Below are 144,179 nucleotides of genomic sequence, written 5' to 3' on the forward strand. Positions count from 1 at the left end.
ATATATATACTTAAGACTCTCCTTGACTGCCCTTGGGAGTTCTGCATGCACACCTATACTTGTACTGGTGGCCCATTATGGCCTAAAATGATGTAATCCAAAACAGTCTTTTGTTCTTCAGTGTTGCTATATTTAAATGCAGTGTGATATATCTCGACTTCAGTAAGGCTTTTGACACTGTCTCACATGACCTTCTCAGAAACAAATAGGGAAAATATAGTCTCAAAAATATACTATGAGCTGTTTACATAATTAGTTAGAAAATTATACTCAAAGTTATCATCAATGGTTCACAGTCAAGCTGGAAGGGCATATCGAGGTGGGTCTTGCAGGGATCTGTTCTGGGTCTGATCTGTTCATTATCTTCATAAATGATTTGGATACTAGACAGTACACTTGTAAAGTTTGTGGATGATACTGAGCTGGGAGGAGTTGCAAGCACTTTGGAAGACAGAATTAAAACTCAAAATGATCTGGATAAACTGGAGAAATGGTCTGAAATAAATAGGATGAAATTCATTAAGTGCAAAATACTCCACTTAGGCAGTCATTTGCCATTTTGAATTTGTGCAATTGATTCATGGGAAGGAGCACTGCAGAAAAGGAACAGTGGATTATATAGTAGTTCACAAACTAAATATTAGACAACAATGTTGCAAAAAAAAAAAAAGCGAACATCATTCTGGGATACATTAGCAGGAGTGTTGTAAGCCAGACACGAAGAAATTCTTCCACTCTACTCAACACTGATGAGGTGTCAACTGGAGTTCAGTTCTGAAACCATACTTCAGGAAAGATGTGGACAAGTTGGAAAAAAAATTCAGAGGAGAGCAATGAAAACGATTTAAAGGTCTAGAAAACATTACCTATGAGGAAAGACTGAAAAAATGTGTTTGTTTAGTCTGGGGAAGAGAAGCCTGAGTGGGGACATGAAAACATTCTTCAACTATGTAAAATGTTGTTGTACAGAGGAGAGTGATAAATTGTTCTCCTTAACCACTGAGGACAGGACAATAAGTAATTGGCTAAATTGCAGCAAGGCAGATTTAGGTTAGACATTAGGAAAATCTTCCTAACTGTAAGGGTAGCTAAGCACCGGAACAAATGAGTTAGGGCTGTTGTGGAATCTCCATCACGAGAGGTTTTTAAGAACAGATTAGATCAGTGGGTTGGCAGGTTGCCCACCACTGGGTTAGAGAAACACCTGTCACTGATGGTCTAGATAACACTTAATCCTGCCTCAGTGCAGGGAACTGAACTAGATGACCTATTGAGGTGCCTTCCAGTCTTACATTTCTATGATTCTATGAACTCATCCATGCTCTCCATGGTATTCAATCCCACCTGCACCAGGGATTCTGGTGGTTTAGCTCTGAGGTTATGAAAATTGGTGTTCTACCATGAGATTGTCAACCCTATAGTACAGCTGACATCTTAGAGACCTTGGAGGTTGGGGCTGCAATTCTCTGGCTTCTCCACAAGCAATGCAGCATCATCAGTGTGGTCTTGGTTGGTAAACACTTCTTCACTAACTTTGATTTCAATATGTAGAGTGGCAAATCCTAATATTCAGTCAATGACTTGACAAAATAGTGCTGGGACAAAAATGCACCTCTGCCACATACCTGTGTCAAAAGCTGTGAACCTACATGCGCTCTCACACCAGTGTGAATATCACCCACCAGATTGAGCAAAACATTTGGAATACTGACTCCTTTCAGTTTGAGCCAAAGTGTAGACCTGTCAACTGAATTGAAAACTGCTTGGATGTTGATGTATGCCACATGATGTGGGCAGTTAAATTCTCAGTGCAGCTCAGCCAGAAGCTAGAGGGTAAGAACTGTGTCCCATTGTTGACTGCCTTACAGTAACACCTGATTGTTCTGGTAGTGTGAGATCCTTGGTCCTTGTACAGTGTCACTATGATGCCATTTTTCCATTCTGCTGGTACTTTGCCTAATGCATGCGCTTTTAAAAACAGTTGATTCAGGCCGATGCTCACTGGGGTTCCAAGGCATCTTTTTGCAGCTCAGGTGGAATACCACCAGGTCCAGCAGCACATCTGCTCCATAACTTTTGGAGGGTCTTTTGTACTTCCTCAAATGATGGAGAATCATTGTTCATCCCTGGATCTGCAGCAGTTTCCAGACAATTTCTTTGTCACCTGAGAAGGTAGCAAGGCCATATATGTGATCCTCAAGTATTTCAGGGCTTCAGCAGGATCCTCAGACAGATGCTGGACATTGTACTTTTGGTAGATGTCTGGCTTGTGAGGCAATGGATGATGCAGTTAGAGTTGAACACCAGCTCGTCTATGGTCTGAATTTGCTGGTCTTCTGCCTTGCTGAAGATCCAGTGAGATTTCACTATGGAATGATTTCTGATGAGGATGTGGTCAAGTTCCTTCATGGTACATCCACTGTTTGAAACCCAGGTCTAATGATGGACATTAAGGCATTTGAATCAGGACCACATAACAGATAAGCCCTCAGAGGCATGAAACGTCACAAGCCGGGTGCTGTTGTCATTTGAGGAACCCGAGCCAAAAGGGACCCATCACAGCTTCGTACACAGTTCAAATCACAGCCACACATGGTATTGAAATCTCCAAGCACTAGCAGCATGCTGTGTGGCGGAAATGACTGGATTTTTGCTGCTGGCACATGAACGTAAATTGTGTTCACAAATCAAAAGTTAAGAAATCTGCACTCATTGGGGCTTTTAAAAACTGGGAAATTTTACAATCTGCACAGGTTAAATACAAATAATCATTTTACTTACCATGTACTTTTAAATCATTACAAAATACACAGTCATCCGTCAAAGTGAGAATATAAATTCCTGCATTCTAATAGTTATTTGACTGAGCTAATATTGAAACACTTAATAGCTTTTAAACAAAAAAAAATTGAAATTTCTTTTTAAAAGTAGTACTCCGATCATGAGATTTAAATTATCCTATTCATTAGAGATAGCCTGTGTTAAGAATGAAACTATAACATTATAGTGAACAAAATTGACACACAGAAATATATTTGCCTTAAAAAAAGATAGACACTAATATGATTTATTGGAGTACTAAAATGCTCTTCTTCCTGTGTTGTTGTATTTTTTACCACCAGAGCAAGTTAGTGCGTAAATTTCCACCCAGCTTCACAAATAACGAATATTTTGCAAGACCACATTAAATAGTAGATTTAAAATGTGATAGTATCACAACAGCTAGCAAAAGGATGTGGCATGGTCGAATATGGCTTCATTTTCATTCTATACAAATGAAAACATGGGTGTTTATCTTTAACTGTAGACTAAAGCATCTAACTGATTCCACTTGGGAGACAGGCTTTGAATAATGGGCCATTATATTTTGATGAGATACACAATTGCCTTGAACTTGCCAGGAGTTCAGGTGTGCGTATATCTGTACCATGGGCAGTTGCAGGAATGTCAGTTTCTGTGCACTCTTGCTCATGCATCTGCCCAGTGGAGCTTTTGTAGAGAGAAGCTCTATTTCACTTGAATAACTTAGCTATTTCTGAACAATAAGGTTCAAATTGTACTTTTCTTTAACACAACATTAACTCTCAAAGAGCTGGAAATTCAGTATTCTGTTTCTTGAGCTTAGATTCCAAATCAGTGACTGAGAACATTATATGAGCAGTAATCCCATTAAATATATCATCTTGCAAATATCTAAATCCAGTTAATTAACTTGTATTGCAAAAGAACTCCAAGATATAATGTTCAGTGAAACACCATACATTTTAGGTCTTTATACTAACTGAAAATAAAAGTTAATTTCAGACTCCCCTTTTTATAAGAGTTGGAATAAAACTGTTTAAAAAACATCATCATCAATACAGTGGGTACTATTTACATATTAATTAAATAAAAAATTCAAACAATCATTAAAAATATTGAACTTCTTTTAATTCAACTTTTCTCTTATCTAGAGAGATTATTATGTATATTATAAACCCCAAAATGCTTAAAATTTAGAACATTAATTTTCAGAAAAGAAGTTAAAAATGTACATTACATGAGTTACAAATTTAGCCCCAAAAAGGACTGCATAGGTGTTTTTTTTTGTTGTTTTTGTTTTTGTTTTTACTGAGATTTGCAGTCTATGAAAAATGCAGCAATACAATCCTCATATTTACTGCAGTTTACTTCAAGTGTTCCATTGTGGAAATCAGTTTACTAAAGGTTAAATAATGAGAACAGGACTTGGTTGGAAAAATGTCAAAGATATTTGCAGCCTTAAGTGATGAGAAAAAAAAATCAGAGTTTTAAGGGATATGACCCATGCTGTTTTCCTCTCATTGATCATCTTTAACTATGCCAGCAGATAGCCTTCTCCAGCCTGCACCACGCTCTGCATAAAGTCCAAAGTCATCATTTGCTATGGAGTCACTTCATTTACAAACAACAAAGACCAGCTATGACTTTCTCCTTAGGCAACTCAGTCCACACCCTATACCTTCACTGCCCTTACATTCAGAGGAATATTGAGTCATCTGCCTCAGTAACTCAGCAGAACCCACCTAAATTCTTTTCCAGCAGGATCAACCCTGCTAACAGGTTGGGTTGTGTGGGAGCTCAAGAAAAATATTGCCAGTCTGTTACTGAATCATAATTTGAATCCGTATTCCCAGGATGGTATATGTGGGTATGAATACCCAGATCTGAAGAAGAGCTCTGTGTAAGCTCAAAAGCTTGTCTCTTTCATCAACAGAAGTTGGTCCAACAAAAGGAATTATCTCATCCATCTTGTCTCTCCATATGAATACAATATTTTAAAGACTGCACATATTTGTTCTCTGTGCTTTTCAAAGGAACCTGTACTAGTTTGAAAAATGTAGTATATTAAAGCATTTAAGAAGTATTTAAAAATAACTTCTTTTATAACACCCAAAAGTTTTTACTCTTAACAAACATTCTGGATTTCTTAAAGCACTGACTGATATAACAATAAGTGGCTTTGCCTGAGTGCTTCACCTCCTAAGTCCTTGTGAAGATAGCTTCATATTTTCAAAATCTCAGTTCAGCAATAAATATTCCCCAGATTTATGCAGTAGAGGCCTGTGAATCTTGGCCCAGGCTACCTGGCTTATTCAGAAAGAAATTATTCCATTTGCCAACCACTCCAATTCTTTTCTGGCTATACCATATGCAGGATTATATAATGTAATACCCTTTATAAAGGCAAAAATATTTATTTTGATTGCCAACAGGGCCTGATTCTTTTGCACTTACATGACAGAAAATCAGGAATACAGCAGTGTAAGAAAGAACAAACTCAGGACCTGCTGGCTCTACAGACCTGTCAATTGTAATTTTATTACTCTCTTCACCAGCAGAAGGAGCTTTCCCAAGGCCATGCAAAAATCATATTTTTGGCGCTTTCATAGGTTTGTGTGGTTTTGCATGTTGTGGAAATGCATATTTCATAGATGGTCGGTTTTGTACAGACAGGGCCAGATTCCTTTCTAAATTAAACCAGTTTCAAACCACTATCATTCCACTGATTTCTATGGAGTTACTCCTGAGTTAGGATCTGATCTGCACTCACTGAAGTCAGAAGCAAAGCTTCCATTGACTCCAGTAGTGTGGTATCAGATGCACAATTAAAAAAAAATGTTGAGTAAAATTCTACTCTTGGTTACCGCAGTGTATATGATATACAGGGAATGTAGTTTTCCATTGGAAAATGACAGAGGGGGTGGCTAGGCCAAATTTGAGTGAGTGGCATGGTGAGGGTCACAAACCACCTGAAGTGGAGAGCTGAGCTCTGCCCTGCAAAATGGGACCTGCCATTGCTAGGTGAGGGTGGGGCATGTGCACTCTCCAGCCCCATGTGAAAAGGCACCACATACACATGCCATCAGAAGTGGGGCAGTCACCCCCATCAGCTCTGCCACTGGCATCAACCTGTTTGGATATTGATATTCTAGTGACTCTAATCCATTTGCCCAGCAATTCACAGGCATTAGTCAATATGAGGAGCATAAGAAGCACAAGTCAGACCTGTAGAATCTACATAGAGCTGCTGACATGGGCCTAGAGGGCTGCATATGAGCATGCAGATATGGGTGGTATCACAGGAGTAGTCAATAGACAGTGTCACATGTCTAAAAATAAATCAGACTAAATCTAAAACTACAGGAAATATAAAGGAAAATACATTGATCGGATTGGATGCATCCAGGAAACAGTGTTCAAATCCAAATTAGTTTTTGGCTATGGTTCCAGGCCAAACCAGGACTGCATGGTTTATAATCCAGCAACATTTTAGCAGTAGGTGGCTAAAGTTTAATGAATCATAGATTCATAGACTCATAGAAGATTAGAGTTGGAAGAGACCTCAGAAGGTCATCTAGTCCAACCCCTTTCTCAAAGGAGGACCAACACGAACTAAATCACCCCAGCCAGGGCTTTGTCAAGCCAGGCCATAAAAACCTTTAAGGATGGAGATTCCTCCACCTCTCTAGGTAACCCATTCCAGTGCTTCACCACTCTCCTAGTGAAACAGTTTTTCCTGATATCCAACCTAAACCTCCCCCACTGCAACTTGAGACCATTGCTTCTTGTTCTGTCATCTGTCACCACTGAAAACAGCCTAGCTCAATCCTCTTTGGAGCCCCTCTTCAGGTAGTTGAAGGCTGCTATCAAATCCTGCCCCTCCCCCGTTACTCTTCTCTTCTGCAGATTAAACAAGCTCAGTTCCCTCAGTCTCTCCTCATAAGTCATGTGTTCCAGCCCCCTAATCATTTTCGTTGCCCTTTGCTGGACTCTGCAGTTTATTCACATCCTTTCTGTAACAGGGGGCCCAAAACTGGACACAGTACTCCAGGTGTGGCCTCACCAGTGCCGAATAGAGGGGAATAATCACTTCCCTCGATCTGCTGGCAGTGCTCCTACTAATGCAGCCCAATATGCTGTTAGCCTTCTTGGCAACAAGGGCATACTGTTGACTCATACATAGCTTCTCATCCACTGTAATCCTCAGGTCCTTTTCTGCAGAACTGCTGCTTAGCCAGTCGGTCCCCAGCCTGTAGTACTGCATGGGATACATGAAAGCAGGTGATATTGCGTAAATTTTGCCATCTTGGGCTGCATCTGAGCCTGGTCCAGAATACAAACTTTCTACAGTTTGGGATTTGACCTGCATCAAAAATATAGGTGCGAATTCAAATCCGAGTCCCTAAACCCACAAAGACAAGAAGCTTGGATTTGAATGTTTATTCTGGGGCCCTCTGTAGTTTAAAAGACGATATAAAACATAAAAAGCATTCTGTTCATAGACAAAACAGTTGCTCCTTGTTTTGAAAAAGCAATGCCCTGGACTGTAGCTTAAAGTATTACCAGTATATCTGACTGTTTGTGCTTTTTGGTCACCAGCTCACTATTATGAACTTCAACTCAAATTAACCAGCCAGTATGCAGAGGCTCCTAAGTTACAAGTAAATAAATTCTAAAGGCTATAAAATGTGTATTAGCTCCCCTTCAATTACACTGTGAACAAGAAATACCATTACTCTGACACACTGGATCTCTTTTGGTCACAAAGGAGGTGGTCATACATTTTTCACTTATAAATAGTTTTGCCAGTCATTTTTAAATACCTTTGACTGGTCTGAGAACCTTGAAAATATAATGAATGAATAGGAGGAAAATAGTATGAATTGACTTTGAAATATTAGAAAAATTAAAATAAGCTGCAGTCTTTTGGTTGGCATGAATATTTATATTTATTTTCAACTAAAGGGTTAAGTGCCTCAAGACATTTTTCATGGCTTCAACCCTTTTTTGGATCATGTTGTTGAAGAAAGCAGGGCTTTACGTACCATCACAAACTGCAGCAGTATCCTAATGACAGTATAATTAGAAGTATCATTGTGGTAATGATTCTTTTCATCGTGGAGAAAAGGCTTAAACAGAAAAGGTTTCTTATTCAGCTAGGTTTCACCTGCCCATTCTCCTACCTCTGCAGTGTTTCATTCCCTAGGTCAGTATCATAAGTTAATACTGGGTGTTTGACAAGGCCTCAGACTTTTGTGCTCATCAAACTAATTAAAGAGAAACATCCAAATTCTAGTGAATTATTTTACTTTTTAAAAATGCTGCCCATTCATCTTGTTTAAAGATTTACCTGGCTCACTGGGTTTGATTAATGAAAAGGACAATGGGGCTTTTGTCAGTGCAACCTACAATCACTTGGTTTAGGGTCAGTAGGCTGAGCGAGAGGCATCCATGTCTAAATTTAGTCTCTCTTTTTCTACTTGAAAATCCAAAGGATTGAAAAGTTTCTGATTTTATCAGCCTGGCTAAGGCCTGAAAGAAAAGACAAGCACTGTTTTGATCTGCAAACTTCATTCAACTTGTATTGGTTTGTTTAACTTAAATACCACACAGCAGAACTTCGCTGTTTGTCATAGACATTGATAAGTAGGACGGTTTTAGGCTAATACCAAAAACGGTTTTAAGTATTTTAAAAATAGGATCTGTGCTTTGAATAAGCTCATGAAAGCAGATTCCTGTTAATTGTTACAGGGGGGAAACACACCGGTAGGCTTCACAGTAACACACATTTTTACATAAAATATACAAAGCAAAAAAAGCAATTTTTATAAGCACGTGTGTGATTAATATTAAATGACAGGTTCCACTGTCACTAAGGTTCCAATTCTGCAAACACTCATACACGTACTTTACAATCGTGAAACTGCTCACAGTAGTAAAGATAGGCAGACGTGTAAATTTTTTCAAGAACGAGGCCTAATTAATAACAAATCTTCAATTGTGATTTTGCTACAGTCACAAGCAAGGGCCAGCCCTATTTATGCAGCCCCAGAAGCAGACTAGGAACCAGATCGTGATTCAGTCACAATGTGATTCGTGGTTCCCCCTTGCTTTGGGCAGACGGAACTAATCTGTACCAGATTCTATCTAGCCCAGATTACTTCCCCTGCTGTTCTGTCTCAGTTGTGGTGCTTTGGGGAGGGCAGAGTCTTGTCTCCACCCATTCCTTATCTACTGCTCACCACCCCCTGCTTACATGCATGTGTCATAAACAGATAGCTAAGGGTTAATGTTCTTTTACCTGTAAAGGGGTAACAACAGTAACCTGAAACACCTGACCAGAGGACCAATCAGGAAACAAGACTTTTTCAAATCTGGGTGGAGGGAAGTTTTGGGTGTGAGTCCTTTGTTCTTGGTCTGACCCTCTCGGCTCTGAGAGTGATTTTTCTATCTCCAGGCTTTCTAATCTTCTAATTCCAAGTTGTAAGTACAAGGATAGTAAGACAATAGGTTTATATTTTTTTTTGTATTTACATGTGTGTAGTTGCTGGAATGTGTTAAATTGTATTCTTTTGGAATAAGGCTGTTTATTCACTTTTTTTCTTAAGCAATTGACCCTGTATATTGTCACCGTTATACAGAGACTATTTTTAATGTCTTTTTCATTCTTTTTATATAAAGCTTTTTTTTTAAGACCTGTTGGAGTTTTTCTTTAGTGGGGACTCCAGGGAATTGAGTCTGCATCTCACCAGGGAATTGGTGGGAGGAAGAAGTCAGGGGGGAAATCTCTTTGTGTTAGATTTACTAAGCCTGACTTTGCATACCCTCTGGGTGAGGGGGAAGAGAGATTAGATCTCTCGGTACTTGTGTTTCCAGGACTGGAAGCAGGGAATCTCCTAGGGTCGTCCAGGGAGGGGAGCCTGGGAGGAAGTAACAAGGAAACAAGGGGAGGGGATTATTTCCCTTTGTTGTAAGACTCAAGGCATCTGAGTCTGGGGGTCCCCCAGGGAAGGTTTTGAGGAGACCACAGTGAGCTAGGCACTGTATAATTCCTAGCTGGTGGCAGCAATACCAGGTCCAAGCTGGTAACTAAGCTTGGAAGTTTTCATGCTAACACCCATATTTTGGACGCTAAGGTCCAGATCTGGGAAGAAATGTTATGACAGCATGGGAGCATGAATAGTGGCCCCACATAAGTTACCACCCATGATACAATAGTGAACCCAAAATGTAAGAGAGTACCTTAATTCCCTTTGCCCTCCCATGCAGGTGCCTAGTATGGATCTCATTCTGGCCCTAAATGGTTAATACATTTAATATTTAACATCCAAGTGCCCAAAGATCTCTGGTTGCTCATATACAACAAACAACCGTGATAATGGTTACATTTAATATTAAAGAAACATTCAGAAACAGTTTATGAATAACTAGTTAATAGATATTGTAATAAATGGTTAATTAACTGTTAGAGAGTCCAACAGCTTGCTTATAACCATGGTTTATAATAATCAATTATAAATGTCTTCTTACTGATGTGCTTATAACCATCTAACACAAACTATTCATGTCTGTGATGTGCTTATAATAATTTATTAACCTTTTATAAAGTATTTATAAATGTACCTTAAAATAAAGTATGAGCATGATAATCTATACAACATATAATAATCCAGTTAGAAGAGGGTTTAGAACAAATTGATAAACTAAACAGTCAAAAGTTACAAGGACCGGATGGCATTCATCCAAGAGTTGTGAAGGAATTCAAATATGAAATTAGAGAACTATTAACTTCAGTATGTAACCTATCGCTTAAATCAGCCTCTGTACCAGATGACCAAAGGATAGCTAACGTAAAGCTGATTTTTAAAAAGGGCCCCAGAGGAGATCCTGGCAACCACAGGTCAGTAAGCTTATCTTCAGTACTGGGCAAATTGGTAGAAACTATAGTAAAGGACACAATTATCAAACACATAGATAAACACGATTTAGTCAACATGTAGGGTTGCCAACTGTCTAATGTCACAAACTCAAGCATCCTTGTCCTGCCCTCTGCCCCACCCCTTCCCTGAAGCCACATCCATTCTCTGCTCCTTCTTCAAGGTCTTTCCCCCCCTCCCTCCATTACTTGCTCTTTTCCACCTTCACTGACTTTTACCAGGCTGGGACTGAGAGATTCAGAGTGTGGGAAGAGGCTCCAGGCTGAGCCTGGGGCAGGGGATTGGGATACAGGAAGGAGTCTGAGGTTCAGGGTCTTGGAGGGAGTTTGGATGCAGGAGGGAGCTCAGGGCTAGAGCAGGGGAATGAGGTGTGGGGGAGAAGAGGAGTGTGGGCTCCAGCCGGGTGGCACCTACCTCAGTTCCTGGCCAATAGGAGCTGGGAAGTCGATGCTCGGAGAGGGGGCAGTGAGCAGGGAGTCCTAGTCACCCCTGCGCCTAAGAGCCAGAGGGACAGGACAGTCTCTTTTGGGAGCTGTGCGGAGCCAGGGCAGATAGGAAGCCTGCTTTAGCCCTACTCGGACTTTTAATGCCCTATTAAAATTTCCGGGATTGCTTTCAGTAGCCACCTGGAAATCACTTCTGAGAGACTCACAGCCAACTCAGGAGGGTTGGCAACCCTATCAACATGGTTTTTATAAAGGGAAGCCGTGACTCCCCAATCTATTAGAATTCTTTGAGGGAGTCAACTAGCATGTGGATAAGGGTAAATAAGGGTAATCCGGTTGACACAGTGTACTTGGATCTTCAGAAAGCATTTGACAAGGCCCTGCACCAAAGGCTCCTAAGGAAACTAAATCACCAAGGGATAATAGGGAAGGTCCTTTTATGGATCAATAACTGGTTGAAAGAAACATGGTAAGAATAAATGGTCAGTTCAACTAAAGATTTATTAACTAAGAAAATGAATGTTATTTACAAGGTTAAAGCAGGTAAACATAACACAGAAATGAGTCACCATCATAGGTTTCAAAAGATGATAGAAGTAGGGTTATCAAGCGATTAAAAAAATTAAGTGCGTGATTAATCATACTGTCAAACAATAATAAAATACCATTTATTTAAATATTTTTGGATGTTTTCTACATTTTCAAATATATCGATTTCAGTGACAACACAGAGTAAAAAGGGCAGAGTGCTCACTTTAAAAATTTTTTTATTACAAATATTTGCACGGTAAAAGAGAAAAAGAAATCATATTTTCCAATTCACCTAATACAAGTACTGTAGTGCAATCTCTTTATCATGAACGTTGAACTTACAAATGTAGAATTATATACAAAAAATAACTGCACTCAAAAATAAAAGAATGTAAAACAATTCAGACAAGTGCTCAGATAAACAAGTTGGTTTACCTTTACAGGAGATAATACTGCACGCTTCTTGTTTACAATGTCACCTCAAAGTGAGAACAGGCATTTGCATGACACTCTTGTAGTCAGAGTTACAAGATATTTACATGCCAGGTGCAGTAAAGATTCATATGTCTCTTCAAGCTTCACCCGCCATTCCAGAATACATGCTTCCATGCTGATGAAGAGTTCTGCTCAATAACAAGCCAGGCAGTGTGGACTGATGCATATTCATTTTCATTATCTGTGTCAGATGCCACCAGCAGAAGGTTGATTTTCTTTTTTGGTGGTTTGGGTTCTGTAGTTTCCATGTCAGAGCGTTGCTCTTTAAAGAATTCTGAAAACATGCTCCACACCTCATCCTTCTCAGATTTTTAAACCTTGGGTCAAGTTCTGTAGCTATCTTTAGAAATCTCACATTGGTACCTTCTCTGCATTTTGTCAAATCTGCAGTGAAAGTGTTCTTAAATCGAACATGTGCTGGGTCATCATCCGAGACTGCCATAACACGACATATATAGCAGAATGCAGGTAAAACAAAGCAAGAGACATACAATTCTCCTCCAAGAGTTCAGTCACAAGTTTAATTAATGCATTATTTTATTAACAAGTGTCATCGACATGGAAGCATGTCCTCTGGAATGGTGGCCAAAGCATGAGGTCGCATACGAATGTGTAGCATATCTGGCATGTAAATACTTCGCAATGCTGGCTGCAATAGTGCCATGCAAACAATTGTTCTCATTTTCAGGTGACGTAAATAAGAAGCAGGTAGCAGTATCTCCCATAAATGTAAACAAACTTGTTTGTCTGACGGTATGTCTACACTACCCGCCGGATTGGCAGGCAGTGATCGATCCAGAGAGAGGTCGATTTATCGCATCCTCGATTTATCATGTCTAGTCTAAACGCGATAAATCGACCCCCAAGTGCTCTCCTGTCTACCCTTGTACTCCACTCCCAGAGTCGACGGGGGAGTGGCAGTGGTCTACTCACTGCAGTGAAGACACTGAGGTGAGTAGGTCTAAGTATGTCTACTTCAGCTACATTATTAATGTAGCTGAAGTAGTGAAACTTAGATTGATCCGCCCCCTCCTCCCCCCAAGCGTAGACCAGGCCTGAGTGATTGGCTGAACCAGAAATATGCTGAGTGGACTTGTAGGCTCTAAAGTTGTACATTGCTTTGTTTTTGAGTGCAATTATGTAACAAAAAAGTCTACATTTGTAAGTTGCACTTTCATGATAGAGATTGCACTATAGTTCTTATATGAGGTGAATTGAAACATACTATTTCTTTAGTTTATCATTTTTACAGTTCAAATATTTGTAATACAAAATAATAATAAAAGTAAGCACTACACACTTTGTATTTTTTGTTGTAAATTGAAATCAAATATTTGAAAATATAGAAAAACATCCAAAATATTAAATAAATTTCAATTGGTAGTCTATTGTTTAACAGTGCAATTAAAACTGTGATCAAACATGATTAATTTTTTTAATTGCTATTAATTTTTTTAAGTTAATCATGTGAGTTAACTGCGATTAATTGACAGTCTTAGATAGAAGCTGTTGTAATATGCAAGCTCTGTATGTCCTCTAGGCTAACCCAAGCTAAGCAGCTTGGGGATCTCTTACTTATGCTTAGAAATATTATTTTCTCCAAATTTCCAAGCAGCATAGTGATACAGTTTCTCCTGGTCAGGGATTTTTATTCCCTTTCCCCAGAGTTCAAACTGTGATGGGAGCAGAGTTTGTGCACATCCCCTCTTCATGGGTGTAGGGGTTGCAATCAACAAAGTCTGTCATCCACGGATGTTCCACAATGGCTTCTGGTCTTTATAGGCCTTCTTTTGCTAGGCAGGAGATGACACTTCTTGTGGTAAACGAGCATTTCACATTTGTTACAACTCCTGAGTTTTTAATGAATCTGTAAACTTGGGGCGGGAGAGGGGGTCGTACCTTATAACAGGAGAATTGCTAATATAGTTCCTATTTTTAAGAAAAGGAAAAAGTGATCCAAGAAACTATAGGCCTGCTAGCTTGACCTGAATTGTATGCAAGATCCTGGAACAAATTTTGAAAGAAAAAGTAGTTAAGAACAGAAGAGAACAGTAACTGGGATAAAATACAACAGTTTTATAAAAGGTAGATTGTGCCAGAGAATTCTTTCCTAGGTATCTGCCTGGAAGGTCTTGCCCACATGCTCTGGGTCTAACTGATCATTATATTTGAGTTCAAGAAGGAATTTTCCCCAGGCCAGTTTGGCAGGGACCCTGGAAGTTTTTCGCCTTCCTCTGAAGCATGGGGCGTGGGTCATTTGCAGGTGTAAACTAGTGTAAATGGTGAACAAATTAAATATACACAAGGCTTTGGAAATATTTTATCCCAATGAACAGGCCATGCTATTCTTGACATGTTTCATCTCCAAAACAGATTCTTGTTACTATTTAATATTATTTTAAATGTGATGGACCCTTAATAAGCACCAACTTATATAACTGTCCATATTGATCTGATCATATCAAAATATCAGCTTTGCTGCACAGCATTTAAACCAATTATTTTAACTAGGATAATAATGACATTCCCTCTATCATTGCCCTTCAATGCAAGCCTCCAGAGAGTACAGAATCTAGCTGACAATGCCAAATGCTAAACCCTCCATTTTATTCTTTTGAATTAGAGAACAAATACTGCAGAGGAATGTGTCCTTAATTATTAACATTTGATTCTGTTCATGCTATAAACAGGTATCCAAGGATAAACTAAAGAAAACAAAAAAACAAAACAACATCATGGTGCAGTTGCAAGTTCTCTATAACACTTTTGTTTAGATTTTGCAATACAGTAACTCTAAAGAACCTATATGTTCAGTCAAACTCCTCAAAAGCATTATTTGAGTTTTAAAACCCTTCTTTGTCAGTGAGGCATTACTTACTCTTTTACAGAAAAGTAGGAATTTCTTTCAGTAATGATTTAACTTGCTGTTAGAAAAATATCCTAATTATGAATTCAAAATGACAGATTTTGAGATTCAGTTTTCAGAGATGATGTGACTTCTGGGGAATTGGTGGTAAGCCATACACCCTCTTCAGAAACCTGCAATTACTTCTCTGCATAAAGACATCAATGTCACGTTTCAGAAAATAATGGTTAATTACATGACTACCAAATAGAACTAGCGTTATTAATTACCTCACTGTGAACACACAGTTTATTGACAGCTTTGAAGGCTATTCATCCAATTAAGTATAACTACTAAAGCTTCAGTTAGCCCATCTGTATAACTTTATAGGCCAAGACCACTGTGGGTATCATTCTGATCTCATTTACAACCCATGTAAATTGAGAATAATATCAATGACATTGGTGGAGTTACCTAAGATTTACATCAGCGGGACTAAGGTTAGAATCTGGCATGTAACCATGATATGGAAAACATTGTAAACTGACACTTTTAATACCTTGAGGTCTTTTTGTTATGCAATACAACAATCTGTCATCTCTTGTGATTGTTATTAAGCATTTTGCTTCCATTATTATAAACTTTTGTTTCCATTCTATCATCCATGCCTGCATAAATTTCAGTGACAGATGATTTAGTTGTAGAGTTCTCTCTAATTTGTTACACCACATTCTTAGTTGAAAATGCAATTTTTTTCCAGATCCAACATTAATTCTGAAAATCATCTGTTTTTACTGAACCTCATCTCAATTTCAGGGATCTGATTCCAATGAAAATATTGAGTAACTTCACTGAAGCTGGTGGAATTATTCTGGATTTTCCTTCATGTAAATTAGATCAGAACCCAGCTCCAAATCTTATTTCTATGTATCTGCTGAGGCATTTATACTTATTCGTCAGCATACTATTTTGCTGATCAATTATTTTAACAGATGGCAGAAAAATCTTATTGAGCAGTACATAACTCAGATAACATGTATCCAAGATAACACTGTGGCTGTTAACATTATGACCATTGATTCTACAGTCTTGGGTTTTTTTGCTTGAACAGCAACAGATCACTGGTGACTTGAGGTTACAGTTTTCAAGTTTCAGAACATCAAAAACTACATTGAGAGAATAAGGTTACAACATTTGTAAATATCAGGGGGTAGCAGTGTTAGTCTGTATCCACAAAAACAACAAGGAGTCTGGTTGCACCTAGCAGATTTATTTGGACATAAGCTTTCGTGGGTAAAAAACCTCACTTCTTCAGAGTTAACTGAAGAAGTGAGGTTTTTTTACCCACAAAAGTTTTTTACTCATGAAAGCTTATGCGCAAATAAATCTGTTAGTCTTTAAGGTGCCACTGGACTCCTTGTTAAAATGTGTAAGTATTCAGTATAACATCATAGATTTCACTAACGGTTTAGTGTGTGCCAGCTGCAGCAGCAAACTTTTTAGATCTACCTACAACCTGAGTCTTAATCACACTCAGAAATCCAGTATTCATATTCACACGAAATCTAGAAACCCCATCTGTTAAATGGAAAGTGACATTCTGGCCAAATGACAAGTGCTTGGTTTCAATACAGTACTGAAAACTAAGAGACTCACAACCTTGTAACATCTGACTTTGCAGAATCACTTACTGCAGCCAACACGTCTCTAGAGAGTTTACCTAGTTCTGTTATATGTAAATGTATGAAGTGTTTTCAAGTGATAGGTCTTTATACTGGGCAAACAGGTTGCAGCAACACCACTTCTCAAAGGTGTTCACAATGTGCAGAAGTCAGTTTGCCTGTTTAAGCAGAGCCATTCTGTCTACAATGTAATGGATTTAAATATGGACAATAAATATAGATCCGTGCTTCAGTTTCATAGCTCAGCTAATCAGCACACAGCACGTGGTGTTGGGGAGGGAAGGGGGCAGAAAACTGTGTCTAGGATCCATCTCTTACATAAGGGAGGCTCTGAATAAGCTGAGAAAATCAACAGTCATTTTAAACCTGGTTCTAATAATTGCTAACAGTGTAGGCCAACAAAGTTCCCCACTACCTTTTATCAGTGGTCTAGTTCATTATTAACTGCTTGAGCTTATTTAGCTATGACTTTCAGAGGCTGCAGTATCTGGTATTATGGTAGATAATGTTTCCTACATGGCAAGTATGAACAATCATCCCAAAAGATCTGTTACTTTGCTTGTCCCCAGCATTCTTACTGAGTCACATTGAACATTTATACTTTCCAAAGGTAGACATGTGTTTGGCTTTCAGGAAGATGATGTTTAAGCATAGTCCAAATAAAAAGTTCACATATGTTGAGCATCTAACCCCCAAAAGTGAAAGATTCAGTCAATTCTTTTTTGCCCTGAGCCTTTTATCACAGTTATGTATACACAGTTCAGAGCTGTTCAGTACCACGGTTCAGAGCTATTCAGTGTATTCTGAAAAAAAGGCATTTCTTAGCAATGATGTGAATCACAAAATTTTGATCCAGATTCAGATTGAAACTTCTCCAGACTTCTGGAGTGTTGGGATTCAAGTTTTTGATTTGGGACCATCCACAGAATTTACTGAGCAGAAATGGATACATCCCCTGACATGTTCTCAGAATTCTTCTGAGTCTGATTAAGAAGCAGGATTGTCAGATAGGATCACTTTCATTGTGTCACATGCTGTGCTGCTAATGAAATGATGATGATCGTGGAATTTTAAATCATGGCTGTATCCTGTCACCTTGCATGGGGCTGTGTAATGGATCTTGTGCACAGAGCCCAGACAGAGCAAGCAGGAAACTTAGTATTGTAGTTTCTTGAAAACAAAAGCTGAAATACTCGGTTAATAAGCACAAATGACAAACTGCAGCAACACAACATACCTGAAAAGGCCAATATATGCTATCAGAGAAGATAACTGATTTCTCATCCAGGTCTATATAATGCTCAAACACTCATCATATTCCATATCACTATAAGCCATTTCTGATTTAAACTATGTTAAATGATCACAAATTGAAAGAAAACTTCTATGCATTCTATGCAAGATCAAAGATAAGAATGACACAGTATCTTGGCGCAGGTAAGATAAGCAACATCAACTTTTTGATCTTCAAGTTGCAAAGCAGAACCTATCCATAATGAGATAAATGTTCAAAAAACATCACTAAGCCATCAAAGATGTTACTGTTGCAAGCTGCATGCCATTTATGTTCATTTCTAAAGAGAATCAAACATTTTTCAATGTGAATTTTGCATGAATTCTTTTCAAATACACTAATAAAATAACCCTTTTCTTAAATTTTCCAGTGAAAGAATTTATTTTGCACATCATGATGATAATATTGGCATGAACAGTAAATTACCAGTGAAAACAAAATCAACAAACTATGTAATAAATTCTGTAATGTTAGCCTTATATCTGGACATTAAGGTCCAGCCCTGCAAACATTGAAGTCAATGGGATTACTCACATGTTTAAATATATTGTACAGGTACAACTATTTGCCAGATTAGGGCCTGAGTAAGACTTTATTTCTAAGAATAATCTTATTTTCCCACTGCTTCCTAAGTAAAGCCTTGATCCTGAAAACACACAGGTCTTACCTTTACCTTTTATGAGTAGTCCCACTGATTTCATGGACAATTCTTGCTGGCAAAGTTAAGTATGTGTGTAAGTGTCTGCAAAATCAGGGCCTAAAGATACATGTAAAATATGAATATATATTTTAATTAAAAGTATTTTGAAATTACTGAACATGTTAGAATCTATACATTAGAAAAAGAATGCTCTCCGCAACAGAAAAAGAAAGAAAAGAAAAAACTAATAGTTACTCTGAGATGCTACTTTCTAAAGGCCTCAATAAAAGATAGTGCTATTATGTGGGCTTACAATATCTCCTACAAAGTAATGTAGTCATCAAAATACACGAGTAGCACACAGAGCAAACAATAATATTGCAGAGTTGACAGGAAATATTGGGCTTTTTATTGTACTGTGATTGAAAAAGTAGGATTGCTTGATAACAGAAACATTACTTTAAAAAAATATTGTGAAATACATAAATGAGGTTTAACATTTTTCACCATTATTATGTACTGTATTAAACCAAACTAGACATAAGGCTCTTGAGGTAGGAATTGGATCTTCAGATGTGTTTGTACAGCACGTTACACAAAGAGGCCCAGATCACAACTGAGGCCTCTGGGCAGTAGTACAATACTAATATCACTGCCACAAAAGCATAGAGAAAACTGGCTTACGTTGGGGCGGGATAGCTCGGTGGTTTGAGCATGGGCCTGCTAAACCCAGGGTTGGGAGTTCAGTCCCTGAAGGGGCCATTTGGAAACTGGGGTAAAAATCTGTCCAAGGGTTGGACTAGATGACCTCCTGAGGTCCCTTCCAAACCTGATAGTCTATGATTTCTGACTGCCTAATGATGATGCCATATAACTTGTGATTTTGGCACTATTACAGAAAGATTAACAGGATCTACAGCTGCTACCAGAGATTTGATGTTCCATTGCCTTTTATATAGTAGTCGCTATACCTCAGTCACACTAACTGGTCAAATGTCTCTCAAATCATGCTGCAGACAGCATTTTACTAAAATAGTATGGCTACAGTATCAACGAAAGAAGTACAAACAAAACAGTCAAAGACACTAATTTTGTATCTATCCCATGCATAGGGAAAAAGTTCAATTTAGTCCTTTGGTCCTGATAAAACCTTTCACTGAAGTCAATGAGAGATTTTGTTAGGCTGAGAGCACTGAGCTGGGGCCTAACACATTAAAAGATAAATCATATATAACTGATGTAAGTCAGAGAAAAAAAACTGTTAAGCGAAACATTTATCTTTTTGAAATCTTTCTTGAGGGCAGGGTTAAAAAAGGTCAGTGTGATTGAAGCACAGAGTCATTACTTGCCAGGGGAAATACAGGGGGTTAAGTGGCTGTTTAACCTGCCTTCACAGGGCAAACATGTTGGTCCTAAATTTATATCATATTAACTTTTTGTCATTCTAAGTTCTGCAACTGAAAATGTCCCGGTAAACTCAAAAGTCCAGTTAAAATTAGAGATGGATCCCAACTGCCACATTCTAATCCATCCAGAGCCAGTTGTGAGTTTTCCCCAAGTTTGGGAAGAGTCAGTTCCACATGTTTATAGTTTAGATCCCCATATCTAGTTAGAATGAGTTGGTCATAATTTGCCCCTTAGTTACACTAGCTGAAATTCAGAATAATGCCACTGAAGTTAGAGCTGCTTAGATTTACTCAAGTGTACCCTAATTTAGAGTAGAATTTGATCTGATACACTTAATCATATATGCATTTATAAATGCTATAAAAATAAACTTCTGCTTAATAACATTCAATTATTTTCTGTGGATGCTTCCTATGCAGACTCTTCTACAGTTTAGCAACTGTAACACTTCGCTCTGATTTACAGAATAAAAACATCTCACCATTGGTTGTCCGGAGCTTCTATTTTTGGCATTGGCTGCACCCCTGGAATGCTGCAGAACATAAAAGGATGCTGTGCCTTATACCCATATATGGACAATGACTCCCGGGGTGATGTGTTAAAGTCTGAGAAGAGCATACTCCAGTAGAAGGGCACATGAGGAAGGGGTCAAAACATCTGATAGAATGCACAGCTCTAACAAAAGGCCTTAAAGGCAAACGTACTGCACGCCAGTTCATGTCGATCAAAACTGTCAGAACAGGCCTCTCCAGATTATACATCATAAAATTCTCAACATGTTGCCAAGCAGAAATGTTGACACCTTGATGTGCATTTGAACACAGATGAACAGCATCATTACTCTTAAACTACTCAGGCACTTACTCTTGTATGACTCAGACAACCATGCCACTGGCTAATCAGATAGGGTAACAAAGATGACATGTTTAGCATTCTGTCTAATGTTATTTTTTCTAATCCTTGTGTAAATCCACTCAAATTTAGGCAAGTTATAAGCCTTTGAAAAGATCTCAGTTTGCACATACTCAGTAGAGACTTGTTAGAGTTTCACAGTTGAATTTCCCAAAGACTCTATCTACATTCATCATGCTAAGCAGGACTTTCCATGCAATTGGGATAGACTGGGACTGAGTACAGAACTGAGCAGGGAGACTCTCTCTCTTTCTCTCCTATGTTCTCTACTAAGCATATGAGAAATGCAATTTTTCAAAGGCTTATAACTTGACCAAATTTGAGTAGATTTTCACATGGATCCTAACAAGCACAACTTTTACACAAACACCACCCACCTGCAGATTTTCAAATCCCTGCTCAAAGCATGGGTGTACCAGTGCTTCTCAAAGAACAGCTTGCTAGAATGTTTTAACATGAGCAAAACAATGTATTTTACTCCAGCTTAATTTTCAGAAATGGTTTGCCATTTTGGTTGAAATGTGTCAAAACAATTTACCCAGAGGCAGACACCTTTCATAGAAAAAAAGTTAGCTGGTTAAAGTTAAATGTTAAAGTTTGACAAAAAGTTATAAGCAACTGAAAACAGGGGCTTATAATGGAAAATGTTGGGAAATCTTAATAGGTTGTGTTCCCAGCCCCACCTGTAATACATTACACAAGCACACACATTTTTATTTTATACATATAAACTTTTTTCACTATTGATGTCATTAAACAGTATGACTTTTTATACTCAAAACTGCCTGGACTATGTTTGGAACTATAACAATTTTGGGAGCTACATTATATGCTACACATGTATTCTAATATTAGGTTACAAAAGAAAATTGCATTGCAATAGCCACAATGGGACACAAAATCCATCTCTTATCTTTCAATATAGTAAACTTAAAAGGCCAACTTCTACTTCCAGTTACACCTGTCTAAGTCTAGAGTCATTTCATCTGAATGAGAGTTTAGTCCTTTAAGTGGGAAAATAGTATTGAAAACTGACATATGTTTATCTGTTTGTGCTACATCACAAAGGACTGCTCACAACTCTGGCGGTCTAAGACCTCACTTTCCAGCTTCAGGAGCATTGGCTAGCCCTGCAAAAATGATTGAGCCTACGTCCACACTACAGCTTTAAATCGATATTAGTAAAATCGATTTTACAAAACAGGTTTTATAAAATCGATTTTACATGTCCACACTAGGGCACATTACTTTGGTGGTGTGCATCCATGGTCCCAGTGTACCATTGATTTCCGGAGCGGTGCACTCTGGGTAGCTCAGTAAAAGAATAGGACCAATAACTTCGATATCCGTGCACACTAACCCTAAATCGATTTAGTAATATCGATTTTAGGGTTACTCCTTTCGTTTAGCTGGAGTACAGAAATCGATTTTAAGACCCCTTAAAATCGATTTTAAGTGCCTTGTAGTGTGGACGGTTACAGCGTTAAATCGATTTAACGCTGTTTAAATCGATTTAACATTGTAGTGTGGACCTGGCCTGAGGAAGAAGGCTTCAGGATAATGGGGCTGCTGAAGGAGCAGGTGGAGAAGCAGCATGATTTGTAACAGCGGCAGGAAAACAAGAATTCTGTTTTGTGAAAAAAATTAAGGTTTCAGCATTTGTTTCTGTTCTGAAGTACAATGAAACCAAGACCTTTCAACATCTCTGTGGAATAAACAAGAGGCACCTGTGATGTTGTCTAAAGGGGAAAGTGACTAATATGATCACCGCTTTCAAAAGTGTGATAAATCTTCTACAAAATATGCTTTGTGAGGTATCACTGGACAAGTTGTCATCTTCTCAGTATTATCATCTTGTTGTTTATTATCTTGTGTGTATCAACTGTGTGCAGAATTATGAAATTTTGCTATTTGTTTTTAACTCAAACATGCGAGTCTGAGAAACACACACAGGTTAGCTTTTCAGGAATAACAAAAGAATTATAACCAAAGACCTCCTGAAGACACCTCAGATGGCAGGTAAGCAGGAGGCGCCAGCAAAATTTGCAATTCATATCAAGGGCTGATGGAAAAGTACATACACCAAGGTACATACTGCCTGACCCCTTACACAGCCAGGATTTTTCCAGCAGAAATGGTCAAGATATAAAGAGGGAGAACAAAGGCCCTTGGCCTCCACTTTCCTATCCCATCTCTGGACTGGTGAATTCTAACTGTGGAAATTTCAGATAGAAGGACTGAGATATCCAAAAGTATTTGGGCAACTCAGACTTACAGAAAACTAGCGGATTTAACATCCCTGCTAACATTTTGAACTACATACTTTGATCCAACTGTAACATATGTTATTTGCTTTGACCTTTTAGTAGCTCTCATTCCTTTTTCTACTAAAGGAATGACTACAATTTGTTTTCGGTGTAAGGTCCCAAGCATCCATTGACCTAGGGCTAAAGAACCTAATGTGTGGTGATTTTTAGTTTTAATAATCTTTCATCACAGAAGTCCAGTTTGTCTGGGTGGTAATATGGGCTGGAGTGTCTAAGGGAACTGTTTCTGTCTTCATGTTTAGCTAGTATAGTGACCCAGGAGCACACATTTGTTGCTGGTTTGGTTAAATCTAGTTCTAGAATATAACGCCAGTGCAGGAGCATCTGCCCAGTTTTTTTGACAGTCTGACCTGAGTTTGGCCCTTACCAAGCACAGTGACAACACCCAACTCAGAATAGCCTATATCATGGTGGATAGGGCACTCACATGGGATGTGGGAGAACCAGGTTCAGTGGTCTTTTACATTCTAGGTGACGATTCTAACCATCAGAGTATTGTCTATTCTTGGGTGGATGCACTGGGTTCTCTCTCCATCTCTCATTTTGACTAGGATTCTATCCTGGATCTGAGAAATCTACACACTGAAAGTTTAATCAGAGCTGATATGTTTCTGTGACGAGTTTTGGTTTTGATAAATTGTCATTTCCCAATCAAAAACCATTTTGTCTAAAAGTTCCCAACCAGCTCTAATGGTTTGGCACTATTGTAGAGAAGTGGATTTACCACTAAAAGCTTCTGTCTAATGAATTGAGACACTCAATAAATTGTGAATGTAAAAACAATGTGAACAGGTAAAAATTGCACCAAATATTAATAGGAAATGAGTGCAGAGAGCCAAGAGGCCAGGAAGAGAGACATGGGGACTCCAAGAGAAGACAGAAGAGAGGCAGACATTGTTTTAAAAACTTGATTTCTGGACATTTTCACAGACACTCCTGGGAATAGATGTCAGAAGGTGACATAAAAATGAGGAGTGCGATGGGATTGAAAAGCTCCACACTAAAGCACAGACGGGGAGGTGCTGGAGCAGTAATGGGTGAGGGAGGCCCCTATCCTCAGGCAATGCTGAGCATGCTCCAGGGAGAAGACTAGGATAATGGGAGCTTCAGCAGCCCCAGACTGATGGGTGGGGAGGAAGAGAAGAGAGAGGCCATTTCCTGAAGGAGCACTGCTCTGCAGAAACAGAAGGGAAAATTGTGGGTAAAAGTTCGAGTAGGCCACAGACATTGGCCCTACACTTTGGGGGGTTTAGAAGTAAAGACTCTAAGTCCACTGCAACCACACACCAAACTGAGATGCTGTGGTGGTAGGAAGTGGCCTAGGGGAAGGTGAGAAAGCAAACTGACCAAACTTTAGACTAGAGCATGCTGCTTTATTTTCAAGGCCCAGGCCCAGGACCCAGAGAGAGACGGCCTGGGTCCTGCTACCCACCCGGAACTATGCCCCTGGTCCCAAGGAGGACAGGGTGTTCGGGGTTACTGTCAAAGAGGCTAGTCCAGATAAGACCGCATGCAGAGGGCAAGGTCACCTTGAACTGACAGAGAGCCTGGAGTCAGATGCCCAAACCTCTAGGATTGCTGACCGAATAAACCATGGAAAGAAATTAGATCACACCCAAACAAATCATCAAGAATAAAAGTAAAACACAAGAATGAAAAGATGGTCCAGTGATTACGGGATTAGCCAAGGACTTGAGAAACTTAAGTTCAATTCCCTGCTTTGCCACACAAGAGCAAGTCACTTAGTCTCTTGGTGCCTCAATTCTCCTTCTGTCAAATGGGACTAATTGTACTTCCTTATTTCACAAAGATATTTTGAAGATGAACTTATTCAAGATTGTGATCCTCACCCTCCTTGCTACAATAATGCAGGCCATACAAGTACCTAAAATAGACGGGCCAGTTAGGAGCCCCAAAAGAGTTCTGGGGAAAGTGACAGGGTAAGATTTAAGACAACTTGCCTCCATTTCTTCCACTATGGGTATGTCTACACTGCAATGAAAAACCCATGGCTGGCCCATGCCAGCTGACTCGGGCTAAAGGGCTGTTTAACTGTGATGTAGATATTTGGGCTCAGGCTGGATCCTAGGCTCTAGGACCCTGCAAGGTGGGAGGGTCCCAGAGTTCAGGCTGCAGCCTGAGCCTGAACATCTAATTTACAACTGATTATAATTAATTCATGGAGCAGCTGCATAATGTGGAGCACCGCTTCTAGACCTGAGAAATGAGCACTGACTGGTGGGATTGCATCGTCATGCAGGACTGGAACGATGAGCATTGGCTGCAGAACTTCTGAATGCAAAAGGACACATTCCTGGATCTATAAGCCGAGCTCACGCCAGCCCTCCAGCACACAAACGCTATAATGAGAACTGCATTGACAGTTGAGAAATGAGTGGCAATCGCACTATGCAAGCTTGCAATGCTGGATTGTTACTGGTCAGTGGGAAATCATTTTGGAAAATCCACAGTGGGACTCTTGTCATGCAAGCACACAGGATCATTAACCATGTGAGCAAAACAATGAAAACTAGATACTTGTATCTTCCTTATTAAGGGTTGAGTAGGGCACCAGCTTCACATTTAAACATTTTAGGGGAAAATGCACTTACCCAAGTTTCCTTCCTCTGGATCAGGCTCATCCGTGCTTGGCTGGTGGGACTGGCTAAAGAGTAGTTGAGTCTTGAAAAGATTCTGGCTTTAGTTGTTCATATAATCAATTTTCCATATCTCATATTTCTTCCAACAACTCTGGAAATCCTGACGTATCAGGTAAAGCTTCATAATCCACTGTGTCCTGGATACACAGTACTGGATTGGCCTCCAGTTTTACCAACTTGCACTTTGATCTCAACATACAAACTAACCAAGGTAGGGCTAGGTCATAAAGGGATAGGAGACTTCCAGGGAAAAAACATAGTTACTACATATATTGCATGGATGATTTAGTAGCTGGTGCCAAAACATATTAGGGGGCACGGTGCTATTGGAGCTTCCATCTTTCGTACAGAATACATAACAGAGGATCTGATCATGTGATCATTAAAATGCCATGGCACTTTTCACAATAGGAGAGTTATTATGCTGTTGTTCTGGATACTTACAGTCTACCTATCCTAAACTGTTGTACAGTACTGTCCTACCACCCAAAAGGTGACATTATTTCACCAACAGATGAAGCAGTTTCAAGATAGACACAAGTTATTTTCATTAGTTCCCTACATATTTATATAAGATAGATTCATATAAAAGTAAGTTACAAGTTATGGCTCTGACCCTACATTGATTTCAATGGCAATTTGGGGATTGAGCCCTATAATCCATGGTGTGATGGCAGACATTAGCACCATTTAAGATTTCTATAACCCACAACCAGTTTCTTCTAGGGTCCTATTCAACTGGGTTTTAAAGCTGCTGAAAAGACTACTTGTTTCTTTTGTCATGAGTAGCTTGACCTCAGCCACAGGAATTTGGGGTGCAGCTCTTTTCAATACAACAGTTGAAGTTCAGATATTTTTCCTCATCCAGTTTTATTAGAGTCGCCTTGTTAATTTTGGATAAGCTTTGGACTGCACTCTGATAGTTAAATAAACCTGGGACCTTTTAGATGTGGCATCTCTCAGTTTCACATCCTATACTCTTCACTTTATCTCTGTTAGATAAAGATTTTCTTCCAAGCTTTTCAGTGTTGTTCCAATTTTACAACTCAAACAGCTGAACTGGGTGACTTGGAGATTGTCCTATAGCTCAGAAGGGAGAACAAATGTTCCTAAAAGCTTCTTGATTAATATACTATCTACTAGCTCATCTTGGATGTGTTCCTCCGTATTCATACCATGGTCACCATATTCCACTGATTCATAGAAGGTCCATATAAAGATATCCACACATTCTTTGGGCTTCTGAACTCTTCGTGAAAGCACTCCTGATCCACTCACATTCTTTTTGGGAATGAAATGCCCAAGCTTCTGAAGAACAATATAATTGTTATTCTCATCAGTTTATTCTCAGCACTCTCTTACAGTTACCTCCTTCCTCCAGAAAGGTAAATGATGTTAATACATTATTTCAGCTTTAATGCCCATTGCATAAATTGACAAGCTGACCTTTACTTTGCTGCACAGTGTGTTAAGCTTCATTGCACTTTGGAATCTGATGTAGCACTCCTTCTTCTGAGTTCATTCCATGGATTTAAAGTCCCAGAGAGTATTCTCCTCTTATTTATGCTCGTTCAAAGTCAGTTTCTCCATGGGTCAATGGTGAAGACTCACAGAAAAAATCACTCTCTTCTAACATCAAACAAGAAAATCTGAGTAAGAACAATTCTATCATCCTCAAAGCTACTCCTCTGTCTTCCTCTGTTTCACTGCAGAGCTTCTGTCTAGAACCTCCTCTGCTGGGCTCCAAGTTATAGTTTTAAAGAAGCAACACACAAAGCCTCAGTGTCAATTTTCCCTTTTTCCATTATCCATACTTTCACCAAAGTCCAGGCTTTGATCTGAGGTCTGGGGATTTTGGAACATTCTTGAGAGCCTTCCCTACTATGTCACAGGCTGTCAAGGAGGGCATGATCAGTGGCTGAAAAACACTGTCCTTTCCTTTCTCTGCTAGCCAACTGAGCAACCTCCTGCTCTGAGCTCTCTTCCATAGAGGCAGATAATTGAAAGAGGTGGAAGAGCCCAAAGTAAGAAGACTAAGCAGCTGGCAGAAGGAGAGGGAGAGGCTTTCATTGACCTAGTAGTCAAAGCTACTGCAGCCACTGAGCCAGGTACTGATGGACCAGGAGAGTGTGAGGGTTTAATAGACTGGGAGGGGTTGAGGAGTCTATGATGGAAAGTTGGGAAGATAGAATTGATGAGGAAAAAAGAGAATTAGTTGACTGAAAAGGAAGATAATGCAACGTCAGAGGGAAGGGGAAGAAGTGACAAGGAAAGGAGGGATGAGCTGAATTGCAAAAAGGAAGACTGATGTACATATTGGTGATAATGTTAGAGTACATGGTTTTGTGTAGTTGGGTTCCAATATGGAGATTTTATGTAAATTTCATGCGATTATTTCCCCTCAGGCAGTACCAATACAGGCAGATCTGCCCACTCCTGAACCCTGACTCCTAACAATCTCTTCCCCTCTCACAAACCGGACCAGATCTCCCTTCAAATTGCCCAGGCACCACCCCCTGCTCCCCTGCCCCCCATAGCTCACCAACCCAATTTTCCACTTCTTATATTAGCTCCTATCAAAACCAACCTCCACCCACGTGCTCAGGCTCAGAACTCCCCCTCCCCCTTTTAGGCACCTTTGCCTGTTTTGCCAGGCCTGGAGAAATGCAGAAAGCTGGCAAGAACTCCTGCTGAGCTGAGTCCCTTCTGTCTGGGCTCCAGGCAGTAGGCACTTGGTGAGTCCATATGTGGGATCTAGAATTAGCCCTTCAGAGTCCTGGATTCTGGACAGTGCTGTCTCATCCCTTGCTGGCTGCAGAGACTCCAGGAACAGGAGAAGAATCAGCTGCTCTAGGATCCTGCTGTGACAACAGATGGCCCTGCCAAATAGCAGCAATACTGAGGCTACGTCTATACTTGGAGCTGGAGGTGTGGTGCACAGATCACTAAAAATAGTACTGTAGCCACGGTAGCATGGGCAGCAGTGAGCTGGGCACAGGCCAGCTGCCTCAAGTATGTACCCAGGCTGGTTTGTACTTTGGGCAGCTAGTCTGTGCTGCCACTAACTGCTGCTTGGAGCCTGCAGTTACACTAATATCTTTATACAGCTAGCGCAAGTGTGTCTACGTGAGCTTGGAAATCATTCCCCCCGCTAGGGTTGCCAACTCTGTAATATTTAAAAACCAGATACTCCCACAAGAGTGCTGGAATCTCTTCCACCCCACCTCTTCCCCCTCGAGATCCCGCCTCTGTCCTGTCTCTTTCCCTTAGGCCCCGCCCCATTCGCTCCACTTTCCCTCTCCCCCTGTCGCTCATGGATCTTACTCGCCCCAACCCCACCTGGGTCAGAAGGGACTCTGCTGCAGAGCTGGGGCTGGGAGCTGCAGCTGCTTGACACAGGTCGGAGGCAGCTCTGGCTGAGTAATGGCTGGCATGGGTGATGATCTGGTGCCTCTCCACCTCCCACACTCTCAGTAACTGGACTTTGGGTGTCTGGTCAGTAGATCTGACCAGCCACCATCAGGTCCCCTTTTTAATTGGACTTTCCAGTTGAAAGCCGGGCACATGGCCACCCTATCCCCAGCTCTAAGTGCAGACATACCTTCAGTTTCTGATGCTCTAGGGTATTTTGATGCAGGAGTAGGATGTTGGTTCAAGATGTTCAAAAGCAACTAGTGATTTTGTTTGCTCAACTTGTGATACTTTAAAAGGGGCTTGTTTTCAAAAGTAGGCTTCTTCAAGGTTTCTCATGGTGGGCACCCAAATGTTGAAGTACCCGAAATCACTATCCACTTTTGAAAAATCTTGCCTTTTCTCTAGGCATCATACAATCTCTGGTTGCTGGCTGGGGCATAACCCTATGAGTCCTATCCTTGGTGTTCAATTCAAACAGTTTGAATATAAAAAACTGTTCAAATTTCTCATGAACAATCTACAGACCAAAAAAGTTTATAATAAATTTGATAAATATGTTGAATAATTAATACACTTGAAAAAGTCACAACCTGTTCACAAATAATTAAACAGAAAAAAAGGCAAGCAAGATTTGTCAGATGAATTATTTGTTACAAGTTATTTGCCCAGCTCTACCTGGAGATGAAAATCCACATCATTGCAACCAATGAAATCATCAAATAGGTTGTGTAATTGTTAAAAATTGAGTTAACTGAGTATTTCCTCAAATATTTTATAGAAAAAGTATGGACTTTATTCCACTGACTTGCATTAAATTGCATATTCAATTCTCTATCCAGCTTTTCTTGAAACAGCTGTATTGTTTCAATTGCATATGATAAATCCTATAGAAAAGAATGCATGTTAAAGATCAAATGGGAATTCCAAGCCAGTTCAATTACCTTTAAAGCTACAGTAGAGTCTGTGGGTAGAACTCAAAGTGAATGTTTAAGGCATAGCTTCAGCTGCTTGTAACTTTGTTTTTGATTATCTGGCGGATCAAATTTGGTTTTCAATTGCCAAAAATTCAGCAACATATTATTTTGATACAAGCCCCCTATGATCCTAATGCCTTTCTGCAAGTATTCCTACCAAAATATCATATTTTCAGTTTCATATTTCCCCCAGAGAAAGGATTGATTTGAAAGTTCAGAGATTGGGTTGCTTAAGTTATGGTATTGTATCCATATTTCTACTGAATTGTAGAATGGGACCCACATTATTTTCTTACACCACCAAATCGTAACCTGTTCTTTACTATTTGCTAACTCTCATGGAATAACCAAGGCAAAGGTACAAATCTGTTATTGAAAAAGTTGGACAAATGAACCTACTCATTTGCTAAATATTGAAACTAATCTCAGCTCTTCTCAGCACCCTGCACAATTTTGTTTCTCTTTTTTGTAAAGACACATTTAAAATATTATGCTTACTTTACATCTGCAGTGCTGTACCCATGTTGTTTTCAGCATATGTGAGAGACAATGTGGGTGAAGTAATATCTTTTATTGGACCAACTTCTGAGATAAGGTTTTGAGACACACAGAGCTCTTCTTCAGGTCTAGGAAAGGCAATCAGAATATCTCTGCTGTGATTATCTAGTAAATCAAATTTGTTTTTCAGTTTCAAAAAAAAATCAGCAATATATCTTGTCTCTTTCCTAACAGAGGTTGTTGCAATAAAAGTTTACTTTATGACATTTTTGATACCATACAGACAGGACTATGGCATTCTGGATTTCTTTTTTTTAATCTCACTAGTATTGTAATGGAAGTTTACTGAAGATGTAAGTCAGATGCAGTTGAGTTAGTCTGAATACTCTCCCACATTCTTACCAGTACTTAATTCCAATTTGTTATTGAGATGCAACTGATTCTGAGTAGAGGATTTATTATTCTTTGCATCATGAAACAGATCTTCAATTGACAATATACCTAGATATAGCTTATCTTTTTCATAACCATCTTCAGCTGGAAATTGGCTAACATGATCCTAGGGTAAAATCATATAATATTAAAAATTTACATTTATACTTGTGACCGCCATAAACATTTTCTATACATTAAAATTCTGTATATTTTATCAACTTAAGAACATTTTATTCGATATATCATTTACTGTTATGATCTATAACACCGTGAATATCAAGTTTCTCTCTGAGTCCTAGAAGGTATGCCAATATGATGATAACAGATATTTTTACAGATTGCCTCTCTCATATTTTTACAGCTGTTGATTTAAATCCATTATTATAAGACTATTTTTAAATGGATAAATCCTTGTTGGCTGAAACATCGAACCAATCCTATATCCCGGATTCACAACTGTAGTCCCATTAAAGTTAATGGGACTACATACAATAATAAAGATGTCAGGATCTTACCCTGTATTTTCCCTGCATCTTAAAGAGATATCCCAATTCCACTTTGTTAATATCTGACAGACTTGGAAATTAGAGTTTGGATTATTCATGTTAAAAAACTATTATGCTGTCAAAAAATTGTGTGGAAAGGTGACAGGTACAGAGACGTGTCACTTGATGGAGCTCAGTGAAAGGAACTGCCCCATCCTAATGAGTCATGATATTCTTCAAATGCTATTTTATCTGGTGGTTTATTTCCCTTTTATTGTTTTTGTCTTTGGGAAACTATCCTTCTCCCCTTATGATTAGAAGTGCTAAATGTCTTATCTCCTAAATGGCTTCCTCACATAGGTTGGGTATGAAGATTGCTAAAATAAGTATTTTAAACCCAATTATTTTGGTCTTCTTCAGACTATGCCAATATCTCTTTCTAGTAACAATTTTCTGTAGGTGAAACCAGACATATTTGCAAATCAAGACCAAGTGTATGCTTACCAAAGGAACCATTACCAGTGAAAAAGTCCTAAAGTGCCTCAAGATTATGGAATGACTTAATCTGAAGACAATGTGAATAAAAGTGGGGAATGTTACAGAGAAAGCAAGTTCTTGTAAGTACTCCCTGCTTCCTTCCGGCATCACTTTGTTCTGCATGGGTTTCATTTCAGCCAGCAGCTCCTTATTGAGGTGTTGATTTCAGCTTGACAGGATGGAGAATCTGATCTATCACCCACTGAAACCAATGGAATACTCATTGATTTTAGTGGGCATTAGCTCCAACCCTGAAAGACCTGGTAGATAGTGCTGTTGACGTCTAACATGAAGGAGCTGTATGTAAAAGCTGGGGGTCATCTGCACACAGTGGCCACTTCAGGCCATATCGTCTCACCAGCTCTCCTAATGGCTTCATGTAGTTACTGAATAATTGGTAGGAGAGGATCAAGCCTTGTGGACGTGCAAGTGAGGGCTCTGGAGAATAAGGAGCAGTGTGACCCTGTTTGGTTTGGTCTGGTCTGAGAGGAAGACCTGGAGCCAGGACTCCATTCATTCCTGCAGCTTCTAGGAGGTAGAACAGGTGTATTTCGTGATCAACAGTATCAAATGCCAGCAGGATGCCAAAGGCCTATTTAGTCAGGACTAGTTAAGGGTCCACAACTGGTTCAGGAGTGGGTAAATACTGGCTCAGGAACTGAACAGCAACATTTACAAACATACTTTAATGTAGAACTTCAAGATTAATAGAGCATACTTGCCTTGACAAAAGCAACTTTTAAAAATATTCTGGTGGAATGATCTTGGAATCATTTATTTGATTTATTACAGATCTTGTGTCTTATTGTTCATGTAAGTTACTTTCTTATTTATTAATTATAGATGTCACAGCAAATCCCAAAATGCACAGCTGCTTATAAAAATGGGTGGAACAAGGTTCCTATATCAGATGCCTGGACAGAGTCCAGTATAGTGTCATTTTTTTAAAAAAGCAAACGTCCTGAATAATTATTATGGATCAGTGAACCTGTCAGTTTTGAAACCCTTAAACAATTTCCAGGCTAAAATTGGGAGTTGCTTGAGGGAGAAAATGCTTAGAAAACCAAGCTACTTTGTTTTGTTTTTCCCCCTGAAGTTACAAGAATGTGTGTACAGTAACATAATATTTGCTAAAATGGTGAAAATCCTTTTTAATTGAATAAATTTGCTGAAAAGCTTCATAGATGTAATGGTTTTATGACTCATTTAGTAGAAAAGATTGAGCTCTTTAAGAGGATCCAGCTGTAACTTGCCCTGAGCATTGTATGAATTCTTCTGCAGAGCTGATGCCTTTTTTTTGTATGTATGGTTGAAAGTGATACCCAGTAGTTTCTTGTTTATCAGTGGGAGAACTTGTTTAAACACATTCAGGACTTTGCTGCTGTTTTTTATTGAACCTAATCCATCGGTTTCCCTTATTTAGAATGCTTTAAGACAAATACAATCACATTTGTGAAATTGTGCACCTAAGATTCATATTTAAATTAAGAAACAATATAACTGTAATGTGTGATGATGCTTTCCAAGCCACAAAGAATTGTTAGGTTACAGTATATCTGCACAGTATTTTTGGCAAAGAAGTAGGGTCTTTCATAAAAAAGTAAATGACTTCTTTCCCTTTACCAAGAAAATTGAAGTAAAATTAGTTTTTGGCAAATTAGTCATCCAATCTTACATAAAAGTCAATCAAATAAACTGAATTTGACCTCATATTGTAGCATTTTTGGAAGTTACCATCTCACACTACTGCAGATTGCCTTACTAGTTCCATTTATCTGAAGGTATAGGAGTTAGATCTTGGAAAAAGACTTAAAACAGCTGTGATGCTGTTTGCTTTAGACTCCAAGAATTTAATAAGTTTAGTCTCTTATGCTTTAGTCTCTCTCTGACTGATTATCTCTAGATCCAGAGCTGTTGCCTATAGGTTTTACCCAGGCAAACTAACAAAACACTATGTGGTGCCAAGATGCTGTAAAAGCCATCTGGTAAGTCAATTACCTTCACCAAAATTATATATTTACTATATTGTTTCTTGCACAACGGAATTTTCTGTTTGACAGGATGGGCATACCAACATATAACAGAAAACTGGTATGTGTCAGAATTACTTGTCTGAAGAATTATCCTTGTCTGAAGAAGCTGAAAAATCATATTGTTCAGTCATTTATACCCATGCAAACCAACAGAAGCTAAGGAAGCTGCATAGATGTAACTGAATACAGGATTTGGTCCACTGTATAGGTTTCACACAAAATCCGACCTATCTTGAATTGCTATAATCAGGTGGATTCTAACTGTGGATTCCGATGTGGTTTTGTTTTTGAAAAACTACTTTGTTGATCCCTCTCCTCCATTTCACCAATGATGGGACCAAACTTCTTGTACTCCTGATACCATTTTAAATGGCAGAGATATTTGTAGAAGTGTGTGACTTAAAAATGCCTTGACTTTCTCGAGATGATATTATAGGGGATATATTTTTAAATCAGACTGTGCTTAAGCTGAACCTGGCTCAAACAGTGGTTAACTAATACTATAAAGAATTTAAGGGTGAAGTTATTAAGATACATGCTTGGGAGTGTGCAAATATATCTGGAAAATGCATTCGTTGTGCAATTAAGGAAAACAAAGTGGATGGGCAATATTATTTTATTTATTAATATTCTTAACATATTTTTTACAGCTTACCAGAGCACATGTTCCATGATAATTTCAATAATATCTAAATTTTAGGAGCACCTAGACCTAGAATCATAGAGACCTCTGAGAACTGGTAGAATCATAGAATATTAGGGTTGGAAGAGACCTCAGGAGGTCATCTAATCCAATCCCTTGCTCAAAGCAGGACCAACACCAACTAAATAATCCCAGCCAGGGCTTTGTCAAGCCAGGCCTTAAAAACCTCAAAGGATGGAAATTCCACCACCTCCCTAGGTAACCCATTCCAGGGCTTCACCACCCTCCTAGTGAAATAGTGTTTCCTAATATCCACCCTACACCTTCCCCACTGCAGCTTGGGACCACTGCTTCTTGTTCTGTCATCTGCCACCACTGAGAAAAGCTTAGCTCAATCCTCTTTGGAACCCCCCTTCAGGTAGTTGAAAGCAGCTATCAAAATCCCCTCTTACTCTTCTCTTCTGCAGACTATCATAGAATCATAGAATATTAGGGTTAGAAGGGACCTCAGGAGGTCATCTAGTCCAACCCCCTGCTCAAAGCGGGACCAATCCCCAGATTTTTACCCCAGTTCCCCAAATGGCCCTCTCAAGGATTGAACTCACAACTCTTGATTTAGCAGGCCAATGCTCAAACCACTGAGCTATCCCTCCCCCGAAATCTTTAGTAAAAGGTGAAAGATTTACACAAGCTGCAGAGAAACCAGAAATAACCCGTTATCTCCGCTTCTCCTCGTAAGTTATGTGCCTCAGCCCCCTAATAATTTTTATTGCCCTCTGCTGGACTCTCTCCAATTTGTCCATATCCCTTTTGTAGTGCCAAATAGAGTGGAATAATCACTTCCCTCGATCTGCTGGCAGTGCTCCTACTAATATAGCTCAATATGTCTTTGGCCTTCTTGGCAATGAGGCCACACTGCTGACTCATATCCAACTTCTCATCCACTGTAATCCCCAGGTCCTTTTCTGAAGAATTGCTGCTTCGCCAGTCTGTCCCCAACCTGTAGCAGTGCACGGGATTCTTCCTTCCTAAGTGCAGGACTCTGCACTTATCCTTGTTGAACCTCATCAGATTTCTTTTGGCCCAATCCTCCAATTTGTCTAGGTCACTCTGGACCCTATCTCTATCCTCCAACGTATTTACATCTCCTCATTATCTCATTAGTAAAGATGTTGAACAAAACCACTTGATATCAGTTGACAACTAGACATCAAGCCGTTGATCACTACCCGTGGAGCCCGACAATCTAGCCAGCTTTCTATCCACCTTATATAGTCCATTTATACAATCAATACTTTTTTTTTAAACTTGCTGGCAAGAATACTGTGGGAGATTGTATCAAAAGCTTTGCTAAAGTCAAGATATATCACATCCACCACTTTCCCCACATCAACAGAGCCAGTTATCTCATCATAGAAGGCAATCAGTTTGCTTAGGCATGACTTGCCCCTGGTGAATCCATGTTGACTGTTCCTAATCACCTTCCTCCCCTCCAAGTGCTTCAAAATGGATTCCTTGAGGACCTGCTCCATGATTTTGCCAGGGACTGAAGTAAGACTGACTGGTCTGTAGTTCCCTGGGTTCTCTTTCTCCCCTTTTTTAAAAATATGGGCACTATATTTGCCTTTTTCCAATCATCTGGGACCTCCCCTGATCGCCACGAATTTTCAAAGATAATGGCCAATGGCTCTGCAATCAAACACCAGATATAGTCATTTAAACCAGTTCTAAGTGGATATAATGACTATTATTCTGCTTTAGTAGCATTTTACACCCACTTTGAGCTAGTATAAATCACTACACAAGTTGCAGGGACGTGAAGATCTGGCCTAGGTTTGAAAGATTATACATATGGGAGATCCACAACTTTATATCTGGTGAAGCACCAATGCCAAATAAACTATAGTATGACTTCCTGAAATTTGAAAGGAGTCTGAGTTTTGCTGCTCATGAAAAGTCATCTAAGAGCAATGGCTAGAAAGATACATAATGTTGGCAGACATGGGGCAGGTTCTCTCCAAAAGGCAGTAGACAAAACTCATGGACTATGTGTAAGCATCATCTTGAGAAACACTAAGACGAGATATGTGCACTTTATGCCTGTGAAAAGCTGGGTGTTTTGTTTTCCCAATAGTTTAATTAATTAAATATCCAACAGTTTGAGAGATATTAGCTACTAAAAACATACTGTATTTGCACTAAGTGGAACTGAAAAGCAAGATAATTATCAGAATGATGTGATTTTAAGATCTGAAATCTCATAATCTGCAAGAGCTAAACAGAAAAGCTTTATCAAATATTTTTGGAACAAGTAAACTTTCTAAGCACTAGTCCTATGCCAGCCATCAAAAAGAGTGATGAAACCCCAGGATACTTTCTGATAAAATATAATCCTATTCCTTAGTATGTTTTATTCTCCACATAAGGCTATATCCTTTTTAAAGATTTAAGACAAAAAATGTAGTTTGATAAATAGAGTTTTGGATACTTGAACGTGGCAGTATTAATGTATTAATGAATGGCAACTATTCTGTTGTGGTATTAACTAAGGGAAGGAAATTATGTCAACAATTGTTATAGTCACAAGATCATCATCATTTTGCGAAACAATTTTCAGCACAGAAAGGGATCTACCATTTTAATATCTCACCTGAAGAACAGCATCATTCCTGATCTGCATTGTGTTTTTTGAATTAAATATTGGGTTCCAGTATTTGTCGGATTAAATCTCACAACTTTCTTTGTCCAGAATCAAGGAGGAAATCAACTAAGACTATGGATGTCCTAATGTAGCTTATACTGGTATGTACATGCAATTTGTTCCCTGAAAGATCTCAGGGGCAAGTAAGTCATTATTTAATCCAAGTCTGTCGGTAATAAGGTCCTGGAGCTGCGCCTGCTCAGTCTTTTGACAGCCTAATGAGCACAGCTGGGTTTCATCAACTAGTCTGCCTGAAGGAAAGTCTTGCCTGATTGGGCGAAGAAGTTAACAGGCGTGCTCTTAAGCCCAGCAGCAATTCACTGCCTGCTCAAAGCGTTCACCCTCGGCTATGATAGCCCCTGTACCTGCTTGTTCCCAGCTTTGCTCCTGTCCCACTCCTTCCTTGTTCCAGCCCTACCTCTGCCTCACCTCGCTTCAGGTAGCCGCATTCTGACCCTCAACTCCTATTCCTACCTTGTCTTCAGCTGGCCTCTAACTTCAGCTCTGACCTTCAGCTCCAATCCCTGGCTACCAAATCCTGCTCCAACCGTTACACATGATTCCTGCTCCAACCAATATGCATGATTGACCATTTCTTGGTCTCCAACTAAGTCTTTCATTTTTTTGTTTTAATTAGTATTATTTCTTTTTAGGCAATTACAGATCACAGTACCCTGCATACTTTCCAAGTAGGAAATTTACTGTATCAAGTTAGATCTGTTGTTTTAGTGACATGTATGTCTTTTCTACAAATATAGCTGTTCCAAGCTCCAGCTCTGGAAGTATCCAATCTGTGTTTATTGGGAAACATCAAGCCACTTGTTTTCTCCTTTCCTATTCTATATGAAACATTTTGTCAGAACTAATTTTATATGGTGTCTAATAGCACCCGAACAAAATTTCTTTCGTAAAGTGATTATCCAAAAAGTGCTTCTTTCCATCCAAAATTAAAATTTGCTTCTCTCTCCTGACCCTCCAACTTCCTCCCTCTAAAAAATAATATTTCCAAGAGTGTTTTCTCCCATTTATGTACTACTTTTTGTATACCTTCAAACGTCTGACTTAAATGGTAAGGACCAGGAAATACATCATTTGTGAGAGAAGCTGAGGTTGGATTTTGGGGACTTTTCTGTAGAAATGGTCTCACTGTCATGTAGATTCCAGAGCTGCGTTCAGCTCAACAGTATGCATCATTTAAATACTGTTTCTCTTCTTCGCCATAGAATGCACGCGCACACACATGCACACACACATGCGCGCAAGTATTCTTTGGATATATACATCTACAGCAGAGCACTGCATCCTCCGTTGTCAACAACAGTTATGTTTGCCCGGCTACACCATTTTTATTAGAAGTATAATAATGTGGTAACAAATAGTAGTTTAGTACTGACCAGTTACGCACAGAGAGAGGAAAGATGTGATCCCTACTTTTCTAAGCAAATAGGGTGAAATTAATGGATTTAAACCAGATACTGCCTTAGCTTTAAGTAAGATGGAAAAAAAAAGACTGTGTTTGGCAAAGTCTACCTTGGCATTGGCTTATTCAAAGCTAGATAATTTTTTTCAGACAAACTGATCATACGCTTCATCTTACTGGAAGATGCAATCGTTTTTAAATGCCATTTAGCTAACTCACTGTCAATTAGTCAGATATAGCAAGAACACTGATCCCTTTTTAAGCTGCAAGAGAAGAGAGAGCATGGTCATGTTGACTGTTATGCACTCAGCAATTCACCTGTTCAATCACTTCCTTTTCCCTGCAGTATATGCTGGTGTATTATTTTAAACTTTCACGACTCAACGACTCAGCTCAGCTTTTAGCTGAGCTATGTTTCTCATTGGTTCTGCTGCTACTGCTGCATTTGAGTTGGCCTCTCAAATCTCACCTTCTCTATCGAAAAAATTACCTTGTTCCTGTTCCACTTTCAGTTTTACCAGTGTAGTCACGTTGAGTCACACTTTAATTGTTACATCAAACTTGAGCCCCTTTCCAAAAGAGACCTGGAATTGAGAAAAGAATAGCCTTTAAAAATGGCTACAACTAAACTTTTTCCTAAGCTGGTTTAGCCCACCAATATGCATGGGAATGGTGTGTGTTGGAACCAGCTTTTAAACATCGTTCAAGAAAGGGACAGGCACTACAGAGTAACTAAAACACAATCTGCAAATACAATTCTAACATGGCTCAACTCCATCAGTGCTCTTTAACTATTTGAAATCAATTAAACGGAAACAATGGTTAAATACAATATAACTTGATTTGAAGCCCACTTTCTATGGAACCCAACAAATCTTATGCGCTAGGACAGTTATGACTCTGTTTCTGTACTACAGTGATTATTCTTTATGGTTAAAATGAAAATACCAGTGAAAATACTCAGCGGTATTTACCAACTGAATTCCCATTCAGATTAAACAACATCAGTGTTGCAGTCCTAAGCCTATGCTCAAACATGCGTCTGTATGGCCAATTGTCGGTCAAAAGGTCACATTGGTACCGTGTGCAACACCGTAGTGTGGTGTGCTACATTATAGTGCTGTGTGCATTTTCCCACCTTTTTGCCTGGTCACCTAGGGGTCAGGCTAGTGCCTTTTGCAAAAATACCAGCGTGCTGTGTGCATAAGGGTAGTGTGCCGTGTGCAGATCCTGTTTACGTGGAGGGCTCCAGCTCAGAACCTGAAAGGCGAAGGAGCTGGGGACCAATCAGATGCTGACACGAGTAAGAGAGCTTTTGAATAAAACCATGTCTTGCGCCAAGATCTGCAGGAGTATCTGCATGTTAGCTGGAAGGCTTGGATCCTCCTTCCAGCTAGAAGGGTCTCCGGCATATTTTGCCGGCTCGTGTCGTGCCGTGTTTCCCACCAATTCCTCATGCCCTTGGTGTCTGTACTGCTAGTCAGCTGCACCTGGAGTGTGGTATTTGCATTCTAATTTCTGTGAATATTCTGTTTGCTTAGCCTCTTCTCTTTTCCCCTCATTTAGTACAGAACTGTATATATTGTTGTTATTTGGTGCAAAGTTGTCTATACAGTATATGAAAGTTAAATTGTTGTATTAATTGCTATTGTGGTTAATTGTTGTATTTTACAGTATTTGGTTAATGTGCGCAGTTTATTTAGTTTTTATGTATCTGTTCTGGACTTTAGTAAGCAGTTAATTATAGATTTATTTCTTGTTGTTGGATGTAAACAGATTGTTTCAAGTTGTGTAAATATTCTCGTTCTAATAGTATTGTTAGTTAGTAAAAGCGCTCCTCCCCAGCCCAAGTTGCAACTTATCCCCCATCAATAAACGGCCACGTGATTTTGAACTTTCAATCTGTCACGTTTTGATTTTCCTCACTCGATCAAAAACTTACTCGAACCTGTACTGGTCTTGGACAATCAGTTGTTTATTTTTATTGGGACTTATTTCACTTCTTCGTCGCTCTTGTTGCTGGTTTCCTTCATTTGGCCTCTCAATTTAAAGTGCACATTTCAGTGGATTTTATGTTGAGTTGTGATGAGGTCTCTTGAAAAGGAGTTCCAAACTGCAACCGTCATGTGATTGGTTTAGCCAATCAATCTATTCTTTAAAAAAAAATAAGTTTGTGGTTTAAAAGGCTTATATAACTCTATCAGAAGACAAGTAGCAACTAATTGTAAATGCACAATCCTGGAAATACATTAGCCCCTCTTATTCACACTGAATATGTCCTTAAAAGAAACAAGAAGATTAGACCATGTCCCATAAAATGTCACCCACCTTGATCCTTTAAAAGCAACATTTAGCACCTGTTGTAATCAGATTCTTTTTATTTCTCTATATTAAAAAAACAACAACACAGGTCAGTGAATTTGAGGCAACCCTAATTGATGAATTAGTCCTTGGGACTTTACACAGAAGTTTAGCTACATTAGTTTAAACACAAAGATTAACAGAAACATATAGGAGTAAGTTTATTTTTAAAAGATCATTTTTAATTTATACATGCAAAATAAAAGTTATATCAGAATTTGCCCAGATACCAATTTATTTTTTCTCATGTTATTCTTTCTATATAATAAAGCCTATGTGCATTGTGGCAAACACATTAAAAACAGCCCAAATAATTCTATTATAATGCCCAACAGTACAGTAATTATTAAAGTATTGTAAGTTGTGATGTTTTGGACCATTACTACAGAATATTGTAGTATATTTTTATAAGGGAAAGTGAAAGCTATTAAAAAATTAAATGAAATTTCTAAATCTAAAATGGAATCATGTATAAAACTATTTCAGAATGATTGCAATTACTCACAGCCTATACAAATGGAGTCATTGTGTCTATAATTCAGGTTTAAAACAAATATAAAAAAACACTACTTGGGCAGATCAGGTTCATGTTCATTAAAATATTTATTAAGTAAACTATGATTATAAAAATATTAGTATATTTAAGCCATATAATTTTTCACCATTTGCAAGTTAGTTAAATGTGCAATTCTATATAATTATAATTATAAAAGGGACAATAGAACATACTGATAACTGATTAGTCAACAGCCGTTATTAAAATAGGTTTTTATCATGTGGTTTCTGACTGTGTTCTGGAATCAGTATATTGACAGAACTGGTCCAATAAGAAGACATCTTCCTTATGCCATTATAAAAGAGTCCTTTACAAATTACTTAATATTCATTAATTTTAAAACTAGACACTTTGATATAGCCTCTAAAGGAGTCCTGGGGAGTCAATTTTCAAGGAATTCTTAATGTAAGCAGCAGATATCTGAGAAGGAAGCCCTCATCACCTAAGCAGGCCTTGCATGAATCATTTACAGGAGGAGGCGACGTGACACATTTCTGCATTTTCCTTGTTAGAGTCGTTCACACCTTGTGACAGACAACTATACGGGGCAACAATAGAGGCAATCTGGTCTGCCACGTGCTGAATCAAACAGCAGATCTCGAGGCACTTTCTAACTTCCCAGTGAAACTGGTTAGTTTAATCCTTAAAGATTAAAAAAAAAGTGTCCAAGGGACCTGGGAAATGGAGGTGACAGCTGGTTGAAGTTCTTCACTTCTCCTGACATCTGCCTTATAGGTAACACCCTAGTAACTAATCCATCTGCTAAACTTCCCAGTGTTAGCTGCTTCTGCAGCATTATTTCGTTTCTCCTGTTTTCAGTGTGTAGCTTAAACACAATTCTCCCCTCCTCATCGATTTGTTTCATTATATTCAATAGTTCATTAGCTCAAAGATAAAATGCATGGTAAAAAGAGAAGACAAGCACAGGAAATGGTTCTCTTTCCCTTAACTAGTCCCATTTTAAAATGTTTGGGATGTGAGCATGAGTATAATCAATACCTTTTAAAAATGTTTATTTTTAAAAACTAAAAGCACATCAGAACAAACTCAGAAGCACAATCTGTGGCTAAGTCAATAGTTTTATAAAAGGCACTCAGACTATGTCTAAATGCTGTACAAAAACACTATATAAATATTGCAAATTCCAGATGCCAACCAGCCCATGCTGAATCTGTGTCCTGACCTTTATATAGCTATTGCAGACACAATGTCTCAAAGCCCCACACTTTTTAAGTTGTATTGTATTTTGCATGGTAACACCGTAAGAGCCTGCCTTGGAGGAACAGCACCATTTTAAGCTGACAGCACTGTATGGACACCAGGACTAGGCAGATTTCCTTAGCAGTTATTTTTACTCTTACCTCTTATAAAATGATGCTCATTACAGAATAATTCCAACATTTAATGTATTAGTGCAACCAATGATAAGCTTTGTTTTTTGTCATTATTTATAGTTTTACTGAAGCACTCAACTTTACAGAAAAGGGCAACATGTCCCAAATAAGCTGCAGACCAAGCTAGCAACAATACTTAAAATAAAAATAGTATTCTGTTGGGTCTGTTATTAAAATACAAAAATGAGATCTTGAGCTTTGTTCTGATGGGCACCACAATCAACAAGTTTTGGTTTACATAGTTGGAGAGGTACTGCCTCCTTCCTGCCCCTTGTAGATTATATTTAAGAATTTTAGTAGTCCTCTCAATTTATGTTGTTTTTTTTTAAATCTGTAATTCAACTTTCATTGAGAGCTTGTGTGGCAGGGGTAATAAAAAGATTACAACCAAATCTAATATAGAGAATCTGAAAGCTATGGAATCTATCCAGGACTATATCTATCTAAGAATTTATATTGTCCCTATAACCACAGTTTTTGAGCACCAAACAAACACTGTTTTTATCTTCACAACAGCCCTGGGATGTGGGGAAATATTATCTTCATTTTACAGGTTTAGAGAGATTAAGGTCTAGAACATCTGTGGCATAGCAAGGGATTGAACCCGTATCTGCAGTGCAGTGCTTAAAAAGACCATTTTTATTTTCTTCAGCTGGAAAGGACAGACCTTTTAGCCCTCTATTAAGTGAGCAGAGTTGCAAAGCTTGAGAGGAGGGCATGTAGCTAGGGTCAAGGGAAAGTTGTAGAAAAGTATGTAGGGGGGAAATCTACAGTAAATTGACTAAAATTTTCCACTACCACCACTTGGCATGGATGCCTCAAAACACACAGCAGCATTTGTGAACTTCATTCTCAAGGCCATATTCAGAACTAAAAATCCGTAACTTTCTGGTGGCATAAGATCCAGAAGGGACTGACCTATTCAAGGGACAGGTCCACGCAGTGCAAGCGAGTCAAAATCCAAACAGCTGTGTGTGTATAGGAACAAATTCTCCACCTTGAGGAGTGTTGCTCCTCCCCAACATCAGGAAAAATTACTATTGTCCTGGGTATGGCTCCATCCTCAGGTTGCCCCAAGGAAGAGGGACAGAACAGGAATTAGACTGGGGTGGCTTTAGTGTGGATTCATGGGTTCAATTGCACCCCCAGAAATCTTGAAGCCCAGGTCCTGTGTCATGGTGGCTCTGCTCCCACCCACATTACTGTGCGATGTTATGACAGTTATATGCTGCTTTGGATACCTGAAGGGTAAAGTCTGCCAGATGGAATTTGGGAGGTAGGGGTCGGGAGATGCCCCCATATGTCCCAGTGTCCAGGAAGCAAGTACACAGGGCCAGGATGCTGGGCTAAGAACAGGGCCTTTCCCTACTCTGAGCAGCTGGATCTGGATGCTGAGCAGAACTGTCTTCCGCAACACATACCAGGTGGGGTCCCTCTCACTGCCTTGTGTAACTGGGACTGGCCTGGGGTGGCTGTGCAGAGTAAAGCAGGCCCTGTGCTGAGGACTGGTATTCCCACTGAATCAGAAGGCTACATCGGCCACTGAATGAAGTCCTTTATATTGATAAAAGCAAGTGAAAACCATCATCCTTATTGATGGGACTGTGGAAAATAGGACTTCTTTTTGGAGTGTCCTAGTTGTAATCTGTCTCTGGTTGGATTCTGTTTTGAAACTGTCAGCCATGGAAAATGATGTGGATTATATATCTCCTATCAACTTTCATGGATGATTGTCAGCATGCTAAGTGCCACCCAAGACATCAGTATCAAAGCCCTCATTACTATATGTGATGTTTCTAAGTGTGAAGTCAGAAGAAGGGGATGGGGTTTGGTGACTGTTGCCTCTATATTAAAGGACACACACATAGCACAATGGAACAAGACAGATCTCTTTCAACAATTATGTTCTCAAGAGGGTATCTAAGAGGAAGTTTCCAAGCAGCTATGATATACATTTACAATTGCCCTTGAGAAAATACTCCTTGTAATTCTCGAAAGCATGGCCATTATGTCCTGAAACTACACACTTGATTAGAACGCTGAAATCTTGCATGTTTTGCACACATTAGACACATTAAACTACAAGACATTTGCTGTAGTGCACTGTGTTTTATTAGTGTTACACATGCAATACTGAATGAAAATAAATTCAAATATTAAGATTACATATTTTAATCAACTAAAGAGAGTTCAACACCTAGTGCACAGAATATAACAAAAATGTTTCATTCAATATCGTAAGTATACAGTTGTCACGGGTGCATATAGTTGTAAATCTGTAACTTTAAAAATGTATACAAGCTACCATTCATTGCACGAGACAAATCAACCCTTTAGTTTTAAGTAATGCTCACATTTTTTACAGTCCTCCTATATAACTTGGATCTTCAGCATTTTATTGTACCTAACATAATACAAGCCACCTGGAAGCTTCTAAGAGTGAATGTATCATTTGTAATACACTTAACAGCAAATATAGTGGATTTTTCAACATACAAATTATGAAAGATAAAATAAATGCCGTTTCTGCCTTTATCAACAGAAATAAATCTCCCAATCCTTCATAAACAGATTCAAGTGCCACCTATTGCATATTAAAAACACTTCCAGTGACTGTATCTAGATTTAGAAGTTATAAATCCCTGAAAACAGGGGGTTAGAATGGAAATGCTGACAAAGCCTTAAATCTAATATCAGGAACACAGCAGTGGTATAACCCTTCACCATTTACCTCAAAACAGAGCAAATGAATCAAGAGGCTTTACCATTTAACCATTTAAAAACACACAGTTGACACCTCTACCTTAACTACCATAGTTATGGATACACAAACAGCAACAAAGCATGAATTTAGTTTAAAAACTTGGTGTAGGACAACTTTTTTTTAAAGCTATAGGTGTAAATAAAACTCCAGTGCAGCAGTAAAAATATTAAGACAGTAGTTCTGTTTCTTTTAAGATGCACCTAGTTAAAGAAAGAACATCCTTACAGCAAAATAATGTAAGCTGGTTACTAATGAGCTCAGTTCTGTTTGGGTCCTCATTTGTAGAACCCTTTCAAATACAAGGCATCATTTTCATAGTTGGAAAATTACGACTAGTCTTGATTTACAGACAACAGCAATAGATGGAGTTATATGTAATCTATGGATAATGCTACACATTGGTAGGTTGCAAAACCAATATCAACATACATACGCACAGCAGCAAAAAGCAATACATTAATATTAAACAGTCTTATTGAATGGCAAGAAGTTCATTGGTTATTTACAACTCTAAAATATGGCCTTGATATTCATTCAAGAAAGTAGTTAAATACATTGCTAGTACCAGAGCTGTTTCAAAGGAATATTTCAAAGTACAGTACATATACTGATGAAGCTTCAAGATAATTTTTCAGAGATAAGATCAATAAAAGTGTGTGGATTGCCAGTGTTTTCATCTTTATAGTTTAGAGTACTGAAAGATGGATTGTCTGCGGTAAGATATTATAGATTCAAAAACTGTTAGAAGATGCTTTTATAGTGTTATGCTTAAGAGTAAAATCAACAGAGATTTCCTTGTGTCTTATACATGTATGGAATATTTTGTATGAAGTGTTTTGATTTGAAAATTTTGCATAGTCCATAAAATATTTTTACGGTGAAGATGTCCTTGAAAAAATAACCTGTAAAAATTCCCAGAAAATGTGAATAATTAAAAAAAACCCTACTTAAAACAGAAAAGCATGTGCATTTAATATCTTTCCAAAACTGAACCAAAAGTAACTCGTACCTTAAATTACACAAACACTGTACAACTATTTTTATAGTTGTACATGCTTCATTCTTCATATTTTAGTAACTGTACCTTTTTCTAAACTAAATTTGTTTCTCCCTTTTTGTGATAAACTAGGAGAAATAAAAGGTGCTTTTATTCAGTTACAGATCAGATAAAGAACTAGACAGCACATTAAAAACTGCACTAAATTTCTTCACTCATGCACTAACATTGATCTTTTTGCTACCTTTAATCTGCTTATCATTTCTTCTATGCAAATGATCTACTTTTTGGCAATTATAGATTTTGATATTCCACATTAACATTCTAATAGAAATGATTTCAAAGGTTCTAAATACAGTAATGCTTCATTTTAATAACTATAGATTGGTTTGCAGAAGTTGAAACTCATTATGAAATATTTTCCTACTCGTTTGCTTGTGAAACTCCCATTGATATGTATAAGACAGTGATGAGAGAAGAAACCTTACAAACTTAGGATCGCATAGCATCAGTGATTTTTGAAATTAACGTGGAGTTCAGCTTCAAATTCAATGGCACATTTCCCCCAATATATATAAAGGCATTAGCTTTAGCCAAACTACTCTAAGATGTTTGAGAATCTTTGTGGGAATACTGAATAATTGACAGACAACCTTGTATAATTTCTAAATTAAAATCTCCTTCAAGTGCAAAAACTAACTCAGCAATAAATGAACTGCAACTTAATATGCTTTGGCACTTTAACTATATTACAATAAACTGAGTCATTTAGACTTAAGTAGACAAAAGAACATTCATATTAGTTTATGAGGTACAATACCTGATGAATCCTTGGGTGGTCGTAATAGCAACTACTTAGTGAATCAGGCCTTAATCCTGAAACATGATCTGCTAACACAGAACCTTACAACCAGGAGGAGTCCCACTGTAGTCACTGTGGCTCCGCCCAAGCACAATAGTTTATGCTAATGAATCCCAACACAGGGTCAGGACTTTCATACTTAACACTTTTTATGAACCTGGTACAATCAATCCATCCTTTTTCCCATCCCAGGTACCGCCCCATGTCATTCTGGAGAATGCAAAGTAAATCAAGAAATAAAGTCAAAAAGTGAAAAGTTATTCACACTGTACAAAGAAATAATTTTCTTCTGAGTACAATGCAATACTGCTGTAATATAGTTATATGGTCAAGAGCTCTCTGATACCAATGGTTTATCTCATAGTGTCTAGAATCTGAACAATTCAAGATGGATTTATTAATTTTTGAAGTCTTAAACATGAAAAAAAGTCTCACTCTTTAAGACAACAACAACAACAAAATCAGAAGTTAATTTTAGGCTTTTTTCCTCCTCAGAAAAGCCCACCATATGCCAGTGTAAGAAAAATAAGCAGTTTACAAGAACAAATGGGGAAAGCAAAAAATAAAAATCCAGCTACCTTGCACACAAAATTTTCTTTCCAAACCAAGAATTTTAACTTCTTAAATCCAATGCTATTATATTCTCCTGCATAAGTTCTGATACATCTCAGAATTTCACAGTAATAGACAATCCACTTAAGACTTATAAGGCAATTAAAATAATTTAGTGGCTATTAGTAAAGATATTTTTCTTACACCATTGTTTCCCATCAGAAGTTGAGTACTGTATTTGGCTGATATGTGAAAGAGTACATACTTTTGTACACAATATTATACGCAAATATAAATGATTAGATGAATGCTTATTCAAAATACCTCTTCCATCAGCCTTAGTAAAAGCAGACCTTTAAAATGATTGAAAAGGAATATAGACCTCCTCTTTTTAGTTTTACGTCTTTCTGAGAAATACTCCAGGCATGCCTAAGCATACACCCTTTTCCTAGCAGCCTTGGAAATCAAAGGAAAGACGCATTACGTGAAAAACCCAACTTGAGACTGAGTCACTTTAATTCTTCAGAATCATCTCTCTTTAAGTCAGTCTTCTTATTTCTCCTTCTGAACTTTTTTTTTACTGCTGTAGGATTTGAGTGAAAAAAGTATTAAACTCTTTATCCACCACTTTCTTCAGTCCTACTTCTGACTCTATTAGCATTTTGTTTACACTATTTTAATGTATAAAAAGGCATGCAATAATTTTACACCAAAAACCCCATATCTTAATTAGCTTATAACTTATGGATTTCAAAGTTCAATGTTCATTGCACACAAAATAACTGATTGAAATACATGCCATTGTTGAACTGACATGATATTTTAAAACATTCTTAACAAAGTGTACTGTAAAGGATATGGCATTTCCTCTTTGTTTCCACTGTTTCTCTCTAATAAATGCTGAGAATTAACTATATTGAAATATCACATTGCAACAATCCATATTCACTTCCAGCAAAACGTACCATACAGACTTTAGCATGACACCCGTGATGGCATGTTGTAATACCAAAAAGAGTGACTTTGCACAATAGTGTATCAATAAGTAGTAAAAGTAGACATATGATAGGTATCAAACCGCAACAGGGCTAGGAGTAAATTATCATGTAAAACAACTGAATGGACATTTTCAAAGTGTATTATTTACAGTACTGCAAGTAAAATATAGCTAAATGTAATTTCCAAAAAGAAATGATAAATTCATCTACTCTATCTCCTATTTGTTTTTACAAAGTTCTTTAATAAACATAGCAGACTACTAGTTTTGACAGTCCCTGCTAGTATTTGGAGGACAAAACTCTGAATCTCTCAGAAGGGAAAAGGAGTGGACAATAGAACAAAATTAGGACATCAAAATGTGTAGTGCAATGTCCTTCCATTAACACATTCAACAAAAAGAACCATGAAGTGTTATTGCCTTAGCTTTTGGAAAATTTGCCAGCTCTTCGAGAAGGTTCATATGGCACTCTCAGAATACTAGGAGTTTCCTCCATTACTCGTACAAGAAGATTGTCAATGTAGTCCTCAAGTTCACGGATATGGGTGTCTTTCTTCTTAAGCTGCTCTTTATGTTTCACCAGCTCCTGCAAGACCTCTTCATATGTAAGATTACGGTACCCTGCAGTAGCATCAAAAGGATTTCCATCCTATAAATGAAAAACATCACAACATTTTAGCAGACATACGGGAGATAATCCAATATTGTGAATTAGTTGAGAGGTTATGAAACAGAAAGTCACTTATGTTATTGTTCTCGAGCAGAGTACACCTCACATCCTGAAATAAGCTCCTTCCCATAGTAATATAATGCCCATTAAGTGATTGACCCACCACGAAAGGGAAGAAGCAAGACAGCCCTTGACTACTCAAACCTTACCACTACTATTTTAAGTCCTCTTTCTTTTATTGTTCATCTTTTGAGACGACTACAGCAAAGAATGTATCTAGCTTTTTAATGACATCAGGACTCATCTGTCTCTAATGTTCCATTCTTGGCCTTCAGTGGCTGGCCTCAATATCTGCTTACTGTGTATTAGAACTTCTTATTTTATATTTTGGATGAAGTTAAAAAGCTGCACAAGAGGCTGTCATAATTGAAAGGAGAACTATCAGAAGTTGAAAAAAGCATGTGCAGCACAGAATTCTAAATTAAGTAGCAAGAGAAACAACAACTTTCAGCAATGCTCTCTGATGATTCACTATGTGTAGAAGTATTAACAAAGATGAGTAAGTTGAATTCCCATAATAAAAGCAACGTATGATCTAGGAAACTATAACCCTGAATGCCTTATTTTCTACTGGGGGGGAAGAGAACATATAATTCAGAAAAGGATAATTAGCAAGAGTGGGTTTATGAAAATAATAGCACTGTTAGACGTGTATAATAATTAGTTTATCTAGTTCAGAGACTGGGACATTTAAAGATATAAAACATTTGATTAAGTAAAATAATCTAACCTCTCAAATCCTGAACCTTTCAGTTGAATATAAGGTGAAATAATTCTTGCTTACGAGATAATTTTTGTTTACATTTGAATCTTCTCATTAAAAATGATAAATCAGGCACAATCAGCAAGCATACTGAGCAGTAGATATATACAGAAGTAGCCTGCTTCACTCCTTTTCATTTCAGCACAGCTCAATATTTACACATTGCATCCATCTCATCATTAAAATATGCAGGTGGCCAAAGTTTTCAAGTAAGGCTAATTAAAAGTGATGGTGTATTGCAAATCATTTGGAATGCTACAAGTTAACCAACCTCTCTCCATCAATTGTTTTCTATTAGTAACTCTTGGCACTATTAAACATTTTAGGATTTCTGACTGATTCTGTAAGACTGAATTTCAGCTAAACATCAGTATTTAGTCATTAACAGTTAATTTGCTATCATCAATTTATGACACTAAAAAATCATCTATCATAGCAGATAATTTCTTCCACTTCATAAAAATACCTAAATTGGGTGAAACTTACAAATCATTTAGTACCACATTTCCAATAATAGGTACAGAATAGAAAGCATTTCCAATTCTTGGTCGTTCATGTATCTTGCACATTTTCTTCCACTCTGAGGAAGGAAATGTTTCTGTTTACAGTACTAATACTTCATACATATCAGAAAAAAAAATTACTAAAGCTTCCATGTTTAAAAATAAAGGGCTCGCTCAATTTTATATTTGGAAAACACCTAGATCCAGTATGCAACAATGTTTTTAACTATTAAATATTGTTTCCCAGAATGTTCTGTGTAATATGTATGTTTTAAGAAGCAGATATACAAGAAAATTCCAGCTAAAGAAAATTAAAGATTCAACTATATATCAGTATGTTTTAATACTTAAGGAAAGGACAATGCCAATAGTATGGGGATAAAAACTAAAATGTGAGTTAAGTTTCCATTTGAACATTTAGGTAACACAGCATGTTAAAGGATTAAGGAATAATCTAATTTTTACTTTTCAAAAAATTTGCTACTAAAGCTTTACTATGGCATAATTATCTTTTAAAATCTTTTGCTAAAATTTAAATTTTATACAGCAAAATATTTAAAGAAGGGTTGCCCTGGTAACCAAATGTATTGGGGTACAAACTGACATCCACAGCAACTGAAGGAGAGCTACAGAGATAACATAAAGGCTTGGCATTCTCTGATCATCTCCCTATTGTTCTAATGAGGAATTTTGCTCTGGGAATATCATCTCAGCTGCTTTCACATCTTTTGTCCTACATGCTTCATCTCCCTTTCAGTTCTTAATTAGGTCTTAAAGAGCTCACGCTGCCCTTTCAACTGGCTACTGCTCCTGTTTAAACATTGCTTTCAGAGACAGGTGTTGGCACCAGAGTAGAAGATATACAAACTTAATTGCTAAACACTACATCCAAGGGAAGAAAAAAATGTAACTTGGTGGAGGCCTATTATTGCAGAATCTAATATAAATTACTTCAAATATCTTAACAATTATCATGAACGTTAAAATTTTTCAAATAGTTTCATTCAAAAACTAAAGGGTATAAAGATTGTGTCTTCTTTTAATTATATCTTGCATTAAATGAACACCACCTCAGAATCCTGCAACTGACATTTAGGATAGTTGGTATTTCAAAGAGACATCACAACATCAAGGATTTCTTTTATTACCTTTAAATTCAAATAATTCACATTATATTTCTTAAAAGAATTCTAACGATGCTTTTGCCAACAATAAATTACATGATTTGGGGTAGTACATTTACAAGCACATAGAAACTGTAATTAAGGTTACTTTACAGACAATAGCTGCCAAGTTAAATCAATTTTTTGATGTTGCTTTTTACCAGAGATTAAGTAATTGTCTGGTAGAATTTAGTTTACTATCTGATCAAAGGCAGCCTTCATACATTCTGACATCTCCCACCAGATTCTTACATTATGAAAACTTGGGCATTTATTGTGAAACATCAAAAGTTATTGCAAGTCATTTACATACTACAGTAAAATACAAACAGTATAAAGTCCTATCTGTCTATGCAACTTATTTTTTTTAAGAGGGAAAATAAACTCACTTTTAAAGATCTGATCTCCTTATAAAATAAATTCTAGCAAGATTATATTTTCTTTTATACAAAGAAATTGCATAGTAAATCCGGAATGTTTTTCTTTGTTCTCTCTTAGTACACACTATATTTTTGCTATTTCTAGGGCCGAACAACCATTCCAAAGAATAACTTCAAGTCTCTTTATTACAAGGCCTTATTCCTGTTCTTCATTTTTTATTTCTATTTCTAACCATATTTACACATTTTCCTTGATTTGCATTCTGATTAGTCCACTAAAAACTGTCCTCCATAAAGAATCATAGACTTTACAGATGGAAACGACCTGTTAGGTCATCTAGTCCTGGAGTTCTCAAACCTCATTGCATCGCGACCCCCTTCTCCCAACAAAAATTACCAGGGGACTGAAGCCTGAGCCCACCCAAGTGGCGGCGTGGAATAGGGGGTAAGCAAAGCTAAAGCCCAAGAGCTTCAGCCCCAAGGAGGGGGCCTGTAACCTTAGCCCCGCCATTCTGCGTTGAAGCTCTCAGGCTTCGGCTTCTGCCCTAGGCCCAAGCAAGTCTGAGCCAGCGCTGGCGATTCCATTAAAATGGGGTCATGACCCACTTTTGGGTCCCAACCCACAGTTTGAGAACCACTGATCTAGTCAATCTAGTCCATCCCCTGCCAATGCAGGATTGTTTGCCAGCCAACACATTTCAGTGCTTTGACCAAACTTATTTTAAAATGGCTGAAGCAAAAGGTGTCTCACTACTTCCCTTGGGAAGATCTATTCTACACTATAACTTCAGCAGTTATTCCATATACTCTGCAAATTGGGTCTCTAAGTCTCTTTTCAGTTCCTTTGAATTAATCCAGTCTCCGACCAGGAAAGAGAGACTTTCGTTAAGAATTACTGGATAAAACAAGCAGGAAAGGTTTTAAAATTTTCATAGTAGAAGTTAAAAACAAACAAACCATGTTTGGTTAGTCTATTTCAGTCACCAAGTAGGTGGAGAATTGATAGTTCTCCATTACGCTGTCACTCACCCTTTTTTTCCTGAAGTCTTCAATGCTTGCAGAATTCATAGTAAAACTAGGGGAATAACAAAAAACAAAATATTATAGGTATGTACTCATCAACAAAAAACACCATTGTGTACCTAACGTCAACATTACTAAAACAGCTTATCTGAAATGTGGAAACATTCACGTAATTTCTTGATTTCAAAAACATTTAAGACAGACACAAAATCAAAGATAATTTTCATAAAACAATATGTAAGCAATGTTTCTAAAACCTGTAAATAGATTAAAATCATGATATTATAATTATACTGACCATTAAACACAGAAATGAAGGATTTGGGAAGATGGTTGCAAATGGTAATTCAACAATTTGCTCTGCAGTAGTATACAAAATGCATTTTTTGGAACTTCATAATTTTAGATCAAGTTAAAACTCACATTTGCATTTTTTGAAATCATGTTTTCTACTCTAAACATACATGAAATTGCTATAATTTTTCATTGGAAAATAGAAAAAAGCCTTTTAAAAATTATTGTTTTATTTTGGTTTTGGTAAGTGATTCAACTGTTCAACTGACAGCCCTGGAAATTCTGGTTCTCTATGGACACAGATCAAGTAAACTTCATATAATGAAAGTCACAGTTTGCAAATACTACACCGTCATTATGCTTCAACTCTGACCTGAGAAAGATCATCTCTATAGCTGAGAGGCTAATACAATTTTCGATGTCCACTTTGTCATACATCTCCAGACTGAAATTGTCATTACAAAGGGACCTATTAGTGCCAGTTTTTCTGGTGTATTTTTATTGGAGATCTGCTTTTCAGAAACTCAGCTGAAACCACTAGCTCATTTCATAGGTCGAAAAAACCATCTCAGATTAATAATGCTTACTCTCTACTAGATCTAACATGGGGCAATTTTTTTTGTCCTTCCAGTTTTACGCTACTTGTCTAGCTTTTCTTCTTCTCCTCTCAACACTATTGCTGCTACTAGTTTTATTCTGATCCGATTCTTTTAGCTCCTCACCCCCCTTGCTCAATTTTCCAAAATCCCCATTAGTAAACTTCCCACAAAACTTCTTCCAGCTCAATGCTTTCATTTAGCACATACCCCAAACTCCTCTACTCCCAGAAGCAGTCATAGACAAGTATTTTTTGAGATCCAACAGTGTACACACATTTAGAATGCTTTGGTTACAATGTATTAATCAAAATTAAGTAAGTATTTAACATAGGACAGTATGTAGTGCATTTATATGTTTTTATATGGATCAAACTAAAGAACAAGGTACAAATATAAACAGCAACTTGCTTTAAAAGAAGCATAAGAAGATCAATAAATAACCACTCAAACCTATTAAATTATTCACATATAAAAACATAGCTATTTTAAAATTTTCCCAAATTAACTAAAACAAGAGATTGCTGATATGGATAACACTAAAGTTGCCGTTGTCAAAGTGGCAGGCATGTATGTATATAATTTTCTGAATATATTTTAATTTTCAAAACCAATGCATCTGTGTCCTTTTATACTTGTTAAAAATGATTACTGAAATAACATTTACTCTCTGGAAAAGGGGTTCCGATTCTGGATTATAGTAATAAATTATATTTATTTGACAGCATTATTTTCAATCCCTATATTATATATCACAAAATCTACTATTTGGTATGACTATAAGGGTTATATATAACCCAGGAGCACACATGTACTCTAAGTTGCTGAGGCTGAAACTTGCAGGCAGAGTTTTTGCAAAAGGACTCTTCTCAATGCTTGCTTGCATGTAACCTGTATCAAACCATTCTGATCAATTCAAAACCTTCTTGGCTCATGAGTAATGAATTCACCTTTAATTTTTAAAAGGAATAAGAAAAAAAAATCTCAGTAGCCTAGTACTCATGAATACATTAAACAAGCTGGTGCATGAAGAAGGAAAATTAAATTTGGTAATGAAACATTTCAATATCAGGCTACTGAAAGGCTATTACAAGCATCTGAAAGAACAATTTTAAAGTTATGAAAACACAGTACAGCATTTTTAGTTTTAATGTAAAAAATTAACCTAAAATAATTAATGGCTATTTTGTTGCTGTCCATTCCTTCCTTTGCTAAACCTATAAACCTTTGATCATATATGTAGCTGATATGGAAGAGTGGAATAGGCATATTTTATATATAGGCTTGGAAGGATTAGATTTTTACTGGTAAATGTTGGTAAATGTCAATTTCACAATACACACATAGTGGAAGAAGTATTCTATCTACAGTAACAGAAATTCACAGACAAAGAAAGAAAAAATGCTGCTTGAAAACTTGAGTTTGATTAAAATTTACTTCTTCAACTTTTTGAATCTCAACATAGACTGTCATTAAATAATTATTATCTATTGCCCTCCTCCCATAATTTCCTGCAATGGTGAAAATTAAAATGGATACAAAATGAAAAAAATGTTTAAAAAGTGATAATACATCCAAATTATAAAAAACAACAACATTGGATTCTCCCAAGCCTATTTATGTAGCAAGTATTTTGCAATTATACAGCAAAAGGAAAGTTTGGTCTTTGGTTTCTACTGAAGTCCAGTGAACCAACTGCAATATTTAGAATATTACAGAAAGACTGGATTACATGAACAGTCACAATTGTGAGGGAAAAGGTGTCTGAGAAATCAAGTTCTAGTTAATTTCTATTATACCTGTTTGTACAGTGATTTGAGGCATTCTGTCCTGTTCACTAGAGAACAGTTTTGAATGAGGGGCCTCTTTCATCAGGTATTGTCTACAAATCTAAAGGCAGGAACCCTCCCACAAGGTCTGCCTTTTAGTCTCACACTGATGTGTCAAACACATGATGAACTTACTCATTCATGGGTGCCTTTTGTGATCTGTTCTGAGGACAAAAAAAATGAGTTAACTGAACTGGATCAAATTAGCTTGGTGAAAACCAAGAATGTCTTTATTTAACGAAGTGTGGCGTTAATTTGGGATACCTTTCTTTTGGGACTGTTTCCTCATGTCAGACAAGATACAGAATACTACAATGACTGCTCAACTGAGTTTCTGAGAGGTTAAGGAAAGCAAGATCTTTTATAGCACTGAACAACTTAAACGTTCCTGTGAAACAAGTTCTGAGATACTCTTCCATAATAGTAGATAAAGAAGAATGGGTAACAGTCACTGTACATGAAATCTGTATTTTGAAATTAGAAATGTAAACTATTGGGACTTTTTTAAAACTGAAAAATGTGCACACTTACTATGACACTGCGGGCATCTTAATTCCATCTATAAAATTAGCAAATGTTATGTTTGGTACGCAGTTAGCTGCAATTGCACACAAATAGGATTACAAATGAAACACACACTATTCAAGTTTTAAAACATAAGTGGGAAATATTCTCCTTCTGAATGAAGCAGGAAGAAACAGGTGCTCTGAAACCTTGTAATTTTTTTTTTTAAAAAAATGACAAGGTCTAACTAACTAACCGTGGGAGCGCCACAGTCTCACTGAGCCTAGCATGGTTTCCTGCCAGCTCTTCCAACTTGAGGTGAGCCTGAGCAGTTCCAGACTCTCTCAGCTGTACTCATAACTCACTGACTGAGAACCCAAAATATCCCAAAATTGCAAATACAGGTTTTTCTGCATGTGTTGTGTATTTGAAGTTACTGGGCTCTTTTTGTTTCTCTTGTTTCATAATGCCACACCCTTAACTTTAATTTATTAACGTATTTGACTATAATTACTTAAAAAGAAACAAAATGACATACTTCTTTACACTATATATAAAACCTGTATTGACCATAAGCCTTTCCATCTCTTCAGGAAAATTTTCCTTAACTACACAAGGCCATTTGGATTTTTTAATTGCAGTCACTGATGTAACCAATGCAACATGTTTGTATAAATATGTATATCTGACTGACGAAAGAACAAAGTATATCAGTTTTGCTGTTCTTCTAATGGTAGCAGTACACAACATAGCCAAAATAGTTAAGGTCCTATCCTTATTTTTCCCAGGCTTTGATAAATTGGCAGTGAAGTTTTTCTGTGGAAACATGACAAAAATATGTTCACAGCTTGGAAGCATTTTTCTGTTTGTTTTTAAAGTGTGGTTCCACTGTCAAAAGTGACTGTAAAAATTAGCATTGTGGTATTTTATATTTATTGTTTCTCATTTACTTCAAAACTAAATTTGCTCAGTTTACAAGACAAAAGATGTGTCTTTTCTAATTAAACAACTCTGCCAACTCATCTTGGGACCCAAAAGTCAAATTTTTTTTTTCTGACTCACACGTCACAACTGTATTGTGCGTATGCACGGTTACTATTTCACACAGTGCATTTTGTACGTATTGGCTATTAGAAAGGCATTCCGCTGCTCACATTCAAAGTAAAAATCAATTTTAATAGGACTATTGCGCATGATCTGAACGTAAATTATCTATTAAGTTTAGTAGGAATAGTATGGAAAGTGTAATTTAAAATTGCCATTATAATCCAAAATGACTAAGATATTAAAATAAGCTTCATTAAGATGACACTGGGCCCAAAGACGCCTAAGAAAAAGAAAGAGATAATTGGTAGATCAGCTGACTTCTGCTGCTACTAAACACTGCTTATTTATTCCTTCTGTTCTTTTTTAGCACCTTGATCCATGTAGCTCCTTTAACTCCAGTCCTGTGTGGTAAAACAACCTTCATCTATTCTTTCAAATCCCTCCCGTGTAATACATTACTCCTATGAAGTGTTTTCAATGATAATTCACCCAATAATCTGCCACAAACATGTTATCTCCAACTTAAGACCCAGTCTACACTTAAGTTTTTCTGGCATACTTATGTTAGTAAGGGATGATTTTTTAAAAATTAGCTTAATTATGCCAGTAAAAGCTCTAGTGTAGACACAGTTATACTAGAATAAGGTGCTTTATATCAGTAATGCCCTTATTGTGCTTCGTTAACCAGAATAAGATATACCAGCATAAATATTTTTTATACTGGTATAATGGCATCTTCACTAGGATTTGTTGCGTTTTTTTGCTACTTCAAGTAAGTATGTCAGCATAGTTAAAGTGGAAAAGCTTTTAACTGTAGACAAGGCTTTAGTATGTGTGTGTCAGAAGGGCGTTATTCCAATTATTTTTTTTATGGGATTATTTATGAAAGTAAAGTTAGGCTATGTCTACACTGCACTTTTGTTGCTAAAACTTTTGTTGGTTGAGGTGCGGAAAAAAGAAAAAAAACCCACACACGCCAACCAACAAAAGTTTTACTGATGAAAAGCGCTGGTGAGGACAGCACTTTGTGGGCAAGAGATGCTCTCCCGCCAACAAAGCTACCACCCCTTGTTGGGGGTGGTTTTATTTTGTTGGCAGGAGAGCTCTCTCCTGCCGACAAAGAGCAGTTACACCGCATACCTTACAGCAGCGCGGCTGTAGTGGCACAGCTGTGCCGCTGTAAGATACGCAGTGTAGATACAACCTTAGACACATACGTAAGTGTTTGCAGGATTAGTATCTTAGACCGTAAGAACTCTGAGGCAGTGACCACATTTTTCTTTATGAATGTATAATGCAAAGCATTCTGATGACACTCAAATGAGAAAAAATGATCAAGTGTTTTTTCCTACGGGTGAGAGATCACAATTAATACAAGGGGAAAAGTACAAAATATTGTTAAAACACAATAAGGGCTTTGCTTCCATCATCAAAGCAACAAAATATTGTGATGTTTCAAATGGTTGTCACTGCCCTGAGCTATGCAAACTTTTGATGTAGAAGGACTTTCAGACAAGTCCTACATGCCACATGTACAGTATGTAGGCACGATGGTGAGAAACAGACACTTAATCCAAAGAACATTAAGGAAGCTCATCTAGCTTCTTGTTCCTATTTCGTCCATCATCCTAAAGGAATCAAGGCATTTCACACCCCTTCCCTGACTCCAGATTGCCAGAACCACACCTAACAACTGCACACACTGCCTGCAGCATGCTCACTTCCCAATTTTCAACTGCTAACCATATCGTCAAACTCTACATCCAGGTCCCATGCTGGCTTCCATGAATGTTTCATGCCTGGTCTCTCAATGCAAACACCCCTTTATCAGTTCTACTCTCCAGAAGAGGGATCATGACTTAGCACAAGGGAAGTAAATTATGTCAGCAGAACAGGCCAATGAGGAGAGCAAAATCAGCTGCCATGAAATGGGGCAGGAAGAGAAATATTCCAATCAAGAGACCTGTCTAACATCCAAATGCCAGAAACCCAAGCTCCCTCTTGAGCACAGAAAATTCTACCTAGCATAGTAATTAGCCAATTCTCCCATGTCACTCACCTGGGAATCAGCTAGCTTCCTAAGGGTTATATTATTTATATCTGTTATTTTTATCAGGTTAAATCAGACCCTTTATTTTACTGCAACTATTTTTTAGAATCTAAATTTTATTAAATAGTAAAACCTGTTTGAATTTCCTGGCTTTTATTACTTTGACTTCAACTTTAACTTATTTGAAGTCACAGCTGAAACTCCCCTTAAGTCCTGTCACAATGAAATAAAGTGACTAGAGAAAAAATGATATAAGCTAAGAAAGACAGACTTACCATAGTTATGATTTTATGGGTTGTCTTGGTTTGCATCACAACCATAAAAATATATTATTTTATACTTAATTTATCATGTGTGTATGATTTTTCCACCAGCTAAATACATTTATTTAATCCCAGTGATATAAAATACCTAATTTTCCTTCCAATACAGCCACCTGGAAAGAGTTTGGTAGTTGTACATTACTTGAATAGTCCTTTCTAAGTTGCTCTGATCAGTTTTATGATTGAGACTTATATTCTTGAAGATTTATGATGGTAAACAAATAAAACATTAGATGTATTGGCTGTTTAAATACTTGGTTTCTAAATATCTAGAGATTAAAGCAATGTTTTAAAAAACGGTTATACAACTAATTTAAAAATACTACAGCTGGAGCAGTTTACTTTAACACTAACAAGTATGTGGCAAACACTTCTAACATACTGTATGTAAATCATATTTCCCCCAAGGAACAAGAGGTTTTTAGATACTCATCGTTCACTCTTCAGATTAATTATACAATCACTACTGTATATAACTTTTCAGTATACGGTATGTATTTACATTAGTCTTTACTATTCAAAGTATTAAAATCTTCTTGATAATGTAATATTAACACAGCTCAGTGAGTGCTTTCATCATATGTTATACAATGCACATTTTACAGGTAATTTTCAAGTTACACCAATTTGTTTTTTTTACTTTACTTAACATGGGCATTTTTAAGTTGAAGTAGATCACTCCTACCCAAATTCTTTGGACTATAAAATGTTTCTTTACTCAGAAGTGATGCACCTTTTAGGTTTCTTACTAATAAAAAAATAAAAAAGAAGAAAAGAAAAAAAGAAAAAAGTTTCATGAACTTGAAATTAACTGTAAATTTATTTTCATAAAAATATACATGAATATAATCCTACTACCAACATACAGTAGGAGAAAAAAAGAAATAAATGCAGATGATATAGTTAATGACACTAACTTTCCTTCAAATATTACCTGCAATAGCAGGCTAGTAATGCAGACACCACTTCCTAGGGAGAATTACAGTGCAATATGGCACCTATAGAAGGATGAATTGGGCACATTATTGCAATCTACTTCCCAATGAGTTTCTGGTGAACAACATTTTGGGATTCACTGCTATATAAATTGTCCTGCCACAAAGCAATCATCCAGGGCCTTCTGGAATTTGTGTGACCCGCAAGGCTGCAAAAATACCACCAGGAATTTTTGTTGTTGCCATCCTTCTATTTTGTTAACATTTCTATGAATCTGCATGCTAAGGAGTTAAGAAACTCTGATTGTACAATAAACTATGCACGAGCAGACTCTTACATTCTTGCGGAGCTCCATTAAAGTCAGTGTGAGGCTCCCTGCAGATTCAAGGAGTCTTGTATACAGAGCTCATTGCAGAATTAGGGCCTTAGACCGTAAACTCTTCAAGGCAGGAACCTTTTCCTCATATTTGAAGAGCACTTACTATATTACTAATTTAGGGTATATCTACACAGGTGATGTTGAGTGCGGCAGCAGCAGCGCTTTAACATGGCTGTGTAATCAAGGCTCCAATGCTGGGACCACTTCCACGAGAGGAACAGCTACCAGCGCTGGAACCAGGACTGTCTACACACTGCCACTTTATAGTGCGGAAAAACTTGCATCACTCAGAAGTGTGTTTTTCACACCCCTGAGTGAAGAAAGTTTCAGTGCTGTAAGTGGCAGTATAGTCAAGGCTTAAGTGCTGTACCAATCATGTTACTAATGAAATTATATTTACATGGAAATTTTCATGCAGAGAATCCAAAGAACTTTGCAAAACTTAGACCACACGTCACCCTCTCAACGAGGGGTTAGACTAATTTTAAAGATTGGTGAACTGTGGAAAAGTGGTTGTGACTTGTCCTGAGTCACATAATAAATATTCTCCACAGATCGGATAACGGAACCTAATCCTTTGGTGTTCTAACCAATAAACCACAAATGTTCGCAGATATTGGACTTAATCTGATCCATTGTACTAAACGACTGTCAGCTGTTAAACTGAGTTTCTATCACAACTAACAGCCTGCCTATTCATGTATAAAAGAAAAGAGTGGCTGCTGAATAGAGGCAGAGAGAAAAACAAAATGTGGTGGAAGTGAAATATAGGTCAAGAACTTTTCTTAGTAACTTAGAAAACTTCAAACAAATACTTTTTAAGGATTAATATTAATGTAAACTGAAACAATACTTCTTTTAAAAGTATAATTTATGAGATTTGAAATTACATTTTTTCTTTTGAAAAAGCACAACCATGAAATATAATTATTTTATAACACCTTACTGGAGGTGGCTTTGTTATATTTACAAATAAAAGATAAAGGACATAATTTTCCACTGCTGTGTACCTTATGTAGCCATTTACATGTGTGCAAAGAAAATAAAAAGTGGGTGTAAAATGCCAATTGAGAATGGTAGTTTTACCCCACTTTGCACACGTGTAAATTGCAGCAGAAGTTACATGGCAGCGAAGAGTCAGTTCTACAGTGGGTTAAAGGCAGATCCAAGATGCATAATGGGGCTTTCTGACAGTGCTGAAAGAAGAACAAGTGTGGTATGCCATGCACAGGGGTCCTTCTGGGATAATGGCTTACACTGTCTCAGACCTGGTCTACAATAAAAAGTTAGGTCAAGCAAGCTATGTTACACCCCGAGCAATGTAGTTAAGCCAACCTAACCTTTGGGGTATACAACGTTAGGTTGAAGGAAAAATTCTGCTGACCTAGCTATCACCTCTTGGGAAGGCGGATTACCTATCCCAATGGGAGAACCCCTCTCCCTTTGGCATAAGTAGTGTCTATACTGAAGCAGTGCAGCAGTGCAGCTGCACTGCTGTAGTTTTTAAAGGTAGACAAGCCCTTCGAGGTAGTTTCAAATATAAGTACCTTGAAATAAGTTAACTTGCATTTTGAATACAACCACTAGATATAAGCAGCACTATCTCCAGATTACTACAGTATTAATCATGCAAGTGCAACAACTGAATAATTGCACAGAGATTAAAAAACTATTTGAACCTCAAATATAAAGCTGCAGTGATTTTGTACTATATGCCAGCCTGAATTTTATTACAGTTTCTATAAGCAAAATTGGCTAATGACAATAATCTTAAATAAAAAGGGAATATTTCTAAGCATTTAAATATTTCTCTTTTTATTAGGCATTATTATACCAAGCTAAGACATCAAGTTTTGAACAGATGGTCCTCTAGCTAAATGATTAATGATGTTTCATCCTCAAGAGATGTGCTATGGATCATTCAGATCACTCCAGTTTAGGTTGTGTAAGCACTTGAATTATAAGGCACAAATTCAGGGATCTATAACTCAGCTGGAAAAATTCACTCCAGATTGAAATTAGGTATTTAAAATCTCAAGTTCAAGAACTATTTCTGAAGACTTAAGAACTAGCTCTATTATTAATTTATTTTTACATCAGTGAGAAAAAAAAGAGAGAAGTTTATCAGTTTTAGATTCTTTGTGCATTGGTTTAAATTAAAAAACAACTTCACTTGAATAAATGAAATTTGAGAAAATAACCTAAAGCAATTACAATTTTTTAAAGACTTGAATAGCCAATGCATTCTGCTCTGAGTGGAGTCTATTATATATGCGCAGGAACTGAATTTCAAAGGATTTTGTATGCCTTAATATGCATTTACAAGACTGTAAAAGCTTTTAAAATCTTGTAATTATTTAGTAACATGAACTTTAAGCACCATCAGTATTTATAAAATAGGTATTCTAACCAGAGATCTGATTCATTTACTCAAGTCAAGACCAATTCAAACTGTTAATAGAATATCCTGTAAGAGTCCATCACTGTTCCAGTCCAGCATAGGTAGTGACCCAATCATTGAAGAGTTGCTTTGTGATGGCCTGGGGGTTGGTGATTTCAGCCCTGTTCAGAGTTCATTCATGTTCACATCACAAAACCTCAATCACAGCTGGAGGTTTAGCTCAAATGTCAAGACAGAGACATGATGGAGATGTAACTACTCTCTCACCACAAGGGATGATCCTTCCAGATCAGAGATTAAGCACATTGGCAGGGTGGCAATCCTGTACTGCTCCTGCGAGCACTGTACTTGTTCTGTGCATCAGAAAAAGGTCAGACTGGTGCCTTACATACTGAATTCACAGTTCATAGTATAATACACCGACTCATTCTGTCATTTTCATGATATTCTCAATAGGTTAGGAGATCAAACCGGTAATCTCATTTAACTAGAAATATGGCAATTTAGCTATAATCTCATAATACCAGCAGAGGAAAGTGAAGAAAATAAATAAAATGCCATCCAAGTTAAAGTTAATACAGTAACAATGCATGCAGCTGCTAACAGAGAAGAAATTTTAAAAATTTAGGAAAAAGAAAAAAATTCAGAACAGTGTAGCCTACACATCTATGCTTTGTGAATGATTGACAAAAGACAAATACATTAAGAGAGAGTTCATTACTGCAGCAGACACAATAATGGATTTTCTGGAAGCAGGATCTCCTAAACAAAGTGCATGAAAGAAAGCAGCTAAGAAGAGAGATGCATTGTAACCTTTAAAAGGAATAAGCAACATTGCACTCCTTTACACCTTTCCTGTAATGGGCTCTGTGCAAGAGCAGGGATCCACGCACATGGAGCTTATGGCAGAAAGAAAGCCCTAGTGCATCATGCTTAAGGGCGAAATTGAGAAATAACAGTGACACATATGAAACTTTAGTATATTTTCAGGCTTTAAAATTTCATTATGTGCTGCTCTTTGTCCTCAGTTCAGCATGTTCTGGTGCCTTTGATGCTCTTAAAACTCCTATAATTTTTGTGCCATCTGATTCTCAAATATTACGTTCTGTGAAATAGCATCTGAAAATGAAGAGATGGCAAGAGCTGTTTGGTGAGAATACAGTGATGAGAGCTCAGGAAGACAGGAGCAATGCAAAAATCTGTTGTTTCAGACTTTCACAATTAATTGAAGTACTTGTAAAGAGAAAGTCATCATCATCAGACACCCAGCAACAGCCAGGGCTGACTGTTAAGCATGATGAGCATGCACAACCACTGAGATCCACTGAAGGGACAAACACTGTCAAATCTGGGAATGGTTCTCAAAACAAGATAGATAAACAAAACAGATGGAGAATATTAAATAAAAACCTTATTTTTTTAAAAGAACCTTTTAGGTGTATTTGAAGTAGCAAAAGAATATTTAAAAACACAATAAATTGTCACTATAGATGACAGGATAGAAGGAATGCAGGTTTTATTCGTATTTGTTATGATATATATTCAAATAAGATTTCAATTTCTAGAAGAATTTTGTAAGTATTTCTTTGAATGCAATTAATGTCAAGATGTTAATATTACAGTATTAATGTAATACACAAAAGAGGTGACAAAGTTAATATGGAAATAACACCTCTATTTTAAACAATATAGATTTTCTTTTGGAATCAACAAAAAAAGTGGGTAAATTTCCACCCCTCCCTATGCTATTGTGACCTTTCCACATCAACAGCCTTTGACCAAATTGATAGTATTTTTCTTCCAAAACTGTGTGGATGCCAATAGATTGGTATATCTAAATGCATATGCAAAGAATCCTATTGAGATCTGAATACCTTCTCCTTCTCCACTTCTATATTTCCCTTCCTCTTTCCTTAAAATACACAGTATATAGAAGTATTTTATAAGAAACCAGAAATCAAGAAAGTAACCAAATTTCTCTTATTTTTTCCTGAGTGGTTTGATCAGAACTCATGTGATAAGAGAAAGCTCTTCTTATTTTACTATATATGTATTTAACTCAATCAAAGTCTGCTCAGCTTCTAGAACATGTAGTTTACAGAAGGTTTATTCAGCTGTTTAACTGACTTTTTTCTAAAATAGACAATGATTATAGATACATACCACTTAGTAATAATTCCTCTCATGCCTCCTTAGAATGTCATTTTCCTTTTGGGGTGCTACATCCATTTGATATTCTGTAAAGAAATTTCAATCTGAACTAGCTCCTGAACTGTTTAAGTGTAGAATTATCATTATAATGACTACACTGTCATGAAATATAATCTAAAATAGTTATTTTTAAATGATTCTTAGAAAGCTCACAAACATCTATCAATTCACTTTCTTAAATCTGCCATTTGATCATACTAGTAACAACCTGTCAGCTTTAACTATTGGACTATTTGTTACCCTGTGTCCAGTACCCAGAAGCTCATTAATTACCTAAACTCTTTCTGTAGGTCTTGTTAATTACCCGTCTCCTGTCTCAGAGGACCTTGTTAATAACTTGTACACTCTCTCTAAAGCGGTCCTAACAACACATTAGAATTAAAGATGCTTTTCTTTTAGCACCTGTCAAGTGGTGTAAATTGAGAAATTTTCACATCAGTTTATTAGCCTACTGTACAAAGGTTTGGTCATTTTATGAAGGATTTTTATTTTTAAAAACAAATATCTATTTATTTAGGTGTGTTCAGTATAAAGACAACATGGCTGGTGTTCACAGATCAACCTCCTGAGAGCTCTATCAATTAATGGGAGCAATTACAATAATGAATGCAATATAATATATAGGGCAAAAGTTTCAAAGCAGTGGATTAGGAGTTATGAAGACAAATCCCATTACTGCTAAAGGATGACAAAGAATACTAGCATATATTGTACGCTTAGTGACTTTTCATTGGCTGCATAGTGTAAATGCCTTAGAACTAATGGATTTATAAACATTTACAAAAAGTGTTTTCTTTTACTGTAAGGCTATAACAGATTTCAAAAATTAAGAAGTTAGCACAGAAGTCTCTAATGCACATTTACATCAGATAATAAGAAAGGAAGAAAATAACCTTACTATTTACATAATACTTTACATCTTCAAAGCCCCTAATCAATTCTAATATTCTCACAAAAATTTTAAGGGGTACAGAAGCATCATCCCTATTTTACAAATAAGGAAACTGAAGCAGTAAGGTTAAATGACTTGCTCAAGGGTACAGAAGGAGCTCTTGCCTGAGCTCAGATTATCAGAAATTACAAGTTCCTATACCTCCATATTCCCAACATTTCTTACTCTTGCCGATTTTATTGTAATTCTCTAACAGAAGGTTAACCCTTATTAAGCTTACCAGAACAATGAAAACAAAATCCTGCTTTCCCAAGGGCTACTGCATTCATTTAACTGTTGGGAACAAATAGGTGCTGTAAGCAAACTACTGGCATCTCTCCCCACTTCTGAAGTAGCAAATACAATTACTTTTTATTTTCATAATGTATTGTTTTATAACAGCAAGGATGATCAATAAGGTGGGCAACTAATGGATTGGCTAGGTGATGAACAAAAGCCTCCTTCCAGGAACTCAATTAGCCAACAATTAACTATACTGTCAGGAAATGCTATTCCTCAAATTATTATTGTTTAATCAAAAATGCCAAACTAAATTAATTAGGATTAACTTGGGGTCTGATCTAAAGCTCACTGTAGTCAATAGAAAGACTCGCATTAACTTCAAGAGGCATGGTAGACCCACCGAGAGAGAGTGTGTGTGTGTGTGTAAGTTAGCCACCTAATTACCTTTGAGTATGTGTGCTCCAGGTATCTTAGATAATAAATCAGACAAAAAAAAATTGCCAGTCTTTTTCAGATTCACTTGATCCAGACAAAAACTTGTATCATCCCAATCTCCAGTCAGCTATGGTCAAAACCAAAACCAAAGCCACCACTTCAAACCTTAAGTCCCAGATTCGAAAAGGCAATACACTTCCTTCAACATTAAAAGCTTAATGGTCAGCCATCCTGATGCCTGAGAAAAACAGACCCTGTCCTACCAACCTTCATACACAATAGTTTTACATTCTTCATGTGGTCTCCATGTAAACTGTGTAAATGACATTTCAGCCTTGAGGTTCTATCAGATAATCTTCAGATACATGCTGCATGAGGCCAGGTATATGGTTTCTTTGTAATTTAAGCAAGACAAGTGCATTTGTCTATCGTTTACATTACCTTGCCTTTTAAACCTCTAGTTGGGAAATGTACCCAGATATTTCTGAGTGTACTAAGATGGGGAGAACTGGAGGAAGGCTCCGGGGATCATATCAAGTTTGATATAACGCGGTTTCACCTATAACACGGTAAAAATTTTTGGCTCCTGAGAACAGTGTTATATCGAGGTAGGGGTGTAATAAATTCATCATTTTTACTTACAAATAAACGTATACAATAAAGCACAAAGATTATATACTTGAACACAAACACATTTTCATTTATATAACATGCTCAAGACATCAGGTCCAAATAAAGTAAAACCTACCTAGATGCCGGCAACGTGCTTGTGGGTTTGAAGTTTGTTGTAAACGGATTACGTGAATTATAATCAAAACTCTCCTTATGACTTTCAAATGCACTAGGTGATTTCAAGTCAGTGGAACTGTCAGATCCCCCATTGCTAAGTTTGTCCAACTTCTTGCCATCTTTTTTTCCAGTCACTCTTTCAAAAAGGCTAACTTTCTCCTTTTTCTCTTTTTTAATTTCTTTTTTTATTTCAACAGGCTTGGAAAACAGACTTATGTTTTGGTCCCACGATGCAGAGCTTTCTTCAAATGGATTTTTCTGTCTTGGCAGCGTTGCAAACTTTTGGGGCAATGAAGCACTCGCATTTGTAAAGGGGTCATTTTGTGCTTCAGATGCTGATTTGCTTTCATCAGCTGTGTTGTCAAGCTGGTTCATTTTAGAAGTATCAGCACTTAATGTCCTCCTATGTGGAGATTTTAGACTTCCTGCAAACAATTTTGTTGTTAGTTTATAAGCAGTGATACATTACCTCACACTTTATGTTCAGTGGAGAACTCAAGTTATTAAATTCAGGTTTAGAAGTTTTGCAATTGGTTCCAATTTCAAGAGACAATTTTTACTGAGCTTTAAAAAAAAGCAAAGCAGTTGTGGTTCCCAGTATGTGGTTAAGGAATTTTTAAGGAATCCATATGCTCTGCAATAAGCACTTATTTTCTGTCTCAGTGGTTTTCACGCTGAGGTCCGCGAGGGTACTCCAGGGGGATCTGCAAATCATGTCCAACGCCACTGGCCCCACTGATCAGCAACATGCAGGACATGCTGGGAGGGAGGAGGAGTGGGGATGGGGCGTGCTCAAGGGAGCGAAGAGGAGGGGCAAAGGCAGAGAAGAGGTGGGGTGAGGCCAGGGTCTGGGGCTGAGCAGGGGCTGAGCACCCCTGAGGAAAATTAGAAGCCGGTTTGGGGATCTGTGAAAAATTTTAAATTAAAATGAGGGTCCTTGGGCTGCTAAAGTTTGAGAACCGCTGATATGAAAATTAGGTTGTACACACAAGGTGGTTGTGACTAGTTTGAAGTTGTAGAACAATACATTTTTGTCATTTTCTAAAAGAAATTTTGCACAACTAGAAGTATTTTTAATTCTTTATCTACATTAGAGTTACTCTGGTGACAGTTTCTGGACATTCTAAAAAACATGATCAGATTATTTTTTTCTTAAACATTTCTGACCAGTTAAACTATGTTTTGTATTGGATTGCTACGTAAAATGTAACGTTATTACTGTATGCTTTAAACTTAGGAAAAAATGGGCAATGAAACAGTCACAGAAGCTGGTTATTCCCTGTTTCTTGGCAACATTTAAATAGGAAATGGGCATTACCTACTGATCTAAATAAAAAGGCAAGACTTCTATGAATTAACCTACTGTACAGAGAAATAATTTTAAACTTCTTTGTCTGGAATTTACAGCATGCACTAAACGCAATAGATTCTTAAATGTTTTCACACTGATAGCAACGAGACTACAATCATAATGGCTAAGATGAAGAAAAACATGTTTTACTTACCATTTTCGTCAACAGAAGTAAAAGATTCTAACTGACTTCTGAAAAGGTGTGTATGCTCAATTGTGCTGGATTTCATTTTTTCTGAAGACACATGTGATCCAGTTAAGTCAGACATTGAATGAGCTGAAGATAATCGCTGAGGTCCCAAAAGGAAAGGTTTTTTTGGTTTTGATTTTATTTGTATTTCATTACTAGACATGTCCATGTTCGCATCAGGTATGTGAGTACTCAGAATGATTGCAGAGGATGTATCCGAAAGCGTCCCATCATTCTTTCGACCCTTCATTTTGTCTTTCAGTTTAGCAAAGGGGGATTTTGTTTTGTCCTTCATTGACAGATCAAACATGCTTGCTGTCATATTATTCCTCATAAACTGAATATTGACTTTGATTTCTCCTCTGTCTTTAGTTCTTTTCCCCTGTTTGGACTCTAGGCTAAACCATCTTAAAAGAAAAAGGAAGAGAGAGAGAAAGCAAGTTGAGATATGTTTCATTATGAAGACTAGTCATAAAGCTGCATGCTATTTACAAGTTAAAATAAACTTGATATTGTAAACTGAACACTAGTGCTATAAAGATTTTTATTCCTGGGATTCTTTGTTAAGATTTCCTGTGTAATAAATTGATCAAATTTATATTTTTTCCAATATAAATTTTTGAAAAGGAAGCTTTAAAAAATTACTTTGGCACTTGGAATGTGAGACTGTTGAAAAGTTAGGCTTGGTGCAAGTGTACTAAACTCCACTGAAGTCAGTAGAGTTGCATCTGCTTAACAAGGCTGAATCTGGCATCTAGCATGAAACAGCCAAATATTTTTTATTTTGCCATTTAAAAGGACATTGTCAACATTTCCAAAATAGCCTTTATTTGTAAGTAATGTACTACATAAATGTGTTTACTCAAAATTCATTTTTGTTTTGGTTTTGCTTAAGTTTATATGCCAGTAAATATTTTTTTTCCTCCCCTGCTGAGGTTTACGTGAGCGGCACTAGCAGAGAAGTAATCACAGACTGCCGTTGGGACCTTTGGGTAATTCAGGGCCAAACATCCCATCAGTTATGCAAGTTCATTTCCAAATGCTTTTGACGATAGTTGCAAGAGCACAAATAGTGGAGCATTGTGGGGGCATGCCTCTTAGGTATGCCCCCCACAATAAAGGGCTTGCTCCTTCCCTTGCTGGTGACCGTAGCACTAATATCAGCATACTCTACTCCTTCCTGTTTGGCTTTGGAACCATGTTGACTCCCCACCCCTGCAGGGAGGAGCAGAGGAGTGAGGGCCCCATCATTTCCCCTTTCCCCTAAAACCAGTCCAGTGATGCTCCCTGGTCAAAGGGATTAAGGGCCCACCTGACCCCAAGCATGCTTTATTCCTACTCCGTTTTGCACCCTAATCCCAAGGAGGCATCTGTGGAGCTAAGACTCCCTCTACTTTCTATACCTATTCCACTTGTACACAGGACTCAGTGAGGGTCATTATCTCCTACCACATTTCCTCCACCATTACTTTCCATGTTCTGAGCAGGATTCTAAGGGGCCTCTAAAACACACACAGAGTCCCCAATCCTGAAAGAACGGGGATAGGCACGGGCTGAAAACATTCCTACATCTCTTCTTCCATTTCTCCTTGCTCCAAGAGGGTTTGAGGTTTCCTTCAGCTCCAGCCGCTCGTACAGCCATATGAAAGGTGTCAAGGGAGTGTGGGAAATTTTCACTCTCTAACACCAGAGAATAGAGTGAGGATTGAATGAGGGAAACAGGCTGTCTCCATGACTCACTGAAAGGGTCCGAGGAAGCGGACCCCCAGACACACACCCAGTTGCTCATTTACTTGGCTCTGGCAGGTGTCTAGGAGGTGATGTTACACCTTGGTTCCTGCAAGACCAATACAATTTCTCTAACCAACCAATTTTATATATACACATACATACATATATATACACGAGGGCTTGTCTACACTGGCAATGTAAAAGCACTGCCACGGCACCACTTTAATGTGGCTTGTGTAGTGGTGGCACAGCACTGGCAGAAAGTTCTCCCAGCATTCTAAAAAAAACACCTCCACAAGGGGTGTGGCTCCCAGCACTGGTGCACTGTCTATACTGGCACGTTACAGCGCTGAAACTTGCAGCACTTGGGGGGCGTTTTTTGCACACCCCTGAGCGAGAAAGTTGCAGCACTGTAAAGTGCCAGTGTAGACAAGCCCGGAGTTAGTCAGCAGCAACATCCGGCTAAACTGTGACATGTCAGCAGCTCCACATGCACTGTCTAGAAAAAACAAATGCATACGTATTCCCACAGCAGATTAGCATGACGTAAGGAAGTTAAAACAGGAGAGTAGGAAGTGACACTTACTATCAACACAGATAAGAAACTGATTATGCACATAGTACTATCAAATACTCTAAGTAAATAGGCTGAAAAGGAAGAGAAAAATAGTTTAATCCCCTTTCAGATTTTTTGTTTGTTTTCTTTAAACAAGTCATGGCTTAAGTAAATAAAAAGGTTTCAGATCCAGAAATATAAATTTTGAGTTGAGAATGTCCTTCAAAAGGTGACCTGCCAAGGAAAAAATAAAAGGGAGAGGAAGGGACTTTATTTATTTATTTTTTTTTTGCTTCTTCATGATGTATAACGAAGATCCAAATGTTTTATACCTTACTAGCATCAAGTCTTGTCTTTTCTATTTTTACTAAGTATATATTTGAAGGCCCAGATAAGAGGATTGAGAATTTTTTCATCCCTTCAATAAAGGGGTAGAAGAAATACATCTCTAATAAGGGTACTCTTCCTTCTAATTGTTAGGCATTTAATTTGCATATAGGTTAAACAAAAAGCAAACAAAAAAGTGTTAACAGTGAAGAAAAAGATTTCTCTTCTCAGTCAACCCGACTTCACTCTCTTTAGTATCAGTAATGCCACAAACCTAACTAGTTCATCTGACTCTTTAATGGAAAAACAAGGCAGACAAAGCCTAAACTCTAATGTAAACAGAAAATACGTACGCACACATATACTTGCCCTTTGTACATCATAAAGTAGCAAAAGAAGTGAAAAAAAACAACTCCCCGATGTCCTTTGAAAGGTCACCTTTAAAAGAAACTTGCTCAGACTCCATATGTTCTACTGTCTGTATTTAAACACAAAAACAAAAAAATCCATGCACATACACCATACACAACCCTTATGTTTTATCGCTGGACTTAAATTGTACATTATTATAAAAGCAGATCCAGTTTCTCAAGACAAGCAAAAGCTGAAGCAGTGAAAGCTCCCCCTTTTACACCATTTACTGGACAGGCCAAAATTTCATGTGGGATTGTGGATCTGGTTGTTGTCGGAGCACTCTTAAAGGGAAGAAGTAAATTCTGGCAAGAAAGACCAGGAAACAAAAAAATGACACAAACTTTAAGTCAGTTTTTCCAAATTTAGGAAGTCCAACCTCAGCAGTGATTAAGAATTTATCCCCCCACTAAATCTCAAACAGGAATATTGTATCTTTGACAGTATTCTTGCAAGGATATTCCTAAATTTGCGTATGTTTTCATTTAGGGATCAGAACATAACTATAATTTTAAACGGACATCTGATGTTTATTAACTTGTTTTGCAACGTCAAAACACACATTTAAGGTTTAAAAACAGAAATGTTAGTGTATCTGTGTGTGGATAGTCCTTTACTGTTTAATATAAGCCAACTACTGAAATTATCACAAGTTAACTAATGTGTGTCACTATCGGTATCGCCTGTTATTGGCACACGTACAGCAAACTATTTTGACATTCATAAAAGCCTGAAGGAGTTTCATTATAGAACATTTACAATTTGCATGTTGCCTTCGGAGTATACGCAACTTGCATTCAAAGACTTTAAAGAACTTCACACCAAAAAAATAGTTCAGTTGCAAAAATGAAAAAAAAAATCCCTTGGAAAAAACCAAAAATACACGGGGTGCTTGATCCTGCACCCACTGAAGTCAACAGCAAGGTTCCCATTGATCCACTGGTGCAGGTCTAGGCCAATGGAGCCTGATCCTGAACTATTTACTCATGCAAAATTCTCATCAACTTGTTCTTGGTATAAAAGCACTCATTTGATTTTTATGGCAACTACAACGTTATTTTGGTAACTTTGGAAACTGTATCTTACATTTTAGTTATAATGAAATTTCCATATGCTTCAGCTCATAAGAGAATGAGAGAAGTAGACTCAACTTCTGATTTTTTATTCAGTCAAATATTTTTTCTAATACTGATAAGAATAAAATGTAATAAATCTTGCGAACAGTTCATCATGATCAATTCCTAAACAAAATGAATATTTCTTATTAGAATCTGTTTTTAAAGTACAAGGTTATGTGCAGCAAATAGAGAAACAATGTATATAATAGGAAAAGAATTTGGAAAATAAAGTTGATAGCAGCATATTGGGCCTGAATTATTAAATTCCATTATACTATTGCCAATTTTTATATTGTAATGTGTTATAAAAGGTTATAAAACTTGCTATTTTGGTTTTGCTTGCAGTACTTTTAACCACAATAAATGTTGCAGTTGACAGGATGCCATGAGTTTTTTCCTTAGAAAGCCTGCATAAACTAGGAAAATAGCCAGTAACATGCATTAACATGAACTTTTATTTAATAACCAAGTATTACATCCATTCTTACAGAGTCTTATTTAAACAGACCTCATACCAAGGCTCAACTTCAAGGGAAGTCCTACTGCCTTCTGCTTCAGATTCAAAATTTTTGCCCTCATCTTCAAAGGTTCTGAAGATGATGCCTATGCCTATATCCTCTTATTTTATTTCATTACTCTTCTTCCCTTTCCGACTATGCCTCCCATCAAAACAATTTTTGTTTCCTTTTCTCATACATTTCTGAGAATCCTGATCATGGGCTTTCATTCCTTCCCCACAAGTTTTTGGTTATCTTGATTTTGTAGGTGGTATTATTTGTATTGCTCTTCTACACTCCAGCAGCCCTCTCAAAACATAAAGAATAGGAGACAGAAAGGTTCAAGACAAACTATGAAAAATCTTATTACCTAGCAGCCCAAGTCAACCAACAATCCAGTCTGAACAGTCATGGTTATTTCTAACCACTAAAGAAATTACTTAAGAATCTTATAATTAATAAGGAACCAACGTCCACTATTCTGGCAATCTTCTTAATGGCCCTCTTCATGCTACATATATAAACACCACAATACCAGGAGCACAGACTCCTTTACCTTGACAGTAGTAGACTGGAAAGGTGAGGAGGAAACTATACTCTGTTTCTATTATACTGTATATACTAGTACATAATAATTAAGGCCAAATTTTCATATACACAAAAAGTCAAGTGAGACAGCAATTCAACAAGTTCACTCAATGTAGCAAGAGCTACAAGCCCACTTCTGTTTTCCTGGATTTCTCAAGCTGCTATTTTCTTTCTCCTCATTTTTTTCTGATTCTGTTGGTTTCTCCAACTTACTTTTTCATATTTGATACCGCTCACCTCACACACTTTACACCCTGCTTCCAGTAAATCTTTTGTGACCAATACTTAGGCCTGGTCTACCCTACGAGTTTATTTCGAATTTAGCAGCATTAAACCAAATTAACTCTGCACCCGTCCACACAACGAAGCCCTTTATTTCTATATAAAGGGATCTTAATATCGATATCTGTACTCCACCACAACGAGGGGAGTAGCACTGAAATCGGTATTGCCATTTCGAATTAGGGTTAGTGTGGCCGCAATTCGATGGTATTGGCCTCCGAGAGCTATCTCACAGTGCACCATTGTGACTGCTCTGGACAGCAATCTGAACTCGGATGCACTGGCCAGGTAGACAGGAAAAGCCCCGTGAACTTTTCAATTTCATTTCCTGTTTGCCCAGCGTGGAGCGCTGATCAGCACAGGTGACCATGCAGTCCCAGAATCAAAAAAGAGCTCCAGCATGGTCTGCACAGGAGATACTGAATCTGATCTCTGTATAGGGAGATGAATCTGTTCTATCAGAACTCCGTTCCAATAGACGAAATGCCAAAACATTTGAAAAAATCTCCAAGGCTATGATGGACAGAGGCCACAACAGGGACTCAACACAGTGCTGCGTGAAACTTAAGGAGCTGAGACAAGCGTACCAGAAAGCCTAAAAATTAAATGGACGCTTACGGAGGGAGGGGCGACTGATGAATGTAGCTATCCCACAGTTCCTGCACTCTCCAAAAACTATCTGAATTCTTGGCTGAGCTTCCAAAGCCTGAAGGGTCAAAAACATTGTCATGGGTGATTCAAGGTATATGTTGTCTCCCCGCTCCCCTCCCTCCGTGAAAGCAAAGGGAAAAAAAAATCTCTCTCACCTTTTTTCAACATCACCGTGTCTACTGGATGCTGCTGGCAGACGCGGTGCTGCTGCGCTACACACCAGCATCCCCTTCCCTTCCCTTGCCTTGCGGACGGCAGACGGTACAGTAGGACTGATTGCCGTCATCGTCGTCCCGTGAGTGCTCCTGGCTGGCCTTGGTGAGGTCGGCCGGGGGCGCCTGGGCAAAAATAGGAATGACTCCCAGGGCATTCTCTTCTTTAAGCTTTGTCTAATGGAGATTCACTCCTGCCTGGAATATCATAGCAGCTGGAGGCTGCCCTCCTCTCTTTGATCTCTGCTTGCAAAGGCAATAAAGTCAGTGTTGTTATTCATGCATTCTTTATTACTTCATCACACAAATGGGGGGATAACTGCCACAGTAGCCCAGGAGGGGTGAAGGAGGAAGGAAGCAACGGGTGGCGTTGTTGCAGGGGCATCCCCTAGAACGGCATGCAGCTCATCATTTGTGTGGGATGCCTGGGGCTCTGACGCAGTGCGGTGGTTTGTCTCTCTGGTTCTTTAGTAGGCTTGCCTGATATTCTAGGCAGGACTGACTCTCAATTAGACAAAACTTAAAGAAAAGAATGACCTGGGGAGTCATTCCCATTTTTGTCCATGTATCCCCGATCGACCTCACCAAGGTTCGGCCAGGAGCACTTATGACAGCAGCAAGACGGTACAGTGTGACTGGTAACCATCATTGTCAACTTGCAAGGCAGCAGAGGGTACAGTAGGGCTGGTAACTATCTCCGCTACCTTGCAAAGGCAAGGGGATGCCGTTGTGTATGCTGCAGTACCATGTCTGTTAGCAACATGCAGTAGACATACGGTGACAGTGAAAAAAGGCTGAAAAGGCTCCATGGTTGCCGTGCTATGGCGTCTGCCCGGACAATCCAGGGAAAAGGGCGCGAAATGATTGCCTGCCATTGCTTTCACGGAGGGAGGATTGACTGACGACATTTACCCATAACCACTCGTGACAAATTTTTGGCTCCATCAGGCATTGGGATCTCAATCAAGAATTCCAATGGGTGGGAGAGACTGCGGGAACTATGGGATAGCCAACCACAGTGCAACACTCTGGAAGTCGACACTAGCCTCGGTACATGGACGCACACCGCCGAATTAATGTGCTTAGTGTGGCCACGGGCACTCAACTTTATACAATCTGTTTCCAAAATCGGTTTCTGTAATAGCAGAATAATCCTGTAGTGTAGACATACACTTAGTCTTTCTCCCAGTCATGGCGGTAGGTCGTTTTACTGTCACTGTGATTCCTCTGTCTTCTCTCTCTCTCTTCCACGAACTCCACAGAATCTTCCAATTCCAACATTTAATCCTGTCTCCTGTTAAAGGAGAATTGCTTAAAACATTCTGCTCATTATCCAAATAATAATATAGGTGGTGCAAAAATCTATGTATATTCTGTTACAAACCATAAAGTCTGTTACTCACATATAGTCTCATACAAGCCTGTGAAGACAATGGGAGAGTTTCTATTCACTTCAGTGGGAGAGGTATTGGATTATAGAATCATAGAAGATTAGGACTGGAAGAGACCTCTGGAGGTCATCTAGTCCAACCCTCTCCTCAAAGCAGGGTCAACACCAACTAAATCATCTCCGCCAAGGTTTTGTCAAGCCTGATCTTAAAAATCTCTAAGGATGGAGATTCCACCACCTCTCTAGGTAACCCATTTCAGTGCTTCACCACCCTCCTAGTGAAACAGTGTTTCCTAATATCCAACCTAGACCTCCCCCACTGCAATTTGAGACCCTGCTGATAATCATATTCAACCTGTGGCTCAGAATGAAAGCTGGCCTCCACCTCTGTTTCTTGCCACTGCCAAATGTGAGAAGCAATGGAGTGACTTCCCCATTGAGTCCACAACTTTCCAAAGGTTTCAGAGTAGCAGCTATGTTAGTCTGTATCCACAAAAAGAACAGGAATACTTGTGGCACCCATGTTCTCTGTATGTGTATATGTATCTCCTTGCTATATGTTCCATTCTATGCAGCCGATGAAGTGAGCTGTAGCCCATGAAAACTTATGCTCAAATAAATTTGTTAGTATCAAAGGTGCCACAAGTACTTCAGTTTTCCAAAGTTCTTCTCCTTTTCCCTGTTTGCCAATGAAGTATCTACTGTTTTCAGTTAATGAAAAATTTAGGCAAAGATTTAAAAAAATAGGAATCTAAAGTCAGTTACCTACATCAGGATTTAGATTTTTAAATTAGTTGGTTGATTTTCAAAAATACTGAGCACCCAGAAAGCGTGACCACTACTCTCATGGTTTCAGTTCTTTGATTCCACACAGTGGCCAGTGACTAAAAAGAAGAAAAAGAAAAAAGGGCTCAGCTAAACCACTTACCAAAGAGGAAAAAGGAGGAGTTCCCTACACCAGTAGTTTGTTGCCTCTAAAATTACTTATAAATACCATCAAAATCCAAAACAAATGACATAGCACATGCATGTTTAACAAATCTTTTAACCACTAGGGCACCTGCCTTTCAAAATAAATTGCTCCTGGTAGTCATCCTCACTGTCTTGTAATATTGGAGAGATAAAAAGTGGGTTTTCTTCAGTGAACATAATGAAAGCAAACCCATGCGCGCACACATCCGTCCCAGAGCAAAACCCATTTTTGGACTTAATGCAGATACGAGTGAATAGCCCAAGTGTTTTCAGTCCATCAATCCCTTGCTTATAAGGGAACCATTTATAAATAACAGAGTTTCCAAATCTTGTGCATGAGGATAAAGCTACATGGGTATTACCCAGCAGGTATTAGAATTTTTGCTTATATCTGAAATAAATGTTTACTGTCTGAATTCTAACTTCACCTTAGATAGCTGCTGGAAGGAACATTTTAATTTATATTAAAGTGAAGGCGAAACTAACACATAACACCCAATGAGTCAGATGTGCTAAAATCAAGGGAGTAAAAATAACGCTCTCTATGATGATACTCCAAGAGAGAACAAGCAGAATACAAAGAATGTCTTAGATAATCAGAGCTGCAACAGTATTTCACTTTAATTTACTTAAGAGAATAAGACCATAGCCTGAAAATTGGGATAATCACATTTCCTTGCAAGAAAACCAAATCTGAAATCTTCGGTGCTCATGGGGAAATAATCAGCCAGGATTTAAAGTATTCCAAGGACTGAATCAGCATTGGGAATAACTAATTTTTCCATTTAGATTAGTCCCTCAAGATTAGGGTTTAGGTACACTGAACATTTCTTCACACAACCTGACTAGTGTGATAATCCATAACTACCTGATTTGTGGGTAGGAAGAGGACTTCAGTGTCCACACGTGTAAATTCAACATTTTTCACTAGCACTAAATTTAATTAGAAAAAAAGCAGAAGGCTGTTTTCCTGGTAAGATGATCAGACACTGCATCAAGAATATAGAGTGCATCAAATCAAAAGTTGATAAATGGTAACATTAAGGAAGGAAACTGAGTATAGATTGTACTGGATAGGAAGGGAAATGATGGGGGAAATTGATTCATTATTTATTAAAATAAGACCTAAGATATGATGGACAAAGATGTAAACGAAGACTGGAAAACAAGCATTATTTTCTGGAAACTAATTTAAGATGTATACTTTATTTTTTTTAAACTCTGTATCACAACAGCAATATCATGTCACCACAAAACGAATGGAAGTAGGTGTACGAGGAAATCTTACTATGGGCTTGTCTATACACCAACTGGAACTGAAATAACTAAATTGGCTTTAACTCACACCATTACTTATTTCAGCGAAGATTATGCACGGACACTCTTATTTTGGAACCAAAGTAACTAAAAGGTATGAATTTAAATAAATTTAGTTACTTCACATTCAATGTGTGTGTAGACAAACCTCTAATGTGTTACTGAAATTGAAGCCTGAATGAAGTTTAATCCAGATGAGTGTGACAAGTGATGAATCAAAAGGTTAGACAATCTACAGATACGGGCGGAATTACATCTGCTTCCCTCATTCAGAGAGCGTGCTCCCATTTGTTACTAAGTTTTCATTCAGGGGTATTATTGGATCTTCAATTACTGTGAAATGATCACACAGCAATCTGGGAAAGGAGCTTTTCACCTTTATCTGACCAGAATATTATGACTATTTCTTTCAGAGGAGGACCTTGCTACCACCAACTATGCTCTGTAACCTAAATATTGATAAATTACATGTTACAACTAAAATCAACTTGAAAACCAAGGCTAGCACAGAATGCTTGACTTATTATTTGTCATTGAGTCATTTTATAAAAATATAGAAAAAGCATCAATCCACAAAAAGCTCTGGGTTCCTTGCCATCTTAGTATATTAAGTTGGTGACACCAGTGCACTGTGATCTGCACTGGTAGTCCATTTCTGGATGGAGTGTAAGATGTTGTTTTGAAAGATACCTAATTCAAGAGATTCCTCCCTCCCATGGCACACTTCCACAGCTACAGTCAAAGGTGCTCAAGGTGCAGTCCCCTCAATGAAAAAGAGAAAACAATGTCAGCAAGACAGTAACCATAACTAGCCATAACTTTTGGAGAATCATTGGTTTAAAATAGCCTGAATCTGTCAATAAGACATTCAGGGCATGCAGCAAAATATTTTAAACAGGCTTTTGAGGATACACGAGCACAAGGGCACAATAAAGGACACGTGTTTTTGATGACGGGATGTATTGATTGGACTGATTTAAGCTTTGGTTATTTTTGGAAGGAAAGGAGGTTGGGATGAACAGAACATGCGGGCGACTATCTTACATTACTATTTTAATTGATGGCAAAGGTCTCTGGAGCCTAGGATAGGGTCCTTTTTGTGTATTAAATAAATAGCCAAGAGAAAAAGCACATATTTTTCACTTGTTGTCAATAGTACCTACAAAGAATTTTTTGAGGTTAGGTCACAATATAGAGACTAAAAAAATCCTCTGTGACAAATTTCGACATGTAAGAAAAAGTGTAACGAAGAAAAGCTCAAGTTGAAACACTTCAGATGAGTGTTGCATCTCAAAGCATAGCTGGACGTGTAACAGATCACTTCACTAGGAAAAGTAATAAAGTAAATGATAATAAATGGTTAGAAGACAACAAAATGAAGAGGATGCAAATGAGATGAGTGACACCAGAAGTAAAAAGTTAATCGAAAACCATTCTTGTATAGTACTATGAATTTAATATACAGCACATGACAATAAGAGTTAAACACAGAAATTTAAACTAGTATAAAAATGTTGTAGCAAATTATTTAAGAGTCAGTTACTGGAGATTATTGCTTTCATGCTGGTTCAGGAATTTATATTATCTTTTATTTTATCATGTTATGCTTGTCAGGAGGTCAGAAGCCTCTGGGCAGAAGTGACCAATAGATAAGTAGATGCATGTACAAACATGTACACATGCTTTAACACACACACACACACACACACATTTAATACAGACTGCAGTGGCAACAGGGATGTATTTACTTTGCAGCAACAGACAAAAAAGCTGCAATTAAAAACTTGGTTTATATAATGGAAATATAGGCATAATTAGAGCCCTGCACGGATACAAAAATGTGGATCCACATCCAATCCGTATCTGCCAGGATCAACCCGTGATCCAATAGCTGTCTTTTACCTGCATCTGCAAGCTGTCTCAAGGGCTAGCGACCGGGGGTAGGGGTCCTTGCAGGCAAGAGGCAGCACGAGGGTGAGGACTGGGGGTAAAGGGTAGCATTGGGAAGGTTCTTGAGGATAAGGGGCAGTGTGGGGTGGGGGCTGGGAGGAAGGGGCGTCACATTGTGTGCTGCTCCCGGGGGCTTGTGAGCGACGACACATGGCAGCAGCAAAGCTTGTTGCATTCCACTGGGGCGCCGGGGTCCCACCTGCTCCAATCCCCATGGCCAGGGGTAGGCCTTGCTACCTAGGAGAAGGTGGGACAAGCCCAGGAACATGGCCAGTGTGCTGCTGGGCCAGACCATAGTGGGGACACTGGTGCTCCCAAGGGACCTGAGCTGCTAGACAGTAAGCGGCGTGGACACTGGGTGCTGAACAGCTCCAGCTTCAACCTGCTGCCCAGCCCCAGCCACTGGCTGCTGATCCCGAGCATGCCACGCCACCCCCTGGACAGCCCGAGATGGACGCTGCAGGCCAGGCGCTGCTGCTGACTACAGCCCTGCACGGTTGTATCTGTATCTGATCCACTATCTGCAAAAATTGTCTGTGGATATGAAGCAGATATCCACGGACTTGCAGGGCTCTAGGCATAATTACCACATTTGCCAAAACAGCTTCTTTTATGAGGATAACACACAGAAATCTTAGAGAGACCTTTAAAGGACTATTCTAGAGATATCCGCATTTCACAAGATTTTGGAACACTAAAAAACCTGCATATTCATTCAAAATTATCATGTGAAATGAGTCTGATGATTCAGTGTTGTTCCAAATGGACAGAAAAGCAAATTACAAGACCACTACAGCACAGCTGGCACTTTCACACCAAGATAAAGAAAGAACTGGAACTGGGGTGTTACATGTTCATTGGCTGAGGTGTCAAGGAGAAGTCTGGAAAGTGACTGCTAGAGTCACAACTCGATTTAGCCATTCCAACAACTTTCATTTTTATGAATGTGAAAAATCACCAATTGCTAAAAGAAAGATGTTGTATAATGGCATGTAAAGATTATTATAACTTGATGGTAAAAACAAACATTTTGTTATATTTTCTTAAGTCTTGTGCCAGAAAAAAAAATAATTAGAATACAAGATGCTTAAGTTCTCTCACCATGCCTCTGCTTGAAAACTTTATTGCTCACAATATTTTTTAAATCACATTTTTTTCTAAGGTACAAGTAGCAAATAAAAAAATCTAAATGAAAAAGACTATTTTTTCTTGTCGTGTGTTCTTGAAGCTGCAATGAACTTGTAAATATATTTACAAACAAAACTGTATCTCATACCCCTGCAGCGGTCCTAGGAATTCAAAATCAGCTGGTAGCCTTCACTTCTCATACCTATTTCTATAAAGCGCCGGGGAATTGCTGACAAAGGTTCAGCATTGTGCAGAATATTAAATATCTTTTTTGTAATACTCTAGTGACTCTTGAGTCTGTCTCTTACAATGCCATATGCACAGCTGTGTTGGAAAGAGGAAGCTATTAAATATATTAAAAGGTAGAAATATTACCAGTGAAGACACAATCAAATAACTGGATCTCATTTATCCCTGAACAAAGCAAGAAATGTTAACACTACATCAACATAAGAAAACCACTCGATGTACTAATGCCACAAGCTTGTTCATTATACCTGAAAGCAGAATCAGAGTTTAATAAACTCAATTAGTGCTTTTGAAACAATCAAAATAGCACTGAGGCATTAAAATTCTTTGTGGTCAAGAACAACTGGCCTGACCCTGAGATGTGTTAAGCATCCTCAACTTTCACTGGCTCAACCAGTTAATGCTCATAGCTGAGAGCACTATTTATTCTAACTGTCAATGTAAGGTTAATAGACTGTTACACCCTCAAAAAAGTCTTTAATAATAATAAAAAGCCAGAATTAAAAAGAATGCTCAATATTATTTCACTTTATTAGAGAGCCTGCATTAGTGTACATATACCTGAAGGTTTGTTCTCCTCTCAACACACATCCCTGGATCTCCAGTAAACAGTAATGGGAAATAATGCTGACATGTATGCATGCAGATACTTATGTAGAGATAGCAAAATCTGTAAAACCACCCGAGTGCATTAGGAGACTAACCCCAATTTTCAGAAGTCTTAGGGCCAGATGGTTCAAGGTATGCAGGCACCTAAAAATGAAGAAATGTGCTTAGTAGGCAATTTTGACAATCTCAGCAGGTGCAAGTCTGCATCTTTAGCCATGTAAATATCTTTTAAAAATCTGACCCTAAGTCACTTTTGAAAATAGTTTATAGTTGCCTTTGAAAATTTACCCTTAGGCCCCAATCCTGAAAAGTGTAGTTTGCAGGGCACAGCTGCAGTTTTGTGGAGCCCCACTAGCTTCAAAAGGGCTCTGCAACAGTGCACCATTCTCTCGCATGTTACATTATGCAGGATATGGGCTTCTTCTCACACTTGAAAATAAGAGCTATAAAGATATAGAACATATGTAAACTTGTGTTACCATAAATACACACACACACAAAAAAGTATCTTAATGTTCATTCCGTTATCACAAGGATCTTATTACTTCAGTGCATACAATTCTGGAAATCAAGTCGATTGCATTTTCCAGGAATAATTTTGCAATACTATAGTTCAACCATTACTTTCAGTTAGATTAAAAAAGAGATGTGAAAGTGCTATAATTCTACTGTGCAAAAAAGTTGCATTGCTCTAAATGGAAGGAGTGATTTTTCACAATAATTCCTGATTTCTTCATATGTATCTCATTTTACCTTTTCCACTTTATGAACATGTATATTAACTTTGATTTACTTAAATCAAGTTTTTTTATTTACTGTTGTCTTGTTTTACTTTGTCTTTCATTTAATCTTTTTGTTTTCAATGGGACTAATCACATCCTTAAAGGTATGCATGTGATTAAGTGTTTGCAGCACAGGGTTTAATCATCACTTCCAATTACAGAACATTTAATAACACTTAAGAACTAATTTTGAAGAAACAGTGAAATGTGTTTGAATCAAACTGAAACAGAAATTAGCACACCATTAAGATATAAGCGTTAGCATCTATTTCAGTGGAACAGTTGCAATTCTTTTGGCCTGCCTTTAAAAAGACAATACGTTTAAAAACTAATCTATGCCATGATCCTGCAACTGACAGTCTGAGCAGGCATCTACACACATGCAGAGTTAATTGCACAAATGGGGCTTTAGATGGTTAAAGCAGAAATAGTAAGTGCAATTTTACACACCTAACTTATGGCTAGTCCACACAGTTTTTGTACGGATTTAACTATATTGGTTTGGTACTGGTACAGTTAAAGTTATATGAACTCTAGCATGGATATAGTCATACCAGTACAAAGGTACTTACACCAGTACAACTTATTCCCATATATTCAGAAAAATAAGCCACACTGTACCAATATAATTGGGTCCACATTAGGAGTTGTACCAATTTAACTACTTCAGTTAACAAAACAAAAACCTACCTCCACCCTAATCAAAAAAGTTAGATTGGTACAAAAAAGGGAGTGTTTACCAGGCCTTAGGATACTCAATCTTTAAATATCTAGTACATTTACTGTATAAAATATTTATAAACCTAACTTTTACATTATTTCCTTTGAGTTCTAGTTGCAAAATGTGTTGGTTAATTACAGTTGTATTTGCATGCTGCTGAAGGCTACTGCAATAGAAGAAACTTCCAGGAACTGGACTAACATGAACAGACCAACTCCAGTTTGTTGCTAAGGCCCAAACCCTACCCTACAAGCTTCTCTGCATGGGCCTGCAGTGCAAAACAGTTTGCAGGATCAATGCCTAAAATGCTAATCAGAATTAGAAGAGTACAGTACAGCAGGGTAAACCTTAATTTAGTCAATGTTCATTCAACACTAAATAATAAATGTGGAAAATTTAGAGTCACTTAGTTTTGCAGAATATGAAGACTGAACAGTACATTAGACAGGCTGATGCTAGACATATGCTTGAGGTTAAGGACTTCCTCAGTCAGAAATATAGTCCAAAGTGTGTGCCACAAGTTGAAAAAAATGGTTGTACAACTGAGTACTATGAACAAAAAATTAAAAATAGAATGTAAGATGATGTTAAATATTAATATATTTAAAAATTGTAGACAATTTTATTATCTATGGTCCCACTCTGTCCAGGTGTGCCCATGTGGTCACAGGAAATCTTACTGACTTCAATGAGCATACACCCATGAAGAGCTCATTGTAGGAGAGAGGCTTATAATACATGAATATAATCTACCTATTAATTTTACTTTAGCTATAAGGCTTCTGATTGGCAAGCATATACCTCAAAAAACACAATAAATGTAACACAAAACATGACTTACTCTGTTTTTCTTCGTTGCTTGTCCTCAAATATATCATTTAGATTTATTGCCACCTGTCCCAAAAACTTATCCAGCCCCACCAGCGACCTGTGCATGACAATCAGGTAGAGGATGTATTTCTCTGGATTCCCCTGCATCAATAATCCAGGGAGCTCAAATGAGGCCTCTTCTTTCCAGATTGGCTCCAGGGTCTTCTCAGCTACCGAGGTGGAGTATTTTTCCTTGCCCAGTTGTATAATAGTGTAGGTATCGTTGGTGCCATTTTTGCCTTTTGGCTTCAGATCTTTGGCTTGAAGAACTGTAACCTGCACGTGGGTTGGGAACCACTTCTGGGCTTGCTCTGCCAACATTATCCTTGAAGGGTTCAGTAGCAGTAGTAACAAAATAAAGTCTGTAAATCTTCTAGTTACTGCACAAGTGCACTTAAAATAGGGATATCTGTGAAAGTCTCAGTGTTTTTTCTCTAAATACTTCTTTTGTTTTGGTTTTGGTTTCTTGGAGGAGAGAGAGACACTAACCATTGCTTAGATTTTCCCTCCAGAGAAGTAACATCTTTAGCTCTATTACTAATTTTTAAAACAAAATTCTCTAATATTATGGTTTTTCTTCCACAACAATTAACTAACTCTTCTTTACTCAGTTTCTGCCCTCACACCATAAAAAAAAAAACAACAACAACACAACAAACTCCCATATCCTTTCAGGATAATCCTGAACTTTTAACAAAATTTCCCATTCCCTGCAAGGCAGTCTACTGTGGCATGGCAGGTCCCTCCTTTGCAAAAGGAAGGGAGCAGAGGGTGAGATGGGGTTTAAAGGTCTGTAACCAACTCTAGCCGGCAACTCTTCTCACTCACAAACTCCCCTTAGTGACAAATACACCCTTGGTCCCCCCTTGAACCATATTCTCGCAGGAGTCCCAACATACCCTCCCTTAGAGATCATCCCTGTGTGTGGAGTGCAGGGTCCCCCTCAACAACGCTCCACCACCATGCCCCACTTGGTACTGGGAAGCCCTGGGGTCACCACACTCAGTTCCCCTCCCCAGATATGGGAAGCCCTGGGGTCACAACACTCAGTCCCTCCCCCCCTCAGATATGGGAAGCCCTGGGGTCACCACACTCAAGTTTCCCCCCACCCCCAAGACGTGGGAAGCCCTGGGGTCACTACACTCAGTCCCCACCCCTCAGATATGGGAAGCCCTGGGGTCACAACACTCGTTTCCCCCCACCCCTCAGATATGGGAAGCCCTGGGGTCACAACACTCGTTTCCCCCCACCCCTCAGATATGGGAAGCCCTGGGGTCACAACATTCGTTTCCCCCCACCCCTCAGATATGGGAAGCCCTGGGGTCACAACACTCAGTCCCCTCCCTAGATATAGGAAGCCCTGGGGTCACCACACTCAAGTTCCCCCCCTCCCAGATATGGGAAGCCCTGGGGTCACCACACTCAGTCCCCCCACCCAGATATGGGAAGCCCTGGGGTCACCACACTCAAGTTCCCCCCTCCCCAAAAGACGTGGGAAGCCCTGGGGTCACTACACTCAGTCCCCCCACTCCAATATGGGAAGCCCTGGGGTCACCACACTCAAGTTTCCCCCCCAAAAAAGACGTGGGAAGCCCTGGGGTCACCACACTCAGTCCCCCCACTCCGATACGGGAAGCCCTGGGGTCACCACACTCAGTTCCCCCCGCCCCAGGATGTGGGAAGCCCTGGGATCACCACACTCAGTCCCTCCCCCCCTCAGATACGGGAAGCCCTGGGGTCACCACACTCAGTCCCCCCCTCAGATATGGGAAGCCCTGGGGTCACCACACTCAGTCCCCCCACTCCGATACGGGAAGCCCTGGGGTCCCCACACTCAGTCCCCCCCTAGATATGGGAAGCCCTGGGGTCACCACACTCAGTCCCTCCCCCCCTCAGATATGGGAAGCCCTGGGGTCACCACACTCAGTCCCTCCCCCCCCTCAGATATGGGAAGCCCTGGGGTCACCACACTCAGTCCCTCCCCCCCTCAGATATGGGAAGCCCTGGGGTCACCACACTCAGTCCCTCCCCCCCTCAGATATGGGAAGCCCTGGGGTCCCCACACTCAGTTCCCCCCGCCCCAAGATGTGGGAAGTCCTGGGGTCCGCTCACTCTTCCCCTCCCGCCCCCGCTCTCGCCGGCCTCCCCCTGGCCCCTTACAGCCTCGGCGCCTCAGTCCCCAGCCCTGCAGCTGCGGAGGGGGCGGGGGCGGCTCCTCGAGCGCGGCGATACCAGGCTGGGCTCCCCGGCGGCTGACGAGCCTTCTCCGCGACTTGCGCCTCGCACTGACGCTGCCCGCCCTCCGCCCGCACAGTCTGCGCCGCGCTCGGCCTGCTGCCGCTTCCGCCTTTCCGCTGCGGCGGCTGCCTCCTCCTCGGCGGGCAGGGGGCAGGGTTCAGTCCGCTCGCTGCCGGCCGCCGGGCCCTGGCAGGCCTCTGCCAACCCCACCCTGCCTCAGGAGCCTCCTGGGAGCCGGTCCCACTCTCGCACTGCAGTGGGGAAAGAGGGGACCCCCTAATCCCTGAGCAGTAGGAGAAAGGCTGGATCCCTTAGTTGTGGGCAGAGGGATTCACCCTAACAGCAGGGGAGAGAGGGGACCTTTGCAGCATTAGGAGGAGAGAAGAAATCCCCCTAATATTGGGGTAGAGGAAGGAAGAGGGGAGACCTAATATTTTTAGAGGCAGAAGGAGCCATGGCCGGGTTGGGGAAAGGAAGAGGGGACCCTTAGCATCTAGGTAGGGCAGGGGGATGCCTTGAATTTCTCCTTTTTTAAAGCAGGGCAGGAAGAGATCCCTGCTAATACCTTGGATGGAGGTGGGAATGCACAGTTTTGTGGAGGAGACACATGCACACCTCCAGGTTGTGATTAATTTTAAAGCAGTGTTTGAGAAAAGAAAATGGGGGACCTGGTAAAAGTCTTCTGATATATGAAGGCACTTGGCCAGGACAAGAAGTAATGGGTTTTATCTACAACTGGGGAAATTTAGGTTAGATACCCTGAAAAAAAACTTTCTGGCCACTAGTGTAGTTAAGCTCTGGAAGAGGCTTCCAAGAGAGGCTGTAGAATTCTCGTCACTGGAGATTTTAAAGAACAGATTGGACAAACACGTTTCAGGGATTTTGTGGGTTTAGTTCAGGATTTCTTCAAAAGGGGTCGCCGCTTGTGTAGGTAAACCCCTGGTGGACCAGGCCGGTGTGTTTACCTGGCCGGTCCGCAGGTCCTGCCGATCGCGACTCACTGGCCGCGGATCGCTGCTCCAGGCCAATGTGAGCTGCTGGAAGCGGCAGCCAGTAGGTCCCTTGGCCCACGCCGCTTCCAGCAGCTCCCATTGGTCCAGAGCAGCGATCCGCGGCCAGTGGGAGCCGCGATCGGACGGGGCAGGTAAACACACCGGCCCGGCCCACCAGGGGCTTTCCCTACACAAGCGGCGATCCCTGTTTGAGAAACCCTGGTTTAGTTCGTCCTGTCTTTGTGCAGGGAGCTAGACTTGATGGCTTCTCAAGGTCCCTTCTGGTCCTACCTGTCCTTTCTAGGATTCTATGAAAAAACTCTTGCAATTAGAAGGAGATACTGCTGCACATTTAAATAAGACATATAAGACTTTCTTGACATATAGATAATTCAGATTGTCCCAGCTTTTAGAAACTACCAAATATTTCACCACTTATGCATTAAAGATTAGTGTCCACAATTGGGCAATAAATCTAGATGTACAACTTGTCCAACCCTGTCGCTTATATCTCCTATTTTAAAGGAAGTTTTCAAAATTCCCAGTCTTGAGATTCAAGATTTTGTGAAATCTGTTTCAAGAAACTGAAATCTCATTTTTTTCAACTCACCCCACTTTGACCACACCGTTTAGTTTAAATTAAAGAGTAAAAGTAATTGTAAAGTGTTTGGGGGTACAGTAGTGTCATAAACAGATAGCTAAGGGTTAATGTCTCTTACACCTGGAAAGAAGTACCTGAAACACCTGACCAGAGGACCAATCAGGAAACCAGACTTTTTCAGATCTGGGTGGAGGGAAGTTTGTGTGTGAGTCTTTTGTTCTGGGGTCTTCTGTCTGTCTCTCTCTCGGCTATGAGAGGATTTCTGTTTCCTGCTTTCTAATCTTCTGTTTCCAAGTTGTAAGTACAAATATAGTAAGGCAGTAAGGTTTCTATTGTTTTCTTTTGTATTTACCTGGGTATAGTTGCTGGAATGTTTTGAATTGTATTCTTTTTGAATAAGGCTGTTTATTCATATTTCTTTTAAGCAAATGACCCTGTATTTGTCACCTTGATACAGAGAGACCATTTTTATGTATTTTTCTTTTTATATAAAGCTTTCTTTTTAAGACCTGTTGGAGTTTTTCTTTAGTGGGGAACTCCAGGGAATTGAGTCTGTGCTCACCAGGGAATTGGTGGGAGGAAGAAGTCAGGGGGAAATCTGTGTGTGTTAGATTTACTAGCCTGACTTTGCATTCCCTCTGGGTGAGGGGGAAAGAGAGATTAGCTCTCGGTACTTCTGTTTTCCAAGGCTGGAAACGGGGAGGGTGGAATCCCTCTGTTTAGATTCACGGAGCTTGCTTCTGTGTGTCTCTCCAGGAATACCTGGAGGGGGGAAGGGAAAAGGTTTATTTCCCTTTGTTGTGAGACTCAAGGGATTTGGGTCTTGGGGTCCCCAGGGAAGGTTTTGGGGGGACCAGTGTGCCCCAAAACACTCTAATTTTTTGGGTGGTGGTAGCTTTACCAGGTCCAAGCTAGTAACTAAGCTTGGAGGTTTTCATGCTAACCCCCATATTTTGGACGCTAAGGTCCAAATCTGGGACTGACCACACCGTTTAGTTTAAATTAAAGAGTAAAAGTAATTGTAAAGTGTTTGGGGGTACAGTAGAACTTCAGAGTTACAAGCACCAGTTATGAACTGACCGGTTAACCACAGATCTCATTTTGAACCAGAAGTATGCAATCAGGCAGCAGCAGAGACAGAAAAAACATATAAATACAGTACAGTACTGGGTTAAATGTAATCCAAAAAATAAAGAGAATGTTTATAAAATAAAGATTTGACAAGGTAAAGAAACTGTTTCTGTGCTTGTTTTGTTTAAATTAAGATGGTTTAAAACAACATTTTTCTTCTGCATAGTAAAGTTTCAAAGCTGCAGTAAGTCAGTGTTCAGTTATAAACTTTTGAAAGAACAACCATAACATTATGTTCAGAGTTACAAACATTTCAGAGTTATGAACAACCTCCATTCCTGAAAAAGCAGCAAAGAATCCTGTGGCACCTTATAGACTAACAGATGTTTTGGAGCATGAGCTTTTGTGGGTGAATACCCACTTCGTCAGATGCATCTGACGAAGTGGGGATTCACCCACGAAAGCTCATGCTCCAAAACGTCTGTTAGTCTATAAGGTGCCACAGGATTCTTTGCTGCTTTTACAGATCCAGACTAACACGTCTACCCCTCTGATACTTGCCTCCATTCCTGAGGTGTTCTTAACTCTGAGGTTCTACTGTATATAGTTTGAATGGTGTTACCCCCCCAGGAGACTTGTGTGTGTGTGTGTGTGTGCCTGTGCATAGCCATGGCTACAGATATTAGCTATATTTCTACATACACAGGCAGACACTTTATGGTTGCTAGACTATATATCCCACCAACACAAACCATAAAAAGTAAATAAATGAACAATTTTGTCATTCAACACCTCATGTAAACTAGTCATGAGTTCCTCTTTGCAACCATATCTGCATCTGGTACACCACCCACAGCCCACATGTCTCCACACGAATACTGTATAACTACTGGTACTCTTGAACTCTGATGTGGACTGGCTATTTGTTAGTGTATGTGTATTGACGATTAAATAGGATTGGTGTGTCCTTCAAAATGTAAGACTGTGAGATAATGTTTTTTTGTAATGGCGAGAAAAAGATAAATGTATAATCCATGTTAATGTGATAAATTTGGTATTGACTTTTGTGTGGGAATTACAAATATTAAATCTGCATATCTATTTGCTAAAGTGTATTATACCTGTGGTCAGAATTAAGACTGCACATTGGCTGTTCAAGATGAACAGCTCTTCCACACACACGCTCCTTCTTTTGTCTCTCCTATATCCCCTTCGGTATCCCCAGTGATCATCCTTTAGATATGACAAACACTGGAGTGGGAGTGGGAGGCTATAAGGAACATGAAGGGATGAATGGTCAAGGGGAGTCAGCAAGGATGTTGATGATGGTAGATAATGTGTAGGGGAGACGATAGGTTATGGTTGGAGGACTACTATGGCAATGTTGTTTTGCAGTAAGTTGGCTGACTGGGGCGATGTGGGGGGAGATTCTTTGGGATCTTGTTGAACACCTTGATTATATCTTCCACAAGTATTCACAACAGAAACAAAATTTGCAATTTGAGTGTTTGCAACAGATACTAAAAGAGCTGGTCATCCAATCAGGAACAAAATTATTCTGTGTGACCTATGTGTCCCCTCAGAACTAACCAGGACCACCCAATTATCCAAAGTTTAAAACAAATAGGTACCAGTGATCTGCTGAGCAAAAATTATTCACCAAAATTATCTAGCAAATAATTCCAAATAATGCAAAAATAGCAAACTATTTTCAATTTGCAACCAGCATAGAGAAATTTGTTCATCAAATAAATTATTTGCTGCAATTTATTCGTTTACCTCTGCAAGTACAGACAAATATGTTGATCCTCTTCGGTAAGTACTATTCTGTATGCAATCGGAAATGAAAAAGAAGAATGGAATGGTCTCAAAGCAGCCAAGTGTAAAGGGAGAGTGTTTTCTTTTACAGGGGCAGCCAAAGTGTCAACTCTGATGTGGAATTAAATGTATTGTTGGCTCACTGGGTGAGAGCAGAGAGGGTATTTAAAATGACTGAAAATGACAGAATTCTGCCACAACTCTTGGGAATTCCACAGGTTTGTATAAATACTGATCTCTTGAGTCAAGCACGTGTAGAAGAGTGAATTAACAGAGAAAGGTGATGCACATGAGAATTAAGATTCTGTATACAAAGTATAACTGTCATAGTTACAGACAAGACTTCCTTGTCTTGGTCATTATTTTGTTTCCCAGTGATTTCTTCCTTTCAGCCTCCTTTTAGTTAACTCTATACAGCCAGGGAGGATCTTACCACACAGGTAAACCGAGGACCATACAATATTTATAAGCAACAGACATTCACATTCTCCACAGTGCAGCTAGCCATTATTATTCTGTAATAATTATGCATTTTTAAAGTCACATTGATTGTTATATGTTATTCTTTATCCAAATTCATTTACTCTAAAGACATAAACCAAAATTTTCATTTCACCCTTTCTGATGTCATTGGTTTTGGAGTGCTCAGAGCTCAAAAGATATGTTATATTTATATTAAATATAGCGTTGCAAATTCAGTAAACATAGGGTCATACTTAATCCAGCTTGAAGAGTTACACGAGGGATGAATCTGGGTTACAGTACATAAAGGTCATTTATTTTGTTTTTCATAAATATCTGCATTCCCTTTTATGTTAAAAAAGTTTCTAATGTTTATGACCTTCAAACAGATTTACTGGATTGGAGTGGATAGTTAAGAGATTCTGTAAGGATGATCAAAATATTATCCATCTCTACATATGACATACTTTTGTGTTTGGTCAAACCTGAAAATTGTTTTTAAAAAGGAATAAAACTATTTGAAGAATATGATCCTCTATCTGGTTACCCAGTGAACTATGGAAAAATCAGAGACTTTTATTATTGTCTGAATGTGAGGTTTCTCTGGAGCTATTTTTCCTGGGGTTTATGTCTCATTCTTTTATAAGCTGGTAATAAGTTTCCAGAGATCTCAGAGACCATTATGTCACAAATTATCCTGAAATTATCAACTCTATTAAGGACAGTCTCAGAAAATACCACTGTTTCTCTCCAGTGAAATCATTTTTTAAAATGTAATGATTCTCCAAAACAAAATTATTCTCATTAGAAATAATCCCATATGTTGTATTATGTCCTGCAAAGTTCTACTTTGAACTTGTGTAGCACCTTTCTTTCAATGTTGTCAAAGTGCTTCACAAGAATTAAATATTCAGCTTCACAACACTCAGTGCCCTAGGTGTTAATGTACCCAATTTACAGATGGGTAAACCGAGGAAGAGAGAGAATTGTTCTATATTCAGGGTCACAGAGTTGATGTTAGTCAGGAATAGACCCTAGGAATCTTAAATCTCAGCTCCCCATTCTATTAGAGGGATAGCTCAGTCTAATAGAGGGGAGCAGCAAAGAATCCTGTGGCACCTTATAGACTAACAGATGTTTTGGAGCATGAGCTTTCGTGGGTGAATACCCACTTCGTCAGATGCATGTAATGGAAATTTCCAGATGCAGAAATTTCCACTACATGCATCTGAGGATGTGGGTATTCACCCACAAAAGCTCATGCTCCAAAACGTCTGTTAGTCTATAAGGTGCCACAGGATTCTTTGCTGCTTTTACAGATCCAGACTAACACGGCTACCCCTCTGATAATAGAGGGGAGGGATAGCTCAGTGGGGGTAAGGGATAGTTCAGTGGTTTGCACATTGGCTTGCTAAACCCAGGGTTATGATTTCATTCCTTGAGGGGGCCACTTAGGGATCTGGGGCAAAAATCAGTACTTGGTCCTGCTAGTGAAGGCAGGGGGCTGGACTTGATGATCTTTCAAGGTCCCTTCCAGGTCTAGGAGATAGGTATATCTCCAATCATCATTATTATTACTAGTCTTTTATAAGTTTTGTATTGCACACTGCAATATCTGATGTGCAAATAAATATCAGAGGGTGTTAGCACTTGCAAATATCTGAAACTACTGTACCTCCATTGTCTTGGTATGTGTTAAACTGGTAGCTTACTGTAAACTACTCACCTTTAAATAAAAAGAGTCAAAAAGTCACTATTATTGAGGTTTGGGTTTCTTAACCAAGAGAGCAATTAAAAAATAATATACATAAATCTTGGTCTCTTCCGAGGTCTGTTTCCCAGGCTTTAACATAAGAACAGCCATACTGTGTCAGACCAAAGGTCCATCCAGCCCAGTGCCCTATCTGCCAACAGTGGCCAATCCCAGGTGCCCCAGAGGGAGTGAACCTATCAGGCAATGATCAAGTGGTCTCTCTCCTGCCATCCATCTCCACCCTCTGACAAACAGAGGCTTGGGACACCATTCCTTATCCATCCTAGCTAATAGCCATTAAAGGACTTAACCTCCAAGAATTTATCTAGTTCTCTTTTAAACCCTGTTATAGTTCTAGCTTTCACAACCTCCTCAGGCAAGGAGTTCCACAGGTTGACTGTGTGCTGTGTGAAGAAGAACTTCCTTTTATTTGCTTTAAACCTGCTGCACATTAATTTCATTTGGTGGCTCCTAGTTCTTATATTATGGGAACAAGTAAATAACTTTTCTTTATTCACTTTCTCAACACCACTCATGATTTTATATACCTCTGTCATATCCCCCCTTAGTCTCCTCTTTTCCAAGCTGGAAAGTCCTAACCTTTTTAATCTCTCCTCATATGGGACCCATTCCAAACCCCTAATTATTTTAGATGCTCTTCTCTGAATCTTTTCTAATGCCAGAATATCTTTTTTGAGATGAGGACACCACATCTGTATGCAGTATTCAAGATGTAGGCGTACCATGGATTTATATAAAGGCAATAAAATATTCTCCATCTTATTCTCTATCCCTTTTTTAATGATTCAGCAGTTTCTAGGATTCTTTCCATTAGGCCTTCCCTGACTCTGTCTCCCACTTCCTTTCTCTTCAGAGAGCAATGTAATGAGGCGCATCTGTTGTGACGTTTTGTGGTTCAATCCAGACCAGTGAGAGACTGTGTCACCACCTGCCCTGAAACCTGGGGTCTTTAATGCTCTGCTGCTGGATCTCACAGCCTGAATACCAACAACTGGCAGACAAACAAGTAGTTCCCTGAGGGTCTGTGTGCTAAGCAGCTCTGGTTCAACACTCTGACCCAAGCAGCCTGCCTACAACACAACAGTCCCACCCCCCTTAACTTCACCAGCCTTGGTTACTATTTGCAGAGTGACCCCAACACACTCCCAGTCCCAAACTTCCCCAAAACTGTTTGCCCTGAAGTGTCCAGCCCTCTCCTGGAACACTCAAAGAAGTAATAAGGACCTTTGACAGAAGTACAAGATGTGGTTTCTTTCATCTTCCTAAGCAGGTTTTTCATCTGTATTCAGTTCCCAGAGAATTCAACCCCCTTTGTTTAAGGACCTATCTTCCTCAGCTTGCAAGAGCTCTGGCCCCTTGTGACTGTCCAGTGATGGATGCCATGATGGCTCTCTCTTTATATTGTCTGAAACTCACTGTTTTGTCACCAGACACAGGGTGATCTCATGCTGATCTTCCCTTACTGTGGACTTCCCATCCCGCTGATGATTTGTATGTAACTAGGTTTCCATTGTTTTGGACACACCTTGCTTAACTGCACTGGAGACAGGTTGATAGCTGCCTTCCATCCTGTCTGGAAGAAAACCTGTTTCTCTGTTTGGCCAGACTTTAAAGCATATCAGTGAGTATTCATAATTCGTCAGTGTTAATACATATATTTTACAATTATATTACTCACCAGTATGTGTTAGCTTTCATAAAAGACCTTAGCTGATACATTTTTATAATACAATAATATTGCTTATTCTTTGGAGTTCAGATCCCCTGTCTTATAGACCAGTAAACCTTTGAAATGTATTCTTAGATAAAGTTCTTTTTCTCCTGTTGCAAAGAGATGCCAAGCAGTCTGGCGAAGACTTCATGCTGGTTCCTCCCTTGCTGGTGATAGTTGAGTTGTTGCCCTGGTTAGCCTGATAGCTTTGTTTACCTTTTATGTAAATATATTCCTTGTCTCTGCCTGACGACTAGTTTAGTCAGATAAGCAAACTGTGCCTGTGCATTGCTTGCTAAACACATTTTAAGAACATGATTGTAGCACATATCCATAACTTTTTGTACATATCCCACACATACATCATGCAAGAATATTTTTGATCAGTGAGTGATTAATTTTCCAGTGATATATTACATGGCACCTTTTGGGTTTATATTATGACTACCGTGTGTTAGGTGTAGTGAGTGAGCATCAGGACTGACAAGAGTTGCTGTGACAGAGTAGTGACTCACCAGTGGGTCACTGTGTTACATATCCTCTAATTACTCAGTAGTAATTCACCTGAATCGACTGGAGGGTCCCAACACCTAGTAACAGGGCAGGACAAAAGAAAATCCTACCCCTGCGGTTACATCAACAAAAATATCATGCTATATGGAAGATGGCATTATGTCTCTGTTAGACTCAATATCCCTCCTCTTTCTACCTGCTCTAGATGGTAAGTAATATTCCAACTATTCATCATATGTTGTAGATCTGTTATAAAGCCCAGGCGGGGGAGAAATAAAATTAAATTGGTATTTTGAAAGAAGATTTCATTAATTGAGTGAAAGGATCCGTGCAGATTTTAAATCTAAGCCAGGGTTTCTAAACCTTTTTCTTTCTGAGCTCCCCCTGCTCCATGCTATAAAAACTCCATAGCTCAGCTATACCACAATGGTTTTTCTGCATATAAAAGCCAGGGCCGGCATTGGGGGTAGCAAGGAGGGCAATTGCCCGGAGCCCCATGCCACAGGAGGCACTGCAAAGCTAAGTGGCTCAGGCTTTGGCTTCAGCCATGGGTGGTGGGCTCGAGGCCCTGGGCTTCAGTTTTCTTCCCTGGGCCCCAGAGAATCTAACACAAGCCATGCTTAGCAGACTCCCTGAAACCTACTTGCAGCCCTCCCAGGAAGCCACAAACCCCTGGTTGAGAACGACTGCTCTAAGCAATTTTAAATTTGGCTACAGAAAGTTCTTAACATAAATATGTGATAATAGAAGGATGTGTAACTCAAAATGTTGTGGCTAATATTTATGCAGGTTAAGCTTGTGGACTCCAAGCTACCGTTCTCCAACATTACTAGATCCCTCTTCCCTTTGGAACACTGCTTATTCTTAAAAAGCTCAAGCTGCTCCTAAAATTCTTCTCTCAATAGAGACAATTTGGTTAAGAACAAGTTATTGAGAGAAAAATGGCTACAGAACTTGTGCATGCAAATAGGGAATGCCAGCTGACTGTAAATTCTATCCCTTTATGAGCACAGATAAGAATTATCTAATACCAAGTCATACAACAGATACATATCATTCATTCTAAACAATCTGCTGTGTATCTTCTTCCCTGCACCAAATGTTGGAAGAATTGTGAGGGCCGTGGGAATTCTGTAAATTTGTTTTGGCACTGGCTAGAGTTACAGACATCCTATCCTGTAAGTCAGTACTGGATATAGTCTCATAGTCTGGATATAAATTAGCTTTAGGTGTATTACTGGAATTATCTGGGGATTATATTATGAAATTATATTTAGGACCTTAGATAAATCAGTTACTAGGCCAAATTCTGCTGTCATTTACATTATCAGAACTCTATGATACCTCTACTGAAGTCAGATTTACCCCTCTTGTAACTGAGAGCAGAATTAGGTCTTTGATTATTACCTACAGTTTTAAAGACCATTCCTCTATACTGGAAATTCACCAATTGTATTCTATCAAATTGGCACAGTGTAGCATTCGAACTGTGTTAGGCAGAATTAGCTGCTTATAGAAACAAAACAATGTGGTCTGCTTTAAGCAACTTATTTTTGGGGGAACTCTTATAATAAATAAAAATCAAAACCAGTTAGTTGTTCTAGATTATTTTTATTGATCTGTCATTTGGGATAACATTTTTATCTATATTAATTTGCTCCTAATGCTGCTCTCTCCTCTCCTAGCCGCTGTCAATATTAGGGAAATTTTCTAAAAGTTTCCCATCGTTCCTAATACTGGCTCAGCTCCACTTGTGAAGTGCTGGTGCACACAGGCCACCTTCTGAACTGCTGTTTTTACCACTCTTATTATTAAATCTGGGATCTATGACAAGGTGGTTAAAATAGTAGTGGCAGGTGTCAACTCATCTACACTAAGACAGGTGGAGCTACATTAGTGTTGCAACAGTGGTAAATGTTCCTACTGTAGTCAGGATCTTCGAATTTTCAATGTATATTTGTATTATTTACTGTTTATTTGACACACTACCGTTCCCATGATTACCATGTACATATACAAAGATATCTATCTATCTAATTGTGAAAATGCAATGAACAAATGTAAATAAAAGTTGTCTACATCAGGATATGTTTTGAAACCCAAGCTTGCCAGAAAAAGTTCAAAACAAAATATGCTGAAGAGTACCAGTGATGCAAGATAAATGGAGGAAACTCTAATCCTTAAGAAAATTTTCCTCAAGAAATAGCCTCACTAAAGAAGGAGCAGAAATAACTGCCCGTGTAAGAACATAGATGGCTCATCATGCAGCAACATTCCTGACTTTATGGAATGCCAATGAATGGATATAACTTCCTAGCTGTAATTCAAAACTGGTATGCGAAGCACACGGGGATACTAGCCATATCTTTTTCAATGCAGTTTATTGTTCTACTGTGAAGAAGTTGTCTGAATGTATCTTTTGTGAGTTATAATGAATTTAAAAAAATACATTACCCAGATCTCATAAGTGATTTTAAGTTACCATCAATATTTTGTCTTCATTCAATTTCTCTTTCATTTCCTTGATGTAGCTCAATCTCTTTTTCTCTCTCTCTCTCTTTTCTACATGCTGCTGTAGCATCATGAGCATCTCACCTGGCAATGGCAGATGGGGTAATTCAGCATTAGGTATTACATGTTGGCCTGTAGCTGTCTTCAGGATCTTCTACTGTGATTTCTTCCAAAGATCCAGCTTACTAGATCCCCAGTTTCTAGAAGACTGACAGGGCCAAAATATCCGAGAGATGTATGTTCAGGGAAATAGCAATGGCACCAGAGACTGGTTCCATTCATGGGTTGAGTGGGATGGTAATGAGGTGCTGAATAAAAGAAATTCCAAAATATTTAATATTACTGTTAAAATAATCTTTGGCTGTGTCATTCATAAACAATTCTCAATGCTGACTTTAGATAGTCTCCACCCAGAAAATCAGTCCTCAAACACATCACTGAAACAGCCTGCAGATGACTTACACCTCACAAGGCAGGACCCAGTTCAATAATTCATTAAATATAGAGTATATTTTCTGTTGGCAAGCTACTTTACCGAGAAGTCCTAAAAACATCAAGCCTGAGATTTATAAATATTGGAAGAGACTGAGGAATGCTGAAGACAGGTAGAAGTAGAAATTACAACAATTAGGGTTGTACATTGCACCAGTGGATCTGAATCAGGAGCAAGATTTGTTCTCATTTTTACACTCTACATAAGGATATTTCTGTTGAGATGTACAGTGATGACAGGCTTGATTTACAAAGGTATTTCGGCACTTAAAGATGAAGATCACTCCCTCAAGACCCCTCCAGCCCCCACTTCCAGTCTCTTACAGTGTTCCGCCCCCCAGTTCGTAGCATATAAGGGGTCCTCTGAATAAAATAAACAGACCAAAGAAAGGTCCTCTCCCCTCTCTTTCTCTTATGAGAGAGGGGACACTGTATGAAAATAAAGAAAGGCAAAGGTGGCCTGACTGTCAGGTAGTCTTCCTGGATTCTGCCCTTTGGGCTGAGTCTACCAGCTGGTTTGTTGTCTTTTAATAGGCTTTACCTCCAGCCCCCCTCCTGGGGCATACTGTGATGTAGCTAGGCCATGCAACTTCTGGAGCAGTGAGGCCTGCTGCTGTCTCCCTCTAGGCTGTCCTTGCTGTAAGGAGTCTCTGCAGTGGAGCAGCCCTCCTCCTGGCCCAGGTTTTCCCTTTTTAAGCTCCCTCCCACCCCTCCAGGCAAGAACAAGCCCTGCAGGTGTTCCTCATTAGAGCTGAACAGGCCCAGAAGAGTGAGGGCAAGTTCCCTCACAGATGTCTAGTGGAATTTTCAAAAGTGACTAAGAAGGTTCGCTGCCTAACCCCCCTCCAATTGAAAGTCAATAGGAGTTAGATGCCTAACTCACTTTGGTGCTTTTATAAATCCCAGTAGGCACTTATCTGCATCTTTAGTCACCTAAACACCTGAGTATATCAAGCCCGACATCATTAGTGGATAACAAGGTTGGTGAAATTCTCTGAAATAATTTCTACACAAGATTGGTAGGAGTGCTCTAGTTAATCTGAAGGATGATAATGCAGCAGATAATCAAAGACAGCATGGACTTTCTGAAAGAATGAGTTACTCAGGAGAAGTTGACTTGTAAAACTATGACTGACAGCGTCTTGTCAAAGAACAAGAGAAAGAAATGAATATTTAGTTATGGGTTATTATTAGTTCTTTCCACTCAGTTACACTGAAGTCTGATCATACTGAAGTTTATGATATAGTTATGAAGTCTGATCATTATTATTTCACGGTGAGTCTTAAAACGAGGTTGGCAATGTTGCATTTATATATATGAGAAGAGACTAAATGGCCCATTTGCATGTCATAATTAAAGTGACACTAAATTATTGGAAAAACTATCCACTCCAAGAAATATGCACATATCACTGTTGACTCAGAAACTGGCAGTGACGATACCAGCACTTTAAAAAAAAAAAAGTATACTTTTGCCTTTTGTATGACTATTCCGTGACCTAAAAATATTGCCAGAAAAGTGTCCCAAGTTTTGACTTTGAAAATATGGTTCCTTTAGGCATAGTGAGAGCATAGACCAATTTACTGGCAATTGCTTATTCAGAGTATAATATATTTCTTCAGGATCTTTAAAGATTGATCCTTGTTAAAGTGAAAAAGAAAGTGGCAGTTCATATATTTTAATGCCAGAAGGGCACATTACATCATCTAGTCTGACCTCCTGAATAAAACAGGCTGTAGAATTTCATCAAGCCTATAACTTCTGCATTTGGATGTTTTTATGCCTTTGTATGCTAGATTAAAGAGCCCCCTACTACCAGAAATCTCTTCATGTAGATCTAACAGATCGTCGGGCTCAACGGGTAGTGATCAATGGCTCCATGTCTAGTTGGCAGCTGGTATCAAATGGAGTGCCTCAAGGGTCGGTCCTGGGGCCAGTTTTGTTCAATATCTTCATTAATGATCTGGAGGATAGCATGGACTGTACCCTCAGCAAGTTTGCAGATGACACAAAACTGGGAGGAGTGGTTGATATGCTGGAGGGTAGGGATAGGATACAGAGGGACCTAGACAAATTAGAGGATTGGGTCAAAAGAAATCTGATGAGGTTCAACAAGGACAAGTGCAGAATCCTGCACTTAGGACGGAAGAATCCCATGCACTGCTACAGACTAGGGACCGAATGGCCAGGCAGTTCTGCAGAAAAGGACGTAGGGGTTACAGTGGACAGGAAGCTGAATATGAGTCAACAGTGTGCCCTTGTTGCCAAGAAGGCTAACAGCATTTTGGGCTGTAAAGTAGGGGCATTGCCAGCAGATGGAGGGACATGATCATTCCCCTCTCTTTGACATTAGTGAGGCCTCATCTGGAGAACTCTGTCCAGTTTTGGGCCTTACACTACAAGAAGGATATGGAAAAATTGGAGAGTCCAGCGGAGGGCAACAAAAATGATTAGGGGGCTGGAACACATGATTTATGAGAAGAGGCTGAGGGAACTGGGATTGTTTAGTCTGCAGAAGAAAAGAATGAGGGGGGATTTGATAGCTACTTTCAACTACCTGTAAGGGGGTTCCAAAGAGGATGGATCTAGACTGTTCTCACTGGTACCGGATGACAGAACCAGGAGTAATGGTTTCAAGTTGCAGTGGAGGAGGTTTAGATTGGATATTAGGAAAAACTTTTTCACTAGGAGGGTGGTGAAGCACTGGAATGGGTTACCTAAGGAGGTGGTGGAATCTCCTTCCTTAGAGGTCTTTAAGCCCGGCTTGACAAAGCCCTGGCTGGGATGATTTAGTTGGGAATTGATCCTGCTTTGAGCAGGGGGTTGGACTAGATGACCTCCTGAGGTCCCTTCCAACCCTGATATTCTATGATTCTATGATGATCAAGTCAGTTATTAACTTTTACTTGATATAGTAAATAGAATTATAGAACTGGAAGGGACTTCAAGAGGTCATCTAGTCCAGTCTCCTGCACTCATGGCAGGACTAAGTATTATATAGACCATCCCTGACAGGTGTTTGGCTAAGTTGCTCTTAAAAATCTCCAGTGATGGAGATTCCACAACCTCCCTAGTAAATTTATTCCAGTGCTTAACCACCCTGACATTTAGGAATTTTTTCCTAATATCCAGCCTAAACTACCTTTGCTGCAGTTTAAGTCCATTGCTTCTTTTCCTATCCTCAGAGATTAAGGAGAACAATTGTTCTCCCTCCTTCTTCTAACTAACCTTTTGCGCTCCATCCTCCTTGTAATAACCAATATATTGAGCTACTTAAATCTCTCACTGTCAGGCAGGATTTCTAGGGCAGAAATCAGTCTTGCAGCTCTTCTTTTTTGACCCTTTTCCAGTTTTTTTCTACATCCCTTCTTGAGTGTGGACACCAGAACTGGTCACAGTATTCCAGTAATGGACTCACCAACCTGTATACAGCTGTGGCTGGTGTGCCAGAATTTGCAGTCTGGTCATTATATCTTTGCTTTATATTTAGGAAATTTAATATTGGGTATTGGAAACCTGTTCTTTCTTTTTCAGTATAATTAAAAAGTATTGAAAGATGTCACTAGTTAAAAATAAATGCAAAAATTCTACATTACCGTTGCATAGATAAAAATCCCCCAACCTCATAAAATACATACATTCAGTTTCCAATAGCAATGTTCATGAAGCCGCACTGAACAGTTTTGATAGGTTTTCAAAAGCTATGCTCCAGTTAAATCCTGAATCTAAGTCTGCTTGTGGTCAAGTCACATATGTATGGCAGCAGCATAAAGAGAATGGCATGCAGTTTAATATCTATCAGGCCTCTTTTTCAACCACTTAATAACCATGTATGTAAATTCGGTGCAATAAAAAGTTCTAACAAGTAGACCAAGAATAACTTTTTAGGTGGTGACTCCCACCCTAAACTCCAGCCTTCACATGTAAGTTCTCCCTGATCATATCTGCCCGCTACTCTCCATTTCTTGATGAGTGCAAAGAGGTTTGAAAAATTACCTGTGGTTTCATTCCAGGAATTCCCATTTCCCTCACACAAATTCATCCCTGGACAGAATGCCATTGACTTCAGTGGAGCTACACCAGGGTGAATTTGTCTCTTTAAGCCTGCTCACCTGCAGAATGCTAGGGCAACACTTTTGTTCTGGCCAGAATAGGAAAATGCCTGGTCTTCCTTTAGGTAGGTTGTGGTTCTGCTCTTTGGACTAGCCAGCAAGAGCTATGTGTTCGTTCAACCTCTATCTTCATTTACCATCAAGGAAGAAACAGAGCTCCATAAATGCCACTTTCCCAACACCATCTGCAGCTTTTAGCATCCTATAGGATCTAAAAATCAATTGAAAGCTAGTTTGTGGGGTTGGGGAAATATAAAATACTAGGAAATGAAGGTCTTTATTCCAGATTCGCTGTAATTGCTCTTACAATAATCAGTGGTGGCGGTGCTTTTCTTTTACAGTTTTTTATAAGACACATTTATTGCTGCCTTTTGATAAACAAAAGTAAAGCTGTAAAAGTGACTTTCATTTCACATTCTTTTGAGTTCTGTTTGGGTCTTATTCAGCCTCACTTGTTCAAATACATTTTGCTTTACATATCATCCTTGCCACATTTTTTTAACAGCTAGTCATTATCTCATTCAGTTGTTATAGAAAACAATTTTCTTTCCCGGAGCCACCAAAAACATGAGTTAAAGTTGTGTTTCAGGTTTTGGAAAACTTGTCTGAAACCTGATCCTGTATCCTTACTTACATGAGTAGTCTCATTATATTCAATTAGATAATTCACATGAGTAATACTCCTATTTAGCATGACTAGTCATAGATTATATGTTTAAAAGTGGTTATTTCTTTTTCCCCCCCTCATAATAGTTTAATGTGTTAGCTGTGCAAGTTGATTATAGATTCTTACATTTCACATAGGGACTAATCCAGCAGTCTTTATGCAGGCAAATCTCCCACTGACTTCAGCTGGACTGCAGGATCTGGCCTATGGATGACCTAGGATATGTCCATGTGAATTAAAAATAAATACTCCTCTGGAGATTCGTCAGTGATTCCAAACTGTTTCAGGCTTAAGACATTTCCTTCGTCTACTGAACTAGTAAGCATTTCACCAAATAGGATTTCCAATATTGCCACTAAACTCTCTGAAATATTCTTTAGTACTTAACAATTCACCTTCTTAAGTTAATACCTATTAAAACCCCCAAATGATTAGATTTGGAATTTCCTGGATTCTTGTGTTTGTCATGCAAATTTTCAGTTCTGTTCTTTTTATGATAATGTGAAATAAAGTAGTTTCTTATAGTAACATTGTAAATCATTTGCTTTCTATTACACGCAGCTGGTTTTGTTACAGTAATGATTTTGTATGGGTGCATATTGCAGAGTATATTAAAGGCAAGGAGACATTCTTTTTCAGGGCTCACAAGCAATTGATGTTTGCACAAATATAATGAGATAATGGCAAAAAAGTAATTTATTATAATATATTTCTAGGGTTGTTCCCTCCCCCCCATTCACCTCCTCATACAAAACTTTGTTTCTGTTTACAAAGATTATTTCCCTCCCTCCCTGCAGATATGCAGTCTACAGTTTTCAGCTCACTAGAGATCCAAAATCAAAACTGAAAACAGCTGGTGTTGTTATGAGGGTGTCTTACTTTAGCTTACTCAAAAGAACACAAAATGAACAGTAAGAATTAAATAAACCACAAATTATTTTGGACTGTCTGGTTTATATTAGAAATAAAAATTTCACTGCTGGTTGTTGTTCAAAAATTTTGCCTCTATTTTGATATTCCTCCTTGTGATCTAATATAAATGATGTCCTATAGTTAATCCATTGTTAGTCCAGGATTATTTTTTTATTATTATTATTATAGTCATGCACTATAAATATTTCTCACTGGGTTTTGTTTTGGCCATTGGCCAAAGGAGTAATATTGTTTCAAGTGGTATGAAACACAATATTAAAAGAAATATTTTCCTTTGTTGTTGGCTCGTACCAATTTCACACCTTGAAACGAGTCTAACCACATCAAAATGTGATGTGTCTACTTTCAGTGCACTAACTACAAGAATACTACAGAGCGAAGCAAGAGTCAAGAAAACATCAACACTGTATCAACATATTGTTCATTTTTGTGCATAACTGGCAATTGAAACAACTCTCTTCTCTAGATTTTCAAGTTGCTTATAAATTTATAAAATATGTAAAAAATATATATTTTTCTGTTTTTTAAAATAAATTGCATATTATTTATTTATTAATTATGATTGTTGTTGTTTTGGTAATGAAAACAGGCCACCAGGAATGGAAAAAGACAACTGAATTTTATTTAATCTGTGCAGGCTCCAAAGAGGGATAGTGTATTGCACATGTCAAATACAGGTACCTAAGACTGAACAGCAAATACATACATCTGATACTTTGCAAAAGACAAGACAGAGAACAGAAAGGGCAGGGTATTATATGTCACTTCATTACCCAGTAAAATGTAATTTGATCCATTTGTGGGAGTGAAGAACCAGAGATGGCTATTTCAGAGTTTAATTGTGCCAGAAAAATGTAAGTATCAAAATGTTTTTTTTTCATAAGTTTTATGAAACACATACAGTTACATTTTTTACAAGGAACTAGGTTGCACTAACAACAGCAAAAAGCAAAATCTGTGTAAATGTTAGAAATCTACATGTATATTACTTCAGTCAAAAATTGAGGGCAAACTCATATATTTTTGCTATAACTTCGTATAAATAAAAAAGAACCAGATGCCCATATCTGGCTGAGCTGCAATCAGCACAGCACCTGCGAAGGGGAGGGGAAAAGGTGATTTTAATCCATATTTTCACTCCCTCAGTCCTGGTGTGCTGGGGGCTGAAATGGAGCCATATGAGAAGCTACATCTATGTACAGCATGGCAGGGTTAAGGTGGAGTTCAGCTTCAAATCTGAACTAGACTTGGTTATTCAATTATAAGATAAACTCTTTATGAGTGGTTTAAAATTGTTTTGTATAGAATGTTACCTATTTGTTTTTATTTTGAGTATAAAAATAATTTTGAATTTTGACCCTATGATCTTGAACTTCCAACAAACATATAAACACAAGAATGTGCTTGTCTCTTTAAAAGTGAGAGACAGAACTTAATCAGCATATACTTCCCTCTTCCTGAGTCCCTCTGGGCTGGGAGCAAAGCAGATTAAAAAAATGAAGAATGAGAGAAATAGCCCTCTGCACTTTATATGGGCTGTAATAAAAATTACATAAGAAATATTAGTTACATGAGACAATACTGCACCTGGTAAAGTGTTCAGTAAACCACAGGCCTGGAAAAGACGGAAGAGGCACACAAGTTTGGTGTAAAATTCAACTCGCTGCTGCTGCCCAGTTCTGTTGCCCTCACCCCCTGGATAACCTTGCCAGCTCCCTTTCCCTTCCCCTCAAATACTTCTTACCCTCATCCCTGATTCTTCTAGTAAGGCTGGGGGGTTCTGAGTCCTTAAGATTGGTTCTGGGAGGCACACACTTCTGGAACCCCTTTTCCACCCAACTTTGATTTTCTCACCCCTGTTTAATGCTGGATAGAAGGAGATGATAAGTGACAGCTGTTCCTGCTGCCTCCTTGCTTCTCCACTTGCCAATGGGATTGCTGCTCACATGTTCAGCATGTGCACCTCAAACTGGGAAGCAAAGATTCACTCTGCAGGACACAGCAAACTCTACAGCCGTTCTGCTGGCGGCAGTGGAAGTGCAGCCCAAAGCCTGCAGTTCAGTCTCTCATCAGCAGCCTCCGGCGGCTGCAGTCAGAAGTATAGCATCAGTTACAGCTCAAATCCTGAGCTGTCAGAAACTTCTCCTGAGAGGCCCATTTTAATGCTGCAAAATCACAATAATCACCCAAATAGTGCAAAAGTTGGCAACTCTTTAGACAGTAGGGATGAAACCCAGCTGCAAAATTCTGATACTGATCCAGATCCACAAATCCAATTCAGAGTGTTTGAATCTGGTTTTGGTTCAGGCCCCTCCAAATGCACAAATTGGAGCTCATTATCAAATGGGTGGCTTTAAGCTTGGAAGCATTCTGAAACCCATATACTTTATTTCTTTACACTCATTTAAGTACTACCGTAGATGCCATTGAAATATGCCTATATATGGGAAATCTTAAGACTCATAGCTATATAATATAGAATACGGCATTCAACACATTTTAACCATATAAAAAGGTATGGCAGCCAGAAACTTAACACATTGGTATGTTTTAGAACCAAGTAGTTATAATGAAGAGCCTCATTTAGCTTCTGAAATGAATTTTAATCTATTTGTGCTGATACAATATTATACTAAGCAAATATGGAAAGTAAACAAGAGTTAGCCAGGGCAAACAAGTCTGCCCTTAACATCTATCTATCTATCTATCTTTGTAACTTTTTATTTAATGAAATAGTTGGATACATATTAACTTTTTTTGCACAGTAATTGTTTTACCTGCCCTGTAATAGGAAGCTGGAGCACTCTTGTGAACTTACCTCCTCAAAATGTGTCCGAGTTCTCTACCTAAACGTTAGGGGCCCCACCCTGCATTTGCTGAAGTCACACAAACTCCCATATATAATCCATATTGTATACGGATTATATAAAATAGTGTAAGAACATCAGGATTAGGCACCAGAAATTTAGCTATTTGCACCCTATTTTATTTTAAGAGTAGAATTAAAAAAGGCAATGGGGAAAGAGAAAAAAAAACATTTAGGGTTGCCATTAATCCTTGATCTGTATTCAATTATATTAGGCTTTTGAGGAATCTCGATGTCCATAAAAAAAGGCCAGGTTCTCTGCTGTGTCCAGTTTATGCTGGGTACAAAGGAGGCCTGATCTTCCGCCTTCTGCCTTTCACTCTGCACACGGTTCCCAAGAAACCATCTGTAAACTGTGGATTGCCAAAGTGCATCATACTTCAGCCACTCCTCAGCCACATTCCAACTCAGCCTTCCTGTACTGAGGCCTCAGGGCGGGTGGTGTAGGAGTTGGCTATGTTGGCCCTATACCCTCCCAAGGAAGGAAATCCCCCAAAGGAGATCCATGGCCAGTCTCTGCATGAGTGGAGCATGGCAGAGAGCCATTAGGGACACAGAGGGTATATCTAATATATAATAACAGTGCCTCCTCTGAGCTTCACACAGCAACACTTACCTGTAATAATCACCATTACCAGTGGTAAATATATTCACAATGCAATATGATAGACCAAGGCAAAAAATATAAATTATCTTGCCCAAACCCGACAGAACATATGAGCACATGTGATAGATGGCTAGAAAGTCACCCCAGAAGTCAGCTATTCACAACGTATGTATGAAAACAGATTCCAGATGAAATCACAGGTGTTCATCAAATTGCTAAAGAAAAGAGAGAGTCATTCTTACACCATCAGTATGTATCCCACAGAAAGGAAAGAGATTGTGAAACATTTAAGGCCAGTGGGCCAATGAACTATTATCCTGGAATTCTGGGGAAAAAATAGATTAACTGTTTGACACGTTGGATCACAGAAACCCCCCTGGGAGCTGTTACCCGATGTGCCAAGACTACCTCTGCTTCTGTTTTCCCTGCCAGCTCAGGTAATTCAGACCCTAGGTCTTTGCTGGAGCAGATGGGAGTGTCTGGCTCAGCAAGACAGGGTGCTGGAGTCCTGAGCTGGCCGGGAAAACAGGAGCAGAGGTAGTCTTGGCACATCGGGTGGTAGTTCCCAGGGGGATTTCTATGATCCAGCCCTTCACATTGTTAACTAAAGTTATGCTAAGGAAAACCTAATGAGAAGTGGACTTTGTTGATATGTTCCAAGCAACTTTGGCAGCCATTTAGAAGGCTTGGCCCGAGGTCTTGTCTACACTAGAAAACCAACTCACTAGGTTGGTTAGGGGTATGATTTTTAACTGACATCATTATGCCAGTAAAAGCCTCACAGTAGACATCATTATATTTATCAGTATAAAGGTACCTTGTAACAGTACAGTTTATGTTGGTTCCTGAACTGGAATGAGTGATACTGGCATAAGCATGTTTATTCGAGTATAACTGCATTCATGCTAGGAGTGTTTTGCAACTTTAGTTAGGCCAGATACAGCGGCAAACCTTTTAAGTGTAGAAAACCCATCAGTAGTTAGCCCCCATCCAAATCCTGCCTACAAGTAGCCGTGCTTTGCTAAGCAATTCACTTGAATTTCAGAAAGACTGTGTCTTGGTTTGGTTTATTGGCATAAGGAGCCAGAAAGAGTGGAGGGAAAGATCTTCATTATAATCAGTCCTTTCACTATGGCCTGCTATTAGTGACTCTTATTCAAGCCAAGAATTTGCCTTGTACAGCTGCAAAAGCTATTTTTTATTTTTGAAAGCTCCTCCGGTTTAGAGATGGTTTAACAGTGGGAGGCCATATCCTTTTACCCATCGCTGGGAAGCTCAGAACAGACAGCTGTCTCGTTATTATCAGCTGGAAGTAATTCATTCAGCACCCAACTTGATGTATATACATGGACTCCACTACTGACTACACTTATGGCCATCAATTAGCTTGGCATGGTGTCTGTTAATAGTTAAACCTTTCTATAGTAGAACCAAGCAGCTATAGATTTAGATGAGAAGCCTGCATGACAGTACAAGACCATTTCATCTGCAGAAAAAAAACCCTATCTATGATAGCATTGAAGCATTACCACTACATTAATCATATTATTGACAATCACAGGCCACAGCTATTGACAATCGCTGCAGTTGGAAAGGAATACACAGATGTCAGGTAGGTCTGATTGTCCAAAAGCCAGAATTTATTGTAGTGTGTGCCTGGAAAACCTAAGGAGACTACACGGAGTGCCAGAAATCATGCAGCAAGCAAATAGTGATTGTAGGTGCTTTGTGTGCCAGCTACGTCATTATCTTAGCTTGACTATAGGGTCCAACATCAGGTCAAAGAAAAAACACCATGACCAATAAAAGAGAGTTTATACGTCAGTCTTTTTGGCACAAAAATATCACTGCACTGATAAATCAGTACTGCAATCCCTTACTGCTGATGCTGGCCAAGATATTCAGAGCAGTGTGTGACATAACAACAAATTAAAAATCATTTAAAATCACCCTCTTATAATTCAATCAGATAAAAGCAAATGAGAGGGCCAATAAAAAAAATGAAGAAGAAAAAGGCAAGAGAAGAGACAGTAGTAAATGTGGAGCCAACAATGATCATTTAAAAATACATTGTCTGGAAAGGAAAGATTTATGGGCTATTTTAAAATGCATGGAGTGAGATGGACCGAGAAAGGTTTTAGATGTGTGTGAGAAAGTGTGAGCCCACCATAGTCAGTCCACAGCATTGTAAGTGCAATCTATCTCCTAGCCACAACAAGTTCATGGATATAAGTATTAATTACAATTATTATTATTAATTGAGCACTGACAGTGTGCTTGGCTCTGTACAAACAGAGGACGGCATGGTCTCTGACCCTTGGAGCAGATCAGTGCAGTAGATCAAATAGATTAATGCAGTGAGTTGTTAGCTCCAGGACCCAACACTCCAAAAAAAAAGATATTTTTTAATTAATGTCCGGTCCTATTAGGCACAAGGTTGGAGAACATGTGTTTCCTTTTATAGATGAACTGCTATACTGGTATTGTTGTCAGAGCACCTTTACCCCCCTCGCTCCTCCACACCACCTTTGTGCTGATGTGTTAACATGCAGACACAGTGCTAATGACTTGGATATATGTAATCTTAAAAAGTAATTTTGCCTTAGTCTTTCTTGAGTGCTCAGTTGGGTCTGTCTTATATCTTCAGCATGGGCTGTTTCCCATATATGGACATGTTGAGGGGAGGCAGGCAGTGCCAAGTTGCATGTGGATCTTAACTTTTCAATACCAGATCTGATTTCTATGCCCAAATATAACTCCCCTTAGACCCATCCATATCTGGTTTTTGTTTGTTTTGCTTTTAATCAATTTAAGCACTGAATCTAAAGAGACATTGACAGAAAGAAAGTTATCAGACTATAGGGGTAGATGAAAAGTCTAGTATTAGTATGTATGTCAAAGGATTTCTCAGTGCCAAGTGAGGAGGCAGTACTAGGGCAGGAAAAAAATGAGATCTGTTTTTGACCCCAGTGTTTTAGTTCCTGGGATCAAGGAACAATGTGAGACGGTCAGATTTCACATTATTTTGGCCTCATAGATAGAGATAATAAAAAGGCTCTTGCTGGCCAAGCAAAGTGAGGCCTAACACTCAACTTTCTGGCATTTCTCTATACTAATTTATTTGTGCTTGCTGCTAACTTTAGCTCTGTTCAATGAGATGTGAGGGCACTCAGCACCCCAAGTTCATGGCCTGACCAACTGTGGGCGCAATCTTGTACCCTTGAAACCAATGGGACTTTTGATACTGATTAAAAGGGAAACAGGAACAGATGCTATACACATACATTTTGTTTCATGAAATAAACTCTTAATTAAACTAGATAACATTCAGAAAGATCAGAATGATTTTAAGACTGCAGAAGCAACAGCCTACATTTTCAAAATGGGCTTGCTATGGGTATGGCACTATGAAAATTGCACCTGCATTTCTTTTGCACTCCTAGTACGTTCAATATTAATAGTTGGATAACTAACTGCCTAATTCACACCCACAAATCCAACTTCCCAAAGCTGTTCAGCTACTATTTTTGGAAGCCACAATGAATCGCAGGGCACAAAATGCAGTGTTTTCATCATAAATTGCAACTACAAAAAGAAACCAAAGCGGGGCCTTATTGTAAATTGTGGTAATGGGCACCAGTTGTGAAATTCTTATGTTTTCAGACCTTACTTACAATATTATTCACATTGGGCTCAATTCTGCAGTCTTTACTCATGTGAGTAATACTTGATGACACGGTTAACTCTGTTGCTGTTAGTGAGACTAAGTATTTGAATAAGGAATATTCAAATGAGTAATGGTGGCGGCATCAGTCCCAATGAAGTAGCCTGAATGGGGACTACTTGTCTGAGTAAGTGTTGGAGGGTCAGTCCCATGTTTAGTCCATTCTAGGATCTGAGGCTGTCTAGTACTCTAGACATTTATTTGCCGTTTGTCCCTGCTGTTGGTCAAACTAAAACGTTCCATAGCTCGAATGCTTAGGAACAACTATTTAATTTGACAATTTGTAGATGGTATTCTTGTATTACCCTTTAGGACCTTAATAATAGTTTTTTCTTTAGTGAAGCATTAAAACATTAAAGGCCATAAATTCCACAGTCACCTGTATCCATTTATTGCTAATTTATTATGGAACATATAATAAAACTTTGCTTGACATATAGGCCTCTTCATAACTATAAATCTTTTTTCAACTGTTTAGATAACTTATGCTTAAGTTCAACAAAAGACCTCTAGGAGCAAACATTTAAAACATCTATTTATTATGCACTAATAATACATGCAAGCTAGCCATACTGAATACACTATGAAATATTAATCTGTATTCAGATTATTTATCACTTCGTACTCTTAGAAAAATACATTTATTATAAAGAGAAAAATGTAAAAATACAAATTATGTGTCAGGTACCTGTTTTATTAAATGTTTTAAGAGGTCTAACTGAATAAAGCTGCTATTGTAGTTATCAAACACATAAATGTTTCTCTTAAGATTAAATTTGTCATTCGTAACCTTGGGACCTCTGAAAGGATTTCAAGTGCAGTTCATACAAAGATGTTGTAAATAATGGTAAATATAGGGGAAATGTAGGAAACTTTTTTAGGCTTTATAATTTTAGATAGACACTACTTTTGCAGAAGAAATATCAATAGTATTGTTATTGCTGTGAGGACTGCTCAAATTAAGTCAATGCAAAAACTCCCACTGACTTCAATGGGCTTTGAAACAGACCCAGATACAGAAATATTTGGGATATTTCATTTATATTACATCAAAAGAGAAGAGATATTATTTGACATTTTAATCTGCACAATAAAAATGTCAGAAAGAAGAAAAATAGGTTATGGTTTGGTGTCATATTTTTAAGACCAGAAACAACGACTTATGGGCCAGATTGTGCAACCTTTGATCATGTTGGAACACACGTAGTGTGACCACTCATGTGGGTAATGATCTTGTGATTATTGGAGGCAATGGCTAAAACTCCCATTGGCTTCAGTGGGAGAGAAAGCCGTATATGTTCATCACTGTAGGTTAGCATAATTGGGCCTTTTCTAAGTTTTTTAAAAGAAATCAAGTATCAGAGGGGTAGTGGTGTTAGTCTGCTATCCACAAAAACAACAAGGAGTCTGGTGGCACCTTAAAGACTAACAGATTAAGGTGCCACCAGACTGCTCGTTATTTTAAAAGAAATCAGTGTGGAAAGAAACAACTACAAAAGCCTCACGGTAATATTTTTATTCTGTTTGCTTTTCAAAAAATCTTTAAATGTGTCACTGTTAAATAACAAAAAGAACAGGAGTACTCGTGGCACCTTAGAGACTAAAAAATTTATTTCGGCATAAGCTTTCGTGAGCTACAGCTTACTGTAGCTCACAAAAGCTTATGGGTGCATATGAAGAAGTGAGCTGTAGCTCACGAAAGCTTATGCTGAAATAAATTTGTTAGTCTCTAAGGTGCCACAAGTACTCCTGTTGTTTCTGCGGATACAGACTAACATGGCTGCTGCTCTGAAACCTGTTAAATAACAGAATTTCATAGTCAAAAATTTTACTTACAGTAGATGTTCAACAGCAGATTTTATAAACCAAAGCCAGCCTTCAGTTGAATGCCACTTTTTGCTATAAATATTTCTACCAGACTGAAATTTAAGAAGAATTACTGCATATAATAAGCATCAGAGGGGTAGTCGTGTTAGTCTAGATCTGTAAAAGCAGCAAAGAATCCTGTGGCACCTTATAGACTAACAGACGTTTTGGAGCATGAGCTTTTGTGGGTGAATACCCATTTCATCATGCATCCGACAAAGTGGGCATTCACCCACAAAAGCTCATGCGCCAAAACGTTTGTTAGTCTATAAGGTGCCACAGGACTCTTTGCTGCTTTTGCATATAATAAATGAATGGAATTTAGTATATATTTATTATATATGCGCGCAGTTTGTGTTTCTGCATCGAGCAGGCCTCTTTAACAAAAGATTGGTATTTAGAAAATTTTGGATAGTTACTTCGGAGCTTCAGCAGGAGACTCTATTTTATGCCTCTCCATCTTTATTATCACTTCCTGTTATTCTACAACATCAGTTGTCTTGAATGTGGAGGGAGATTTTTGTTTTTCATACAAAGTTACCACAACCAAGGACCGAATTAGAGAAGGCACATTCCCTTAAAACGAAAATCCTTAATCTCATTATATGCAGGGGATTAAAGGTTCCTAATTGGCCCTATCTTCATTACCCACACTTGGTACTTGTTCCCATATATTCTGTGGGATTTATCAGCTATTCAGCTAATCAAACTAAACTAGAACACATCAGGGTTTAGTGGACAGGTGGTGTAATAGCCCCAATTTTCTCACCTATTAAGTATTTTAAAGGTAGAAAAGAGGGCGGGAAGAATAAGTTCAGGTCAAAGGTAGACTACATGAGGCTCTTTAACAAGGCCTAATGGTTATTATTCCTGTTAAAAGGACCAGGTTCAGGATAGCAGCTCTGAAAATACAACTGATCGGCTAACTCCCCCCAGTCAGCGTGTCATTAGCACCCAAAAACACAAAGCAAACCTCAGACAAAGCCACAGAATTTTTTCAGTCTGAAACTAGGAAAGCAATGTTAATTGGTGGAAACCCACACATTTTCTTTTGATTTCCTCAGCATCTCTCTTGTCACTTTGGGGAGTTTCTATTGATCCTTCATTTTTTTCCCATGTGGATTGGAGAAAGAGTACTAGCCTCCTTCTGTTCCAGAGAAAACGGTACATAAATAGGCTACTCAAACATCCCCTAGTGGGATTTTCAAGTGTTTAAGTGAATTAGGCCCTACAATTGGAGTTAGGCACCTAATTCACTCAAGCACTTTTGAAAATCCCACTAGGTCCCAATCTGCATCTTTAAGCACCTTTGACAACCTGGCCCTATGTGCCTGCAACTCCCTATGATGTGCAGTTAGTCATCATATGAGCATCTGTAACCCTGTAGTTTTGTATATAATGGGTGTCTTATGCATTGGAACTAGCTGCTTTTAGATTATAATCTAGTTGAATGGAGCACTGTAAACAAAAATATTTTCAATTGCTATACAATAAGGTTTTTCATTAGTAGTTTGATTTTTATTTTATGGGTTTCAGGGATCCTCCAACTAAAAGCACTACTTTATGTATTATATATTTATCTACTGCCATTCATTGGGTTTTAGGGTGTCTCAATAGTGCTCATCTTGGGGATAGATCCATGCAGTTTCATTTTGCAGCCCTGTGAAGCCAGGAACCAATACTGTTCATCATAATATATTTTAGAATAAAAACACAGTTTTTATATATAACACAGATCTATGCAAGAACTATACTTAAGGGAAAAACCATGACAAATTATATTGTGATCTAGAAATTTGTAACTAGAAATTTGTTGCTACTAAAAAATAATGGGTCTTTTGGAACAGCTTCTCAGCTAGTGTAAATTGATATAGGCTCATTAACTATCTGACCTTACTGAAGCTGATGGCAAAATTCCCACTGACTTCACTGGGAGCAAGATTGTGCCTTATATCTAAAGAAAAGTCTTTAGCAGCCACAGCCTCCTCAAAGCTCCAAACTATTTGTTTTCAAAGATTCAAACTGGAAACATATTTTTGAACCACAGTTTCAAACAAATCCTGTCTTTTTGAACTTTGCAGCCTCGACTGATTAACAATAACACAACGCATCAAGTTATCACAAAAGCAGCAAAGAATCCTGTGGCACCTTATAGACTAACAGATGTTTTGGAGCATGAGCTTTCGTGGGTGAATACCCACTTCCTCAGATGCATGTAGTGGAAATTTCCAGGGGCAGGTATATATATGCTAGCAAGCAAGCTAGAGATAACGAGGTCAATTCAATCAGGGAGGATGAGGCCCTGTTCTAGCAGTTGAGGTGTGAAAACCAAGAGAGGAGAAACTGGTTCTGTAGTTGGCAAGCCATTCACAGTCTTTGTTCAATCCTGAGCTGATGGTGTCAAATTTGCAGTTGAACTGAAGCTCAGCAGTTTCTCTTTGAGGTCTGGTCCTGAAGTTTTTTTGCTGCAGGATGGCCACCTTAAGGTCTGCTATAGTGTGGCCAGGGAGGTTGAAGTGCTCTCCTACAGGTTTTTGTATATTGCCATTCCTAATGTCTGATTTGTGTCCATTTACCCTTTTCTGTAGAGACTGTCCAGTTTGGCCGATGTACATAGCAGAGGGGCATTGCTGGCATATGATGGAGTATATTACATTGGTGGATGTGCAGGTGAATGAACCAGTGATGGTGTGGCTGATTTGGTTAGGTCCTGTGATGGTGTCGCTGGTGTAGATATGTGGGCAGAGTTGGCATCGAGGTTTGTTGCATAGATTGGTTCCTGAGCTAGAGTTATTATGGTGCGGTGTGCAGTTACTGGTGAGAATATGTTTCAGGTTGGCAGGTTGTCTGTGGGCAAGGACTGGCCTGCCACCCAAGGCCTGTGAAAGTGTGGGATCATTGTCCAGGATGGGTTGTAGATCCTTGATGATGTGTTGGAGGGGTTTTAGCTGGGGGCTGTATGTGATGGCCAGTGGAGTCCTGTTGGTTTCTTTCTTGGGTTTGTCTTGCAGTAGGAGGCTTCTGGGTACACGTCTGGCTCTGTTGATCTGTTTCCTTATTTCCTCGTGCAGGTATTGTAGTTTTGAGAATGGTTGGTGGAGATTTTGTAGGTGTTGGTCTCTGTCTGAGGGGTTAGAGCAGATGTGGTTGCACCTCAGTGCTTTGCTGTAGACAATGGATCGTGTGATGTGTCCGGGATGGAAGCTGGAGGCAGGAAGGTAGGCATAGCGGTCGGTAGGTTTTCGATATAGGGTGGTATTAATGTGACCATCACTTATTTGCACCGTGGTGTCAAGAAATTGGATCTCCTGTGTAGATTGGTCCAGGCTGAGGTTGATGGTGGGGTGGAAGCTGTTGAAATCGTGGTGGAATTTTTCCAGAGTCTCCTTCCCATGTTATCACAATTTCAGATGAACTGTGTTCAAACTATTAAAATGCTGTCATTAAATAGCTCCCTCTTCATCTCCATTGGTGTTCTTTTTTCTACACCTTACCTTACAGGGATTCTGTCACTTATAGAAGTGGATAAGGTAATTATTAGAGAAAGGCCTGAAGAAGTTGCTCACCTTGATTGCTGTGGAGGGTTTGACTGTACAGGTAGAGGATACAGTAGATATATCTGGGACCTTGGTCAAAAGGTATAGAGAAGAACCTTCTTCCAGCTCAGCTATCATGTGGCCCCCCAGGTATGGGGAGAGGTGGAACTTGGAGTTACCTCCACAGCCCATTAGCTAATTTGTGTTCTGTTAGGGGTGAAGCTTTGTTCACTTGAGTATCGTTGGTTGCTTATGTGCTCATGACATTACACACTAACCCACACTGGTATGAAGCATTTAGGTTTGAGGCAGGACTGTGATAATGGAAGTGACCCACTCTCCCATCTCCATTGGTTCATATTTTATTGTTGCAGTGATTTCAGGATGTTCTTGACTTCACAGAATCATAGAATATCAGGGTTGGAAGGGACCTCAGGAGGTCATCTAGTCCAACCCCCTGCTCAAAGCAGGACCAAATCCTCAACTAAATCACCCCAGCGAGGGTTTTGTCAAGCCTGACCTTAAAAACATCTAAGGAAGGAGATTCCACCACCTCCCTAGGTAACCCCTTCCAGTGCTTCACCATTCTCCTAGTGAAAAAGTTTTTCCTAATATCCAACCTAAACCTCCCCCACTGCAACTTGAGACCATTACTCCTTGTTCTCTAAACTTCCCTGTTATGCTCTTGTCTTTGGCATCCTGAAGCAATTTGCCTACACCACAGACTGGCATGTGTGTGTGTGCAGTTATTGTCCTTCCTTTGAGTACTCATCAGGAGATTTGGGAGGGAGGGATATTCATTATTATGTTATGTCGCAATTGTGCAACAGGTATCCAGGGCAAGTTCTTTAAGGGCAGCAGGAGCTAGTATTTTCAGTTTACATCTTTGAGCATGTAACTGAATGGTAACTGGGCAGGACTTAGTGTGCTGTTCAGGGTGAGGGATAGGCTCCTGTATCTTGCTCTTAATGGGGCATCCCTTGTCTGCACTCTCATCCCTTGCACAAGAAAAGAATGGTTAGGATTTTAGCTACTTGGGACTATTGTGATGCTAACAGGATCTCCACTGGAACTGCTAATCAGTACTCCTAGCTGCAACTCCAATGCCCAAGTAGGCCACTTTGCAGTCACTGCTAGCTCCCCTTTGGGGACTGGGGAGGGAGTAAAGGGATGAGGCTCTCCAGATGTGAGTATGACCCCCTAGTAGGAGAGTATGGGAGAGACTTCCACCTGAAGAGACCAGCCCTCAGTAGAGGATAGAAAAAAGAGGAACCGTGCTGGTGATGGGGAGGATTCCTGTCCTAGATCCCAAGCATCTGGCCCTTGTGCCTTCCTTTAAACAACACACTCTTTTATCAGTATGGTCCAGTTTTCCCCCAGCTTACAAAGCATTCGCACCAGACCTCACACTTATGTGCGAGATCTCCTAACAGGGTGTTCTGGTACTCTCCATCCATCCATCATCTTTCTACCACCTTTTCAGCTGTTCAGTGGTGTCTGCTCACTCATTTTCTGCTCAGGTAAAAGGAGATGGAAGAACTTTTCCTGAAATCCACAGGGAAATTTTCAAGGAGCCAGCTTCTTGCCTTTTGCCCACCATAGCCCCTTCCCAAATCCAGTTCTGTAGAACATTATGTAGGATTGTCTCTGAGGAGCACCATCTGTGAGGTCTATTCCCAGAACACACAGAGAAAACATCACTAAATATGGGTAGTGCTTCCTTTCCTTGCTGCCCTAGGTTGGATTCTATGGGTGAGGTTTTCCTCTTTTAACCCCCACTCGGGAACTGGGTGCCTGCAGAACATTACTGACTGTGAAATCTCTCTGGGCATCTGTCCAGGTTCTAACTAAACTCAGTGTATGTCATTAATCCCACAGGAAAGGCTGGTAAAACACATGCACTTATACTCCCTTCTAAAGGGAGCAAATCTGAAGCACCTCTTTCTTCTGCTCCCTCAGCCATGGTCAAGTCAGAACCTCTCAAGGGTGGAGGTAGCTCATGAGGGCAGCAAGGCCTTTCTTGACAATGGCTAGGGACGGCACCAGCAGGGCAGGGAGAGGCCTACCTACCTGGGGTCCTCTTCCCCCAATTACAGCCCTCAGGCTATTGCCAGCAGAGATTTTTACCATTTGAACTCTAGACATTATTTTCTGTGTCTTGATTAGTTGTTTGCCTCAACCTCTTCTTGCCTCTCCCCTGACAATCCTTCTGCTGAATCCTCCCTCTCCTTGCACTTATACTATCACCCATTATTCCCTGCTACTGCTGCTCTTTCCCCTCAGTTTCTCTCTTCCCCCTCTTCCTTTTGCTTTGAAAACCCTTGTTCCTATTTACTTTTCCCTTCCTGTTGTTCTCATTTCCTGCACCCATTCCCCATAATAAAAGATAACTGCCAGGTTCTGATAACTATACTTACATTGAATAGTACAGTGCTCACACTGAATGCTATAGTGCTAGTACCATAGTCCTATTGATTTCATTGGGTTTATTTGATGATTAAAGTACTACACAGTGTAAGGGTGACAGAATCTAGCCCTAAACGAACAATTAAAGAAAGAAAAAGAAATGGAACTAACATGGCATGTTCCTATAATCATCCTTATTAGTCTATTATTTCCCTCTCCATTCTGTTTTTTTCCCCTTTAGATTGTAAGCTAGTCAGTGCATGGACTATGTTAAGTCCCTACTCTGCATGATTCAGATCAGGGACTTGAACCTGGGTCTCCTACATTTTTCAGGAGTGCCATAAGCACTTGGCTACTCTAGAGTCTCTCCCATTTTCTCTGGTTTTGGCCAGAAATTCCATCCTTGACCTGAGACATCTTTCCTGAGGGAAGTCTCATCAAAACTGGTAAGTTCCTGCAAAAAGTTTAGGGTTCGACTAATCGTCATTTTCCAACAAAAAAACTGTTTCATCAAAAATTTCCTCACCGGCTCTATTGCTACTAAGAAGAAGATAATAAATTCTTATACAACTGACAAAAATAATTAGGACCGTGAATCATAAGCACAGACAGTCTAACAATAAAATGAAAATATATTTTATCAGACATCATTTTAATATTTCTTGTGTACTACGTGCTTTGTTACAAAATGCTCCTGGCCATTCTCTAACTTTTATTATACTATAATAAATAACATTTTATATTACTTTCTTAAAGTTGACCCCTCATGGATTGTTAAATTACGTTGCTGATATCTGACAGCATAAGCAACGTATGGAGCTTTTTACAGTGTCCGATTTCACTAAACTATATGTGCAATGTGTCTTTTAACTGTTGCCAGGCTCTGTGAAAATTATCAGCCTCAAGCAAAGAAACCTATAGAACAAGACAACTCTTTAAAGCTGTACCCTTAGTGAATTTCAGTTACAAGGACAATCTTCCCAGAATAAGAGAAATTGTCTTTAATATGTTACAAGACAGTCTGCAATGGGATTCAAGAAGCCAAGTCACCATTACGTTCAAATGCTTTGTATTTCTCCATAGAGGAAACCGCTAGGCCAGACTCAGCTCTGGTGCAAATTCACTTAAATCAACAAATGGAGTTACGCCCAGAATGAATTTGTCTCTCTGTGTTTTTCTAAATAGATCAGGGGTCATTTGAAAAGCTGTAAATAAACCTTTAAAATTCTTTAAGGCAAAAAGAAACAAACGTCCAAGAGAAAGGGAAAGAAAAAAAAATGATTTATTCTGCTTTCCCAGCACTGCTAGTTTCCAGGTGTTCACCTTTTGATCTGGCTACAGGCAATGATTTTCTGAAGTGGTTTCTGATGGTGTCTGACATCATTTATGGCACTCTTGAACAATCTTGTAATGTGCTAAACTACACAAAATTAAGTGAGTTAGTGGCTAAAAAAGAACACCAAAAGGGCCATGGGTATCACGAGTATTTTGCTACCTGCAACAGCATGTGCCAGTTGCTTTTGAACAGTAGTATTTCTTTGATTCCATGATGGATAAAGACAAATACTGTTATTAATAATTGGTATTATAGATGTGTATAGAGACCCTTGATCAGAACCGAGGCTGCATTGTTCTAGGCAGTATACAAATTCAGAGTAAAAGCACTCTGCCATGAATCACTTATAGTCTAATTTAAGACAAAACACAACCATGGGAGGAACAACAAGTAGAACAGAGACGAGGAAGGAAGATGAGGAAAACAGCAATAAAAACATGGATTAACTTCCACATTAACGTAGGTCAACTATGAGCATAGCTAGATGGCCATGAATCACTTTTGTATGATTGCTTTTTAATTTGTAAGATATGAATACAAATAAGTTAAAAGTGGTATGTGCCTGCCACTCAGCTGGTGGCTTGGTGTAGCCATGGGCGGTGGGTATCAAAGGCCAGGACATGCTAAGCCTGCCCTGACCCAGGCCTTGGCTCTGTCCATGTTCTGCTGGAAGGCCTTGTCCTCCCACCCTGCTACCCTGAAGTCAGCCGGGGCTCAGCTCCAGCAGGCGGCCTGGAGCTTGGGCCCGACAGCAGCCGGGGTGGGTGGCCTAAGGCAGTGCTGGAGCCAGTGACTTGGCCCTACACTGGGATGCAGCCAGAGTTTTCAAGAAGATAAAAGCTTATTATAAGAAGGAGGGCAAAAATATGTTCTCCTTAACCTCTGAGGCTAGGATAAGAAGCAATGGGCTTAAATTGCAGCAAGGGAGGTTTAGGATGGACATTACTAAAAACTTCCTCACTGTCAGGGTAGTTAAGCACTAGAACAAATTGCCTAGGAAGGTTGTGGAATCTCCAACTTTGGAGATTTCTAAGACTAGATTAGGAATAGTTTATTTACTACACAGTCCTGCCTTGAATGCAGGGAACTGGACCAGATGACTTACTGAGGTCCCTTCCAGTCCTACACTTCTTATGATTCTATGATTAACCAGTGGATCTTTCTTGTACCACTGAAGTCAATGTGAGTTTTGACATGGATTTGAACGGGTGTAGGATCAGGCCTATAATGTGTACATAATTTTTTTTATCTTGATTTATACAACAATAGCTGTTTCAACCTTTATTGTAATTACACAAATTGCAGTACTATCATTACTGTGTACTGCTGCATGTGTATATTATATAGTGTTCTGTCTCTTTGACCACCTTGCCTGCACTTTTATTGTCAAGCACTAAGAACATTTGGTAAAAAGGTGCTAGAGCAGATTTATAGAAAATGTATTGAGTCCTTTTTTTTTAGAAGTCATACACTTCTGCAGCACCCTCAGGAAGCTACAGTCAAAGTCCCTTTAAAAGAAAATAATAATAAAAATAGCACGTAGAGCTTGACACCACAGTAATCTATTCCTACCTCTCGATTTGGCAATGTATCTTGCCTGTTAAGTGTTTACCTTTTAAATGGTAAACTCTTGGGGCTATGTAATTATTTATTATCACCAATCCCTCCAGCCATCATGTGCTCTGTATTATAGTGTTTTCAATATTTGTTTCTTTAAGGGCCAAAAATTATTACCTTTTCTTTGTTGTGTTTTTTTTTTTGAGGCAGAGGAAAATGTAATCCACAGTGTTAAAATTATTTTTCACTCACTACATGGCAGCAATTGATAAATATATCGAAGATTCACCACTACAACTACCTGGAACATACACACTCTTGTGGAGAATTCCATTCTGCTTTTTTCTCCCTGCTGCCTGGTGATGTGAGTGCATTCTGTCTGTATGAAAATTTCAGCATGTAGGCTTGTGAAACCAGAGAGTTGGCTTCTTAAATTATAATTGCTCTCACAATGCTTGAAGCAATAGTCTATGGATAATTTGTATGCTGAAATATTTCAGGACCAGTGTGTGGGTGACTAAGGGATCTGTCCAAACCAGAGTTGGACACCTTGGTTTTAACAGCGACGTCTCTAAAGGCATTTCCCACATTGGCTCTTGCAAGTATAAATCTGATTCAGGATTCATAAACTGCTTTATTCTGTCCTCAGTGAGCCTAGACTCTTGGTTTCAGTTACACTCAATTGCCTACTGCTTATCCAGAAGTCATGCTTGCTCTCCTAGTCAAGGAATGGAGAGTAGGGTGACCAAATATCCCAAATTTATAGGGACAGTCCTGATTTGGGGTCTTTTTCTTATATAGGCTCTTATTACCCCCATCCCGTGTCCCGATTTTTCACAGTTGCTGTCTGGTCACCCTAATGGAGGGTGATAGATGCTTATGACATAAATGCTGATTTAAATTAACATGATTATTTGAGAACACTGATACCGGTTACAGCAAGCTGCAGCTGAAGCTGAAACTTCATCTTAATGTAAGTACACTTAGATCTGACTTCTTGTTGCCCAGAGGGATCTGCTAACAGACATTGTCAAGATGGTCTCATAGAGCTTGGTTATCAGATGTATTCAGCACCCAAAACTCCAGTTGAAGTGAATGGACAGCTTACACTGATTTAGCCATTATGGGAATTTTTGAAAATCAGACCGATATTTGCTAAATTAGTGATTGGTAATGTTTGGCATGTGGCCCGCCAGAGTAAGCTCCTTGGTGGACCAGACGGGTTTGTTTACTTGCTGCGTCTGAAGGTTTGGCCGATCGCAGCTCCCATGGGCTGCGGTTTGCCGCTCCAGGCCAATGGGGGCTACGGGAAGCGGCACAGGCTGAGAGATGTACTGGCCACTACTTCCTGTTGCCCCCATTGGCCTGCCATGGTGAACCATGGCAGCCAGTGGGAGCCGCGATCGGCCAAACCTGTGCACATGGCCGGTAAACAAACCGGCACAGCCTGCCAGGGGGCTTACCCTGGCGAGCCACGTGCCAAACGTTGCCGATCCATGTGCTAAATCATTGTAATTTTTTATTTATGAGTTGGCTTACTAGGAGATATAAAGACAAATTCTCCTTTCAAATGACCCTCTGCTACCCCAGTGAGATTAATGAGGTTAAACTGGTGAAATACAGAGATTTTGGCTCAAAAAATGTATATTTTGGGTTCTGATCTTTCACGATGGCTCCCAAATTAGAAGCGTTTCTACGTGACAACAAACATCTGCTGTAAATACTGTCTTTCTCCTACATGATAAGGCACAGAACATCTGCCTTTCGTCAGCTTTCCTTGGCTGTTGAGTGCAATGGGAAATCAAACTCACTTGTATATGTCATTTTATGGTTTAGAGTTTCCTCTTGATGTTCGTGCCTAACATAGGACTGCCCAGACACTGCACATTTGTGGGGAGTAATTTCCTGTTTGTCGTATGTGAAGTGAGGGTGTTGTTTTGGTGCATCCAGTAAAATGGTTGCTGGGAATGGATGCTATTCAAGTGAAATCTCTACCTTAGTTTGTGTAATTGCTCCCCTCTCCCTACTGCCATCTTCACAAAACACAATCTGAAAACTCTGGGGTGCAGGCGTTCTACCAATCCATAAAGAATTATGAAAAACGGTGTAGGTGAAATACAGAACTATGGGAGATAAAAGGATTAAAAAAAACCCATAAACCATTGCTTGACCAAGTAACACTAGGCAAACCAAATATCATGTACAGTGGCCATTTAGTCTTCTTGGTGTACATCCTCTGTTAGTTGTCGGTACGCGAAGAAGCAGCTTAAAGGTCACTCCAGAACACAACTGTCAATTGCCTAACAGCAAATGTATGCAGGCACCATAAGTGAACTAAAAATCAGGCTGATCTAAAGGGTGAACTGGTACATTTTTATATCTAACAGTCATTTAGTTATAATATTACAAGTCTCGCCTCACATATCTATCTCATACTTATTTGCTCTACTACATGCTATATGTAAAGGACAAGATCCTACAATTCTTATTCAGCTCATTTCTCTAAAAAACCAAAATAGAGAATATTTGTATTTGTGAAATTGCTTGGCCATTGCATCAGAGTCTGAAGCCACTGCCCTATCAACTCTTCTCGGAAGAGAAGTTCTTTTTCCCAGCCAATTGTATTCAGGGCCACTAAATCTTCCTTGTGGGAATCTCTCAAAGGAAGTCTTCCTTTCATTGTGGCAGGCTAAGACACCTTCGGTGCTGCTGGATTGACAATGACATACAATAGTTCAGTTTAGTAAAGAGCAAAGTGTTATGATTAGCAAAAGGAATAGCCTTAGGGGTCCTAAAGACCCTGGCCTGCTACAGTACAAACCAGTTTTCACAGCATCCTCTAGACCCAACCTGAATAATTTTCTTTGTCTAAAAGCTGTTTTTCATAAGGAAAGGAAACGTTTTTCTGATTTATATGTTGCAGCACTTTTCACAGTCAAACGTTGCCCCCATTCACTTGTTTTCAGGCAGTTCCCTGTAGCTGAACATTTAATGTTATAATTGTTTTCACTCATAATTATCCTAGTTTGAGTGTTTCCAGTCTTTTAATGTTGTTAGAAAGTTTAAGAAACATGACATTGGTTATAAAAAACAACCACCTTCCATACGGTTGCTACAAAGTCTTTTCTAGTAAGAGCAAATTTAGGTCTGATTGACACTTAAAATTTGTTGGTATAGCAATAGCCATTATGGTCTGATTTTTTTATGACATTTTTATATCAGCAAAAGCTCTAGCATAGGAGCAATTAGAGCAGTAAAAAAGTGCTTTTGCTGGTATAGATTATTTCATTTGGGGACCTGGTATAGGTTATATCAGTAAAAGCACTGTGTCTACACGAGGAGGGCTTGCTGGTATAGTTATAGCCAAACATTTTCTAGTGTAGAGTAGACCTTCAGGTTCTGAAACTTTCATTAAACAATTTACATTTTTAAACACTCACATCACAAAGTCCTCTCCTTAAGCAAAAAGAAATAAATCTGAACATGTTAAAATACTTAACCAACAATCATTCCGACCTGGCATACCTTGTCCCTCCCCTCATGCTTCCTCTATGCCAGATGTGTGGGGCTCAGTTGGTAAAGGACAAGATCCTGCAAGAACATGGCACCACTTCTGCCAGGTTTACAGCAGCTGAGAGCTCCTCCCTAAAAGGGGAATTCCCTGCAGGGTATTTTTGGACAGGATCTATGCACTTGGTGCAATTTGAGTAGCGTAGAGCAGACAAAGTGAACCAGAGAATTTTAGGAATTGGTTCACGACTAAATTCCTTCCATTTGGAAAGAGAAGGTGAGTTCACAAACACGGATTTCTTTCTTTATGTGGGCATCAGTACATTTTTCTTCTTATGTAATGGCTGAGCTCTGTCATAGCATGAGGAGAAGGACAATGCTCCTTAAAGCTTGGTGTTCCCTACTGCAGTTAAGCATTTCTTTTTCATGTGAATGGAAACATTTCTCTGGGTTCCTTGTTTGCTTTGGGCCAAATCCTGAAGACCCTTACTCTCTGATGAGGCAGGGCAAAATTTGGCCATATAAGGACCACCGGATTTGGCCCCTTGTGAAAGCCATTGTAGTTTGGTTGAATGTTGTTTTTCTTACTATAAAAATACCTTGTACTGGGAATACAGCTGTGTAATTTTTCATACCACAGAGTATCCTTTTAGGTCCTTGGGCAGAGTTTGGATGGTGAAGTTGGGAGAGTTTGCCAATATTCAGGATTTCATCTTTCAAAAATAGCACTTATAGCTATAACTCTTGTAATAGAGTCACCTTTCTACAATATACCAGGATTGTAACTCTCCATGGAAAGGTATGGTAAGTAATTGATCTAACGAATTTTTAATCCTTTGGTACTGCATACATAAACACTAATGTATTTTACATACACATCTTTCATCAAGAGATATTGGATCGTGATAGCAAAGAGTTAATATGAACAGAGATATTTGATCCTATTCTACTTGAACTGATTACATTTTGGATTTTGATAGTGTTATAGTGAAAGTGTAAATTTATTTGAGGTAAGCCAGCATAAAAGCATTGACCCAATATCTCCTAGTAACAGTCATTCTATTCCTTCAAAGAAATTTGGGACAGATGTGCGCGCTTTTTTATTTCAATGAATGCAGGGAGAAAATGTATTTAATTTCTCAGGAAATAAATTTGCCTGTTCATCTCAGTATGTGGGACTGTCAAAGTTTATTAATTTGGCAGTATTTTAACATGACCATTCTGTTTTTGTTTAGGTTGAGTTATTAAATTGATATATTTTTATGAAAAGCAGAGCATGATGGAAAATGGTTTTTCATCTTTTGACATTTAGTTGCTGGTTAGGAGATTTTAAGTCACACTATATCTTAAATCAGAAAGGCAGAAAGATAAAAGTAAGTGCTTGCAAAGAGTGTTGGAAAGCAGCAAAATGATTGGGAGGCTCCTGCAACTTTGTTGCAATGTTTGTGAAATGGTTTGTTAAACTGTTGGTACTTTTTGCGCTGATATTTAATTTGCTCATTAATTTGTTGCATCCATTTACACTTGGCAGCATGTAAATGAGCAGAGGAATCTTTCTATTTAAATACTTATTGGTCTGATTCTTATTACACTAAGGCTGCTTTAAACCACATAATTTACACCTATTTTATGCCTTTTTCATATTGTCTTCAATGAAAAACAGGTGCCAGTGAGAATCAGGCCTATGTAGTACAGTCCTTGCCTAGAAAAGTCTTCCACTGACTTCGAAGCGTTTCATTTGCACAGGACTCTGGCATCAGTGCCATTGTTTGCAACCAAATTGCACTTTGCCACTAAATTGCTCTTAACTGTAGCCATGTTTATATACTGCTTGTTTTGAACCTGATCCTGAGCGCTTGTAACTCCCATTGATGGCGTGTCCTTTGTACGCTGCTTGCCTGACTTTCACATACAGTGTTTTGGTCTAATCTATCACCTCACTTGTACCTATTAAGTCGTACAATTTACATCAAAATAGTTATTTCAATGTCTGTGTTCATCTATATAATATAGCTTCAGTCTTATTTTCAAGATGAAAATATCATCCCCAAAATGTTTGCTTTAGAGTTGTCCTACACAAGTAAGTGGCAAATGCTGTGACCAGGGAAGAAGCTGTTAAACAAAAGCTTTTCAGACCCCTGAATTTAGGAGGGGATAGAATTTTTTTCTAGCCTTCTCAGTTCCCACATGAACACTTGGTTTAATTTTGTACCAAACTAAATTAGGAATTTCCATGGGGAAGAAAAAAGAAATCGAGAGCAAAGAGAGACTTGCTTTCCGAAAAGAAGGATACTGCACATACGGTTCTCAGCCCTTCTGTGAGCAAACACAGCTTCCACTGACTTTGTGGAGTTCTGCTCACATGCACCAAGGCTGAAGTTGTCCATGTCAAAAAGGAAAAAAACATTCAATCTACACATAAAGCAATGGATCAACATTTGCATTTGTTCCATTGCTTTTAGCAGACATTTGTCTTCTTTAAATAAGGGCAAGTCCAATTGATGGTCTAGTTTCTCCTCTCACCTGCTGTGATTTTACACCTATGTGAGGTCATTGACTTTAGTGGAGTTATTTTTAATTTACACTGGTGTAAGACAGAGGAGAATCAGGCCTCATTTCCTTTCAGACCCAGTTGTTTAAAGCAGTGGTTCTCAGCCAGGGTATACGTACCCTTGGGGGTACTCAGAGGTCTTCTAGAGGCTACATCAACTCATATAGATATTTGCCTAGTTTTACAACAGGCTACATAAACTACACTAGTGAAGTCAGTACAAACTAAAATTTCATACCGACAATGCCTTTATACTGCTCTGTATACTATACACTGAAACATAAGTACAATATTTATATTCCAGTTGATTTATTTTATAATTACATGGTAAAAATGAGAATATAAGCAATTTGCCAGTAATAGCGTGGCTGTGACACTTTTGTATTTTTATTTCTGATTTGGTAAGCAAGTAGTTTTTAAGTGAGGTGAAACTTCGGGGTACGCATGACAAATCAGATTCCTGAAAAGATTATAATAGTCTGGAAAGGTTGAGAGCCACTAGTCTAATAGTTTGAAATTTGTGAATTCATACTTTGAGTAATTCTAAAATGCCTATCTTAGCAAAGATTTACTAGTAAACAGTAATAGCAAATAGAGCTGATCAAAAATGAATTTCTGTCTCATGGGACATTCCGATATTTTGACTTTTGTTTTCATCCCAAACCAGGCCGTTAAACTGAAATATTGAAACTGTATGTGGAATGAAATCTTCCCAAAAAATGTTGATTCAGAAATATTTCATTTCAACATTCATGACTGAAAGGAAATGTTTCAACACTGTGTGGTATGTGTGTGTGTGTGTGTGTGTGTGTGTGTGTGTGTGTGTGTGTGTGTGTGTGTGTGTGTGAGAGAGAGAGAGAGAGAGAGAGAGAGAGAGAGAGAATATATCATGGGATAAGAATGGCCATGCTGGGTCAGACCAACGGTCCAATTAGCCCAGTATCCTGTCTTCCAACAGTGGCATATGCCAGATGCTTCAAAGGGAATGAACAGAACAGGGCAATTACTAAGTGGATCCATCCTCTGTCATCTAGTCCCAGCATCTGGCAGTCATAGACTTAGCAACACTCAGAGCATGGGTTTGCATCCCTGAACATCTTGGCTAATAGCCACTGATACCTATTCTCCATGAACGTATCTATTATTTTTAAATCCAGCTATAGTTTTGGCTTTCACAACATCCTCTGGCAATTGAGTTCCACAGATTGTCTGTGCATTGTGTGAAGAAGTACTTCCTTTTGTTCCTCCTGCCTATTAATTTAATTGGGTGATGTTTGATTTTTGTGTTATGTAACGGGGTAAACAACACTTCCTTATTCACTTTCTCCACATCATTCATGATTTTATAGACCTCTATCATATCCTTAGTCATCTCTTTTCGGAGATAAATAGTCCTAGCCTTTTTAATCTCTTCTCATATGGAAGCTGTTCTTTAATCAATTTGGTTGCCTTTCTCTGTACCTTTTCCATTTCTAGTATATCTTTTTGAGATGGAGTGACCAGAACTACGTGCTATATTCAAAATGTGGGGGCATCATGGATTTATCTAGTGGCATTATGGTATTTACTATCTTATTATCTATCCCTTTCCTAAAGATTCCTAACATTGTGTTAGCTTTATTGATCACTACTGTACATTGAGTGGATGTTTTCAGAGAACTATCCACAATGACTCCAAGATCTGTAGTAATAGCTAATTTAGCCCCCATCATTTTGTATGTATTGTTGGGATTATGTTTCCTAATATGAATGACTTTGTAATTATCAACACCGAATTTCATCTGACATTGTGTGAAATCCCTTTGTAACTCTTCACAGTCTGCTTTGGACTTAACTATCTTAAGTAATTTTGCATCATCTGCAAACTCTGCCAGCTCGCTGTATACCCCTGTTTTCAAGATCATTTATGAACATGTAGAACTGCACTGGTGCCAGTATAGATCCCTGTGGGACACCATTATTTACCTCTCTCCATTCTGAAAACCGAAACCTTTTGTTTCCTGTCTTTTAATCAGTTATTAATCCATGAGAGGATCTTCCCTCTTATCCCATAGCTGCTCAGTTTGCTTAAGAGCCTTTGCTGAGGGACATTGTCAAAGGCTTTCTGAAAGTCCAAGTACACTATATCCACTGGATTATCCTTGACCATATGTTTGTTGATACCTCAAAGAATTCTAATAGATTGGTGAGGCATGATTTCACTTTACAAAAGCACTGTTAACTCTTCCCCAACAAATCATGTTCATCTATGTATCTGATAATTCTGTTCTTTAATATAGTTTCAACCAATTTGCCTGGTACTGAAATTAGGTTTACCAGTCTGTAATTGCCAGGATTATCTCTGGAGCCTTTTAAAAAAATTGGTGTCACATTAGTAGGGCCCTACCAAATTCACAGCCATGAAAAACATCTCACAGACCATGAAACCTGGTCTCCTCCCATGATTTCTGGTCTTTTGTGTACTTTTACCCTATATTATACAGATTTCATAGGGGAGACCAGTATTTCTCAAATTGGGCATCCTGACCCAAAAGGAAATTGTGGGAAGGGGGGTTGCAAGGTTATTCTAGGGGGGCGGTGTATTGCCACCCTTACTTCTGCACTGCCTTCAGAGTGGGTGGCCAGAGAGTGGCAGCTGTTGGCCAGGTGCTCAGGTCTGAAGGTGGCCCCCTTCCAGCAGCAGCACAGAAGTAAGGGTGGCGATACCATGTCATACCACCCTAACTTCTGCACTGCTGCTGATGGCGGCTTTGCCTTCAGAGCTGGGCTCCCACCCAGCAGCCGCCGCTCTCCAGCTGCCCTGCTCTGAAGGCAGTGCCGTCGCCAGCAGCAGGGCAGAAGTAAGGGTAGCAGTACTGCAACTCCTCCTCCTCCTTCCAAGCTCCCCCACCCGCCACATACATACAACTCCTTTTTGAGTCAGGACCCCTACAATTGCAACACTGTGATATTTCTAGTTTAAATAGCTGAAATAATGAAATTTACTATTTTTAAAATCCTATGACCGTGAGATTGACCAAAATGGATCGTGAATTTGGTAAGGCCCTTCACATTAACTATTCTCCAGACATCCGCTGCAGAAACTGATTTAAGTGATAGGTTACAAACCACAGTTAGTAGTTTTGCAATTTCACATTTGAGTTCCTTTATAATTCTTGGGTGAATACCATCTGGTTCTGGTGACTTATTACTGTTAAATTTATCAATTTCTTCCAAATCTTCCTCTGTCTGGGCCAGTTCCTCAGATTTGTGACCTAAAAAGAAGGGCTTAGGTGTGGGAGTCTCCCTCACATCCTCTGCAGTAAAGACCAGTGCAAAGAATTCATTTAGTTTCTCCGCAATGGCCTTCTCTTCCTTGAGTGCTCCTTTAGCATCTCGATCGTCCAGTGTCCCCTCTGATTGTTTGGCAGGCTTCTTGCTTCTGATATGTAGTCAGGACCCATGGGGCGAATGGGGGAATGAGGGACAAAGTATTACAATTCTCAAAAGACACTATGACTGCTCAGGCAGATGTGGAAATTAATGTCAATCCGGCCTGAAATGAAATTTTATTGCAAGTTAGCAGGAAGAGCCTGGGAGGTGGGAAACAGGGGCTCTCATTCCAGCTCTGCCAATATTTCATTGTGTTGCTTGATATAAGCTATGTGGAACCAGATTCTGGCCTTACCACTGGGAAGAACATAGGGGTTATTGTGGCCATGTGTGTGTGTGGAAGAGCTGGGAATGTGGGAACCGAGGATATGCCTCTTAACAGCAACACCTACTGGTATCTTGAAAAGGTCAGTATCTATTCCTTGTGCATTAATAGATGCTCATGGGCAAAACTCAGACCATGGGATAGCTCCAAACAGATAGGCTGTGGATTACCAAGAGGCACACTATCCATCCTTGCTCTAGGCCTGTGGCACCTGGTGCAGCAACATGCTGCCGGGTTCCTGTACTGGGCTGAGCTTCCCCTAGCACAAATGTAGCCCTTAACTGCTTTCTGCACTTCCATTTCCTAGATCTAGAAATGGGAAGGAATAATGCTCACCCAACTTTATGTAATGCTTTGAGATCTTCAGACAAAAGACCCTATGCAAGTGCAAATTATTATTATAATCAATTTACTCATCCTTCTGCTTTTCCCTGGCTCTATGGACCATGAGGTCCTTGGCTGCTCTCACAGTCAACCCCCTTCTGTATCATTCAAGGTCATATTTTTCCCATTGATGGGAAATCACTATAATCAATTTCCCAGAATATTTTTTCTATTAAATGCGTTTTTCCAGTCAGTGATAGGACCTGCCTTATTATGTAACAAAAGCAAAACCCCAAACAAAACAAACAAACAAAAACCCATTCCCAAAGCAGATGAATTTGTCTTCATTAAAATATTTTAAAAATAAAATCTTTGTTCTGGTATGTCCAGCTCATTGCTCCATATCGCTATTTCACCTGGGTGCCTGAATCTTTCTAGACAAGTAAAGGCAAGCATAGAATAACAAGTCCACAAAGCACTTAATTGAAAATGTGAACACTTGCCTATACTACATGCAACAATGGACATTAACTGCTGTTTTGAGCAGGAAAGCAGTTTAACGTCAATCGACATTAATGGGGCTTAGTGGTATGGGATTAGTGCAACATGGCTAGCTAGACAGAAAACTATTTGTGCCATAAAGGGTGATATCAAGTTTACGTGACTGTAGTAGCCAATATATAAAACACACCTGATAAAAATCAATGGTTCAAGAACTAATGACTATTTTCATTTCAGCTTTAATCTCTGCTCCTTCTGCAAGAAAGCCTTCTGTAAGGTATTTTGCCTATCATTTGCTGGCCAGATTTCCCAAAGAGCTTCATTCCTATTCAGGCATCAAAATAAGTGGCCTGCTTTTTAGAAATGTTCAGCACATGGGGGGTTGAATTGTTTTGAAACATCCGGTCAGAAGTGTCACATTAGCAACCAGTGGCAGCTGGGCACTTTTGAAAAACTGGCCCAAATGGTGGCTTCTTTTCTGAGCACTTGAGAATCTTCCCCCCACGCCATATCTATAACTGACACTTCTGAATCTGCCAAAGCAAAATTTACAACAATATCTTTGTAAACTAGAGATGCCACCAAAGAAGTTGAGCTTAATTTTAAAAATTAGCTTCCTGGGCCATATCTGGCAAACTGAAACGGAGTGAAACAATAACAGGTGACCAGTGAGAACAGAGCATTTTATTTTTCTGTTCCCTTTCTGGGATGCTGGATTTTTGCACCTGTCCCCATTATAGAATTTACTGTTCCACCTGAAGTATGATCCCACTAACAATAGGAGGTATTTTTCAGTATTGCACAACATAGCACCCCTTCCCCCTTGAGATAACAACTATTACATCATTGATGCTCCTATCTTCCTCTAGTTGGGTGACCAGATAGCTGGTTTGAAAAATTGGGACTTTTTTTTTCAGCGAGGGAAGGGTATAGTTGTGAATACGAGACAAAGCACCTAATATCGAGATGGTGCTGATAATATTGTGAGATCTGGTACCCTATTTGCCAGCCCTGGCATACCAAAGTAGAGCATGAATGAAGGTTTCCAGAGTAGTAGCACACTAGCTATCAGCTAAGCCATCAAATGCTTGTACATTCATTCCTTTTTTCCATGAGAATGACATAACAGTAGTAAAGGACAATGGATTCTGTTAATGAGATGACCTATTTCAATCGTAAATAAAGCTCAGATGTCATTAAAGACATCTGCAAATGTGATTTAATAAAATGTGCCAAACAGAACTGAGACAGTTGAGGTTGCAAGTTAAGCACTCAAAAGCCAAGCAATGGCAATACTAAGGTTGCACATTCAACCTTAACTCTGATCCTTGTGCATGACCATATACTATTTTCAAAGCAGAATATAATATACATGCTAAAGGTAAATAAGATGCAATATAGCCTGTAGCTCTGCTTGTCCTACAAGATGCAAAGGCTCATACAGAGCCCTGTTTCTATCTTAGAGATGTATATGGACAACTAACACTGTAGTATCCAAGTGCCTTATAATCTTTCATATATTAATCCTCTCTACACCTCTGTAAAATAGAGAAATGCTATTATCCCCATTGTACAGAGGAGGGACTGAGAAACTAAGTGACTTGCCAAGGATTGCATAAGATGTTTGTAGCGGATCAGGAATTGCATCTAGGGTACTCACAGGCCAAGCACAAGCTCTAACCATTGGACTATCGTTCCTTTCTTCATTCACTGACCACTGTACAATGCATGCAGGAAGTGAGGCAAAGGCTCCAGAGCTACCCTGGCCTCATTCATAGTACCCACTTTCACTAAATTTGTCATTGAGTCCAGGTAGCATTACATGTGTAGCATTCTTTAGCTATGCTTTTTACCATGTTAGCTCTACTGTAGTTAGAAATGTACTGTGAACAGATGGTATTAAAAGGCTGACAGCTTGGTCAAATCAAAACCAGTTTTCATACTAACACCCACAGGCCTCTCATTTCTTTACCAAATTATAACTTTCTTCCCCCAGCCATTGCCTTTAAAGGATTATTAATAAACATTTTTTATGATATAGAAAGCACTGTTATTTTTTTCTCTGTCCCTATATGCCCAAATGACTGAATACATTTTTGCCTAAGTTTTTTAAACAAATTCACTCTCACGCAGAGACCAGGCCTGGAAAATGGAACATAATTTATTTTGTGCCTCAATTGTATTAAGGATGTTGGCATCATTCTAGTGATTTCCTAACTTGGCTTCCCTCTGCTGGTTTTGGAGCAGAAGGGCACAAAATGCAATGCTCAGAGAAACAAACTGTGAAGCACAAGTCTCACTGTAACAATGCTTGTTGGTTTCTTTCCCTCCATAAAACTTCTTAGTGATGGAGCAATGGTTTTAAAGATGAATGGGACGATTGGTGGTTCAGGTGAGTGATTATGGGTTTCAGAGCCTCATAGTCACTGTTTTTACTGTGGTTCACATTAGCTATAACCATATGTTTTCACCCTCTGACAGCTCTTCATTGGTCCATAACTAAGGAAGGAAAGGTTGTTCAGGGAGCTAGCCTATGACTCTGGGTTCAGTTCCCTGCTCTGTCAGATTTCTTGTGTGACCTTGGGAGAGTCACACAGGGCTAGCCACCTAAAGGTGCAGATAGGCACCTTAGTGGGATTTTCAAAAGTGCCTACGTGCCTAACTCCCACTGATTTACCATCAATCTTGGCAAAAATTGTTGCCGTTTAAATTCTGCCCTGATGTACATACCAGGCAAACCCAGTAGGATTGCATGGGTTGATGTAAGTCAGGAGAGACCCAAAGTTGTGATGGACCTGGAGCTGTTTGATGACCTGGTTATTGACATGTTTACTATATGAATATGTTGGTTTAATTTAATAGTGGGCAGTGAGTAAAATTAAGCAAGAAGGGGAGAAGAATAGCTAAGATAATGACTAACACTTGGGGGTTGTTACAGGATAATGGCAGATCCACTGGCTTGGAGGAGTGTGACTCGACCTCCAGTTGAGATCTCCAGACTGGTTTGGTCCAGAAAGGCCAAATCCTGGGAACATAAAAAGGTCCAACAGATTACTGCAGTTATACAAGTCTCTCTTTCCAGACAGGAGCCAGTTGTTGGGAAGCTGTTCAAGGAGGAACCATGCTGTGACAGAGGCACCTGCTGGGGTGTCCATCTGAAGAAATTAGGCCTGCCTTGGTTATTATCAAGGCATAGGTAAGATAGACAAGCCTATAGACTATTTGGTATTTTAAAACTCTCTCTCTCATGTTTTGTTCCTACTGTGAAAAATAAACAATACTTTGGTTTCAAACAGACTGCCTGGTCACTGTACACTTCTGGTTCACACACTTTCCAGAAGAACTGCAGGTGCCAAATCCAGTTGAACTTCTGGGTAAAAATGGTTAATACACAGGGTGTGGTAGCCCAGGGCTCAGTCTAAGAGTGACGGAATTACAGAATTCCCCAGGACAAGTAAAGTTACCAAGCCTAATGGCTGAAAGGATGCATTCAGAGAGACGAGAAAGGGACATAGAGAGGCCAAGGATTTGGGGACAAATCACACCCTCATTTATATATCAGGTAAACCCTGTAGGATTGCACAGGTAAGTGGAAGTCTGGGCAAAATTTGGCCTGAAATGATCATTGTATCTGTCCTTCCCTTTCACCTCTAGAGATGCTCCTGGCAAATTAGAGTGGAGAGTATTAATGAGACAAAGGGAAAGCAAGCTCAGTAGGATAGCCCCTTGGTACCTCTTATTCAGCAATGTATACATCACATAATGAGATTCACATATCACAATGAAACTTACATATTACATCAAGGGTGGCCAACCTGTGGCTCCATAGCCACATGCGACTCTTCAGAAGTTAATATGTGGCTCCTTGTATAGGCACCGACTCCGGGGCTGAAGCTACAGGCACCAACTTTCTAACGTGCCGGGGGGTGCTCACTGCTCAACCCCTGGCTCTGTGACAGGTCCTGCCTCCACTCCACCCCTTCCCGCCTCCTCCCCTGAGCCTGCCATGCCCTCACTCCTCCCCCGTCCCCTCCCAGAGCCTCCTGCACACCATATAACAGCTGATCAGGAGGTGTAGGGAAGGAGGGGGAAGTGCTGATCAGCGGGGTGGGAGGTGCTGGGAGTAGGGTGGGGGAGCTGATGGAGGGCTACTGACATATTACTGTGGCTCTTTGGCAATGTCCATTGGTAAATTCTGGCTGTTTCTCAGGCTCAGGTTGGCCACCCCGGTATTACATGATGAAGTCCATATTACATGCAGAAAACTGTCCGTCACACACAGAAACAAATACAACACACAATGAAGTGCATGCATCACAGACTAATAAGTGCCATCTGTCGTGAGTATCTTAACCATGTCCCTACGGAATAAGTTCCAGAGAACTCAATATGAGTTCAGTCTGCTTCAAAGCTGCCCTGCTATTTGGTTGTTTAAGCTGTGGCTGCTAAAGGAGAAAAAGAAACAAACAAACATGGATTGGTTTCTTTCTTGTTTACTGCAAGTTAGTTGGAAAAAAACTGTAAAAATGATAAAACACTTTTATCTTTTGAATTTTCTGGAATTAAATGAGAGAAAATAAAAACAACACTATTATGTGAATGATTATTGTATGTTTCCACACCCCCAAACCAGACTCTTGCAATTTTCTTGAGGCCTCAGTCATGCTCCCATTAAAATCAATAGCAAAATTTCCATTGTCATCAATGTGTGGAGGATTGGGCCCTGAATATGGATTTAAGGCCTGATTTTTAAAAGGTCATTATTTGCCTAAAAATTATGACAGATGTCTAGTGGGATTTTCAAATGTTCCTAGGCACCTAGCTCCCATTGAAATCAATGGAGATTAGACATCTAGGTGCTTCTGAAAATCTCAGTAGCCCCTATCTGCATCTTTAGGTGCCTAAAGACCTTTAAAAACCTGGTTCTAAATGCCTAACTTTACGTACCCAAATTTGAAAGTTTTGGCCTGGTGCCATTCTCTAAAATCAGCTACTTCATATGCACGTTCAAGGGCAGTATCAGATCTTCCAAAATACTGAAGCACAACTGGTGTCAGAGAAGAAGATAGAACCCCTTTAGAATAGTCCACCAGGATATCAGACATTTGCAGGTGAGTCTAGGTACATCACTTCATTTGGCCCATGATCAAGAAATCACAGACTACTGCGCAATCTAAGATTACATACAACATGCCAAGGCACATCAGCATGTGTTCATGACACAAGTTGACAGTCAACTGTTATTTTCCTTGGTTTTTTTACTGTGTTGAGTAAATTATACATTCTCTCATTTTTACACAGTTAACTTTATTTGAAACAGAATGTTTCAAATAGCTTAACAATATTACAGCCAAGGATCTAGACAACCTCCTCTACCCTCATCATTCAGAATCTGATAGCTTATTTAAATTATAAATGTAAGGAAGCTTAGCTTTGTAGACCGTCAAAAACCAGCCTGCCCCAATGTGATCATTAGCTCTGATTTTATATGTGTGAGGTGTCAACAATGGGACATCAGTAGTGAGAACTGTTTAAACAGACTCTAAGCTCATTTCTTTTTCCATTGAAGCCAATGGGAAAATGCTCATTGATTTCAGTGAGAGTAAGAAGAAGCCTTAATTATGAAAGAGAAAGAAAAATGTGTGTATATAGAAGTACAGATACTGATATGTACCTAGAGGTATAGCCACACACCTATAATAGGATATGAAAAAAGCATAACATATTTATAATTACAGCCACTAAAATACCTTTTGTTGTAATAAGAATCTTTTCCAAAATGAATAATAAAAATATTAAACAATTAATGTATTATATTTACAAAACATCATAAAGGTGTGTTAAGAAAGTCATTGGAGATTGAGAGGGGATTTTGTTCCAAATAAAATGCATAATCTTAGGGTCTGATTATGAAAACAAAGTTAGGTGCACAATTAATTTGCATTCACAACTACTAGTATTCTGGTTTTGAATTAGACACTTCCTCATACCAATAATGAATTCAGGTCATCTTCATGCACAGTTATTTGATTTGCATGTGTAACAATGGTCATTGTGAAAACACAACATTTAGGTGCATGTGTACACACAATTGCACATAAACCTTTTAATGCTCAGTCCTACGTTTCACACTTTATATGGTGTACTGCATTTCATAAACCATTGGGAAGTCATTTTATATTGTTCTTAATGGACCCCAGCTGATAGTATCAGGAAGGCTGTATGTTTGGTCTCTGTAGTAATTTGTCAGATAATCATCACCTAACCACTTTTTTTAAAAAGATGATAATGATTACAGGTTTGATTAATAACTGAAATAAAATGTTATTGTTTGAAATGCCATAACAGAACTTGAAGAATTGTGACCCGTATAAGAAAATATGTTAAGAACCACAGAGTTGATAATGCTTCATGGAAAGAATGTACAACCTATAGTCATGTTTTGTTTTATCCTGCCATGTTTTTTTATTAGATCTTTGAATAGTAACCTTACATGGGTCATTCAGCGGTCAACTGCTCATCTCTGCTGTTGTTCTAAGCAGACTTACCCAGTCACTACAGGAAAGGCAGGATGGTTTCTTTAAGGAATAGTGCTATTTATAAAATAAATATAAAATCTAATATCTATTTTGCACCAGTGATAGGTTATAAGAACTCCAGCCGCTATATATTTGTTGAATACCAGCCTCCTGGGAGTATAAATTGCACCTTACTGAGTAGAAATATAATACAGTACACCAGAGACTTCGCTGCAAGGTGTAGCTGCTTGTCTATGGGCAAGTAATGACTTGCGTTTTCAGCTGCTTCTTAGTAAGAGCCTTAGTAATTGGAATCAGTTATTCAAAACATCTCTAAATGTGATTTAAATGGCAAGGATTTAATAACATAGAAAGAAGTCATTACAGAGGTTCAAGCAGGGGAGAAGGGAATTCCGTTTTTCAGAGCAGAGGGAGAAAAATAAAGCAATTACTTGATGTAAAGGCCAGAAACAGGACTCCTGCTGTCACAGAGAAATCAAATCTGTCAGCAATTAGTGGGATCTTAGAAGGCAAAGAACCCTTCAGTGTTGAACAGTGAATAAGGGGTTAGCAATTATATGAACTGATAAAAGTGTTCTGGTTTTCAAACAGCAGGTTAACCAGGCTTACTTTTTTCATAACTTCATGCAGATGTGATGAGTCACATTTTATGACATTTTTCAATGGGTTTGTAATGTAAAATAATAATAATAATAATAAAGTTCATTGCACTGGCTCTTCCCATCCAAGATGCTGCTGATTTATCTCAAAATTATGCGCAGCATAACAATTTCAGCAGCTTGATGGCGATGACTGTTGCCCACTCAAGGCAATAATATCCTTCTTACCTTCCCAGAAAAGGGCTTTTCTTTTAAAATGCCCACTTCTGTGAACGAGCACTTCTCTCTGAGGAACTAAAGTCAGGCCAAAGTCAGCACTGTGCTGAGCACTGTCCTGGAAAGGTCGTGTACCCAGGAGTTGAGGGCACCCAACACCAGGAGGTATTCAGCATCTTGCAAGATAGGCCTAAATACTGTTTCTCAAAGAGAAGTGCTCAGAAACTGAAGAAAAATATTCATTTTCAATAGAATGTCAGAGGGATGTTGCCCGGTTCAGGACTTTTAATAATACCAGGCATTTTTATAGGGTTCTATACATTCAAAGCACTGTAGAGGCATTAACTGAATACCACCACAAAGTACTGTTATCACCAGATGGGGAAATTGAGACAGAAAGGTAAAGTGACTTCCCCAAGACCACATTGTGAAGTCAGTGGCTAAACCAGGATTAGAACTCAGGACTTTCTACCTACTCATCCTGTGACCATTGCCCCAGATATCAACAATTTCTATTGCCTACCTTTTCTATATGTTTCAGATACTTATATGGCCCCCATTGTCATAGTGTCAGCACCTCAAAGTCATCAGTTCATTTATCCTTACAACATCCTTATGAAGCAGAGAATCATTATTCCCATACTATAGCTGGGAAACTGAGGCACAGGGAGACTAAATGATTGGCCCAAGGTCACTCAGGAAGTCTGTGGTGGAGCATAAAACTGAACCCTGCAGTCCCAAGTCCCAGACTGGCACTTTAAAGACTAGATTTTCTTTGGGAATGCTGATATGAAGAACATCAGTTGGCACAGAGTAAAGAACATTAAATATTATACGTGTAATTTTTATGATGCATACATGTAGAACCTTGTTCATAAATTTAGAGATAATCATGATTAGAGCCTGATCCTCAATGGATTTGAAACACCTCTGTGGTGTTGGAAATGGAGTTGCTCTATAGTAATTTATGAATACTGTATGCTGACCTGGTTATTGGAATGTTTATTGTATTAATATATTGGATTAGTTTAACAGCGGGTTGTAAGGAAAACAGCAGGAAGGGAACAGGATGGGTTCCAAGCCAGCTCTCAGTAAACACTTGAGGGTTGTTTAGGGACAATGCCCAAACTCTTAGCTTTTACCTCCTTCCAGTCAAAGCCTGGGAACTCAGAAGAACTTTGGCAGTTTAAAAAGGAGGGAACACTTCAGGGGTGAGTCACAAGTATCCCACTGGGGATGTCTGAAGAGTTGGACGTGCCTAGCTTGCCAGAAGGGGTGGGTAAGCCTTCAGGTAAGACAGACATGGATGCAGATTATTTGTTGTGGTAAAATCCTTTACTCTCTACATGCTTTGTTCATACTGTTAAAATAAAGGTTTATGAAGGTTTTCTGTCACAGCGCACGCTCCTGGTCAC

The 144,179-nt window shown here is 38.9% G+C and overlaps 1 protein-coding gene across 2 annotated transcripts; it reads right to left on the bottom strand.

The window, feature by feature from the left end:
• Nucleotides 1-45,487: 45,487 nt before the first annotated feature.
• RAB11FIP2 (RAB11 family interacting protein 2) lies at nt 45,488-89,320 on the bottom strand. Of its 2 annotated transcripts, XM_030569847.1 has the most exons (6): nt 89,194-89,320; nt 87,005-87,358; nt 70,637-71,079; nt 69,091-69,556; nt 54,170-54,215; nt 45,488-50,250 (listed from the first exon to the last, which is right to left on the bottom strand). In XM_030569847.1, the coding sequence occupies exons 2-6, from the start codon at nt 87,352-87,354 to the stop codon at nt 50,023-50,025; spliced, it is 1,533 nt and encodes a 510-aa protein (XP_030425707.1). In that variant the 5' UTR covers nt 87,355-87,358; nt 89,194-89,320; the 3' UTR covers nt 45,488-50,022. The 2 variants fall into 2 exon arrangements, with proteins under 2 accessions (XP_030425707.1, XP_030425708.1); XM_030569848.1 differs by lacking the exons at nt 45,488-50,250; nt 54,170-54,215; nt 89,194-89,320 and adding an exon at nt 66,689-66,759 and having other exon boundaries at nt 87,005-88,221.
• Nucleotides 89,321-144,179: the final 54,859 nt, after the last annotated feature.

Source organism: Gopherus evgoodei, chromosome 7 (assembly GCF_007399415.2).
Source record: "Gopherus evgoodei ecotype Sinaloan lineage chromosome 7, rGopEvg1_v1.p, whole genome shotgun sequence".
Lineage (NCBI taxonomy): Eukaryota > Metazoa > Chordata > Testudines > Testudinidae > Gopherus > Gopherus evgoodei.

What these genes read in the sequence shown, in the direction of transcription:
- RAB11FIP2 (XM_030569847.1), bottom strand. Translation starts at nt 87,354, where the DNA reads ATGTTGGCAGAGCAAGCCCAGAAGTGGTTCCCAACCCACGTGCAGGTT. An exon ending in AAGCAACGAAGAAAAACAGA is followed by an intron (nt 71,080 to 87,004) that starts GTAAGTCATGTT and finishes TTTTCTTTTAAG; the next exon opens with ATGGTTTAGCCTAGAGTCCA. An exon ending in AAGACTTCAGGAAAAAAAGG is followed by an intron (nt 50,251 to 54,169) that starts GTGAGTGACAGC and finishes TTTCATTTATAG; the next exon opens with GATGGAAATCCTTTTGATGC.